The sequence below is a fragment of the Phycodurus eques genome, chromosome 18, assembly GCF_024500275.1.
Source record: "Phycodurus eques isolate BA_2022a chromosome 18, UOR_Pequ_1.1, whole genome shotgun sequence".
Taxonomy (NCBI): Eukaryota; Metazoa; Chordata; class Actinopteri; order Syngnathiformes; family Syngnathidae; genus Phycodurus; species Phycodurus eques.
Genome location: NC_084542.1, coordinates 9,276,205 through 9,401,795, shown reverse-complemented (window position 1 = coordinate 9,401,795; position 125,591 = coordinate 9,276,205). Strand labels below are relative to the sequence as shown.

Sequence of the window (125,591 nt, the reverse complement as noted above, 5' to 3'; positions counted from 1 at the left end):
ATTATTGTAAGCCACTGTAACAATATGCACATTTTCACAGTCAGCACGTTGACTGGCAACCGTTCTCAAAGCAGAGTTCCCCATATTGCCTGCCGTGTACCCCAGGGCTCAATTTTAGGTACACTTCTTTTTAATCTCTACATGCTGCCACTCAGTGACGTGACCAGTAGTCGTTTTAATGCAACATACTTTTAACTTTCTCTTGAGTATTTTAGTAAAGATGAAATGAAATCACACTGAGCTACATTCTGCTCGCTAATTGTATTTTTATCTACAGCTCTCCATTTTTTGTTTCTGCAAAATATTTTGGAGTGCCCACAAGACTTGTGTCACATGACTTTGTCTGACCAAGCCAACGTAAACTACTTGTTATTAGTTAGAAATGGTCACGCTCTGTCATCTGTGCCTGCCTAAAATTTGAGCATTTCATCTTACAAGAAATCCATTGAGAACTTGAGAAACATACAAGAGGCTGTCTCAATCTGCTTTTGCAAAATGTAATGCTCCGTAGAATAAAACCAGAAGGTCGAGCACAGCATGTGAATGCAAATTGCAGTTCCTTCAACCCACTCAGATCCGTTGGAGTTCTGTTTTCCTCACTTTAAAACAGAACTGGGCACATTCAAAAGGAGCAGGGGGAAAAAAAGCAAGCCTCAACGTATGCTCAGCACTGAAGCTAAAAATGTAAGTTCACAGAACGCAAGTTGTTTAAAGCAAGAATAGGTATTACTGGTAGGTTTAATTAACACCTTCATAATCAACTGCATGCTTGTAATAATGACAATAGCATCTCCACTGTTGCCAAAGCGACCCTAGATTACGTAATCAAGTACTGTGGAGCAGCCACCACACCTCACAGCATTCAAGAGGTTTTGTTAGCAACCAAATGTAGTCTCAGATTAACTTTACCACTTCAAGTGTGTTTCAATGGTGGGAGTCATTTAAAGCAAAGATACGTAATAAATTGGCAATAAAGCTTCAAGTAACAGCTTTAAAACCATGTTAGCTTGTAATAGCACCTCTGTGGTCATCAGTGACCCGAGGTTGCCTTTGTGTGGACCAGCCAAGACACCTCACAGCATACCTTTACACTCATCCAGCTGCAGATGAGAGGGGTTTGTTGGCATCCAATGTAGTCTCAGATGTAATTCCGCAAGTGCTCAATTGACACCAGGTAATCCTGTTATTTTAAGTAATTGCAATAGCATCTCTGTCATTGCCACAGTGACTCTAGATTGTCCTGTTTCGTGGACTGTAATGCGTGGACCAGCCAGGACACAGTGTCTTTCTTACCTTCATGCAAATCCAGCTGCACCTATGTAGATTTGTTTACATCTGAGGGGTTCGTTCTCTGTTACAGGTGCTGCGTGGTGTTCCTAACAGAGTCCAAAAGGAGCTGACGTTCTCCTTGAAGGGTCGGTTTTGCAGTTCGGTATTTGCTGTGGCGAGTGAAGCCAAACAAAGTGTGAGCGCATGATGACGGTGAGCGCGTCCTGCTGCAGTCATGCCACTTTATCAATGGAGGAGCTCCGCAGTGAGCCAGTGATGCCTGTTTCTTTCTTGCTCCTCTCTCTCTTTCTCCTTCTTCTCAGCACCTTGCCCTCCCCCTTTTCCATCCCCCCTCACACCTCCCCTTCTCTTTGCCTCCGTCCACATTTCTCTCAATGGGGGCTTTAGAGCGTTTATTATAGCCCGGCGTCATCCATCCCGACGGATCCACATATTCACGTCTTGGCGTTTGCCCTTGACTCACAACCTACAGTGCCCGGCCTCAATTTCCCATTAACGTCAAATGTCTGCACTAAAACCCGTCATAAAGCACGATGGCGAAGCTACACCTTCGCCAAGGCCAAACGATCATTATTTGGAGATTCACCAAATTGTGCACCACACTTCCTGCGTATGCCTGATTTTTGTCAATCAATTACTGCATTTTAATTTGCGAAAGTAACATATTAAAAATGAAAACCAATTCCTTCACCTAACAACCACAACAAAATCATAGCTACCTTGGCGAAGGTAATTGTAATACAAGATTGAGCTATTTTGATTAGTACTAGTACTGCAAACTGCACTGAGCTTTTAGTACTCTTAAATTCCGTTAATTTTACATCGATAATATTAATTCAGTATTGCTATATTAATTTGTTATTTTTTAATTATTATTTTTGTATAATTTAAATTAATTATTGTAACAATAATTATTATTGATTAATTGTCTCTGGAGGCAACAGGACCAGTAAAAATGGTCTGTGTGTCTTATCTAGTCCCTTGCCCTGTCTTACCCGCTGACATCTGGATTTTGGCCTGTTTTAGTGTCGCTTCTCCTACCATTTACCTTGGCTAAACATTCAGTACGCTGACAATAGAAGAAAAAAAAGACACTTTAGCTATTAATATACATCTGAGTGTCATTCATTGAGGGATAGAGACCCGAGCCTGACTGCAAATAGCGATGATCCGCGCAATTATTGATGAACCCTTATAATTTCCAGGAAAAAAAAAACATTACAATTTTTTTTTTTTAAATCAGAAAAATATGCGGATAAGTGGGGGATCGGATTTAAAAAAAAAAAAAAAAAAAAAAGCAGGCCTTTCCGCGAATAACTGGGTAAAGGTGAATAGGTGAATTTGCGAATGCAGAATCGCAAATATGCTTCTACTACATTAGCAACCATTAGGCACTTATGTAAGATGTGCAAGCTTTAGTAGGTTATTGTTATTTTACAGAGGGAGATGGCTATATTTTGTTTGGGAAATACATGTAATAGAATATGTGTATTTATTTATGTGTATTCACACCATAATCAATCTTAGGTGATTTTCAATAACATTAGGCAGCATGAATAGTTCAAATTTAGCTGAGTCATGACACAGCAGGTTTGTCTCCACTTTAAGAAAGGGGACACATCTCTTCCCATCGGGGGGAACAATGACACAGCACTTTTCCCTGTAATCACGGCCAATCAGAGGTCCCATCACAGTGCTGACTCAGAAATAACAACATAGCAGCCAGATGAATGGGAACTCGATTTTAATGGACGATGGTGATGGTGGTGGTAGAGATTAACTCGATGCTCTTGAATGAGATGCACTGAGAGCAGTTATCGGTGCTGAAATGTTTAAATCTGGTCTTGAAGCTTATTTCCACACTCTTGCATTTGGTTAAAGCAGGCCTAGTATGCAAATTGTTTCTTGCCCTGCCTTACTACCTGACATCTGTGTTTTGGCCTTTTTTTAATGCCGTTTCTCCCACCTTCTCCCTGGTCCAAATAGTCAGCATGCTGACAAAAGAGAAAAAAAAGCCACTTTAGCTGTTAGCATTCACGTTAGCGCCATTCATTGAGTCCTTTTTAGAGGCGCAGCATCCTCCTCTCTTGTTGGAGCTGAAAGCACATCTCAAATATAACCAACAGCATCAATTATTCTGTGATCCGGAGCCAAAAGACGCTCCGCTGAGCCTTGGAATTCAAAATGAACGGGCCATAAATAATTAATGGGACTGTTTCTTAAACGCTTCACGGCACTGCCGTTAAATCTCTTCCTATACAGATGCAGTAAAAGTATCATGGACGTCCAATCCTTTCTACACAAACGTCCGACCGCGACATCCTGCACAGGAAAGCTACTGTTAACACACGTCCCGGCACCGCTGATTATTATTACTTACCTGCGGTATGCAAGGCGGTGGGGGTGCGTCGGAGGCGTTTGAGAACTTTTAATAGAAAAGCCAAGTGGGGCTCTTTTAAGGCAGCTGTGTAACGGTCAGGCAGTGATTTGAGCTCTACTAATGAGCTCCACTGGGCATGTTTTCATCGTAAGGCTGACAAAACCTCACGAAGAAACTCGGCTCCTCTTGCACATGCCAGTTTATTTTTTTAAATTTATTTGTTTTAAATCTCTGGCGAAAACTGTGCACTGCCTTTACACATAAAATTATAAAAATGCTTTTGCAGGTTGTCAAGTGCATGCCAGATGATGGCGCTATGAACCCTAACTGTATGGCCATTTTAGTCAATTACGAACATATCCATTTATTCATGTAGTTTGTTAGTCACATCCACATATACAGTACCCGGGGCCCTAGGTTAGACGGTGTTCGGTACCTAGCCTAACCTGAATTTATAAGCTAGTCAGAATGTGCCACGGTCTATCATGACCTACGCTCATGCAGAAGTAAAATCATAACTACAGTATATATTTGTGTTTAAAACGAAGACACAGTATTAGTTGATCGCATGCTGTTCATTATCTGGATACGGTGTATGTTGATACTATTGTAAACTGAGGACTCACTATATCCATCTATCTTATCCATCTATCCCTGGAACTAACGGCAAGTAACTTTTACATTCATGTAGAATGGATCTAGTATTGAGCCTTGTGGAACACCACTAGTCTTCTACTGTAAAGTAGAAGACTAGTGGGCATAGCTAGCTATGTGGGCATAGCTAGCTAGGCAACTGCAAGTCGCAACTGAACAAGATAACCAATGACTCAAAAGAAGCGCTTAATTTCTTTTATAGTGGGACAGGAGCAACTCACGTTGGGGCCCAAGTGCGCCACGCCCATAAAATAAGAAAAACGGAAATAGTGAAAATCAGTTTAACACTATCGCTCCCAATGGAGTACTGCATACAATAGTTCTGTCTTTGCACGTTTTTCAGCAATTATCTTCAAACATGTAGAATGTATTTGAAAATTGTCTGAATTCCCTTTACAAGCTATTCAGCGAATGAATGACATCAAGTGGAAGATCCCAATCAGCAACAAACAACAGGAGGTACATATTTTTTTTTTTTTTTATACTAATGAGTCCCAGTGATGTAACACCCCTTGCGCCTTTTTAATCAACAAATCTGAACACAATTACACTTACATACCGTAGCACATTGGTGTTTCCGTCATGACTCAACTTCCTCACAATTGTTAACATTTTAGTTGTTCGTGCTCAAGTCCTGTCCAGCATTTCAAGCCTTACATGGTCATTTGCAATATGGCTTTCGATCAAATGACTAGTGCGACATGCTAGTTCCAGCCCCAGAACTCATACATACCTGCTCGCTAAGGATTGTGCAGTATTTGCTTCTAATCTTGAAACATCTTTAAAAACACGTCACACTGTCAAGTGTGGCACTTTCGGTCATTTTTCTTTAGTCCCGGTTCAGCAGGTTCGTAGTGGTTCCTCGTCAGTCCTCTACTAATTGCTATTCGCAATTAGTAGAGGACTGACGAGGAACAAGAACCTTATTTGTTTGATCCAAGATTCATTGAGGTGTGATTATTTTTGTCTTTTGTTTGCAGTTTTCAAACCTTGTTCTTTAATTAATTTTTAGGGAGTGTTCTTTTATTTTCAACAGTACGACACAAAATGCACAAGGTAGCCGTATATGGAATATAAACTCGGCTTCTTAAGCATAACACTTACCGGTACTATTTCAGTTTAATTTTACAGTTAGAGAATATGAAAGGTTCGTCTTTTTTTATTAACTAAATTATGTTCTGCGATTGGTATCTTATTGTGTTTTATGTAAGCGATTCTGCCTATTAACGCACGTTGTAAACAGGTATTTTTTAAAGCTGCTATCTAAATGAAGATATTATTATGATCTTTGTACACATGACGTCTCTGACGACTTGACTCTCTGCCTTGTGACTTGACCAGCCTTTATTGTTTTGTTTGTGCTTTTAACAGACTTCTCAATCAGATCACCCGAAAGAAGGAAGTGGGCGGGGCTTGGCCCGACTAAATACCTGGCCAGAGGGGGAGCAGGTCGGAATGTGGAGACACGATGTTCTCGTCAAGCCAAGCATTGCGCAAGCCAAGAATGCGGGGTGGTGACTTAATCACGCCATGGAGAAGGAAAGCTTTTTTTTGTCCAGTTCTTCCTCGTCTGACCTTTTTAGTAATTATTGCGTGATGGACAAGGATCGGCTTGGGACTTCTTCGCACACAAAGGAATAGGAGTCACAAGGGGATGCAGAGAGAAGGACATTTGATCATATCTTCTCATTATCTCATCTGGATGCTCAGATAATTCTGGAATAGTTGCACGGCTGTTTTGCTGCTTCTCAATTTAATTAAAACTGAAGTCATGTGGGCATTTCTTAAAAAGATATCTATGAGATTTGGGCTGTTGCCCAACTACATTTCAGGTTACATAATTTTATAAGTTGTATACTGCAGTTATTTTTTTTATTCCAATTTCATATTTTATTCAATTATATATTTTATCTATTTAAGTCCGTAACCCCACTTTGAATTTCCCTTGTTGTTATTGTGCCGCCGGCACAGTGGACGACTGGTTAGCACATCTGCCTTACAGTTCTGAGGACCGGGGTTCACACCCCGGCCCCACCTGTTTGCAGTTTGCATGTTCTCCCCGTGCCTGCGTGGGTTTTCTCCGGGCACTCCGGTTTCCTCCCACATCCCAAAAACATTCGTGGTAGGTCAATTGAAGACTACATTGGCCGTAGGTGTGAATGTGAGTATGAATGAATGAATTCATTTTCTACACAACTTTCTTTAGGCTTCTAAAGTGGCCCCGCAGTGAGTTACAAGTTACAGACATACGTTTGATTTATGCAAATCATGTGGATAGAGGTCATTTAAAAATAAATTGTGAGGATGGTCATCATTTTGTGAAAAATGCAAAAATGTGCTGAGGAAAAAAAACTATCACTAAGAATTCCTAATTCTTAAAACTGTATGACGAATGTCAACCTCGCCCTGCGTCCCCTGCACTGTCAGTCCCTTTGTACCAGGTTGGAGATTCCAGTCTCTGCGGGAACAATGGCAAGACAAGACTTCAGAGGCCCGAAACCGAGCGATGCCGCGGCGATAAGGAAGTCTGCTGGAGCTGCACTATTTACAGACGCGCTCGCTTTGTCCCGCTGCACGCCAATCATTTCCCTTTTCTTTGGCCCCTGGCCGCCTTGCTTTGCGGCTCTGAACTCATTGTTTGGCTTTGCCCTTTAAACGGGGCAATAAACATACTGTGTTGACAAATTAACGTATGGTGGCACTGACATATATACAGTGGTGCCTTGAAAAATTACACTTTTTTTTTTTTTTTTTAAACGAGGTAGGTAGTTTTGCTTTGGGAATGCTCCTGCTAGCTGAATGCTAACACATAATGGGAATCACCATAGACTTGCTAACGAATGGCATCAACGTGGCGGTGTGATAATGCTTTACGCAACAGCTATTTGAACACAAACGTTGCAGCAACACAAATACAGACAATATAACAAATAATACTCACAGGCATATATTTTGTTATCTTCTGCGAAAAATAACCAATAATGTTGAACCTCACTGAGTCACTGAGAGTAGTGGTGACCCTTCTTCGTTTGTGTCTGTATGAGGGCATTATACTGCCCGCGGTGGGCAAAATGGGAACACTAGAAGGAGCGGTGCAATGAATTGAATTGTTGCATTAAAACATGATGCACAACTGATACATTCTTTACATTCTATTCCATTATGTTATGACTCTAATTTTTTCTATAAAGCACAACATTATAGAGTGCTATTTCCCTAATTAACACAATATTTTGTTGTTGTTTCTGTGGAGAGAGGCTAGAAGGGATTAATGGCATTTCCATTCATTTCAATGAGGAAAGATGAGTTACGAGCATGGTCGCAGAATGAATTAAACTCGTATTTCAAGGCACTACTGTCATAATGCAAAATTTGTATGTATTTTCTAAAATCTACAAACGTCAGTATGATACTAAAAACTACTATTGATCATAATTTCAAGTTAGGTTAAGCGCAACTTGTTTTAGTGAAAGTTGTAACTTTCAATTATAATTATTAAATAATTATTTACAGTGCAATACTTTGTTAGATACTATACTACTTTGCGCAGGAGAACATGCCATATAGTGTACATTAGTACCTAGACCTACCAGTGCTCCCACTTATGAGTTATTCGAGCTGTCACTTATAATTGACATTTTTCCAAGTCAACGTTAAAATACGTGCAGTAGGTAGTCAACTTATTGCGAAGCACTATTTTAGTGGATATCCTACTAATCGCCCGTAAGGACGAGCTACTGTAAAATGCTTCAGGCTAACAGTTAGCGCTGGCCACACGGTCTCCGCCCTGACCTGCCAGATGTACATCGTCTTGTCGCGGACACCCCAAGCCTACTTTTGTTCTTTATTGCCCCCTTCCTGCAGGGCGGGCAGCTGCTTCCTGGCGCCGCGGCGATGAGCAACCCGTCGCCCACCGGAAACGAAAGGGTGGACGAGGGGGCGGGACTCAGAGGAGATACAACAGATGAACTTGGAAGGAGAATTTGAGTAACGTGCCCAAACTATAGAGACTGATAAATTGAGGAATGCTTTTGAGAATATAGAATGGATATAAGAAGTCTGCACACCCCTGTTCAAATGCCAGGTTTTTTTTTGTTTTTTGTTTTTAAATCGCTAAAACATCAAAGCTTTTCTACAATTAATGTGGCCTATATAATGTGGCCTCAAATCTTTTTGGGGGAGTAAAGTAAACCGGCACCCCCCCCCCCCCCCCCCCAAAAATAAAACTATGATAATGTGATTGCATAAGTGCGCACACCCTCTTATGACTGGGGATGCGGCTGTGTTCAGAATTAACCAATCACATTCAAACTCATGTTATGTGGGAGCCAGCACACACCTGCCACCATGTAAAGTGCGTCTGATTAACCCGAAATAAAGATAGTAGGCATTTCGCAAGCTTTCTTCTTTTTTTTTTTGCTTTCTGGTATAAGCCTAAAGGTTTTGCGCTAACACTCACGACTATTTGAAATTGTTCAGAATTTCCTTCACCTTGTCTAAGGGCACAGTTCCACATTTTCCCACGTGTTTGAGTGATTTTTTTTGGTTCGGTGAAACCAGCGTCCAACTTTTTGGTCATAATTCCAAAAGTTATGTTTGGCGCAAACACAACTCTGCTCATCACTAAAAGAACACCATACCTTGACTTTTTTATATCCACTCTAAATAGAAATCCGTTATGTCATATATTATAATTACGTGTTCTACACTGTACCTTTTTATTTATGTTCTTAACAACCTTTCAATGCTCCTATCGCCATTTTAGCAGCGTGTTTCATGTTTTTCTTTTCGCTAGCAGACCGATGACATCGCGGATGCGGCAGGAAAGCCGGCAGAGAGCGAGACAGGAAGCACATCAAAGTCAGCACAGGCAGAAAGAGCTCTGGGAGAGAGGGGGGGGGGGGGGGGGAGATGAATAGGAAAAAGAAGATAGATGTAACATGAAGGAGTTGGGAGTAAGTGAGTATCATAAAGAGCATTGGTGATGAGCTCCAGTCGCGCGCCACGGGGTAGCTTGGCCTGTTTTCTCTTGTAATCCAGGTGCACGCACGCGCACGCGCACACACACACACACACACACACACACACACACACACACACACAGAATGTATACCTATGAGTATTGTCGTATGCTCTGTTTGTACAGTATGTGTTGCTGCTTTCTGTGTATGAAGTAGTTGTTTGACGGTTTAGCTTTATCATAACATCTATGGTAGTTTCTGTTACCACATCTATGGCGTTTTCCATTTTATGTAGGCATTAACATGGCGGGCTTTTGTTAGGGTTAGTATACAATATATGTAATATAATGTGTATTTCTCTTGATTTATGTGTCAGTTTTACTCTAAACTTCAATTGGAAGGGAGAAATAAACAGATTGGAGAATTATAAAGAATAACTTACGTGTTTTTAATGACTTTAAGTGTCTTATTAAGTGTACATATTTAAAGAATTGTGGAGAGGTAAAACAAAACAAATATAGATATCACAAACCGAAAGTGAAAGTAACTTCTTGGGTACCGATGAATGTGAAATGCTACCAGTTTGATCCACACTTCTGAAATAACACATTCACTCAAATTACCTTTAATTATATGTTATCCCTAATAATTAATGGTATTGGTATATATGATGACCCTCATCACGTTAATGATTTCTCACAGTAATTATGACCAATGATTTAACAAAGCAGTAAACCGATAAATGTCAATATGCAACACTTCATTTACTTGTATATAAATCTTTGTATTTTGAAATCATCAATTCTACAGTTTTCACAGTAAATCACAATGTACCATCACTGGTGATCTTTTTTTTTTTAGAACAGGTCCGCGAGATACTCATGTGGTCCTTAGGGGATACAGAGTGCCCATGTTGGGTCTGGAACGTATCACCCTCAATAAACAGGGGTTCATTCTGCAATACAGTATATTATTGTGATAGTACCAAAAGAAATATTTGAAAAGATTTTGCTAATGGTAGTGCCACAATTCATCAAGAGCCCAAGCAATAATGCAAATTATTACGAATATTTCCCCCCATAATCTAGGGGATATATATATATATATATATATATATATATATATATATATATTGATAGTCTCTCTTGCTTCACTTTATTATAACACCCCCTTTCGTCCCTGTCCATATCTCCTCCGCGATGCATTTCTCTCCGAGTGTACGCCGGCCAGCTCCATGTTGGTGCGAAGATCCTCGCAGTTTTAGTATCGTAGACAAAACGATATTCTGTGCCGATATTTTTAACTCCTCTCAGCGACGCATAATAGAAGGATGCAGTTGGAAAGGTTTTTCGTGTCCTTTGGCAATCTAAATAAATGTTCACAATGAGTCCTAACAGGAAAAGAAGGTCACAATTTGGGGTAATGGAGTTCACTTTGTTCCCTCCTGCACTTAACTTTAAAAAATATATATATATATATATATATATATATATATATATTTCCTGCTTTGTAGAGTGAACAAAAGTCTTTGGCTTTGGGCACACACACACGCACATTGATAGACGTTCGCAGCGAATTTTCAACAAAGAGGAGAAAAACAAAAAGAATATTTGTGATAAGTGTAGGAAAAGGTCAGTGAGCAAAACTGTCGTCAGACGGGACGTGTCTTTGTAAAGTTTTGGGGACTTCTTTTTCGCTCTCTGCTGATGATGACATGATGAATATTTCATAAAATGGCAACTTGAAACGCACGCGTACAGGAAACTTTGTTCGATGGTAAAACCTGACGTGTTAGAAGAAAAATCAATCTGTTTCCGAAGGGAATATGAGCGCATCCCTATAGTCAAAACATCTTGTTTTAAATTATGAAAATAAATACATGATTAAATCAACAAATACATGCATATACATATCATATCACTATTACATATTTTTTCAAATGTAGTATAAAATGTAAGAATAAATAGTATTATTAGCATTACTGTTGTATTATTACCAATAAAACAGTCATTTGATTTATTAAAAATGTATTGTTTTTATTTCAAACTAGTCTTACATAGCAGTTATATTTTCTAAGGATGAGTATTTCTTCCTTTAATCATGTTTGTTTTTATATGTAATTATTTATTGACGTACTCTAATACATTTCATAATCATTATTATTCTCGTATTATTCTTAATAATTATTACTTAATTATTATTATATGTATTATTGTATAAGATTGAGGATAGGCGGTACGGAAAATGGATGGATGATATTTATTTAATCATGTTTCTTAATTTCTGTAATTATTTATATACTTCAATATACTGATCAATACAATATATAGTATTATGATTTCATATTATTGCTATTTTGTTAATTTATATCTACAGTTTTGAACACATATTTTTTTTCTATTGTATATTCTATAAAAATACTTGTAATACTATTTCTACTTTTTATCAGGATGTGTATTTGTTCATTTTTTTATTATTATTATTATATACATAATTGTACAAATACTATATTACATACATACATTGTTTGAAATGGAAAAAAAAGGTCTAGTTTTCAAAAGCTAAATAATAGGTGCATTTTTGTAAGCAATTATTTTCAGTTGTTTTTTTTGTTGCTCCCAGTATATTTACTGTGATACCCTCGTATGTGGGGAAACGAGAGCCACAGTCGCCGACGCGTTGTTACAGTAAACATAGCACACTCACACAGAAGCTGCTGTTAGCCACTGCTCATGCCCAGAAACTCACTCACAGACTCGCCCCACCTCTTAAAGGCACATGCATGTACATCCACACTACACTATGTATAGTATTTTCGAGACTTTTTATACTTGCAATTAGTTTTTCTATGTTCAAATATGTTTCCATTGTGTTTTTCCTCCTGCATACCTTGTGTTGAAGGTATGCAGGAGGAAAAAAAATCTCTTTGGTCATTTCAGGCAGATGCTGAACATATCCGCGCGATAAACAGGGGTTCACTGTACCACAGTATAGTTATACATGTACGGTACCTGTGCAGGTTTACTGACGTCCACTGTTGCTATATGACTCAGCATTTCTGTTTTTTTTTTATCCATCAACCAGCTCCAAGAAAAAGGACAGAATGTTAAAAGGTTGGATTGCTCCTGGTGTCATCATCCAGTTTCTGACCAATCCCGATCGACACGGTTGTTGATGAGCATGCTTCCCCCCTCCCAGACACATACACACACACACACAGCAAAATTGATTGCACTCATCAGCATGGTCGTAAATATCTTGCCGCATTCTCATTGGTTGAGGCAGTTTGTCCCCCGGCCAATGAGCGAGCGGGATGGGGTCTGCAGACTGGCAGCCTGGTAAAACTATTCGGCGACTGTGGCACTTCTGCCTGTACACAACACACAGCCCCACACACAGACACACACACGCGCACACATGAAGGGCACATGAGGGGAGGTAGGACGAGCCTGGCATATAAAGGAGACATCTGGGAAAAAACGCGCCGCATTGAACGCATCACTTGGAAGGGGAAGTAAACAACGAATGGAGGAGAACGGGGAGGAAAGTTGAGGGCCACTGCAACAAAGTGGAGATTGTGGAGTAGAATATTTTTGCGATTTGATTAGCCCTCACGCTAATGGGTTCCATTTTTGGCCAGTTCTGCAACTGAACTGTGGCATTTTCGGACAGTTCTTTACAAAGGTTTCAAGTTGCCTCAGTCGATTTTCAAATGTTGGGGTGGGGGGGATCACACACAATAAAATCACTCATTTTCTCAGTTCTCAAAAATTCCCAAATATAATTTCTAAAAAAAACTAAACATTTAAAAATCTCTTAAATGTTCTTAATTCTATTTTTCAAATTACACACATTTTTTTTTCTTCTTTTCCGATTTTTGAACATTTTATTTCAACATGTGCATGACAAAAACTTAGGTTCAGGAGTAAAATGAAGTGGAACACTTTTCTGGTATTTTCGACAGTTCCAACTTTTCCAAAACTGCACACATTTTTCCTCCAGATTTTTTCCTCTCAATTTTTTTAAAATGTTAGTTCATTATTTGCATAAATAAATAGGTCCTGCAGTGCTGAGAAATGGGTGAAAAAAACGTTTTTTTTCAGCTTTTTTGACATTTCCAACTGTTGCAAAAATGCTAATTTTCAAATATTTTTGGTCTTTTCAAAATTTGCGATTTTTCAGATGGATAAATTTTCGGATTGTTCAAGTTGCTAAAAACAAAAAACAAAAACAATATACCGGTACTTCACATTTGTGGATCGCCAATAGCATTTCTCTGCTGAATGCTAATCTTTTCAATGTCACAGAATCATTAGCGTGAGTTTTCAATTGATGTGCTTATTGTCTTTTCAAAGGCAGATTTTTGACAGCTCTTTTTTTTTTTGGGTACATATACTGCATCGTCCTCCTGTGCCTTCCACTGTGTCGCTTCCCTGTGATTTGTTTTCGCAGGCTGATGATCATCCAGCGTGCGTTCGGCAGCACGGAGACGTGTGCTCATAAATCTGCTGCGCGCCGCTTTGAGGCTCACACGCAGACGGACGGACAGTTCCATAAATGCGAGTGAATATAGGAAGAGAAAGCCTTCAGGGGGGAAGTGTGCATGATATGAACCCAGATAAGCTTTCTCTTCTCCTTCCTCGGCTATTTATTACCTGTCTGCTGCCTGCACATTGGTTAAGGATGACAAAAGCGTGCAGAAAGGATGATATAAAGTGGATGGAGCTTTTTTTGACAGGGACAGCCAAAGATATTGGTGCAGTTGCATTACTGTATATCACTACTTAGATATCTACAGTATATGCAGGGTCAACACTGCGCTTTGAAAAAAGTCCAGAGCCAGGAACAGGAAATTGCACTTTTCCAGGAGGTCACTTTTTTATGTATTTTTTTAAAGGGGGTAATTTTCCCCATAAAAATACTGACATGGCTGCTTTAGAGCACATCTCTGTCAGGCCTAAGTGTGTACATGTCACGCTGAGAAAGTTGGAACGATGTAAAAGCCGACTTTAAAAAAGTTTGACTTGACAGCCATCGTGCGGAGTGAGTCTTTGGCCTGGCGTGGCCACTTTAGAGTGCCTGGTTGTTGCCACGTGGAAAAGACCCATTGAGATCAATTCCAGCAGCGGGGGCTTTAAGCAGCAGCTCAAACATGGAGTTATGTAATAATATGAGAAAGATGTTGGCATCCATTTTTAAAGGTCATAGCAATGATATTTGATTAACAGTCGACAGTCGAGCAGGGCTTGGTTTCAGCGCACTAAGTGGACACGCCCACAGCGTTCGAGAAGAGAGAGAATTGCTTGACTTTTCATGATTTCGAAGCCTCATTTTATATACTTAGCAATTTTTTTTTGGATCATTCAACTTTGGCAGAGTTGTTAACAACACTTCCCTGTGGCATGTCAAATCACCGGTATTAACAATATATTGTAAGGGAAGCATTGTTTGGAGAAAGAAAAACAAATGAATGTGAATTCTAATATGTTACCAGTGGCCTCTCCAAGGACCTCCACCGCGCCCCCTCATATAGTATTGTTCTTCTCTGTACATCCCGAACAATGGTAAGATAGTAGTGAGCCTCTCGTGTGCTTCCCGTGTGGTGCCTCACTGTCTGCTGTCCGCGACTGGCCAGCTAGTGAGCGCACGGGACTATCAAGGAAAGACCACACAGACACAGGGAGCTATTTCCAGAAGCTTCCTCCACCTCTGGCCCAACTCCAAATTTGGCCCACTCCCTTTCTGGACGCCTGATCACAGGCACACTGCGTGACTCATTAGCGTGTTATAGACTTTGATGTGCTGGAGTACACTAATGTCTTCACAGATATGCTGACTCGGCAACCCTCACATACTGCCTGGCGCCAATGAACCTTTTTAAGCCATCATTGTTTTTGTTATCAGAAATTGTGAGAATTTGTGGGTTGAATTTAAACTACTATGACTAGTAGTAGTATCATTAGTATTGGTATTAATAGCAGCAGTATCATCAGTATTACTAAATTAGAAGCAGCATTAATATTATTACTACTAAAGCAAAGCGAAGCAAATTTATGTATATAGCGCATTTCATACACAAGGTAACTCAATGTGCTTTACATGATTAAAAGCATTTAAAAACAAAGAAAAAAACAGCTTATAAACATTTAAAACGGAGAAAAAAGTAAAATAAAAATACAATTAAAACAGCGTACTGTGCAATAAATATTTAAAAGTGGAAATGCTCTAAAAAGCATGGGAAAAAGAAGAGTTTTTAACCTGGACTTAAAAACATGCACACTTGGGGCTGACGTCACTTCTGTTGGCAATTTATTCCATTTGTGTGCAGCATAATAGCTAAATGCTGCTTCACCATGTTTGCTTTGGACTCTGTGCTTTAGTATTTGACCTGAGTCTGTCGATCACAGAGCATTCCCATTAGCATTTCATTCATGTATTCAGGACCTAAACCGGTTAGGGATTTATAGACCAGTAGCAGAACTTTAAAATCTAATCAAAAGCTGACTGGAAGCCAGTGTAAAGACTTTAGATTTGGAAAAATATGCTCTGACCTCTTTGTTCTGGTCAGAACCCGAGTTGCAGCATTCTGAATGAGCTGCAGCTGTTTAATGCTCTTTTGGGGGAGTCCAGTCAGAAGACCATTACAATAGTCAAGTCTACTTGAGATAAAAGCATGGATGAGCTTCTCCTGGTCTGCTTGACACATGCAAGCCTTCACTCTGGATATGTTCTTCAGCTGGTAGAAGTAGTTTTAGTTATTGATTTGATATGACTGTTGAAAGTCAGGTCGGAATCTATCAGAACACCAAGGTGTCGGACTTGGTCTTTGGTTTTTAAAGAGAGTGACTCCAGTACCAACAGCAATCATCTTTTCTTTATTGCCAAAAACAATTATCTCAGTTTTATTGTGGTTTAATTGAAGAAAATTTTGGCTCATCCAGTTATTTATCTGTTTTAGACAGTGACACAACACCTCAATTGAACTGTAGTCATCTGGAGACACTGCTAGATATAACTGTGTGTCATCTGCATAGCTATGATAGTCAAAATTAAAGTTCTGAAGAATTTGACAAAAGGGTAGCATATACAGGCTGAACGGGAGGGCTATAAGTATTTGTATTATTATTAGCAGTACTATCACTAGTAGATGCATTAAAAGTAGCAGTAGCACTAGTAGTAGTAGTAGTATTAGTTTGATTAGTAGTGACAGTAGTAGAACTAATACTAGTAGTAGTAGTAGTAGTAGTAGTACTATATTACTACTAGTAGTAATACTAGTATCATTAGTATTAGTAGTATAATCTGAAGCGGCATTCGTTGTAGTAGTAGTAGGTGTATCATTAGTAGTGGCATTAGTAAAAGTAGTACTCGTAGTATTACTATCATTTGAAGTAGTAGTATCATTAGTAGAAGCATTAGTATTATGAGTAGAATAATTAGTATTGATAGGAGTATTAGTAGTATCATTGTATTAGCATCATTAGTAGTGGCATGAGAAGTAGTAGTAGGAGTAATGGTAGTAGTGGTACCAGTATTAGTAATATCATTTGTAGTGTCACAATATCAATAAAAAAATACTACTAGTAGCAAAACTAGTATTAGTAGTCTTATTAGCATTAGTATCATTAGGAGTATCAGTCACATAGTAGTAGCAGGTAGTATCATTAGTCCTAATATAAGAAATTGTCGTATCATTATTAGTAATAGTCATTGAATTTTTCATTTCAATATTATTTGCATTTAAAGTAACAGTTTAAGAATAACAGCAGTACTACACTCCTCAGTCATTCCACATTGCTGACCAAACCAGATCAACGTTTGAAAAATTGGAGTGGACCAGCCAGGACACCTCCTTAGCATTGTAGCTCAAAAAACAACACATTTCGTCACGCACTATAAAATCAATGAGACGACAAATGTATTAAAACACACAGATGAGTTCTGCACATGTCAAGCGTGTACTGTACATTCGTCAGCTTCTTTGGAAAGCAACAACGTAATAATTTGATGAGAAAGAATCCCCGGAAAGTGTCTCACCCCTCTCAGGAAACGCATGTAAGTGTCTGGTGACAACCCATTGTTGTCACCAGACACCCCAAAACACTCTACTGAGCATTGCACGTATGTGTGTGCGCGTATGCGTGCGTGTGTGCAGGGTCAACACACTGTTAAAGTAAAACAAGCAAACAATTGGCCTTGCAGTACTTTGATTGGTAAATATTAGACGAGATATTCAGGGTCATCACGGAAGAATGGACACATATCTACAAATGTATTAGCGTAATTAGCGTAATCATGTAATTGCCTATGTCATTTTGGACCCACTGTCACAATATCAATTTAATTTAAAAAAATGTATGTTTTTTTCTTAACGTCTGTGTCGATTGTCCAGGTCAAAGAAATCCACAAAGGTTAAATTGGGGCAACTGGTCCAGGAAAGTATGCTACTAGGCTAACGATATTGAACTCTACGCTTTTTAGATAAGTCCAAGATGTCGAAAATTCGTATGGCGTCATTTCCCCCCCCGGTCGATGTGACATTATTTGCTAGGGATGTCACTGACTTCTTCACGTGCAGTCAGCCATGTTGTTTGCTCTCGAGTGGGCGTGGTCTCAGAAGCGGTGTGTCTCTAAGCTGCCAATAGGATATTGAAGCTTCCATCAATGGACAGGAAAAACGTATTCTTATGATGATGATGAAGGACAATTGAATAATGTGAGGATTGTTACCTCCACTAAGGAGGTTAAGTTTTTGTCACTGTTTATCAGGAAGTGAGCAGGATTTTATCACCGATGGGTATTATTATTTGTTGGGAGGGGGGCATTTTTTAGTTAATAAGTTATCATTATTATTATTATTTTACTTGTATGATAATTAAGTTGTGTTTTGGATGAACATTTTTACCTTTTCATTGAAAATAACTAACATTTTTGTGGAAAAATAGTTAATTTTTACGAGAATGAAGTAGTAATTTGCAAAAAAAAAAAACAGTACATTTTGGGGGGAGAAGTCAAAGTGGGGGCTTGCAATCTTACTAAAATAAAGTTAATGATATTTTGGGGGAGAACTACATTGTAATACATTGGAGTTGTAACCTGTGTAAATATATAATATTTTTCTTGTGAATTTCAGGGAGAAAGGGGCGGGAAAGATTCTGGGGGTGGGATTATGCATTATTTGTGTTTTATGTATGCTATTACAGTCCCCTCCAAAAGTACTGGAACAGCAAGGTCAATTCCTTTGTTTTTGTTGTATACTGAAGATATTTTGATTTAAGATCAAGATGAATATGAGACAAAAGTTCAGAATTCCAGCTTTTATTTCATATTTACACCTAGATGTGTTAAACGACTCAGGGCAGAGCACCTTTTGTTTGTTTTCAAGTGAGCAAAAGTATTGGAACAGACATTATTAAATTAACTTTATAACATTTAATATTTGGTGGCATAATCCTTACTTGCAATAACTACATCAAGCCTGCGACCAATTGACTTCAGCAGACTGTTGCATTCTTCAATTGAAATGCTTTCCAGGCCTTTATTGCAGCCTCTTTTCAGTTCTTGTTTGTTTCTGGGGGTTTCTCCCTTCAGTCTCCTCATCAGGAGGTAAAATGCATGCTCTATTGAATTCAGGTCCAGTGATTGACTTGGCCAGTCTAAGACCTTCCACTTTTTCTCCCTGATGAAGTCCTTTGTTGTGTTGGCAGTGTGTTTTGGGTCATTGTCTTGTTGGATGATGAAACATCTCTTCTCTTTTTGGAGAAGAGAGATCTATTTGGGGGCAAAGTCAAATGTTATAGGAAAAAAAGTCAAATTTGTGGCAAGAAGAGGTTTTTTTTGTATTTCTTTAGGGAAAAAAATGTTTTTGGGGTGTTGTAGGAAGTCAAATTTGGCTATGTGGACTGAAAATAGATTGAGGCTATACGTGAATATATGTCACACGAAGTCACCGAACAGGAATGACAAAAGAAAAAGAAACATCATCAGTGAGATCAGCTTGTTGTCGCTTGTTGTCGTCTTTCGCTTCAATGTGCACTCTTGGACTGTACGCAGCCACGGCAATCGTTCAGAGGCCAAACTCAACCATCTGGTCCCACCAACAAAACCAGTAGGTTGCTGACCAGTCAGCAACGATTGCCAACTTACTCCCCCTGCCATGCTACACACTCCCACACACTGCCTAAACACACACCCACTCACACACTAGCAAACCCTGGTGTCACATTACAATTTTAACAAAACATTATGACACCACTTTTCTTTTGTTTTTTCCCCCAAATATGATTTTACCAATTACTGAGCCACTAGAAACAGCTATTAAACTATGTTTTGGGGGTGGAAAACAGCATTTCTCAAAGTGTGCTTGGTGGACTGATGGTGGTCCTTGACAAAATGCACAAAAATGCTCCATTTTGCCACAAAATCCTTTTTTTTTTTTTTTTTTTTAAAACCACAAAAATTTTACATTTCGAAGACAAAGGCTATGCCTCTAAGATTCTCCTTTTTTCCACCCCAAATTGCCACAAAATGCAACATTTTGCCACAAAGAATGCCATATTTGTCTCCAAATTGCAATATTTTACCACAAACGTGCCATACTCTTATATTTGCCCCACAGTTGAGAAGGATGGGTGAGCAGTGGCTATTTTGATGAAATCTAATACTGCATGTTGTTCAAACACGTGGAAAACCAATGGGTTTCTTGCTCTAAACCCAGGAAAGTGTTAAAGGAGAATTGCGAGTGGGAGAGTGGCAACATTACTGCACCGGAGTGGGGGAAAAAAAAAAAAAAAAAGTCACGTTATGTTTTTGTGTGTGTGTATTTCCTTCAATGTTCAGACTTGCGGCCACAGGGAAAAGCAGGTAATTCAAGGGTACTTTTCTTGGGCCTTGCTTTCTTTGTCACTGAGATAAAACACACGTTGGCAGACCACCTCAGGAAACGCTTGGTTTATATTTGAAAATGTCCTTCAATCCATTTTCAATTGGACTTGTTCTTATTAGGGTTGCGCAAGTGAGCTTAAGCCTATCCCTGCTGACATTCGGCAGGAGGTGAGGTACATCCAGGACTTGGCCTTCAAGTCCGCTAGCTCAATGCTAACACATAATGTGAAATGTCATGGACAGGCTAACAAATAGCATTCATGTGGCGGTGTTGTAACACTTTCAGCAACGGATATTTCGACACAAACGGTGGCGCAACACATGTAGAGAGATAATATAACAACACTCACAGGCAGATATTGTTTAACCTCTACGACTGCGGCATATTACGTCACTAAGAGTAGTGGTGACTCTTTTTGTTTTTGTCTGCATCACCGTATTATACTGCCCCCTTGTGGTCAAGACTGGCACCCCAAAAGCAGCGCCACAATGAATTGAAACATTCACTCATGATGCACGAACTGTTACAATCATTATATTATATTTCATTAAGATATTACAAGTATGATGGTTTTTTTTATAGAGTCAAATGTTATAGTGCGATTTTCCTTAAGAAGAAACATTACAAATTTTGTTGTCAGTTATTTTGGGGAGGCTGGAACGGTTAAATGTCATTTCAATTCATTTCAACAGGAAAAGCTGATTTGAGACACGAGTGTTTTGATCACGGAACAAATTAAACTCGCATCGCAAGGCACGACTACAAAATGCAATGTTTTTAGTAGCAACAATCTTAACTGAAGTGAAGCACAATTAGCTGTGACACGCATTGTCCCGATGAAATTTTCTTGCACCCGAGTCTGAGTCACTTGATTTTAAGTTCACAAACCGATACCTCGGCAGTGCGTAAAGAACATAAAAAGAGACTGCATTAAAATGGTCTGAATCATCTTTTGTTTTTTTTTTTTGTTTTTTTTTATACTAATACTGCTAATTTCATGTACTGCTGCAGTTTGAACAACACGGCTGACATCATTTCCCATACAGACAAACTCAAGCATGGAACAAGAACGGGCACAATTTTGCTTTTATTCACCTCTCTTACGTCAGCTCCAGACACCGAGAGAAGGAACTGGACTTCAAGCAAAGCAGAAGGAGAACACTGCGACATGGGAAAAGGTCCAAAGTCTGTTGCTGACTGCTTGCTCGCTTGTGAACATCATAAATTCATAACAAGTCGACTGGCCTGATTTTGTTCACGCCAGCTCTCATTAATCTGCGATTGACATCACGTCTAATGACAACATGACCCACTATGACATAATTTGTCAATCAGATATGCTTCAATAGGCACACTTAATACGCTAACCGGCCACTATAATAAGTAAAACTGCAAAAAGTCATGGTAATAATGCCTCCCAGTGGTGTACAAGCGTGCTGCACTCATGTTTACATTGATATAAACATTGTTATAACTGTGCTATAACAATGTTATTGTTTGCAAAGCACTTGTTAGTGTACCAAATTTTGTGTGGTGTACTCATCAGGCTTTTTAGAAATATTTGACTTAAAAAAAGAACAACTTTTTCTCTCATGAGATTTGCAATTTTTGAAGCTTATTATAAAAGTGGATACATTCCCAATAAATTAATGAATTAATTTAATTGGTACAATTTATATATATTAAATATATATAGATAAAATCATCATTACAATACTTACAATATTGTATTCTTGCAAAAATAAATTCCTTAAATTGTAATTTTATTGTTGAAAAATAAACAAATAAAAAACATGGCAAAATTACTACATATTTGCAAGAATATGAGTTTTTGATGAAATATTTATTATGGCCTCAATCTTGTAAAATAATTTCTTTTTTTTGGTAAAATGACGATGGTCGTAAATCACTTTTTTTCCCCCTCATAATAAATTATAAATGTCGAAAAATTCTACCTCGAAAAAAAAAGGATCTCCAAGATTAGCATCAGCAGAAACCCATTAAACAATGGATCTTCAGATATCGTGACTAATGAGAGGGGGTGAAACAGTTGAAAAAAATAAAGAAAAGTGAGGATTCCACACCTGAGCTCCTTCTAAAAGTGGTTTCAGTGTTTGATGGTGATGGTCTTGACCTCTGTGAAGAAGTGGTAGGAATCCTTCCCCCCTTCCCTGCCGACGCCAGACATCTTCATGCCTCCGAAGGGCAGCTTGAGATCCCTCACCAGCCAGCAGTTGGTCCACACCAAGCCCGCCTGAAGCCTTGCGGCCACACGGTGCACCTTGGCCACATCGCGGGACCACACGGTGGCTGCCAGTCCATAGCGCACCCCGTTGGCCTCAGCCACCGCCTCGTCCTCGCTGTCGAAGGGGCTGACGCAGGTGACTGGCCCGAAGATCTCCTCCTGCATGACGCGGGAGCCCTGTGGGACGCCTGAGATGACGGTAGCACCCATGAAGTAGCCATTGGCATTGCGCTCCGGAAGGTCAAGCGGATCCACTCCTTCACCGCAGTGCACTGTAGCACCTTCGGATTTGGCGAGGGCAACAAAGCCACGCACCTGGACAAAGAACCAAGGTGGCTAAGAGGCTATGTAGTTGAGATGCTAGGTGGATAAGTTGCTACAATTCCAGGTGGCTAATATACTCGGGAGATAAGTCGCTAAGATGCTAGGTTGCTAAGTTTCTGGGATGCCAAGTGACAAGGTTGCTAAGATGCTAGGTGGCTAAGGGCAGAAAAATGTTCTGGTAATAGAATGGCTACATTCTTATAAAACATGATTTTTTTTAAATCTAATTTTACAACTTTCACCTCATAATTTTTTTTTTTTTTCAAGTAATAGAATGGATTTACAAAATACATTTTCCAATCCAAATATTATGACTGAATTTGTGTATTAATACGGGTTTTATGTCTTAATAAAATGACTTGATACTATTGTAAAAGTTTTTGTTAGCATAATATGACTGATTAAAATTGTGATTTTGTTGTGATAATAAGGCTTTTCATAATGACTTTATATTCTTAAAACTGTGTTTTTTTTGATAATATGACTGAATTCTCATAATATATTTATTACTTTTTAATTTTATAATATTGTTTGCTTATAAAATTAAAACTTTATTCTGAAAGTTTTTTTTTTTGCCTTTTCCAATTCAGTGTTCAAGTTGTTCTTTAAAATACACATATTTGACTATCAACCTTTTCTAAGTGCTCCTTGCTGATGAGCGCGCCATTGCTGTTGCCGGTGTCGGAAGGCACGCCGGTCTTCCACTTCCTGGCCGCGGCCACAAACTTCTCCAAGAATATTGAGTAAACACTCCGCTCCACATAAATCCGACTGGTGCACAAGCAGATTTCTCCCTGGAATGACAAATTTGAGTCATTAATAAACAAAATGTTAAACTTCCTCTAAGGCCAAACAATCAAGCAATGATAAAGACAAAAAAAGCACGGCTGGATTTTTACTTTGTCCGTGCTGCACCACTCACACACTGCTCTACCACTCTACAATTGAGTTTTATCGCTTTCATGTGGAGACTCCTGTTCACTACACTCATATTAAATACATTTCCCAGTGCCAAAATTGCACTCACCTGATTGAAGAAGCTGGAGCGCACGGTGGTCTCGATGCATCGGTCCAGGTCCGCGTCGGCGAAAACAACAGCAGGGTTCTTGCCTCCGAGCTCCAATGACATTTTTTTACAGTAGGGGGCGCTGCGCTCAGTGATAAGCCGGGCTGTCGCCGTGGACCCCGTGAAGGAGATCAGGGGGACGTCGGGGTGACCGACGAGGACGTCTCCGGCCCGGGGGCCGGTCCCGAATACGACGTTGACCACACCTGGAGGAACACCTGTAGGACCGTGAGGAATTTTACGTGTTGTTTACGACAGGCTATTGAGGGTCTTTAATCGAGATGTGGTCCTACCAGCCTGCTGCATCAGCTTGCACATCATCCAGGCGGTCACTGAGGTCATCTCGCTGGGTTTGGCGACCACCGTGTTGCCCACAGCGATGGCAGGTGCGATCTTCCACGTCAGCAGGTACAGAGGAAGATTCCAGGGGCTGATCAGACCAGCTACATAACAATTAAGAGGAACCAGATTGGAACACTAACTCCAAACACAGTGATTTCTTAACAGGTTATTAAGTTCTGTAACCCTGCTCGTAACTGTTTACTCATACAGTGGTGCCTTGCGGTACAAGTTTAATTTGTTCCGTGACCATGCTAGTAAATCAAAACCCTACCCACTCCCACGGGGCAGCGCACGGTGTAGTTGAGGCAGCCCATGTGGTCCATCTGGCTGCAGTCATCGGTGTGGTGGAGCACCGACGAGGCAAAGAAGCGGAAGTTGTACACCGATCGGGGAATGTCTACAGTCCGCGCAAACGTCAATGTTTTACCTGCGAATGTTCCACAACAGCAGTCACCAACAGTGGACAAAATGTAGAGCACATGCAAAAAAAAAATAAAAAATTAACACTAATTTCACTCAACATTAGGCCACAATATAATGTGAGATTCAGTACAAAAGCTGAGTATTATTGTTACAATCAACCAAGGTGTAGCACACCCTTACTTGGACCCTTATTCTTCTTCCACTAAAAGTACCTCCTGTACATAAATCAAAATTGTTTTGTTTTCTTTTCTTTTTTCTTCACCCTGAAATGGTCACCCGTCAATCAAAGGGCACATAGTAAGGCAACCCCTCACACACATACCATCACTCATTGGGAATTGAACCCATGTTGCCCTCCCCGAAGTCCATTGAGAAAACCACTACACAGCCAGTGACACAATTTCCATTATTTTCAATGGGAATCATTGTGAGGGACAAGAGATTGGCTTGAGTACCACCCAATGGCTAAATTTCAACAAAGTCAACATCCTCTAACTCAGTGATTTCCAACCAGTGCACCATGAGTGATCATTAAGTTAGCTGTGGGAAATTATCCAATATTATTTAATTGGTCCAAAAAATATTTATGTACTACAAACAATTTGTGCAACTATCTATGCCAGGGATGTATAGTGACAGGCTGAACAATTATATGTTGTTCCATTGGATAGCACAATGTACATAATTAAGACTTTTGTCCGCTTTTTGTGACATTTTTGTTTGGGGGTGCACTGTGACATTTATTTTATTTTTTATTTTTTTTAAATCAGATTTTGGGGAATACCGCTTGCAGTGTTGACACAAATGAGCACATGGACACCACACTCACCTTGGTCTTTGGACTCAGCCTGGGCAAACTCATCCAGGTGGGCCTCGATCAGGTCGGCCAGCTTGGTGAGGATCTGAGACCTCTGCTCTGGACTGTGAGCGGCCCAGCCTGGGAAGGCCTCCTTGGCCGCAGCCACCGCAGCCTCCACCTGTGTATGGAACACGTTTGTTACAAGTGCCACTGTGCTACTATCTGGCCCATACACTCATTGACCGTTTCATAGGAATAATAACACTCAGTTGTGGTATTAACTCATTCGCTACTAGCCGTTTTCAAAGCAGTTCCCCACCAGGCCTGCCGTTTTTTAACATTTTGACTCATCTTTCAAGACCCACAGAATATTGTGTTCTGTGACATTATAAGCACCAAACCTACCAAAAGAAGAGACTCACTGCTTTCACCAGAAAAAAAGTTTGTTTCTCGCTTATAACATTTCATCAAAAACACCAGTTTCTCACTAAAAGCGGAGAAACAGCTTTTGTGACAATTCAAACTACAAAACAACAAACAAGACTGAGAAAGGGCATTTGATGGTAAAATGTATTATACAGATATACAACTAAAAAAGACGCTGTGAGCGACCTTGACTCACCGCATGGTTCAAGTTGAACGTGAGTGGCTTTATTACAGGGCGTTCGCCATTCACTCCATGAACAGCATAATCTTTTCTCACGATCACGACACACACTTTCTTACTAGCTACCGCGACATACTGTTCATACCATGCGTATAGATACTCTTTGTGAGAGTGTGAGGTACCTAAACTTGTCCGACTTCCAACATGTTGGCATTTCTCCCCCTCATAATTGTTGTGACAAGCCTGAAATTTACTGCCTAATCTTTATCTTCTACTCAAAAAATTTGTTAATCTCAAACTCAATGTGATACAGCGCCGCTTCAACGAACCTAAAATGCATGTTTTTGGAACCTGGGAGGACACTGGAGTGCCTGGAGAAAACTCACAAGCGTGGGGAGAACAGAAACTTCAAAATCTTGTTTAGAGCCATTCGACTGGAGTTTCCACTGAAACTGTGCAGGTGAATATAATAAAGGTCAGTGAGTCTTGTATCATGAAGAGTTTGAGCCTTAAATGTTAAGCAAAGGGTATTTCAAATTCAGTCTTGCGTGTGTATGCGTTCAATGATTTACTCACCTGTTGACTCAGCAAAGAGCAAAGGTTCTTGTCATTTTTGTGTCATTACCACATGACAATTTAACGACATTAGAAGCGCTTTTTAGCAGCTTTTTTTTTTTCAATAGAAAAAAAAGGCTCAACTCAGGATCAACCCTCTGCAAGACTCAACTCAAATGCAACAATTTCAATAGAAAAGTAGAAACTCATGCACAATGCACTATGGTTAATGAAAATTGATTAACATCCTACCTCTTCCTCGCCGCTGTCTGGCACTTTGCAGTACACTTCCCCCGTGGACGGCTCGTAGGAGTCGATGTGACTTGGACACGGGACAAACTTTCCTCCAATGAAGTTCTCCAGGACCAAAAGGGTGCGAGTTTCCATGCTGCTTTGCATTCCTGCCGATTAGAAAAGTACAAAAAGAGACTAAAAATTTAAAATTGAAGCAGTCAGCATCTAAAAGAATCTCAGTGTGACAACACAGCACTGCCCACTTTACAACTTCTGCTGTCACTCATGACAGGAAACCAGATGTGCGCAGGAAGTGTGTGTGCTTGGTGTTTTTTCATACCTTTGGTACCAAAATAAAGAAACTGTATGACGCAGTGTATTGCCGCACCTATGCAATAAACAACCAATTAATACGTGTCAAGTTTAACAAATAATCACTATTAAGAAGACAGACATCAGTAAAAACAGAGATTTTAATAAGCATCAGAATGATGAGTAACACTACTATTAACTTTAATGTGAAGAAAATAATTTTTAATGAAAAACCAGGAAGTTGGGGGGTAAAAAAAAGAAATTTGAAAGTGAAAATCAGTAACTTGGAATTAAATTGAAGAACAGAAAAATAAACATTAAAAACCATGTTTAAAAAATATATATATTTTGTCTGTATATTACTTTTCAATAAAAAGAAGAGATATCTAGAATCTAGAAATCGTTTTCTACAATTTTCAAAGCCAAAACTTAATCAAAGGTGATCATTATTAGGTTTATCAAGGCGGACATTTGCAACTCATGCTGTGCAGCCAGTGACTTACACTGGCAAAATTCTCTTGACTTAATTGCAATGCAATTAAAGTTTAAAAAATAAGTTAAATAAAATACATCAAACTCAAGAACATGTAAAAGTAGTCAAGATGTCTGTCCCATCATGTACATGAACCAACCCCACTCTCCATCCTCTCATAGACCGACACGGAGACATTACTCCTGATGCTACACTTATCCATTTAGGGTCATCCTCATAGGGTTTTTTGGGCTGTGCTTTGTCTGGTCCCTAATCTAAGCCTTGCTTGCCTTGGGTGACTCTGACGATAAGGTAACAGCTCAGGGAGGAGCCAATCCAACTGCAAAATGTTATTTTTTTCCTCTCTCAAGGGAAACCTGCCTTGACTAATCTCACCACACACACATGCAAAATAAACTGATCGGATCACCTTAGCCCATATTTGATTTCCCCACAAATGGGGCCCAAAGCTACAAGTGTCAGAGAGCACAATATTTGCTCATAAGTTATCATAAAACAACAAAGTAGTATCAACATTAACATTAAAATCACTCTGGCGTGACATGAAAGACATTGTGAACCCATTCGATTTAGGCTATTACACATGCTGGCTCATTATCAGTGCACATAGTAAATTTTACTCACTATTTACTCACTTAGTCCTGTGTTAACGTTTCCAACAAATTAACTTAACATTCTTAACTAAAAACAATTATTAATGTCTAACATTTGACCTTAATGCCATTGAAATCCATCTAAAAAAATAAGGAGTATCTATTGAACAAGAGGACCAACCAATATTACATATATATATATATATATATATATATATATATATATATATACACACTCACACACACACACACACACACAAACACAGTGGGTACGGAAAGTTTTCAGACCCCCTTAAATTTTTCACTCTGTTATATTGCAGCCATTAGTTAAAATCATTTAAGTTCATTTTTTTCCTCAATGTACACACAGCACCCCATATTGACAGAAAAAAAGTAATTGACATTTTTGCTGCTTTACTAAAAAAAGAAAAACTGAAATATCACACAGCAGCAAGTATTCAGACCCTTTGCTTTGACACTTATATATTTAACTCAGGTGCTGTCCATTTCTTCTGATCATCCTTAAAATGGTTCTACAACTTCATTGGAGTCCAGCTGTGTTTTATTATACTGACTGGACTTGATTAGGAAAGCCACACCCCTGTCTATATAAGACGTTACAGCTCACAGTGCATGTCAGAGCAAATGAGAATCATAAGGTCAAAGGAACTGCCTGAAGAGCTCAGAGAAGAACTGTGGCAAGGCACAGATCTGGCCAAGATTACAAAAAAAAACATTCTGCTGCTCTTAAGGTTCCTTAGAGCACAGTGGCCTCCATCATCCTGAAGTGGAAAACATTTGGGACAATCAGAACCCTTTCCTAGAGCTGGCCGTCCGGCCAAACAGAGCAACTGGGGAAGAAGAGTCTTGGTGACAGAGGTAAAGAAGAACCCAAAGATCACTGTGGCGGAGTTGCAGCGATACAGTCGGGAGATGGGAGAAAGTTCTATAAAGTCAACCATCACTGAGAAATAAGATTCTCTGGTCTAATGAGACCAAGATAGAAATTGTTGGCCTTAATTGTAAGTGCCATGTGTGGAGAAAACCAGGCACTGCTCATCAGCTGTCCAATACAGTCCCAACAGTGAAGCATGGTGGTGGCAGCATCGTGCTGTGGGAGTGTTTTTAAGCTGCAGGGAGAGGGAGACTGGTTGCAATCGAAGAAAAGATGAATACGCCCAAGCACAGGGATATCCTGGACGAAAACCTTCTTCAGAGTGCTCAGAACCTCAGACTGGGCCAAAGGTTCACCTTAAAAAAAGACATGACCCTAAGCACACACCTAAAATACCAAAGGATTGGCTTCAGAACAACTCCGTGACTGTTTTTGAATGGCCCAGCCAGACCCCTGACTTAAACCCTATTGAGCATCTCTGGAAAGACCTGAAAATGGCTGCCCACCAACGTTCACCATCCAACCTGAGAGGATCTGCAAGGAGGAATGGCAGATGATCCCCAAATCCAGATGTGACAAACTTGTTGCATCATTCCCAAAAAGACTCATGGCTGTATTAGTTCAAAAGGGGGCTTCCACTAAATACTGAACAAAGTGTCTGAATACTTATGGCTGTGCGATATTTCAGTTTTTCTTTTTTTTTTTTTAAATCTGCAAAAATTTCAACAATTCCGTTTTTTTTTTCCTGTCAATATGGGGTTTTGAGTTGTTAGCAGCCACACACTAACAATTAGCACAATTTTTAAAGCTCTTATGCCTTTTATTGGCTTTCAGTCCATGTGAGCAGCTGAAAACAGAAGTAAAAAATGTAAGGTTTTGTTGGCTGTTTGAAATGTGGTGCAAAGCTCCCCCCCATCAGAAGAAAAAAAAAAACAAGTAAAACCGATTTGGTGAGCATTTTTTTTTTATCTTCATCCCATCATTCTTTAAAAGTCTGTGGATCCGCATTACTCCAGATGCAACACAACGCGTGTTATACAACACGAACAAACATTTCCTCCCATAATCAGCTTGTGTCAAGCCTGCTGACTCAAATTCAAAAGTTTGTCATTTCAGTCCCAAAACAATATAAATAAGCCACGGTGTTGGTTTGTTCTGCTGGGACTTCACCAGCACAGCTGCACAACCTGCACTGGTTAAATTTGTTACAATTCAGTATTTTAACAAACCACCAATCAGAGGAAAATACAGTGTCATTAACCACTGCATGTCTGACTAAAGCATGGACAACAAGTCTTTTCGGTGGAAACTGGTCATTGCTGCTTTACAGTAGTGTGCGCCGCGAACTTGTTCAGGCCTGCAACCGTGTGATTTGTTAATGAGTTGATCAGGCCGGTCGGGGGAGGACGCAGGGATGGAGGGAGAGATGTCACGCTCACGTGTGGTCTCCAAGGATGGCGCGGATTGGAAGCGGCCTTCATTCTTTGATCTAGAGTAAAGAAATGTTATCAATGAGTGGAATGTAAGGGGACCCTCAGAAGTTGAACATGATACATTTCAGGAGGGTGTTTGAAGTTTGACTTGTTTGTATTTTGAATTTCTCATAATTTATAATTGAGACAAAATGAATCACTTAGCCATAATAAATAATGTATTTGAGTGGCATTTTAATGAGGGATGCGCCAAAAATTTGGCCACCGAAAATGGACCAAGAGTGCATTTTCGTTTTTCGGCTGAAAGACTTCTGTCGCCGAAACAGGATGTTTTGATGACACCAGCAAATTTTCACACAAATTTTCATTTCGGTGCATCACTATAATATTAATACATTTTATGACTAATTTATGCGGAACTATTTCAGAACTTAATTATTCCGCCCACTGTACATACTTCTGTGACAACGCCTGCAGCGATGGTGGAGCCCACATAGCGCAGCATGAAGCGACCCAGCTCCTTGAAGTCTTTGTACAGTTCCAACGCGACAGGCCTCTGCGTCTGAATCTCCACGATGGCGTTCATGCCTTTGCCCAAACACCTTGACAACAAGATGCGCTCAAATTAACCACGACCGACACTCCTGATTCTTCTGAGCCAGCCTACAGTTATTTTGCTCTTTTATAATGCAGTAAAATTCAGCATATACTAGCAACACTCACTTTGGTTTCTTCTTGAGGACCTCGCCGGTGCTCTTGTGCAAAAGACTTAGAAGTTTAGTAATTGTGGCTGGCTCGCTCACTGTACCGTAATGCAACAATACCTGCAAGCACACAATTTTAAAAAAACCACAGTAAATCCTGTTCTGGTTTGGGTTTGAAGTGTGGGGGTGTGTAGGCAGAACATCAATAACTGTGTCAGCTATGTAAATTAGGGGTTCTCAAACTTTTTGTACACCTAAAAGGGGGGGAAATTCTACCGAGGAACCCCTCATAATCCTAATAGCAGTAAAAATATCTCCTGTGTGTGCAGTCATAGCCATCAATTCAATTTTATTAATAATTGGCAGGGGAATTTCCTCGGTTTTGGTCAAGAATTTTCATTTCGGTGCATTACTAGTGATTACATAATTAAATAGAATGTTAAGAATTAAGTGGTTTGTGCATCATGATGAATTCATGGACTTGGCCACCCGGGGCCAGGATAATATAGTCATGAAGACACAAACGAAGATTTACACAACTACTTTAAGTACCTAATAAATTGCAGTGCCTGGGAGTATGATTTTGTCTGTCTACATGTTCAGATAGCTTTCGCTTAATGAGTTATAACACCGCGACTATCAATGATAGTCATTAGCCGGTCAATGGTGTCTAGCATTGTGTGTTAGCATTAAGCTAGCAAAAGGCAAAGTTGTGTGATTGTCTTAAATACACAAAGTGTAATTCTCATTGATTTATGTTTAGTTTGACAGTAAACTTCAACTAGGTGAGGCAATCAACAGCTTCAAGACTTTTTTGAAGAATTGTTCATTATATGCCAAACTGCTGTTGTGAAGTGAGTTTGAGTTCACTGCCCATACAGTGCTCGTATCTTGAATTTTTGCTGGCAAGTCAAAGCAAAAAAAAAAAAAAAAAACAGCTGAATGAGGAAACTCAAAAAACAAGTCACTCATATCTCAAGACACCACTGTATTATGACATTAAAATCAGTTTAACGAGCGAAGTCCTATTTTCACAACTGAATTTATAGAATAAAAATATATTTTACTCTTCCCTTTATGTGGAAAAACGTGCCTTAATTCTCTTAAAAATAGGAAGAAAATAGTCTCGAAAAATTTACATTTCTTCTCCAAAAAGGACTATTTCACGAGTCATCCACCCTTTGTTGTTGTTGTAAAAAAAGACAATGCAGGAATGTCAGATTTGATCAATCATATTAGAGATTTGAAATTGGCTCAATGGTTTACTATCTTCTCCATATGTATATATGTAGGGTCGCACACACTTTTTTTTCTAAATGATACGACAATTAATTGCAAATTATTTTCCCAGTTTGACAACCGCTGAATTGTAAGTAGTGTGCTTACTGGGAATCCTTTTGTGATGGGAACCTCAAAATTGAAGAGTAATAGTCGTGCTCTGAATCGGGTGCAAACTCTGATGGGCTCTTTGGGATTGCAGAACACACACCCCACACTGAAAGGAGGCAAAGAAAGACGACATGATTATTCTGTACGACTGCTAACTAATAATGAAAGTCAGGTCAGCTTACTTGATCTTGATGATGTCCATGCCAGTTACCGTCAAGCTGACATGGTCTCCGGCTGCCGCCCAGTCCAAAGGGGCATCGTGCAGAGTGATTCCTGTGGTGAAGAGAGCTGTTAGTCACACAGTGACCACAAGATGGCAGTGTGAATCCCCACACACCCAAGGTTGTTAAACTCTGGCCTATTACCTTTTATGAGAATAATGAACATTTTGAGTCTTTTTGCTATCGAAGTGGGAACAATACCTTTGACTAGACAAGTCTCATTGGGGGGCATGGCCAGCAGTTTCTCTCCGGTCTGAATATAACCAGCCTCAATCTTGCCTGTGATGCAGAAGCCCGAGCCCTGGTCTGGATGGCGAACAGGAGCAGTGACGTGAAACAACAAAAGGGATGGGTTGAGCCGGTGGACGGACGGAGACACACACACACACACACACACACACACACACACACACACACACACACACACACACACACACACACAGTATGAGATCGTGACTTTACCTTTAAAGACGTCAGACACGCACAGTCGAAAAGGTTTGTCCACAGAGCGTTGAGGAGGCCTGAAGGCATCTACGTAGAAAAGGGAGACAAATTAACAAATTTACACCATAAGTTAATCGATTCATTTTGCGATTACTGACCTATGGGTCCATACCATTCCATTATTATTCATTAATATGATAAATTTGTCGGAGTAGAAAACTTGTGTTTTCTTCCGTGCCCCACAAAATATTTTCAGGATGGTGTCTTTGAAGGCACATTAAAATATTTAACTTCGGCAAAATAGTCTGGGTCTTGACGACTACGCAATTTCAATCTCTGTTCTCAACCTGGTAGTCGAAATGCTCCCATACTACTGACCTAAATGAGCTTGGAGGGTCTGTAATTTCAGGGTTACTGGTAGTACGAGCCATGTTTTTCCTCTCCTCTGATCTGTTTCGCATAGTTTAACTAAAAGTTGCAGTAGTCACAGTTTTGCTCACTGCGGCCAGATGACGGTTACTGGAAAAAGTAGTCACATGACGCAGAGTTGGAGGAGGCTTGTGGAAGAAACAATTATCAAGTAATTTAGTTAATTTTTAAAATTAACTTAAAATAATAATTATTATTATATTAAGTTTGGTAGCACCATGAGCACATATGGCTGTATTTCGATTGGAGTAAAAAACTCTGGGAGTTGGAAGAGGCATGTCACGGTGCTGCCATTTCAAAGATGACGAGTTCTTGCCTTAACCCTTATATAACAACAGGGATAACCGGTGACGCCACAGCGCATGTGTATTTCAAATTACCGTAACTCATCTCTACGTCATGCAATTTTAACACGCCCAAAATGTTAACATGCTGACATTCAGTCCGGCAGATTTGCATTTTAACTCGTCTAGATGAAAGTGAAAGAACATCACTGTCGCTGGGGGTCGTTCCTGCTAGCATGCATTACCAATCTGTTCCAGCAGGCTGAGACCAGAGTACCAAGTTGTGAGCTCGGAAACCAAACTTCTGGCGCTGAGGTTCTCTCCCGATAAGCCGCTGGTGGGGATGTAGAAAACATCCGACTCCTGGGGGTAAAAAAAAAAACAACTCTCACACTTTATTTTTCTCAAATACTTACAAACTAAGTACACACTGCTGAGATAGACCGCAATTCAACAAACCTTGAAGCCTGCCTGCTTGAGAAAGTGGCCGAGTTTGGACGTGATTTCCTGGAAGCGTTCCTGTTGCCAATTAACCTGCAGATACACAACATTTCACACAGTTAGCACTCAGGAGTGGTGTCAACAATGAGCCACCAATTAAAACACGGGAACATGAATTAAAGTGTGTGTAAGAGAGCCTAAATTCAATGGTGTCAAAAGAGTTCGGACTGCATTCTGTCATGTGGCGATCAGTGGGAGAGACACGCAAGTAGGGACATGCAAGTGGCCGAACCAGCTGGTACAACAAAGACGAGAAGTACGGCAAACAGAGGGGTGCGGCTTCATTCAGTGTTGTCTCGTGAAAACACATCTACTTATTGCAGTCACAGGTGATTGAAGAGTCATATTTTCGTGTCGGCATTCTGACCTGGTCCATCTTGTTGACCGCCACTGCCAGCTGAGTGACACCGAGCGAGCGCACCAACAGGCCGTGCTCCCTGGTCTGGCCACCAGCCTCGAAGCCTGCCTCGAACTCTCCTCGGCTGGCATCTACCACTAGCACGGCCACATCCGCCTGAGGAGAACCACCACACACAAGCACATGTAACTATTTTGTCATTTTGCTCAGACCTTGATCAAAACTACTGGTTCACTCCTGTAATGCCTGGAAATTTGAACTGTATACTGGAAACATCTGTGGGCTGAGTAGCGAACCTTGGGAATATCACCAGTTTTCTACTGTAACAGCAGGTAATTGTCACATTTATGTATAGGGTAGTGTAAAAAGAAAAAACTACAGACCAAGTATAAAGTTCAAGTATAAAAAACCCTACCTTCAGGAATGGCAAGGAATTGTGACATTTATGTAAAATATATCTTGCATGCATTATATCTAAAAAATCCACGGACCCAATACAGAGCCTTGTGGAACACCGCCAATATCAAATTCCAAGGATTCCTTGATTTACACCCGAGTTCTATTCCTATGGCGGAATGAATTTGTACATACGTCATGAGGTCATAATTACTGTGAAAATTTATATAAAAACATTTCAAAGCCATAAAGATAAAACAATCACACGGAAAAAAACTAAAGTACAACGGTAACTGAGCATGCCTTATGCCACGTGGCAAAATATTCTTAGACCACTGAGCAATCTAGTTCATTGTGCGCCATATGAATCCTCGAACCCTCATATGTTGGTAACACTATAAACCGAGGACCTCATGTATATAAATGAGCACTAAAGCATCTACGAGTATTTACTCATGATCTACAAATTGGCATTTTACAGGTTTTGTTATGGAATATGTAAGTGGACAGAGGCACAATTCAGTAGCCAAACCAACGGGAGGTCCATTTTTCAACTCAAACCTCTGTCCAAAAAATTTTATGAATAAAGGTGTTACCACTTTCAGCGTGAGGACAGTCATATAGTAAAATGAGAAATGACTAAAGGTATTGTCGAACGCACCTTGAATGAGCAACACCCAAAACCACAACATCAAGCTTGCCAGGACGTGGCCAAACGAGGCGCAAGGAGATGAAGGACACATTTGAGTCTTATCCCACTTGGTTTCTTTCAAAAAGAAGCTGGAGGAGGGTGGATGTGGGGTTACCTGGGCAGCTCCTGTGATCATGTTGGGGATGAAGTCTTTGTGTCCGGGGGCGTCCATCAGCGTCACCACCTTTGACTTCGTCTCAAACTTGGTCATGCCGACATCCATTGTCACGCCTCTGCGGTAAAACAGAGCTGTCTTTTTAGTTAAAAAAAAAAAAAGAAAAAAAAGAAATACATGCACAGTAAATGCATTTAGTAAATCTATCAACCTGCACTGTTAAAAATCACAGATTTAACTCAAACAAAAACAAAGAAATCATGATTTAAATCAAACCCAATGTAAATGATTTAATTCATTTAAAGACTCTTTTGAGGAATCTTCATGAAAAAAGCAATACTTGGCCCAGAGCAGGCATTGTCAGCTAGGTAATCATGTTTAAGATTACAATAATACTGAGATTAACTCATTCACTGCAGTAGACATTCATATTCGCCAAACATCTTCTGCCACAGACGTACAGTATATATTTATTAAGTAAGATTTTTTATCAACCCTGAAATCCACAGTAAACAAGTGAAGGGTAGGAGATCAATCTCCAATCCCAATTGTCTCCGTCGACACTACGCAGGGTACCTGTCCCGCTCCTCGCCAGTTTCATCCAGCACCCAGGCATAGGCGAACGACGCCTTGCCCGCCTTCTTGGACTCGGTTTCGTACTTGTGCATGGTGCGCTTGTTGACGTTGCCCAGCAGATAGAGCAGGTGGCCCATGAGTGTGCTCTTCCCTGCGTCGACATGACCTGCATAAGTGGGATAAGAAAGGGAAGACGTAAGGGCAGGGAGAGCTTAGGGGGTGGAGGACGGTGAAGCAAAACTGAGAAAGATGTGAGAGGATGACTGTGACGGGAGTGATAAAGCAGGTAGGGGGGCAGGGGGAGATGATAACAAGATGGCCAAAGGGAAGCTAGAGATGTGACAAGAAAAGTTGCACAAGGGTAGATACTAACACAGACAGATAGACTGATGCAGGTTTCACACTACGGGAAACTGAAAAGGCGCACTTGTGAAACTACTGAGTCACTTTTTTTCTATGGCGAGAAGAGAAGCCTTCAAAGAAACATCATTCAAACAAATGCAGCTATATTATTTATGTTTGGTTTGATGGCTTGAAGCCTTTTGTTTTTTGAAGACTTGTCCACCATCTGTCAAACAGCGCTTATAGCTCCTTTTTTTTCTTTTTTCCCATTTTTTCAAAGGAGGAAAGATTGCCCCGGCACAGGGCTCAGAAGCTGTCTAGCCATCACATCGTGCCTCTCTGCGGCCCGTGAGAGCGTGTGCATACTGCATCACAGGGAATTCTGGGAGGCATGTATTTGATTGACAGCTGAAAGTTCCAAAGGATGGCTTTTTCAGCTACACACACACAGCGCCTGGAAGCTGAAAGAATGTCTCAATCCTTGACCATTTTGAAGCCTGATTTTTTTAATTCATTTGAATTTGTCCAGGTTGTTAAAAATACGCTTCTCTGTGTTGTGTCAAATGTACAAGACCTTTCATGGGCCACTTACCTGGGCCTTTAAAATAAAATTATTCTCTCGCAGCTGCTGATATTTGAAGCATTTTTTTAAATATCAGAAATTGCACATAAAAACTAGCACACATCCTCTGTTATTGTTTAGACAGTTCATTATTTGCATCAGTAGAAATATCGAAATTGTGCTCAGTAGAGCACAGAGGTGTATTGAGTCGTGTGTGAAGTGTACGGTTTCGGAGAATAATTGCGGCAGTGTCTATTAAAGGGAGGGCCACTATCGAGGAAATATTGCATAATAAAGATAAATAGCATTTTAAGATCCTGTATTTTAATTAATGAACACACAAGTAAGTTCTACACACAAGTAAAAACCAATTGTTTCCCACTTGGATTTGCTCTTACCTATAACCACTAAATTCAAAAGAGGTTTGCCTCCTTGTCTCTTTTCCAGTTCAGCCTTTATGTCAATCGCCTGCCGGGCCCTTCCGGCAGAGCGTCCGGGAGTGGGAACACTGGGGAGCTCGTCCTCGTTCGACACTCTAGACGGCGTCTCGGGTCGTTTGGGGGTGGCCTCGCCGGCAGCGGATGTTACCGTAGAGTTTTCGGGGCTGCTGCCTCGTTGTGCCATGGCAGCGATGACGCTGTTATCCCCACTGCTGAGGAGACAAAGACCAATAACAGAGAAGGTAACTCCATGAGTAATTGTGATGGGGTCGCTGCTGCCTCGTTGTGCCATGGCAGCGATGACGCTGTTATCCCCACTGCTGAGGAGACAAAGACCAATAACAGAGAAGGTAACTCCATGAGTAATTGTGATGGGGTCCCAAATGAGACAGTACAATGTTTGTCCTGGCTGCGCAGTACAATATGGCTACAGAACAGAACAGACACCGCAAAAAAGTCATCTGTCTTTAGTCTTGATGTGAAGAGAATTGCCTCAGAGGCAAACACAGAAATTCTCGCTTTGCAGTTTCAGTGGTGACAACATGATTTACTGTTTTAGTATAATGGTTGATTTTTTTTTTTAAAAGTTGTATTAATTTTTATTAGTGGTTAATTTTTTTTAAAACTTATGTGACAGTTAAGAAAGTTAAAACATTACTTGCAGGTTAAACTAGTACGACGTGTGTGCATCTTGTAACTGGTAAGTGTGCGTGTGTGTACCTAATCTTGTGACTGGTAGATATGTCTATCAGTGTTTGTGTGTGTGTGTGTGTACCTAATCTTGTTGTTGGTAGGTGCGTCTATCAGTGTTTGTATGTGTGTGTACCTAATCTTGTGACTGATAGGTGTGTATGTGTTTTTGTATGTGTGTGTGTGTACCTAATGTTGTGACTGGTGTGCAAGTGCATCTGTGTGTGTACCTAATTTTGTGATGTGTGTGTGTACACCTTATCCGGTGGTTCCTTTTTTCTGCGCACGCATGTGTGTGTGGGTGTGTTGGGTACCTGGGGACATCAAAGCCCATGGTCTGCTTCTTCCCAGAGACGGTCATACGGGCCACTTTGGGTACGACTTCACAGTCCAGTTTATTTTGAGAGATGCCTCTGCTTTTAGCTACGAGGAACACAGAAGGGTAATGTACACTCTCAATCAGGGTCACCTTGATTATAGCCAACAAGAAATATTTTGGGGAAATTCTCTTAACCACTTTTACTTATTTTCATGACCAGGGTTGCCCTGGTTTCTCTGACACAAAACTAGGGGCCATTTCTTTGTATTCAAATCAGTTTAATGTTCACCACCAAATTCACAATTCTGTTCTTGTCTCAAACATGATTATTATGCACTGCCAGTGCAAAAGAAACAAGGATACGAGTGTTCACAACCATTTCTCTCTCATTGGCCTTCCTGAAAAAACATAGATTCTCAACTACTTCATATTCAAATTCTTGTCCTAAAAAAAAAAAAAAATTGCTGCTTTGTCATCCCAGCCCTAAATGGCCACCCGTGCTAGTCATACTGAGCTGCTACTGATTCATTTAAGACGATGAGGCTGCACACTGTCGGTGTTACTTCCTGGCTCACAAAGGGTTAATCTTTAAAGTGGCCGTTGCATCCCATGTAGAGCAGTGGCATGACAAGACAATTTGCAGAACATGCCACATTGCTGATTAAGTGGAAAGGTAACATTTGCTACATGGTTTTAAAGAAAACAAAATGCATTTTGTTCATTCCGTCCATTAACTCTCTTTCACTAGACAATTCAAGAGGGACTATGTGGGGGAGATAAGATGTGCCTCAGCAGAATTATGATAGCACTTTCTTTAGCCTCCTTTGAATGACTGACTCAGCACAAAAGGGAAAAGTCCCTCTGGTTATTGAAGCAAAGTATGTGGACAGATTGTTTGAAAGTCTGGCCTTACTGATGGATTGAGTAATCCCCAACCACAACTCAGTCAGTATGCTCACAGTCACAATGACCCATGCAGTGAGTTTAAAGTTGAACTGCAAAAGTACTTCATAAATTAAATTTATGATGGGGATACAGTGCAAACCAAACTGCTCATAGTTTGTGAGAGATAAAGTAGTCACGTAGAGGTACCCAATTCATCCACTGGACCATAACTGCTACTTCAACAAACATCTCCTTAAGTAAACGGACATTTTGTGCTGTGCAACCAAATTAAAAGGAGACTTGCCAGATCGTTGTTCCTCCATCAAGTCAAAGGATGAGGTTATGTTTTCATGGGTTTTTTTTTTGTTTTGTTTTTTTAAATTGGTTTCTATGGAATTTTCTGGTTGTTTGTGTTCCGGATTACGCCACAACTGCCAAACGCCTTTCCACAAAAAAATAGTGGTGGGGTGTGGCATGGCCCAGGGAAGAGGCCATTGGTGTGGGTCCAGTTCAATTGTGTAAACACCCATCCAAAAAAGATGCAAGGTATGGCTTCTACTCCAACCGTTGTTTGACAGTTGGTGTTTGTAAATGTAAAATTAATTTTGCTAACATTTCAGTGCCACTTATGAATTTACACTTGAAAGTGTGGCTGTATTTTGCCGGAAAACAAGCAGGTGTTTGTGGAGTGACGTAAATGTACAGTCATGGAAACAATTATTAGACCTTTTGTTTTCTTCAATTTCTTGTTCCTTTTAATGCCTGGTACCATTAAAGGTATATTACCTTAAGAATACAATAAACGCGACAAAAATATAGCTGATTCCATAATACTTTCTTATTTGACATACTTAAGCTTCATTGTATTTCCAGTGATTTTGATAATTATCAAGAAACCCATGGACATTTGCTAGATATCAACTCTAATGGAATAATTATTTTTTCCATGACTACGAAAGAAGAGCTGTCATATTTTTTTTCTGTAAAACCAAATGATTTTTTTTTTTTTAAATTGCTTGCCAAATTGGTTATATTTTCCACATATGCAATTTACACTTTCAAACTGTGTGTCTAGGCATCATTTTGGTGTTCTTCCTGCAGTATGGTCTTGATTGATTTTGATGAGTGACTTTTCTTTTGGTGCAAATTGTCGTTTTGTTAGATAAGATTTAAAGTGAGCTTTGAACTTATTCACTCCCGTAGACATTTATATCTGGTAACTGGAATCCAAAAGGTGTTGCATCGCTTTGGATTTGAGATCAGCACAGTTTTTGAGGAGAAGATAAGGATTAGGCGGTGAATCTTGGCTTGTCAAAGTCACTGTTCTACTTGACATGTTTCACAAAAATATTTTTCTGCTTTTTTGTCAGGTTTTTTTTTTAGGTGAATTCAATCCATGTTTCACAGCTGATTATTAGAGAACAGAAAAAAGGTGGAAACAAAAAAAAAATTTCTGGTGAAAAAAGAAAGACTAGTTTTTAATTTCAGTGTCTGTATTTTTCTTTTGTAAAGGTAATGGTTCAGGCAACGGTACAATTATGAATATACTGTATTGGTTTGGCACCATTATTAGGGGTGAAAGAAAAACAACACCCAAACATCCAGGTCAGGGATATCAAGTTCAGTTTCTCTTTCATCCAATAGTACATTACCCACTTAACAACAAGACAATACTATCTTAAATTGTTGTTTGGCCTTGGTGGAGGTCTGCGCTCTCAGGGTACTCTTGTTTCTTTTGTGTGTTGGCCCCAGGGCGGCCCTGACATAAGGGCGGCCTGAGCTCAACTACAAACTACAAATCGGGTTCTGAGGCTTCGGATCTTGCAGTGAGCCAGTCATCCTTACAACTGGGCCCCGAGGGCCTAACTGAGCACAGGATACAAGGAGCTCACCCAGGATATGCAAATATCAACACCCCCACCCCCACCCGCCCCGTCAGAACCCACAGGCTGAAGTTAAATAAGAAGGGCTGGCAGTGGATGATGGGGGTGATCGACAGCCACATGGGTCCAAAGGGGTTACGCAACTCAGACATGTCAAGAGATGGAATTGTTTAATTCTCCAGATCAGCCTTACTAGCTTCAACTGCTTTTATTATAATCTCGAGAAGATTTGATCCCTGCAAATGAATGTTAAATGACACTCTACTACTTCATATAGCGACAGGCAGCCAAAGAAATTCATTCGTCAATGAAGCTCATTACTATTTTAACAGCGTTCCCAACCACATACAAATATGTGTCACTTAAGGCAACATCCTGGTTAGTCAGATCATCATGTTTTAAGTGGACTTACCCGGATTTAACCCTTAAATCATTTCAATATCTTCCATCATTGGTCCCTAATGACAAAGATTGTCAGCTTACCAAAAACTTGAACGCTATAAAAAATAATTGATATTTCCAATGTAAACAAATCATTCTCTTAAAACAACTTCAGCCTGTGGTGACTTCCGATACAAGTTTAATACATTCTGTGAACACACTCATATCTCACATCATCTTTCCACATTAAAATGAATGAAAATGCCATAAAGCTGTTCCAGCCCCCAGTGTTTTAATAATGTAAAAATAGCACTCTATAACATTGTACTTTATAAAAACAGAGTAATAACATGATTAAATTGAATGTAGAGAATTAAACTGTTTGCATTATGATTTAATGCTGCAAACCAATTCAATGTGCTTCTCCTTCTAGTGTGACTGCCTTGGCCACCAGGAGGCAATATAATACAGTCATGCAGACACAAACAAAGAAGAAAGGTACTTCTACTACTGTGACTCAGTAAGATACTGTAATATTAGTAATTTTTCATGGCGCATAAAGAATATGCCTGAAACTATTATATTATCTTTATACATGTGTTGCTCCACCGTTTGTGTGCAAATATCCATTGCTCAAAGGGTTCTAACACACTGATGGTGTTAATTAATGGAGTTTTGCATTGTTTGATAGCATTAAGCTAAGTGGACTTTTATACAGCAAAGATGTGGTTGTTTTAAATACACGTGTAATTCTCCGTTTTATGTTTGGTGACTACTGCAAATGTCAACAAGGAGTGGCATTAAACAGCTTGAAACCCTTTTTTGAAAAAATGTTCACTATTTGCCAAACTGTTGCATACTGTGGAGTGAGTTGAATTGTCCGCCCTACATCGCTTGTACCTCAAGTTTGCGCTCCCAATTCAAAGCAAAATGTCAGCCGTATGATGGCTCGTACCTCGAAAATCTTGTAAAACGGGTCACACGTATACCAAGGCACCACTGTATTTTTTTTCTAACCCTTATATTATGCATAAAATACGTTTTAAGGCATATTCTGCCAATGATTTATTTATTTTGCAGTGTCAGATTTAAAGGCCACCTTCCATCATTTTCTATTTTTTTTTAAAATAATCTTTGATGTCCTTTAATTGGGTTTGCAAGATAATGTCGATTGAAATGATCAAAACTTCCTTTTTCAAGCTATTCTAGTTCTTTTCCACATGGAATTTGAGACGGCTGGATTTCTCATTAATACGAGACATGTAAAGCTTTACTCTGACTGGATCGCTCCTCTTCCCCAATTTAAATATGGTTAACAGCTTGGTTCTGATTTGTCCATATCACGGCGTCTGCTAGCGTCCAGAAGCTTGTGGTGGCCAAGCACTCATAGCAATGTCACGTCCTTCGATGTCTTACTATCATTGTGAAGCACAATTCACCAAACATTGGATTATTGGTCCTCTAGTAGGGAACATGATCTGAAAGGGGATATGGGTGAAAATTAAGAGTGGGGGTTAGGGTTTAACTAAGTTTCACTTTTTCATCCACTGTTAGTTTAGTATTGCTCATGTATACTTTATAGACCGTATTTGTATAGATGGATTTGTATGGACATCACAAATACACGGAAATCTGAGCCGGTCGTTTTGCAAGCCTTATTCCCTTTATTGCCTTTTGCATTCAATCAATAAACCGCAGATATGTCAAACTTAAACGATGTCACAGACTCATTTTGACTTACAGTATGTTGTGCATAAAAGAGTAGAAAAAAGTGGATGTGATGGAAGGGGACCTTTAAAAGATATATACCATCCAAAACAATTGAAAATGCCATTTCTGATCCCACATTAATCTTAAACTAATGTTTAGATTTATGTTGGTATTTTAATTTGGACTACTGGCTTTTAATATTTAATGGATGGCGGTGGCCAGACAGTGTTGCTTTTTCACCATGCAAAGCATGCAGTAAAATCTTACACCTTTTACCATTTTCTTGCTTCTAAAATTATAAGATGTATTGTATTGATGTTGGATAAGGGTGTGTATGTAAAAAGTGGGCGTGTATGTGTACTTTCTCCTCGTCCACACACTGCACGATAAACTAATTAAAATCTCCAAAATATTGATATTAGTTTTGTATATGTATGAGAGACAAAACACAACAGAACTAAGTGACGTTCAGGTGTTAAAATTCATACCCCAGTTCCGGCATTTGACCATGTGTTTAAATTTTTCCGGAACATTGGTTCATATGGTGTGTACTGTAAGGGTGACCACCAAATTTAAACTACACAGAATTTGTGCAATGTGCAAAACTGCGCTCATGCTGACTCCCAAATTGATTTGATCTGTCAAAGCTGTTGACAAAACTGTGAACCTTGAGAGACGTGATCAGATTTTCCAACGTAGGTGGTGTGTCATAGACGTGGCACAAGATGGTCGGCAGCTGCATGCATCAAGTCAGTGTGTGCCTGTGGTGACATTTTCTCCACAAATGCAGCATCCTGCTTAAAACCCACACAGTGACTTGTATTCAAAAGAAGTTGCCGGACAAATGTGTTCGTCACTCAGCATCTGTGTAACTTGCAGATTGCAGAGATCTTTAACAGAAATACAGTGGTGGCTTAAGATACAAGTGACCTGGTTTGAGTTTTTCAAGATGTGCGCCATCGTTCGGATGAATTTTTGCTTTGACTTGCGAACACAAGATTTAAATACAAGTGCCGCATAATGGCAATGAACTCAACTCATTTCACAACAAGCAGCAGTTTTAACGAATAGCATCTATGTGGTGGTGAGGCTTGGGCTGGTTACCGGTTGCAAAGTATGCTGCAGTTTTTAGAAAGTCACTATTTCAAAACCTCTAAAACCTTCCATCAATGGAATGAGCTGTGTTTTGTTTTGTTTTTTTGAGTCGTCAATGCAAGCAAAAAGACACAAACCCTCTCCCTCCCGATGTTGGTGTGAGCAGTCAGTGAGCCCGATGACTTTTTTTCTATTGAAAAAACTGGCTCTATGGGAATTTGACAGGTAGGTCCATGGTAGAGGAAGCAGGATATGCAAAACGTGCTTACACAGAGTGGCTGCTATTGGAGGCAATACTTCCAATACGATATCACATTTACAAGAGCGCCACCAATCACTCCGACACATTTCAGGTAACATTAATATATTATAATAATGCTGTCTTGAAATGAACGTTTGCAACTAAATGTACGGGTTAGCATGTCTACAATTAGTGAAATAGATACTACAGACTTGCTACCGAGGTAGAAAACATGGCTAACTAGCACAGCTAACATCAACTCGTTTCCGCTTTGAGGTTACTTCACAAAGCAGAGAAGAGCAGAGAGGCTACTCATTTTCTAAGTAGTACTTTTACTGTTGTACTACATTTTTAGTATTTTTTTGAAATTCAAATATTTTCTTTTTACATGTATTTATGTACCTACTTTCAACAGGGGGAAAAAAAAAACTTTTATTTACTTTTAATATTTCAAAATAATAAATTTTCGACCTAATCGCAACACCATGATACTGTGTAACTGCAATATTTTTGCCCAGTTATCATGCCATCAAAATCTAATACCTGCCCATGGCTACTCACAGGCATATATTCTTTATCCTCTACTAAAAACCACTAATATTACTGCAGTTTACTGAGTGACTTACTGTAGTTGTGAACGTCTTCTTCGTTTGTATCTACATGACGAGTGAACTGCCCCTCGGTGGCCAAGTCGCCGCGCACACCAGGAGTCACAATAAATTCATGAAGATCTAAAAACTGTTTAATTCTTTACATTCGATTTAATGATTTTATTACTGTATGTTTCAAAGTAAAATATTATAGAGTACTATTTTCCTTATAAAAATAAACATTTTTGTTGCTTGTTTTTTGTTTTATTTTTGGGGAGGCTGGAATGGATAAATGGCATTTCCATTCATTTCATTGGGGAAAGGTCAAATGAGATACGAGTTGCAAGAATTAATGAAACTCATATCTCAAGGCATCACTATAATAATTTCCAAACTCCTCCAAAGGCGACAAGGAGAAACCGGTTTGACTTGTCTTGTCACTATCTGCCCTAATTATCAATCCTTTTCCCCGGCTCGCTCGTCCATGTATCATGGCCTTGGGGTCCTGTGCAGCTTTGTGCACCTGCGTGGGGTTGACACCCATCCATTCAAACAGTGGCCCGTCACTTTAAAGTATCTTCAACATCAGCCCATATTTTCTCAGTCTGCCTCAAAAGTGCAGATAAACACTTCATAGTCGTCATTCACTCAGAGATGATTCAAAGCAAAACCTCATCATGACTCACGGTACAAATGGAGCGAGAGAGAGGAGAGAAGAGAGAAAAGAGAGAGAGAAAAAAAAAAAAAAAAAAAAAACGTACAGCATTCACAAGGCTAGATACATCCATGATTTTTCATAATAATCACAATTACACTGTTTTTACATTTAGCTGAGAATATAATGATCGACATTTGTTTTTCCATGAATGTAGTATTGCCTTCAGAGGACTTGATCAAAAGAAATTTTCCGCACCCTTGTAATCTAAACACATGGGTAGAAAACCTCAAACATTATTCATATTTAAATGTGCCTTTATTTCAATTTACCAAATTAACCTCAGGGAGCGTGTGGTGACACACTAACTTAAACATGATTAATTATCATTATTATTCCTTTAAATAATTCTACATCATTATTCATAACATTGACTTTGTGTATTATTCATAATAAACAGTCTGTGTGTGACACACTCGCTCATGAGAAAAACCCCAGGTGTCATTTAAAAAAAAAAAAAAAAAAAAAAAAAAAAAAAAAAAGGTTGTCTCCCCCATGTCAAACCCAAGCAACAGTAAACCATCGCCATGGTTAGCTGATCCAGATCCAATAGCTGCACCTGCACGCTACATCAACCTCTCTTTTAGTTTCTAGGTGGGGTTTGCCAAACCCAAAAAAAGAAAAGAGGCAAAACACTTTAAAAGACTATTATTCCAAAATTCACTAAAGCTAAAGTTTAATGACATTCCTGTAAAGTGTGGTTAAAAAGCCAAAGGCGGAAGAAGTGCATTAAAATAACCAAAGTCTTTTTAAAAAGTCAAGAAAACACATTTGTACACACAATAAAAAAAAATCTACAAAAGGTGGTAAGACATTCATTCAGCTGCCAGAAAAACTAAGGAATTTATAAGAAAAATAGTTGTATCAAGTAGAGGAGTAGCATAAGAAGTGTGTGTGGCACAAAATAAAAGATCTATAAACACTAATGTACAAATATATCATCACATGAAAGGTTCATTGGGCCAAATGGTGCATTTAGTCCACAGCAAAGAGCAATGTTATTCCAAGTTTTTCTAGGTCTCATGTTATATGACCTCTCGTCTACCTGGTGAAAGCTTTTTTTTGATTGGCCCTCACGATGTCGTCCGGCGAAGGAGTATCAAACGTGAACGGCGTGATCTGCTCAAGTAGGCCGTGCTGCTCTTTGGCCTTGCGGAGAAATACCAACCGACTGCTTCCTGCCTCTCGACAGATTTTACCGAGCCTTCGAGTTCTCTTGTGTCGCCTGCAGCTTCGGAAGGACAACGTGATGGCAAAGACGGATGGTTGAGCGAAGACCGAAGAGTCCACCCCAAAGGCGACCGGCCCGGGACAGGATAGCGAGGGGAAATCGTCAATGTTGGCCATTAGAGCGCTCAAATCAATGCGCTGGTTTGACCTTGGGTTCTCGCGGTTTTCCCTCGGGTTCCCGACCTTGCGGTGGAGCTCGCGCTTGTCCCCGCCTTTTGAAGCGTTTGGCGCCAGCGCCGGTTTCGCTGGTGAGCCGAGTGAGCTGAGGAAGTACTGTGACCCATTTGAGGCGGCGGAGGTTTCGCCTGGTGCGCTTGTCAAACGCGAGACGGGGAGCGGCTCCGGGAGGCCCGGCGGTCGCTTTGGAGCACCTGCTGCCTGATGGGACGACACCAATAAAGGGCTCTCGGTGTGAGGCTGCAGCGCTAGCTCAGATAGCGACATGATCCCGCTGATGTTTATGTCGGTGTTTTTCGGAAGGTGGCTCACTCTGCTTTGGTGCTGCGAGGCGAGTTCAGATAGCGAGAGAGTCGGTGTCGCCTCATGCAAACCCCCTGATGCTTTGTCACCACAATGAGAGTCAGTGGATATCGGGCTTCGGTTGGAATTCTCTTGGATTAAATCGGCCAACGATGGGCTGCCCTGAGGGTGAGCAACTAAGACCTTGCTTCCCCTTGATTGTTGACTGTACAAGTCAGAACCCAGACACCCGAATCCAGGAGGCGGTGTTGCAGTTTTTATACCGGGTTGCGTTATGGAGAGGCTACTTTGGGAAGCTGAAAGTAGCGAAGGAGCTGAACTGTGAGGCACAGATGACATATTTAAAGATTTTAACGTGCCCAAAAACAGATTATTATTAAAAATGAGAGGTGTGTTCAGGGATGGCGCGGCCAAACCGGACCCCTTGTCGCCAACGCCTGTCTGTTTACTGTTTTGCTCATGCTCAGATATGAGGTGTGCCAGACTAGTTCTGCTAACGCCTAGCCCGCCATTATTCTGCTGTCGGCAGCCGCCGAGCATCATAAGCGGTGACAAAATGTCGAGTTTGGGCGCTGCAGCTATCATGTCTGACAAAGAGGCAAACGAGTCGGCTCCTTACCTTACAGAAGCCGATTGCAGTTGGCGGAGAGGAGGGGAGGCAAGAGAAGCACAGAGGCGACAGAAGAATCATGCCATCAATCCGGAGAAAAAGAACAGGGGGAAAAAAAGAGGCACTTTGTTAAAATATTGTCATAAATGTGAATGTTTTTAGGTAAACTGCACTTTTTTTCAAAAAAGTTCAAGTGGAAATATCTTCAGATTACATACTTCAAAGTAGGCTTGTGTTTGTTGTGTGATATCGGGGGTACTGCAGTTTTTTGAGAAAAGAAAGGAACTTAAGTTAATATGCTACACACCTACTTCCTAACTTTTTGGCTAATTGTTTTGCTCTAAGCATTAATAAACATCTTAATCTCACACACACAACAGATACACTATAGTACTGTAACTGTTGGTGGAAGCTGAGTTTTCCCTTGTTATCAAGGAGGGCTGTATTGATTTTTACATTTCACAGTGGTTAATCTTTCTTTTAACACTAGTGTGACAAGTAAAAATGTAAAATAAATAATTAAATAAAAAAAAGATTCACAACTGATGTGCCTTTACTATTCATCCAAGCTAAGAAAATATGTACTTTTTATATCAACAGTTAAGAATGCTAAAATATTACTTCAAATGAACCAATTATTAACTTTACAACCCTGGAAAAAATATTGAAAAAAAAATCATGTTTTCTATTAGTGCTTGTTATCAGAGTCACAGGGGAGCTGGAGCCTATCCCAGCTAACTTTAGGCCTACATCCTGGACTGGTCGCCACTCGCAGTGCACACAAAGACAAACAACCATTGACACTCTGGTTCTTCAGCAAATCTAATGTACATTTTCTTGGGAATGTGGGAGGGAGGTGCATTACCAGGAGAAAATGCACACAAGTTACACAAAAGGAGTGCCAAGATTCGAAACCGGGACATTTTGTGACGAATTTACATGCTTTTCTGTGCCAGTCTCACTCATCACACAAGCGATTGGGATATATGCTTTAGTGAGCTAGAACATTGCTTGTCAAACTTTTTACACCAAGTACCACCTAAATACATACCTAGCTCTCCATGTACCAACAATAAATTGCAGTAGTGTAGTAGGCCTAAGTGTTCTTAAAAACGAGAAATTTTTCCTAAAAAGTATATTTAATACTATTGTAAGCCACTTTAACAAAATGTACAGTTTGAACATTAATGCTGAGCTTAAAAAGAGAAAATTAAAAAAAAAAAAAAATACTTAATGATTCAATTAAAATTGCACAATTGAAAAAAAAAATCATCTAAATAAAAGTTTAAAAACAAACTGCTTAAAGATCAAATGCAACTTTTATGTAAAGTTAAATATAACTGAACTTCACTTGGGCAGTGATTCTTTCACATACTACTAGAGGGAGCCCGCATACAACTAGTCGTACCACACTGAGAATCCTTGAACTAGAAGAAAGTACTGTTCTGATCACACTACGAAACAGGTCAAGTTGAAAACAACTACAACTACCTTTCTCAATCACGGCCGCCTGCTTGCTTCTTTGAGGTAAAGGCGCTTTCTCCTCACTCAATTTCTGGACAGCCGGCGGAACGTCAGCTGTGGTGTTGGGGATGTGGGCCATTATGGGTTCTTCGGACAAAACCGCATCAAGCGCCCTCTGTGCATCGAATCCACATCTTATGGCTGCCTGGTTCAACACGGAGTCTGGCATCGAGTCACTCAGCACAGCCCTCATGTGGTCCAGGCATGAGTAGAGCTTGGCTGTGGTGGGCAGAAAACAAACCTTAGATGGCAGAAGTATATCAGAGGATAGGACAAGGTCATATGGCCTTAACAGAAAATCTGATTTTTTTTTCTCTCACAAAAATAAAAAATGTCCATGATAATTGATTTATTTATTTTTTTGTTTTTTAATTAACATGGAAAATTTTCAAGTTTTCCTTTTTTCCATTTCTGGGATTTGCTTTATTTCTGTTGATCCCAAACAAGCTTTGAAACAGTTTTATTCCAAGAACGTTTTTCCCCAACATTAACTTGTATCAAAAAACAGAAATCTATTTTTTTTGTTTGTTTTTACATATGCTGTGAAAATAAGAACATTGTCTTGGAAAAGTGAGCCATAATAAATTAACATTTTAGATGTTTAACAATTAAACACAATAAGAGCGCTTTAAACAATTGTAAAAATGACTCCGCTACTGTTGTCTGCTTCTTAGCAGTAACTAAGTTTGCGTGTCGCTTTCTGTAAAAGGGTCATTAGAGGGGTCAGAAAAGTCGCTATACATAGAAATACTGACTGTGCTTTTGTTCACAGCCAAGTAATGTAAAAAAAGCGCACATCAGCGGGGACACACTATGAACCACAGAAGACGCAAAAAAAAAATTATATAAAAAAACAAAATTAATCACTAAAATTGATTAATCCCCCAGGAGGATAAAGATTGCAACACACACCAGCACTGTGAACTACTCAGTATGTATTATTAAGTATTTGACCTTGCTCAAGCGGGTCAAGGTTATGGCTGATGGTCGGGGACATGGGTGCATCCTTTTCTTCGTATTCCTCCTCTTCAAGCGTCTCTTCCTTCGGCACTTGTTTCTCTCGACGAGAGTAGATGAACTGATTTGCTGTACAAAGATAAATATAAATAGATATTATACTTGGAGAAATATATGGATCAGTAATTCCCAACAGCAGGAAATTATGTAATTTCACTTAATTGGTCCCAAAATTTATATTTATTAACTAAAAATAATGTATTTGTGTCCATTTAGCTATGCCTGTGACGTATAGTGACAGATAGAACAATTAAATATACTTCCACACGACGGAAAGAAGAACAACAAGGAAGGACAAGACATTAGGTTCAGTTGTTTTTTGGGCTTGGATTTTCCTTGTTTACAGGTTATGTGGAGAGCAAATGTTATTTCTGTATTTTAATTATAAAAAGAACATTTAAAAACATGTTGGTGTTTTTGAGGTAGTTGGAATGGATTAATTGCATTTTATTTTTTTTCAATTGGGAAAGATTACTTGAGAGACAAGTGTTTTAGATACGAGCATGGTCATGGAACAGATTAAATTCGTATCTCAAGGCACCCCTGTATACAGTTTTTGTGACATTTTTGTTTGGTGGTGTGCCATGAGATCTTTCTAAAGTAAAATTATGCCTTGGCTCAATAAAAGTTGGGAAACACTAATCTAGATAATGCTGAATAATAGTATGACAGTACAGACACTAACCTACTTACAAACATTAAAATGACGAACATGCGTATATACGAACTGATTGCCGTGATAGCAAAATTTTTGTTTGTGATATTTTTCACCAATTTTGCCACCCCAATAGTGTCAGTTTGGCAACACATTTGTGCACGTCCTCGAGATGTTTGTAAAAATTTGTTTATGTTTTTATGTGATAAAAGCAGACGTACGGAATCTTCCAGGCATGCTACCGACTACGAGAAGCGTAGCGAACCCCTGATCAGGTGAGGGAAGGCGGGTGTCTTCCACCAAAAAAAAAACAAAAAAAACAACTTACAAACAAATCAAGACACGGAAACCCTTCTTGAATTGAACTTGTTTGTAAGTAGGGTAGTGTCTGTAGTTGCAACCTTGAGCATACATCTTTTACTAATGGGACATGCATTATACTTTTGGTCGATCTTTTCAATTTTCTACCCCAAATGACTGGAAAGCTATGCAACAAGTAATAAAACTCATCTCAATAATCCCAATATCATTTTTAAAAAGTTAGTGAGGGATACTGTATCGGGGTGTCAAACTCATTTTTGTCTCGGGCCGCATTGTAGTTATGATTTCCCTCAGAGGGTTAGAACAGTGAAACCATATAAATGTTGAATCACCAAATCATATTATTGCCATTACACAACAAATTGAGGGATAACTACTTTTGAAATCAGAAGACAAGGATAATAGTTTGTTTGAATATTGTTACTGTAGAAGAAGAGTTTGGTAACAGAAAAATGCAATCTCAACATTATTGTTGATTATTCTGACAATTTGGAATTTGGGTACAGATTTGAGCAAAAATCACAGAAGTTGACAAGCATGATTTGCTTTCGCGAGCCACCTAAAATAATGTGGCGGGCCACATCTGGCCCCGGGCCTTGAGTTTGACACCTAGGCTGTACATGATCGCTGCACCTGTTTTTAGCCTGTTATGAACCTTTTATTCATCATATACTATGAAAGCAATGTATTATATCATTTTTATCTATCACATTGTACAGTTTGGTATTGATGTACTTACTTATTATTACTGTTATTATTTGTATTTGCTTTTATTTTGCTTTGTTTTACTCTGCTGTCTGCAGCCAGGTCAGCATTGCCAATGAGAATCTGTTCTCAATTGCTTTACCTGCATAAATAAAGGTTAAATAAATAAACAGATACCCACCTGTTGCTGGTGATATACAGTAGTCATCCTCTACAGATTGTCCATACATGTCATCATCTTCAAAATCTAAAAAATAAAGAAAATGTAACAAACATTAGCACTCCAAAATTGCAATTACAAGCTGGTGCGTTTTTATGCCACCTGTTTAGTTATCTTATCAGGCATTTTACTAAAATTAATAATAATAATGTCACTTCAAAACAGAGCACAATCACGTTATGATGCAGGCAAATAACATGACGCAGTGGTTGTTCATTGACACGACAGCAAAATAAATGGGAAAGGTAACGTTAGCCGCCAGTCCTCGGTTGAACAACACGGGAATTTAGCTTCCAAGCTAACTAGCTTAGCATGTTGAGGCCTAGCCATGAGATTTATGAACCCACTAGCTGAGTTGAGGTACCTTCGTCGTAGTTGTAGCCTCGGACGTTTCTGTGTCGAGACATTTTGGCTCATGTGTCGTTTCCCGACCCAAAGCGGGGGAGATGTGTTGTTTTTTTGTTGTTGTTTCTTGTCGAATTGTTGTGTCATGGGTGTCAGAGTCCGGGAGCAAATACGTCGCTTGTGCGCGTGCGCATGCGCATCAAACAACCGTGAAAGACGAATACATTTTATTTTTTATTGTTTTTAAATGTATACACAATTTCAACGTTTTGATAGCTTGTTTTCTTTCTTTAGTAGTAGATATTTACCCTAAATACAGTTTCTGTCACGAATGCGTTGTATTTCAATTTTGCTACCTTTGACGTCATAAAAAGGCATGTGTTAAAGGAGATGAAGGAAGTTCAAAGGATCAAAGAAGTTTAATTGCTGTACTAATGTTATAAATAACGCCACTCCAGATTTCTGAAAATCTCTAGGATCGAGATGGCATCCAAGTATCGGTAAGCTCTTTGTTTAGTTTTTTGTTTTTTAAATTGCATTTTACACTGCTGAATTTACATGTTTGCCTCTGTTTTATGATGCAACAAAAATAATAATAAGAATAATTAGGGTTTTTCCCAAACTTTTTCTGTTCAAATTTGACATTTCCATTGCCAAGTGTATTTGAAAAATGATCATTATTAATCAGACCCGTGACCCATTTTGGCTCCCAACTTTCTATTTGGGAAACCCATCCATCCATCCATTTTCCGTACCGCTTCTCCTCACTAGGGTCGCGGGCGTGCTGGAGCCTATCCCAGCTATCTTCGGGCGAGAGGTGGGGTACAATCGCAGGGCACATATAAACAAACAACCATTCGCACTCACATTCACACATACGGGCAATTTAGAGTCTGCAATCAACCTACCATGCATGTTTCGGGGATATGGGAGGAAACCGGAGTGCCCGGAGAAAACCCACCCGGGCACGGGGAGAACATGCAAACTCCTCACAGGCGAGGCTGAATTTGAATCCGGGTCCTCAGAACTGTGAGGCAGATGTGCTAACCAGTCATCCACCGTGCCACCTTTATTTGGGAAACCCTGCAAGAAAAAAAATAAGCATTTTGTAATCAGGAGTTGTGATGACATTTTGTGTAAAAAGTGTGTGAAATAACACTATGGAAGCAGAATGTGTTTAGTTTGTGCCAAATACTGTTGACTGTGTGAGCTAATTTTCTTACCCCATGTGACTGTATCATGGTCAAACATTTTACACCAAATGCCACCGAAAACAAACTTAGCTCTCCAAGTAATGACCAACATTATAATAGTAGTGTAGTCAGCCTAAGTGTTCATCAAAAATAAGATTTTTTTATTATTATTATTAAAAGGTATTTTTAATATAAGCCACTGTAAGATTATGCAGTTTCAACATTAACACTGTGCTTAAATATAGGGAAAATAACTGTACTTAAATAATGATTCAATTAAAATGATTGCAGAAAAAAAGTTCAATACTACTGAACTGTACTTGGGCATTGAAATTGAGACAAGCTCATCATTGGTTCAGTATATTCGTTGTTTAGTAGTAGTATGATGTGAGATTTGGAAATCACTGCTCAATAGGATTTAGAGGCATTGCCTTGCCCCTAATGAACTTCTTAGTTAATTATCTTGTGGCAATTTGTTACACCTTTCATTAAATTGGCAGACCAAATGTTTCTGGCCACCTCTGAGTTCACATTCCATGACATTGCCTCAGGTGTGTTCCATACATGAGGTTGCATGTTTTGGTATCATGAGTACAATTGAAATCGACATTTTGGGGGGCAAGCCCAAGCCCAGTGTTAGGGGGGCACTGGCCTTCCTGGCTTCACTGCCCCCATAGAACCGCCCCTGCTCCTCAACCCTGGATGGCAGCAACACGACTCAACATGCTTATTCCTTCAGTTGATGTTGTTTTCCTTGATCTGCCCCTTTGATGTATGTCACTCATTACATCAGTTGTTTTTTTCTTCAGGACATTCCATATGATTGGTTTGGATATAGCAAATGTTTGTACAATGTCTCTGATTGAGTTTACATTTTCTCAAAGCTTCACGGTTGCTTTTTTTTCACTCGGTTTTCACGTCGGTTACAATGTAGACAATCTGTGCAATTTATTGTTTCAATAATCAATATAATCGTACAAGAAAACATATCGATTTAAAAAATATACGTAGTGGCCTCTAAGTTCTACTGATGTATTCACGGGCAAGTGCAGATATTTATCAATGAACGAGTCATTGAAGTGCTATACATGCGTAGTCAAAAATAACATGATCCTGCTGCGTTTATGCCTGTGTCGATGAAAAAGAAGAGGATGGAAATGTCAAATAATAATCTGATAAAAGCAGGTGCAACGTGGATTTTGTGAAATTATAGGGGGAAAAAAGACATCTGCTGAGGTTTATAAGAATGTGGTGGAAATAATAAGGGGATGCTAAAATAATACATTATGTTCATCTATGAACTGCATCACACCACAAATGTTTCTAGGACGTCTCAAACCCAAAGCAGCTAAAAACACACCAAAGCTTCGCAATGGAGATGGAAAATATTGCAAGACGTTGGAGCGTGCAAATGTGATTTTATCTCACGAAACAACCTTTTGAAGCCACAAAACATTTAAAAATAAATGTCAGCCTATCTGTGGGCTTCCTTTATCCCAACGTAATTATTTGCACTCTATTAAAAATGACAACATTGTTTCCTCCCCCGAAAAGCCTTTTTGTATTTTTAATTTTATCTGCGAGCTGCCGGACTGATTAGATGGATGAAACAGATGGAGGGACAGATTGCGAAATGAATGGGTGGATCATCAGATTTGGACTTTATTTAAGTTATGTGCAAAAAAAATTATTATTGAATACATTATTGTTGAGTGGCATTCACAGTTTGTTTGCGCCATCACAATTTATATATGCCATAATTACATTTGGCAAGAGCTGTAGTTTTAAACAAAGGTGTTCATTTTTAAGTATCTATGAATTAAGTGAAAGCAAACAATAGCAATCTGTCAATTGCAGAATATTGGAATAGCGATTTATACAAGCCTGGGTAGGGAGAATAATCCCACAAATCGGCAGAAGGCATGATGTAAAGTTTTCCATAATATGCAGATGGAAGTGAGTATTATAAGAATATATATATATATATATATATATATATATATATATATATATATATATATATATATATTACATTAAGTCAACTCTGGGGGGAAACGCAACACCTTAATCAGGTGGTCCAAACAAGTCTGGGAAGAAATGTGTTTAATCTTACTTGTCTTTATGTAGCAAACTGATAGATTAGAATGTCATCAAATAATGGAAATAAGCCTTTTAGGGGGTAACTGTTGCCATGGTAAAACATTTAGTAATTACATGTTAACATTAATAATTGTCCTACATGTGTAAACGTAGGAACGGTTATAATTAAGACACAAACAATTAACTTTAATGATGCATGTGCCTCATGCTCGGCCATTTTTTTTCTAACTTGTCACGCAAGTGTAAAGATTTAGCGGTTTCACGGTATCACAGATGTTTTAATTGGACTGTACATAATAATCTAATGTAATTTGATATTGTGGACTTTTTGTGGTGATCACACACACATTCAAAGTCATAGATAATACAGTGTAGAGCGTGAGTGTGGCGAGCCCAAGTAGACGGAAATAATACCTGCACCTCACATGCATCGTTTGTATTGGTGTAATGTATAAAGCTTTAAATATATCTAAATAATAGAATAAATAGATGGTCGCTACGTTGTGGAATATCAAGTGTGGTAACAATTGCCTAAGGAGAGCACGCCCGAAGACATGTATGCCACCTCATGATATGACACTTGACGTTTTGGATTATTTCAAGTCGTTTTGGACATTAGATGTCAAGCGTGCCCAAGCACAATAGGAATTGCCTAAGGTGGGTTTGCCCTAAGTCAATGTGGCCATTTGGCACTTTCGCAACTTTATGATACAACACTGTAGAACTGTAGCTTTCCTGACTTTGTGACTTATTTCAAGTCTTTTCATTTGGGACTTGCAGTGTTCTGGTGTTTGTGTTCAATGGCCTGATTTGGTTAAATAGTTTATGCGTAATCCTTCCAACCAACCAAATAACAGAGTGCATTTGGAGCTCATAAACAAACAGCAATAAAAACCTCCTTCACTGAGATATGGTAAATACCCATGCATAACCTATTATGGGCAATTAGATTATATCTCTTTGGCTTTTCTTAAATCAAACAATCATGGAGAATCTCATGTGTGGTGTTCTTAGCAGTGGATTGGAGACTTTGGTTGGGATGCTATCTGGAGCCCAAGGGCCATCATTAAAAACAACAGTCAAATGAACCAACCTGTGCACACAATGCTTTGCAAAGGGGGAAGCTGTCTAAATGGCTGCTCTTAACCTGTCCAATCGCGCCCATGCAAATGTCCCGGGCTAAGATTCAATGGATCTCGGGCTTCCTGCTCCAACTACTACAACTGGGCTAATTTGCATAGCCTGGCTCAGGCTCCCCTCAATTTGGTTTCAGATAGCAAGATGTAGTTTTTAATAATACCCTCGAGGTGCAGGCAACAGCTGTAGGCATACTTGCGTTTCATAGTTTACATGTAGCAAGATGAGGCGGTAGATTCATTTGCATAAGTGCAAATCAAATTTAAATGTTAAGTGGCCTAAATTACAAGCAGGTTCGGCCTTCCATACGGGATATTTATATTTTATATTTCAGTCTTGACCAAAACTTGCAATATCAATTAAGTTTAAACTGAACAGACGACAAGATGCAGAATGCATGTGTACACAGGTGTGGGATTTGAAACCTGCATGCAAGGCAAACAACCTGGTTGCCATGTGACACATTATTAAAAGTATGCTATTGGCCTTAAAATACAAATTCACTAGTCCATCGGTAAGACCTCACCCTATCTTGGCTCTCTGCTCACCATGCATACCACCACCCACACTCTCCGTTCCAGCAGTTTTATTAACCTCCATGTTCCAAAAGTCTGCACTACTTTTGCTCAATCTTCTTTTCAATTTTCTTCCCCAAACGACTGGAATACTCTGCAACAGAAATTAAAACTCACTTCATTCATCTAATTTTTAGCGTTTAAAAAGTTAGTGAGGGATACTGTACATGATTACCGTACCTGTTTTTAGCCTGTTTAGATCAGTTTATTCCTCATGTGCTATGATGTAATATAATGTATAACTACATATATCACATTGTACAGTTTATTGTTTATGTATTTGCATTTACTTTTATTTTGCTTTGTTTAACACAGCTGTCTGTTGCCAGGTCGGCATTACAAATGAGAATCTGTTCTCAATTGCCTTACCTGGACAAATAAAGGTTCAACAAATACAAATGTAAATAAATAAACAAACATGCATGAGTGTTTTCAGTCATTCAAACTGAAAATAGTCCATGTTAATGTTTCTTTTTAAGAAGCCCTCAGTGCATTACAAATTAACTACACAGCCCATTGCCCTGCTGTGTGTATTGAACCTCTTTATCAGGCCACTATTTTGATGACTGCCCTGGGACAAAAGGCTCATCAGGGGTGATAGTAATTACAAGTGACCAGGACAATACGGTCGCGTATGGAGGAACTAATACAATGCGAAGACACATTTATACAAATAAAGCAGTGACCCCCACCACCCCCTAAATTAGTGAAAAGAGCCCATGTGCATGGAGGACATGCAGGGGGAAGTGGTAAAACAAAATTACAATCATACTATAGACTGCACCCATGCAGATCTGTGGAGTGTATCGAGAAATTATGACGAAGCTATAAATCACCTTTCAAAAAAAAAAAAAAAAAAAAAAAAAAAAAGCTGATGAACTTGCTCAGCTGGCTTCCGTTTCCAACATTAGTGGTTTTAAAGGCATAAGCACAGAGCTGCACCTTAAGATAACTGTTAAAACAAAGAGGCAGTGCATTGTTTTCCATAGCATAACTGGACTTGTGGTCGAGTTAGTGCATTCTTTGTTCTCGCGAGGTTATAAACGCCTTGTTATCGCCGACAAACATCTTTAATGTTATCTGCAGCATTCTGAGTTCTGACAGCTCTCCGCGCGCAAAAGGAAAAAAAGAAAAAAGATAGCGCAGCGCAACTTCACTTTCCTCGTATGCCAAAAGGTCATTCCGCAATTGTTTACTTCGTCTCGCTCGCTACGCTAACTTCCTTCTTCCTTTCAGAACGAGAAGTAACGCTTGAAAAATGATGGAGAAAAAAAACAACCAAAAAAAAGTTGAGCGCCGACCAGCCGCCTAAACGCGCCTTTTGGTACACTAATGCCTTCATGGTTGCCTCGTAAATTAAACCTTCGTGAATTAAGTGGTGAGTTTACTTGGTGCCGTTCATTTTTAATTTGAATACTCAAGACGGGTTTGCGTTTTCGCTTGTCCATGTTGGCACAGATGAATCATCAGTTGGTAAAATTTCATGTTGATAACATATTACGCTTTGGGATTCAAGTTGAAGGAAGTAATATGTTTATCATTGTAGTTGTACTCAAGTTACACAGCATGAAAAACAAAAACTATCCAATGGTCATTGTCGCCACGAAGTGCCAATACTGCAGAACTTTTTTATTTTATTTTATATTTAGTTTTTCTGACCGCTTTCCTATGTCTTTGTGGTTTTTATTTTCTCTCTGCCTCTCTCCCCTCTCAACCCTGTAGTCCTGCCCAGCTGCATTTTTCAATAAATACCGTCTCCATTATAATACAAAGAACCACAGAGGCAGTATATAAAACTCCCCTGTTGCACAGAAATGAAAAGTTACACAGATCACAGGTCCTTCATTCTGCAGGACCAAGTCGCCGAGCAGGACATGCTTAAAATATATATATATATATATATATATATACACATTTTTTTAAAGATAACTCGAACATGCGCAGTGGGGATGAGCGTGGAGTAGCGCCAATTTCACCGGTACTTGAAGAAGAAACAGGGGGGCGGGGTGGGTGGGGGGGGGGGGGGGGTGAGATGAGTAGGGTTGGGAGGAGGAGCCATAGTAGAGGCTGCATGAGTTTAAACTAATGTCAACTTGCGAGCTCGCCGGGAGAGCAAACCCGGCCGGCGCCGAGAGCGAAAGTACGTAAAGTAGCAGCCCAGCTTGTGAGCCGCACACCCCGGGGGACGACTGACATGACTCGGCGGCCGAGAAACAGGTACGCGCCAGCCAAGATCAACGTACATCTACTGCTTTTTTTTTTGTTTTTTTTAATAAAGCCAACACGTGTTTTTTTTTTTTTGGGGGGGGGGGGGAGTACATAGTGTGTTGTTTAACTTACTGAGGTCTTTCAAAAAACATGTGTTACTACAGTTTAGAATTGTTATTTATTTATTCATTTTGAGGGGGTCGTATGGTAACGCGTACTGCTTCTTGGTCGCGCGCCCGTAACAGGTGGCGGTCATCTGGCGCTGCTGTGGTTGTGTATACGTGTGCGCGCACGTCCGTGCGTACGTGGGTGCGTGCGTGCGTGTGCCCCCCACACTCCACTGGTGGACGGGCGCGTGTCAGGCTTTGCCCCAATAGGGCTCGCGTTGACATTTTGTCTTTTGCTTTTTAAAGGTGACTGATTGAAGTGGCAAAAAGTTCTCATATTAGTCCCCCCCCTTTTTTTTTTTAAACATACGTACATTTTATGGCAGGGCATTTATGGGTATCAAAGACAACCGACACGGATATTTTTACTTTCACACTGTGTAATTATTGAAAGCGCTGGATAGATGAGTGATTCCAGAGGTTTTATTGAGCCCAACATGAAAAAATTCTCACGGCACTTGAAGCTGCCACAAAAAGTATGAATACTGAAATATTATTGTCAATGTACTCACAAATGTACGCAATCAATGTGAAATGTGGGCCTGTTTACCTGGACACAAAGCTTATATAGTTGCAGGAATTGAAAAACACTATTCATAATAATCTTTTTTGTCCCACTAAAAGTGAAATTGAATAATTGCTCACACATGCAGGTGCACAGTGGTCAGGGTAGATTATTGGAGCAGGTCCAAAGGTCTGGCATCTCCTCGATTTTTTTTCCCTTGGCCATCAACCTCACCAAAGCCTTGGCTTTAGGGCTGCAGCTAACAATTATTTTAATAATTGATGTATCTCTTGATATTTTTTTTTCCAATTAATCGATAAAGTAGATTAAAAAAATGGTATTCACATTTTTATTAAAAAAAAAAAAAAAACAGGATGTTATTTCAAATTACCAGTGCAGAAAATGCACAAATTGATAACAATTCAGTTATTTGCAAACATGTAATTTTGATTCAACACAAAGATAACCAGTCTGCTTCCACGGAGGACTACAGAAATCTGACAATATTTACTGTTGAGAGGCTGAAATTCCAAGGATTTGTACAATTTTAAGTTGAACAATGTCTCTAAACGATTAATCGATTATCAAAATAGTTATCGATTTATATAATAATCAATTCATTGTCATCGATGAATTGCTGCACCTCTACTGCCATTTTCCTTTATAGAGCTATTTCAAACGTTGATTAGGATGTATCATGAGGATTTGTGGGCTAAATGTATCTTGTTCTAAAAGTTCCTCTAAGTTTTGCAGCCGCTAGTTCTCCAATTCACAGCGGTGAATCGGGAAGTTGCGGAACATTGTCCTACACCTGAGAGCAGTTCCTGTTCACCTGTCATACTGTAACAGCGCCTTTCCTTTGCCTTCCACGCTGCCGCCTGCTCTCCATTCTGATTGGTTACAGTCAGCGTGTGCATGTGTGAGCGGTGTACAATGCAGCTGCAGGTCTGAACAAGCCGGGCTCGTGAAATTACCACCGCATGTGCCGATCCCAGTATCTGTAGAAACCAAAAACATAAGAACCTGTTCATCCATAAAGTCCCCTCCCCACGCCCTCCCATCTTCACTTGAGCGTCTTATGGGTGTCTTGGCAAAACGCCTGCACCCAAACCTTCAAGAATGACTGGTTCTGGCAAGTTGCGTGATGAGATCTTTTATGATGAGCGAATTGAGAGACTGTGTGACCTTGCCTGTTTCTCCATCCACAGTGTTTACAGCAGCGAGGAGGATGAGGAGGAGAACGAGACGTATGACCACGATTATGACGGCTCGCTGGCAAAGCCCGGGAAGAGGCACCTTGGTAAAACACGCTGGACGCGAGAGGAGGTACGCACTCACACTTTGAAAGCTGTCTCACCAAAACTCTGAAATATGATCTTTAACCTTTACTCATAATTTGTTAACCAGGATGAGAAGTTGAAGAAACTCGCCGAGCTTCACGGAGCCGACGACTGGAAACTCATCGCGAGTTTACTATCCGTAAGTCTACGCAACGCCACAAAAACGTCAAGGCATTCAAGGCACTCTGGTGTAAGTTAAAGCAGAAGTTTGCAGTTTTTAGTTTCATGCCACTTATCCAATATATAAGTGTGTAGTTGTGATAAGTAGTCCCAAAGAACACTGTCCAGCTTCAATAAAGTAACAGCGCTAGCAATATTAAACCAGCATTAGGACTGGAGACGAGCCAACGTTAGCTAGCCACATTGGTAGCATGACGTATTTGTAATTGGGTGTTACTATAACAGAAAATGTATCTGGTTGAAGTTTGTTTTTTAATATACAATAGATTATAAATCCAAAAAAGGTGATAAAAGTACTTGTAAAGCAGCAATGTTCCTAATTCCGCATCGCTGTAATCTTGTCAGCTGCTTGAGGTCCCTTCGCGCTGCTTCTGTTTTGCTAGTTTTAGGCCCAGCTGTTAGCAAAATGTTATTTTTTTTTTCCAGAGGTGGATATCCCAAAATAATTTCAGCAAAGCTCATAAAGCCCAAGCTAACAGGTCAGCGCGACGCTGCAGGGGTGACCGGCAATTAGTGTGTTCTTAAAAAAACAAAAACTGCAAACTCTTCCTTTAAATTGTTGTTTTCTTTGCGCAGCGGTGTAAGTAATGTGTCCCATTGTTTCTTGATGCACTAGAACCGTACAGATGTGCAGTGTCAGCACAGGTGGCAGAAGGTTCTCAACCCAGAACTCATCAAAGGGCCTTGGACCAAAGAGGAAGACCAGCGGGTAAGAAAAAACAACAACAAAAACACATTGAAAGACTAATTTCAGAAGGCTCCCCAGATCTATTGATATTGATATTGGCCAAGACAGAAGACATATAGGCAGCCAAACACATTAAATGGGTATTTTTCATGTTAAATTTCAATTGTGTCACACAGGCAATCTGGTTCGGATTGGGAATAAACAGAGCTGAATCTAACACATTTTGTTTCATGTGAAAGTTTTCACCCTACAGTGGAATATTGGTTTTCCGATGATCCTTTTTTTTTTTATATGATTTGGATTTCAACTTTTTGTTCATCAAAATTTTGTCCCAGTTTTGGCCCAGTTTTTTTACATTCACTCCAAAAAAATAAAAATAAATAAATAAATAAAAACACATGACTCTGCCATTCTATTTCCGGAATCGATCGATCCGCGTTCATCGAAAGTATTTCTTAATTTGTGTATAAAGGGCTCAGCCGATGGCAAGGCATATTCCACAATGCAAGCTCTGCGTAACACATCCTGTCAAAAGTTGGGTCTTCAAAATAAAAGCATTAGTATAACAACACAGTTTTACCACACTTTCTTGGGCCACATGGTGGCTTATTTTACGGGCACACAAAATAGTTTGAGTGCAACTACTAATAAGCCACCATATGGCCAAATAAAGTATGGTGAATCTATCATACCAGTGTGCTTTTATTTTGAAGGCCTGACGTTTACGATTATGTTATGCAAATGTTATCCCCAGTTGTCAGTGTTGCAGAGCAGAACGGGAGGCTTGTTATTGCCTTGGACTGTTTATATAAGGTTTTCACTGTGTTTCATTGTGTCTTGCTGTCTGTTGAACCCTTTTTACACAATATGACAGAAAGTTCCAAGTGTCGGCTATTTAATAAAGTTGCCAGGAAACGCGATATAATTCAAGAAAGAACTCTGAAAATGGCTCCCCTTTTGCCACTCTTTGCTGTATATGCATCAATAAAGGTAAAAGTCATGTTAAATGTTCATTTATCAACTTTTTTAGTCATTTATAATTATTTCACACTGCTTTGTATGTAAGGCTTAAGTTATTATCTATAACATGTATTTTCTGTTAATATTTTTGGGTGTCTGGAATGGATTAATTGGATTCATATTATTTCCTATAGGAAGTACTGTATTGCTTGTTTACCTGTTGACGTAAATAAAATAAAAAAATAATAAAACTATCCTTGTTTTAAATGACACCTTCTGGCAAATTTTCCTCACATTGGATCAAGATATTCTGCATCAAAAGCTATAGACAGGAAGTTGCACACAAGCAATCATACGTCGTTGGCAGAGGTATTTAATCCAACCCAATTATTCCATGACAAAACCTTACAAAGAGATGGCTTAGGCCAAAATATTCAATACTCAAGACAGTAAACTGTTACTGATGGGGACCAACCCTAATTGCGAATAGCGAAAATAATCGACGCTCCCTTGTAATTGCCATTAAAAAAAATAAAAATAAAAATAAAAAAGCAGGCTATAATGTAAGAAAAAACGTGAATAAGCGGGGATCAAGAAAAAAAAAAAATAAGATGAGGATTGGGGTTAAAAAATGAGAATAAGTGGGGAATGGATGAAAAAAATGCGGAAAAAGTGGGGGATCGGGGTAAAATAACGGATAAGCAGGGATTGGTTAAAAAAAAAACACGAATAAGCGGGGGATCGAGTAAAAAAAACGTGAATCAGATAAAAAAAAAAAAAAAATCTGCCAATTGTTTTTCTTTCGTTTTTTAATGTTCAAGTGTTCTGGCACCCCCAACAGAAGAGGTGCAGCATCTTGAGAAAAATAAGAGGAAAAAAAACACATTTTCAAACTGTAACACTACCATCAGCTAAGTAAAATGGATTTTCAAAAGTCTTTTAACACCCGCAGTCAAGCATAGCATCTTAAGAAAAGAAACAAAAGGTGCGCTAAGCGAGACTTCAGCTTCAGTAATTCCTGTGTGTTAAATAAATTTTTCTGAAGCAACACATTGCTGCACACTTTCACACCCACTCCAAAAAGTTACACAACACCAACGTGTTGTCTCCACCGACCTGCGAGACGTTTATTGGACATGTCCGAGTGGGTTGCGTTTCCGGCCAGGTGTCGCTGTAATGATTAGCAGGGTGGCTAACGTTCCACTGGAAATTCCCTCAGCGTTCGTTCAGCAGGTGTTCTGGGTCACCTACGCAAAGATAAAGAAAGAGTGAAGGCGTGTGGGGAAGGTGAAGCAATTGTTCCGGAAGGTTGGAAGTTCTTTAATTCCCTGTCCGTTCAACGTCCTTCGCAGGTAATCGAGCTGGTGCAGAAGTACGGCGCCAAGCGCTGGTCGGTCATCGCCAAGCACCTGAAGGGCCGCATCGGCAAGCAGTGCCGCGAACGCTGGCACAACCACCTCAACCCGGAGGTGAAGAAGACCTCGTGGACGGAGGAGGAGGACCGCATCATCTACCAGGCGCACGAGAAGCTGGGAAACCGCTGGGCCGAGATCGCCAAGCAGCTCCCCGGCAGGTGAGCCTGATGGACGGATGGCCAATGGAGATGAGGAAAAAAAAAATCTAGTATTGTCATATTGTAATAGTTGGCAGGAGATTCCTTTTCAAGCAGGGGTTCACAAAAGTATTATTGTATTATTTTTACATCAACACATACTGCAGATACAGTACACTAATGACGCATGCATGAATGCAGCAGACATAAATTTATCAACAAAAATGCATCAAAAAGCCCTTTGCTAAGAAACCGCGTGCCTAATGAAAAGGAATTTAGTCAGTGACCCAATAAATCCATCCATCCATCCATTTTCCAAGCCGCTTCTCCTCACTAGGGTCGCGGGCGTGTTGGAGCCTATCCCAGCTGTCATCGGGCAGGAGGCGGGGTACACCCTGTACTGGTTGCCAGCCAATCGCAGGGCACATACAAACAAACAACATGCAAACTCCACACAGTCAGGGCCGGGGATTGAACCCAGGTCCTCAGAACTGTGAGCCTGACGCTCTAACCAGTCGATCACCATGACGCCACCCAATAAATAACTCACCCATATTTATTATCATGACGCTGGGATTTCTCTTTCTTTTGCTTTTCGATAAAATTAACGATGGTTTAGCAATATTAAGATGAAAGCTAATATTTTTTAATACAAAAATAAAGAATGTTAAAAAAGTAAAACTTTATTTCACTTCGATTGTATAGTTGCATGATTTTATTCCAGTATTTATTTTGAGAAAAAAATAGAACATGTTGTAATATTAAGCTAAATTTAGCATTATTATTATTATTATATAATAAAATGTTATAATTTTAATCAAAATTATTTTTCAGTGAAATAATTTTTCATCCTTGTATTATATTATAAATGTGTGACAAATTTTATTATATAATAAAATGTTGTATTTTTAACTAAGTTTTTAAAAAGTGAAATTATTTTGTATCCTTGTATTATTTTATAAATGTATGACATTATTATTAAAATTTATTTAAAAAAAGGTTACATTATTGGATAAAAAATTTAATATTTTCAATTTGCCTTTTTAAACAATATAATTAAAGCGGCACGTTGGACGACTGGTTAGAGCGTCTGCCTCACAGTTCTGAGGACTGGGGTTCAATCCCCGGCCCCGCCGTGTGGAGTTTGCATGTTCTCCCCGTACCTGCGTGGGTTTTCTCCGGGCACTGTGGTTTCCTCCCACATCCCAAAAACATGCATGGTAGGTTAACTGACAACTCTAAATTGCCCGTAGGTATGAATGTGAGTGTGACTGGTTGTTTGTTTGTATGTGCCCTGCGATTGGCTGGCAACCAGTTCAGGGTGTACCCCGCCTCCTACCCGATGATAGCTGGGTTAGGCTCCAGCACACCCGTGAGCCTAGTGAGGAAAAGCGGCTCTGAAAATGGATGGATGGAACAATATAATTAGTTATTATTTTTCTCATAATAATTTGACAATCACTTTATAATAAAAAATTTTCCAGCGCCTAATGTCCTTTCTTTTTAAAGTCATGCTAACAGCAGACCTTTCCACAGAATCTCCTTTATGCAATTCATGTCACCCGCAGGACCGACAACGCCATCAAGAACCACTGGAACTCTACCATGCGGCGGAAGGTAGAGCAGGAGGGCTACCTGCAGAGCGCTACCTCCAAGGCCGCTGGCTCGCCGCTGTCGCTCGGCCACGGTTACGTCAAGCCAGCCGGCCACATCTTGGCCTTCCCGCACCACTCGCCCAGTCACACGCACCTGCCCCCCATGTCACCACTCAGCTACGCCTACATGTCCGACTCGCAACGAGTGAGTTTGCCATGCGTGATGTTGTTTGCGTAACTGGCTTTAACTTTGGTCCATATTATTTTATTCTGAACTAGAAATTCTCATTAATGCCTGTGTCTCCTCACTTCCTGACTGTTGCAATTCTCTCTTCACCTGTCTCAACAAAACTTCATTCGACCGTCTATTCGGGATGTTCAATACGACTTTTTTTCAGACCCATAACAGTACGAGTATTCATAAGTACTCACCGCTACCAATACCGAGTACTGTTACCACATGTATTTTTGATACATACAATTTCAATTAAGACAATGACAGATACAGTATTTGCGAACAAAGATCTTTCTTTCTTTCTAAAGCACATGATGATTCGATGATGTGTCAAACCGTCGCTGTATAGCGGCAACTACTGGCGGGATGGACCTACTCCATGTCAGATTTATTTATTTTTTTCCTTAAGTATCAGTTGCTGGTATCGGCAGCCTTTACGAGTACCCAATTCCCGATACGTTGATACCTGATATCAGTTTTGTCCATCCTGACCGTCTATAATTAATCAAGAATGTCACCACTAGGCTTTCATCTACATCCCATATGTTCAGCCAAATCGTTTCCGTTCTGTCGTCCTTCCACTGTCTCCCTGTTCATTGTAGGATTCAGTGGTCAGGATCTTCCATTCTCGCTATTTTTTGTTTGTTAGTCACGAAACAGATGTAAGCATTTGTTGTACGGTTTGCTGGTTTACGACCTCCTTAAACACGACCTGTCCAATGCTTCAATCAGATGCTGTCCCTTAAAGTCACTTGTGGAAACTTTTTTTTTTTTTTTTTATAAATGGTAAAAATCGTTGTGCTCCTTCTGTCAATTCTGCCATATACTGTCAAATATACTTACTTGTGATTGGTTAAACAGGTGCCTTTCCCTATGGCCTTGCACCTGAACATCCTGAGCATCCCCCAGCACGGAACTACCGCCATACAGGTACAAAAAGCTTCATGTTTATTAAAAATGTAAACAATTATACGATTATGAACTGCCACAAATGTAATATATGGCTTTTTCTGTTATCTACCAGAGACACTATTGTGAAGAGGACCCTGAGAAGGAGAAGAGGGTGAAAGAGATCGAACTGCTGCTCATGTCGACCGAGAATGAGCTACGAGGCCAGCCGTCAATACCAGTGAGTTGCACACTTGCTCCTGTGTGTGTGTGTGTGTGTGTGTGTGACAACAGGATTTATGTGCACATAGGCTGACCCTGGGTATGCAGGGACAGCGGTTAGCTTTGTGTGAATACGATGAAGGAAACATCTGGGGGGCCCTGTTGCTGCAGAGAAGTGATGAAACAGGACCTCGTCTTACTCCGTGTGTGTGTGCGTGTGTGTGTGTGTGTGTCCACGACCCCTTGTGCAACACAATACTACTGTCACCCTCCTGCCAACTTCAGTTCCCTTTCTGGTTTTCTTCCATTTGCACGCCCCTTCTCTTATTGTCACCCTTGGACAGTTTGCTTCTTTTTTTTTTTTTTTTTTTTTTTTTTGATGCTCCCATCTTACAGTTTTTTTCCCTCCCCTGCCCAGATCGACTTGCCTTATCCAAGCTGGCCCAGCCAGAGCCCGTTAACTCACACCTTGGAGGGCGTGGCCATGTCATTAGCTAATCACCAGGCCACCGCACCCACCCTTCCACTGGATCAGAGCTGCCTGCCCGAGGAGAGCGTCTCGGCTTCGCGGGCGCAGAGTGGCACCAGCACCATGCCCGAGTTCATGGAGTCTGTCATTGACTCAGTAAGCGTCTATGTTAGTTACATCACAACAACTCTTCTAGTTCGCTATTGCCACCAAGCTGCACCAGGTGCCAAGCTATCTGTACTGTACCACTTTTGGGCAAGCCATTTTCCATGCCGTGTTGAAAACAGGAATGGAAAGAACACACTATTTACACAGTGATGGTCAACCCGTGTCAGGTTTGGTGGAATCGTGGCGTTAATTGGGTGCCTGATCAATGAGTTGCCCATATTGCCAGCCATTTTAGAGCATGTTGTCTAGTCTTTCAAGATCCACACAGTATTGTGTTCTGTGACAATATAAGCAGCGAATCTGTCAAAAGCTAGCGTTGACTCTCTTCTTTCACCAGAAAAAAAGCTAGCTGTTTCCGTCCTTAAGTAATCGGAAGTAGAACAGGGATTGGTTCCACCAAAAACACTTGTTTCTGACCAAAATGTTGAGAGAAACAAAACCTCAAACTATAAAACAAACACAAGACTGAGAAAGGGCTTTCGATGGCAGAATAATTCATTTACAGATATAAAGTACAACGATAAAACGTGCTGTGAGTGACGCTGTGACTCACTGCATGGCTCGAGTTGAACGTCAGTGGCTTTTGTAAATGGGTCTCGCCATTCACTCCATGAACGGGGTCGTCCTTGCTCGCAAATACAACACACACATTCTACTACCTACTACGACACGTACTCCTTTTATACCATACATATACTGTACATATCCTTTCTTCCAGTGTGAGATGCCTAAACTTGTCCAACTTCCAACATGTTGTCATTTCTCTTCCTCATAATCGACGTGGAAATTGAGATTCATCCCCTAATCTGCTGTGCTGATCTTAAATCCAAAGCGATGCAACGTCGCCATCTCCAGTGATCTGTTCGTCATCACAGTGGTTTACAAACTAAATATTCACAGACAAACTGGGGAAATCCTTCCCGACGCCTAACCCTTGAAAAACATTATTGATGTACTGTATATATTCGTGTGTGGCAGTAAAACGGTTGGATTCCAATTGATGGATAAAAATATCCGGGGCAATGAATGAGTTACATAACTGATTGGTGGCCCCGACGTTTGTGGAAACGATGCTCTTAATATAAGCATTTGGATGTACTAGTTCCTGGTTTTCTTTTTTTGTGTGATGCTCCATCGTTTTTGCACCATACCACTTTTGGCCAACCCACGTTCAGTTGGCTTGCCAAAACTACCAATTACTGGTAGTTTTGGGAATACCGGCTCTTAATAGAGGCTAAATGTTGGCTTTATGTTATGAAGAAGGATATATGTCATTTAAAACAGTAATATAACAATAAAAAATAATACAGTATCTCAATGTTAGATGAATTTCTACATGGCTTTGATTTACTCCTGGGCCTTTTTGCTCTCGCAGGTAGTTAGCGTCACCAGCTAGCGTGTGGTTAGATGCGACCCAATCGTCGACATTGACTTGTTGCCATGGTTTTAAATCTCATCACCTACCTTTACAAGCATATACTAACAGGTATTCCTCCCTTTTGTCTCACAGTTGCTCAACCAATCGATGAGTCCGGAGCACTCGGACAGCGACCATCTTCCAATAAGAGCGCCCGTGGACGCCAAGACTCAGAAGGACATTGACATGTGAGTTGCTCTCTGCGATTTGCTTTCAAACATGACCACCTGACCTCCGAAACACAGACTCATTAACCCTCTTCAAATCCACACTATTCCGGACTGCCCATTCACTTTTAACATTTCCCGTATCATTTGTCATTCTAACTGATCTGTTATTTTTATTGTATTGCTTGATTTCTTTCAACTGTTTGTTAAGTGACCTTAAGTGGCTTGAAAGGCGCCTATAAATAAGATGAATTCTTCTTCTTATTATTATTATTAGAGATTTCTAAATGAATAATGGCGCTCTCTCGCAGGTTCACAACTCCTAACATTCGCCGTTCCATCCTGGGATCATCTCCTTGCACGGCCACGTCTTTCAGAGCCGCCTTGGCCCTGCAGGAGGCCAAGTATGGTCCGCTCAAGCTGCTGGTGAGCAAGAAATCTCTTCACCTAAACCACGGGTGTGCGATCTCCAGCATTAAAAGAGCCAATGCAGCACTGCTGAATCCCTCATTTGAGGTTTTTTTTTTATAACCTAAAAGAAATTAGATTAAAAACTGAACGTAGAATACAGCTACATACATCAGTTCGGTGCTCCGAATAAAAATATTCAGGTCTCGGGAACTATTTTTAACATTCAAATCTACTGTAGTGAAGTACAGGAGCAGAAATGAGGTGAAATAAATTATTGAATGATGGATTATTTTGAAATTATATGCTATGTTAGCTATTTTGAAGTAAGAATGGTTGGATTCGGTTGAACAATTTAAAAGGATTAGCTACATTTATAAATGTCGACATTCATCTGGAAATTCTGTGATCAAAATGTGGAATACGAAAGAGAGGAATTTGGGGAATGTGAAAAATTGTTCCCAAGCTGTCCTGAATGAGCTAAACATTTTGTAGTTGAAGTGATTCAATTGGTAAAATATGGAAGGATGAGCTTAATTTGTAAAATATCTCCATTCATTTGGGAATTTTTTCATGGAAAAAATTTAATCACCGGTAGGCTAAAAAAATGAAATTCTTGGAATATCGTAAGTAGTAGCCTGAATGTCTGTCACTACCTGGACATTGAAAGATTGGAATTGTTTGAATTAGAAGATAAATGTGAAAATAAAAGTTCCATTCATATGACATCACCATGAATTTGGGAATCTTGACATGGATTTTTATTTCTGGGGAAAGTGGGAATATTTGACTTTGAAAAATTGTTCCCAAGACGTCCTAAATGCTCTTTGGCATCCTAAATTTGTAGTAAAAGATCACAATCTTAGTAGATCACTCGCAACTCACCCATCAAGGGTGCGCACAACCTAAAAGTGTGAACACACAATTTAGCGCGTAGTATTTGGTATCGTAGTAAATCGGGCCCTCTGTGGTTAAATCCTTGTTTGTCATCTCCAGACTGCTTTGGATCAGCAGATGGTGGAGTCCATTAAGCAGGAGCCTATGGAGTGCACCATTGAGCAGCCGCCTCTGAAGAAGATCAAACAAGAGGTAAGCAAACATACACTGAAAACCAGTGCGGGGGGCTCCAGACACGTCTGCATTAGGTCAAAATCTGCAACATGGAGAGCCTATATTAACAAATGAAAAGAGACCTTTCCTATTTATATTTGTGTTTTCCATAGAAAAAACTATAAAGCTTTAAAATACAAATTTTAACAGCAGTTATGATTTTGTCATTACGACAATTATATGCACATAAAATAAAAATGATGATGAAATAATATTTAAATTCTTTTTTACGTGTTAACATTTTGGCGGCTGAGTGGTTAAGCACAGCCATCTCACAGTTCCAAGGTAGGGGGTCAGAATCCGGGCTCCATCCTTCATGTGTGGAGTTTGCATGTTCACTTGTATGACCGCTAAGCATGTTCATTTGATCCTTAAAACACTTCCTGTACATTCAATTAGCGTGAAGGATTTCATTTTTTGACAGCATTGGCTGTTTTTTAACTTTCAAGGTGGAGTCTCCATGTGAAAGGAGTCCATACATGCAGTGGGAAGGCCAAGAACTTAACACACAGCTCTTCTCGCCAAACGGCCCCGCACAGGAAGTACCAGTAAGTCCAACCTCGTAGTTCCTCCGTTGTCATCATCAATCAAGACAATCTCTAATTCAAGGTTGTTGTTTTTTTCCACCCAATCAGGACTTGCTCACAAGCTCGTTGCTAAGCGAAGATGAACACAAAGCCTACCTCCTTCCTCACAGGACCTCTGACAGCCAGTTACCGGTATGCAAGAATTATTTAAACTGATTTATTGTTAATAGTAAAATAAAAAACTAATAAAACAAAAAAATTTACACAATGCCTTTTTTTAATCAAATAATTGGTTAATAAATTATAATAAAATGCATGAATTATTATATTAAAAATAATTATCACATTAATTTGGCTGTTTTTCCTTTGATTGCTTAGTTATAATATATTCATTTTCTTTATATATTTTTTCTTTTTATTAATTCATCTCATTCAAATGTCTTTTAATTAATTGAGTCTGAAAAAAAAAATTAAAAAAAAATAGTAAAAGAAAAACCATTTTAATTTTTTCAACTACCTGGTTAATAAAATATGATTAAATTATAAATAATTCAATTCGAAATTAGTATAAATTTGATATAACAAAATGATAAATAATAAATTATTGTTAATTATTAATTTAGCCCTGCTTTACCAAAATCAGTTCGTTTATTATTTATTCATTTGTATTTATTTATATGTATTTATTCATCTCAATATTTAGTTAATTCATTTATTGTAAATATAAAATATACCAAAATAAAAAGAATTACATATACTTCTGCATTTATTTTTTCATTTTATGAAATAATTATTTAATGAATTATATTGAAATTAATTACAAATACAAATGCAAAAGGAGCACAACATATTTTGGTATTGAAATAAACCTTTTTACATATTTTACGTATATAAAGTATTTCATTCCACCCCTCTGCCCCCCACTACCATTGATCAGTTTCATTTGTCTATTGTAAAACTCAAATGTGGCCCTTGAGCACACAGGTTAACAAAATGTAAATGCCCACGTGTATTTTTAGTTTGAAATCCCAACGTCGTCATTTGTTATCCCGACAGCCGCTGAGCTCGTGGGAGCAGGCGACCTGTGGGAAAACCGAGGAGAGCGTCATGGCGGCCGAGCAGAGCCACATCAAGTATGTCAACGCGTTCCCAATGAGGACGCTGGTCGCGTAGACGGCGCAAGATGGTGGCGTATTTGTTGTGCTACAACAGTTGGGAGAGGCTCCATGCCACCTGGTTGACCAAACAAAGACTATACATTTTTTTCCATATATAGACATTTGCTTTGGGTTTTTCTTTTTTTTTTTTTACAATTTTGTTTTGTCTCTTTTGGTCCTGTCTTTTGTTTTTTTTATTATCATTGTTGTTTTGAAATTGCGGGGATATATCATTAGCATTGGGCTGTACTGTTAATTCTGAATTTTGATATTAATATAAAGAACAAGTTGATTAATTTATTTTCTATGTTTTGATGATGTTTTTTTTTTATTTGTATTCCTACACAATTGGCCATTGGAGCGGTGTTGGACAATTTTAGTATTTAAGCCATCTTAACTTTATTGCGTATCCAGTGGCATCTTCATGGATTGAAAACTGACCTATTTGTTGAATTTTATTACTATTGTTTTTTTAAAGGCTGTAATGGGTCTTCTGATAATTTCAAGTGTTTGGTGCACGTCACCTCTTATTAAACACATAACTACTGAACATGCTGTATTAATGTCAGTCGTACTTTACGCAGAGGAAAGGGACAACGTGACTAGTATTAACTGTTTCACACATTGTCACCTTTTAATTTCATTCATTTTTCTTTTTGTGATGGGGAAGCATTCAATGAACAAATATGTTATATGGAAAAAGGATTTACGGATACTGTACAGTACATTGACACGTATGTGTGAAACCACATGCTTCACCCAGCAGGAGTGACATCAAGATGCACTTGAATTTTATCAATTTAAAAAAAGTACTAAACACTGCTATTTTATGAAAATTAAGACTGTGCATGTTTTTTTTTTTTGAATATATATGTATTTGAATAGTTTTGTCTTACACATAGTCAATTGGCGTCTTGCAGTAATCCATTTCAAACACTTTTTGTCTGTCTTTTTAAAACCTTTGTTACACCTTGTTTAATATTAGCTGTGCATACATCATTTTATAAGAAACATTTATACAAGCCAAGTTTTCACATTTTTGATACTTTTCTATACTGCCTAGTAAATAAAGTGTGTTGTTTTTGCCACAATCTCGTGTTTAGAGTTTGTTTATTTGGGGGGAATGGCATCATTAAGTTCACAAAATAAAGCAACAAAACTCAAAATGTGTACACATATGATTAGACTCTGACGATATGTTGATTAAAATATTTTTCAAATGTGAATCATGAAATCAAAATAAACAAATGTAACAGGACAAGTAGAAAACTGGTAAAGCTCCATAAGGCTGTTTGGTAGATCCACAGATTTTTAAATTGTACTATGTAAAAAATAAATAAGATCGTTAGGGGTGGTCCATAAGGCTCTCGACATTAGCTCCACAGATTTTTACATTAAACTCTATATCAGGGTTCAGCAACCTTTTTGAAACTGAGAGCTACTTTAATTCTTGAGTACTGATTAATGTGAAGGATTACTATTCTGATACTCTAGTGAGATAACACTTTTGCTCATCTTACCTTTATGTTATTATTCATTAATGCTGTAACCCGAGTGAGGAAATCATCATCTACTGTATGTGCAGACACTGATTTTGTCAATGAGTTCTTACAATAATTAACAATGATTTAACAATGTATGAAACAGATGAATATCTATATGCAACCCTTCCATACTATAAAAGCGTTTACATTTTCAAATGTTTACTTCTACAACAGTCTGCGGAAATCACAACGTCTCATCACTAGTGAGCTATTTTAAGAATAGCTACTACTAATTACGACTAGTAGTACTAATAGCTGACTATTCATGTGGTCTTTGGGCACTATGTTGACGACCCTAATGTTACAGTACAAAACTGGTGGCATTCCACAAGGTTCGCTATTCAGTCCACAGATATTTACAGTATACAGTACATGAATCACAAAATTTCCTGGCGTTACAATAGAAAACGAGTGTTTTACAAGGCTCGATACTAGGTCCACTCTACATAAATATTAACATTACTTTGCATTCCAGTAGAAAAGCTAGATGAGATAGATGAATGGGTACTGTTGGTCCTCGACAAGGCTCTAAGGACCAGAGATTTTTACAGTAGGAATGTTAAAATGTCTGCGGGTTAGATCCTCTCTGTGTTGACATTTCACCAAAACTCATGAAAACGACCCGATCTCCATGTAGTTAATGATCTTGAAATTCAATTGGCGTGGTGATTTCTGACTATTTTTAAAGTAAAGATAACATAGGCTAAACACAAACCGTGTCAATTGGCATGCACTCTCTCATTGTGCTTCCGAAATACAAACGAAAGGCTTCACATTCAGTCTCTTGAGGGCCCTTGTTTTCCTTTGAGGTCATGAATGCAACGGGGGCCCTACACTAAGATGTGGAGTTATATTTATACCAGACCCTCCATCTCTGTATCCATCCAATGCACCAACAAGCACCATAAAACGCAAAATCCCCTACTAAAGTCTCAGAGGGAACACAGTTAGAGGAACTAATGATATTAATGTAGTTTTAGTAATGTGTTTCTGAAAGTGGATGGGCAAGGGGGTGGGGGTGATTGGGGCTATGATGTTGCATAGGGAGGCCCAAGTCACAAGCAGACTTTCACATTTGGAATTTTACCGCAAAAAAAAAACTCCCCCCGAAACCCTAAAGCCCACGAGACACAGACACCTGCTTTCACTAAATGCGAAGGCAGCTGTGCATGTGCGTGTGTGTGTACATGTGTGTGTGCGTTTGTTAGCAAAAACACCAGTTGGATGGATACTGTGTAAAGAAAAACACACTGTAGTGTAGTGTCATCCTGGACATTAAAAAGATGGATGGTGTGTGTGTGTGTGGGTGTGCATGCTTGTGTACATGCATGCGTGTGTATTTGTGTACACTGCCAGCCCAAAAACATCGTCTCGTGAGAATTTCGTAGCGCTTTGCACAAAAAAATGGGAATACTTTCTAAACATAAACTAGCTATTGTAACCTCAATGTGATGTTTCTGGGGGGGGGGGGGGGGAAATGCTGAAAAATGCTACCGGTGATATTATACCACAAAAATTAAAGACGTTAACACTTTAAAGTAGTTTCAGCATTATTGTAAAAATACTGTTACGAAAACTTAAATAAGTGTCCAAATTGCTTTTTGATTAATGTTGTTTTGCACAGGCAAAAAAATACAGTAAATTAACCACATATTATACCATAAAAAAACTAAAATAAAATTAAAATTAAAATCAGTAGTTTCCAAGGCTTCTAGCATACAAACAATAATGAAACAAGTAAAAGATGAGTGCTGTTCCTCAAGTCTCAGTACCAGGTCCCAAGATTTTTACAGCGGACCCATTAACACATTCACTGCCAGCCTTCCCAGTTAACATGGATATTTGACTTCTAAAGTCGTCAATGGCAGTGAATGTGTTAATAAGTGCATAAATAAGGGTCAAAATGGCTTTTGTTATTCTTGTTCTTGTTTTTCATAGAAAAAATAATATCCATAAACCATAAAAACAAAACTTTAAAAAAATAAAAATTTAAAAGCAGTTATGATGTTATCTTTGTGCATATATACATTTTGCACTTATATAATTTTGAATAAAACAATATATATATATTTTTCATGTTTACATTTGGCGTGGCGAATGGTTAGCATATCTGCCTCACATTTCGAAGGTTCTAGGTTTATCTGTGTGGCGTTTGCATGACTCTGTGTGCTTACGTGGGTTTTCTCCAGGTACTCTGATTACCTACCACATCCCCAAAAAAATTTTTAAGTTAATTGAAAACTCTAAATTGTCAGAATGTATGAACGTCTGTGAAAGGTTGTTTGTCAATATGTATCCTGAAATTGGCTGGAAACCAGCCCAGGGTGTACCCCGTCTCTCGCCCAGTCAGCTGGGATTGATTCCGGCTCACCCATAACCCGAATGAGGATAAGTGGTACAGAAAATCGATGGATGGATACATTTTCACATTTGAAACTCAAGCCTTATAATATACAAACGTCTTGCAAACTGATTGGCGGTCCATATGACTCTATCCTGCGTACCAATATTTTTACAGCAGACCCATAAATACTATAAGTGCGTAAATACTAACTGTCCAAATTATTTTACTGATGCATGTTGTGGAAACATGCTACACATTGACGCACCACAAAAAGTAAAAGAAAATATGCACAAAATGTTTTCGTCATGGCATATTTTTAGCGATAACAAAATACACAATATTAACTATAAAAAATGTATTAAGGACAATTTCAATAAATGAAACTAAACCGGCCGGCACGGTGTACGACTGGTTTGCACATTTGCCTCACAGTTCTGGGGACCGGGGTTCAAATCCCGCCCCAACATGTGTGGAATTTGCATGTTCTCCCCGTGCCTGGGTGGGTTTTCTCCAGGCACTCTGGTTTCCTCCCACATCCCAAAGACATGCGTGGTAGGTTGATTGAAGACTCTAAAATTGCCCGTAGGTGTGAATGTGAGTGCGACTGGTTGTTTGTTTATATGTGCCCTGCGATTGGCTGGCGACCGGTTCAGGGTGTACCCCGCCTTCCGCCCGAAGATAGCTGTAATAGGCTCCAGCAGCCCGCGACCCCAGTGAGGAGAAGCGGTAAAGAAAATGGATGGATGTAAACTAAACCATTCCTTGTTCTTTTTTACCGAGTCATCACACATTAATTTTTGTAGAAAAATTCTACAAAAAAATGCCAGCCCACTTTGACAGCTTAATGTGTGACTGTCAAAAAGCAAACAACAACAACAAAATAAAACCAAGACCTGGTTGCACTGAACGTCCATTTATCACATTCTAGCAGCACACCAGGAATGTTATTATTCACAGTGCAGCACATTAAGAAGTGAGAGAGGAGCACGTGATATCCTGATAATATACAGTTTCATCCACATGAGTATCTTTTTGGACTTATGATGCAATGTAAATTATATGGGGCTGGGTGTTCTCTATGGTTATTGTCCTTTTGTCACACTCACAAAAAAACAAAAAACAAACAAAAAAACATTTAAATATAAAAGCAGAAGTTGGACCACTTCAACATTTTTTTAAATTCATTCTCCTTTCCCTTTTCAAATCAAACATGTCTGTCGTAAGCAGATTGGCTCATAAATACAGTTTGCCGTGTTGCAATGGATTTATAGCCGGATGTTGCAGAAGTGGCAGGCTCCTGACACCGCACAGACACATATACACACACGCATGTATACAGTGCACACACACGCACGCGCGCACACACACACACACACACACACACACACACTTCATGCTTACAGTACAACGCTGTCTGGTGGCCTGGATAGATTAGTCGGGCCTGATTTCCTCATTCCCTGGCCACTTTTGTGGTTGGAGATACAGGGGTGACCGCTCCCTGCTGGCAGCGGTCAGGTAGGAGGGCTGGGCTGGGCTGCTCCGGCCTGATAACTACAATCTCACCCCCCCCCCCCCCCCCCCCCCCCCTGAAACCCGATCGCCTCCTCATCCATGGTACCAAGATTTGAGAGAAGAGAAAGGGGTGGGAGAGGACAGAAATGAAAACTAAAAGTGCCTCACGCAATTGCACGACAACACTAAACAGATGAAAACAAATATAATTTACAACGCCTGCATAGAGAGGCAATCTGCTAGTGCACCCTAGTTATTCTACTAGTTTGCTGAAGTGTCTTACTTTTGAGGACAAAGAGTGTACTAGTATATGGACCTTCCGTATACCTTATGGAAAGCTGTTTGAGCATTTAATCGATATCCTTAATATTCAACTTAACGTAGTAGTACACCTTTAGTCCTCACTCGTAAGACAATCAGCACGCTATTAGAGCGACTGTGTCTTACTAGTAGTAGGCAAAACTGTGCACTTTTTGACAACTATGTGCTACTACTACTAGTCAGTGTTGGGAAAGTTAATTGTCTACACAAACTAGTTCAAAGTTCATTTTACCGTTCCAAAAATGAACTGGTTCATAGTTGTTTTTTGTTAATATGTTGCTGATACTGGCATTTCATTTTCCCATTGTTGCCACCCATTCAGTCCACACTAGTAGCCAGCTGCAGCTTTTCCCCTACAACCTCAAAAACATGAGGACAAATTTGTTGCTTGCATGTTTTTTTTTGTTTTAATGAGGAATTAAAACAGAAACGTTTGTTCTGAATATGCAAACAACAACACGCAACACAGTATGACAGGAACAATGGTGAAACGACATTGACAACTTTGCATTCCTAGCAGCTCTGGCTGATTATATTAACAAAATATTTTATTTAATCTATTCTTATATTACAAAACAAAATAAATTCAATATTATGACAGTGTTATTGTACAGAGTTTTAACTCAAACCTTCTGATACAAAAAAAATATTTTCCTAGTAATCAGTTTTTACAATATGTACTGTATGGGTGGCACGGTGGCCGCAGTGGCATGGTCTCACCGTGCCTGCGTGGGTTTTCTCTGGGTACTCCGGTTTCCTCCCATATCCCAAAAATATGCATGGTAGGTTAATCGAAGACTCTAAATTGCCCGTAGGTGTGAATGTGAGTGTGAATGTTTGTTTGTTTCTATGTGCCCTGCGATTGGCTAGCGACCAGTTCAGGGTGTACCCCGCCTCTCGCCCGAAGATAGCTGGGATAGGACTTATATATACAGATATTGTACTTAAGTACATTTCAGATTCTATACTTTTTTAACTTTAGTAAAGAAGTTGAATCAGTACAGTACTTTTATCAGTTATTTTTGACACTAATATCTGCACTTCTACTTCGGTACTTAAGTACATTTCATATTCTGTACTTTTTTTGTTTTACTTTTTAAGTAAAGGACTTGAATCAGTACTTCTTTTAACAGTCTTTTTTTTTTTTTTTTTGTATCTGTACCTCTACTTAAGTACTACAGTGTGTGAGTACTTTGACCACCTCTGCACATTAGGACACATGAAACCCATTGTACTCTGCGTGTGGCTTACAATCTCACTCACAAACACACACACACACACACACACACGCACACACACACACACACACACACACACACATGAGGACGATACAGATTGCGCTGATAGAGGTGGCGAGCACGATGCCGACTGTTGGCGCTGCTGACGGGGTGATTAAGGTCGTCGCTAACAGTTAGCGGCGGGCCCAGATTTGGCCGACATTCGTTGGCGGACCGTTTGTTTGTTGTTTTTCGAAGGGGGACAAAGAAAAATGAAAAGAAGAAAACAGTGTAGATGTTACAGTATAGTGGACATGTGCCTGTTGAAGATAGGCCCCAAACAATAACTGTACATTTGGCTAGAAAGTAAGTCGGCGCTGTGTCAAATGGGTCAAAGTGCAAAAAGGTATCAACAAAAAAAAGCATAGAATTGGGGGGAAAAAAAAAAAAAGGTATACAACATACTCCACCAAGGGTGAGCATACCTAATTTGGATTATAGCTACACACTTCCTTCATAGGCTTAAATGTGTCATCAATTATTTTTTTCTTTTTAAAACAGTTTTTGCATATGCACTGTTAGCCTTTTCGAAGTTATATCTGACTACAACTACAGTGGTAGCTTGACTTACAAGTGCCCCAATTGATGAGTTTTTCAACTTACGAACTGCGGCTTGGTCGATTTATTTATGTGTGAAACATTACGTTAAGAGACCAGGGCGCACATTTATCAAAGAGTGCCTGGAACAGGTTCTAAGTTTATAAATTTAGTATGTGTATAAGTACAAAAAAATCCATATTTATCAAACACGCGGGCACCTGTCGCAGGCAAACTAGTAAGTAATGTATGTTGATAAATCCCATCTATACTGAACTACCACGCTCGTGCATGCTGACCCTCCTTTGCATTGAGAAAGGCCCCCAATTGACCATTTATGGTAGCCACAATCCCTTTAATAATGCGGGATTGACTTCCCTCTCTGAAAAAGGGTGGAGAAAATGAATATTCCCGGAGACCGATATTAATTGAGGAACTTGTCAGAGAAGTGGAAATGTAACCCAGCTGTAATTTAACTTTATGGGTTACAGAAACAAAATAAAAATGACTGTTTGGAACAATTAATCCAGGTGTTACCACAATAGGAAAAAAATACATGGAATGGTGGGAGAATTTTACAATTTACGTACACTTCTGGACAACGCACGGTTCATAAATAAGGGCACGGATGTATATTTATGTAATCGTATCTTCACTTAAAAAATTATTTCCAATAATCATGCCAATTGAACGTAAATGTCCATATAAAGCTGTAAAACTCACTTAACTATATGGATATCGAGTAATTTTCATGATTTTTGCTGGAATGTCAATTGTCCCACATTCATACTGTAAAAATCAGTGGACCTTGTGTAGAGTCTTGTGGAACACCAGCAGCATCCATCCAACTATCCATCCATTTTCAACACCGCTTATCCTGGTTAGGGTCACGGGACACTGGAGCCTAACCCAGCTGACTTAAGGCGAAAGGCGGACTACACCCTGAACTGGTCGCCAGTCAGTCGCAGAGCACATATAAACGCGGACAACCATTCGCACTCACATTCACACCGTCACTGAGTGGGAACTGAACCCACGCTGCCTTGCACCTAAGTCAGTCACCTCACTAGGGTCGCGGGCGTGCTGGAGCCTCTCCCAGCTATCATCGGGCAGGAGGCGGAGTACACCAGCCAACTGGTTGCCAGCCAATCGCAGGGCACATAGAAACAAACAACCATTACCACTCACATTCACACCTACAGGCAATTTAGTCTCCAATTCATGCATGTTTTTGGGATGTGGGAGGAAACCGGAGTGCCCGGAGAAAACCCACGCAGGCACAGGGAGAACAAGCAAACTCCACACAGCCGAGACCGGGGATTGAACCCCGCTCCACAAAACTGTGAGGCAGACGCTCTAACCAGTTGTCCAACGTGCCGCCCATTTCATTAAATGTCATTTGATATAGTTCCTGACTGCGGGACGCGTTGTAAAGTCATTATTGATCTTGCTACATTTTAGCATACCAACTATTAGCACGCTAGCATTTGAGCAGTTCTCAGAAATACTATTGACCACAGAATGTGTAAAATCCTTATGGACCTGTCATTGCGCTTTCTACACTCAGGTTGCTAACTTACATGCTATATGTTAGCATAGCAACTGTTAGCATGTTAGCATGCTCTATGACATCCCAGACACACATTAAGAACTTATTCAATCGAGTTCCACAGTGTACTGTAGGTTTGCTTCATTACATGCACAACAACACAAAGACAGCAATGAGGGGGTCTGTCATGACACTGGGGGAGTCATGTGGACACACAGACACTCGCACACACACGTACGCACGCACACACACACACACACACACACACACACCAAATGACATGTTTTCCCGCTCAGGCTTGGTCCAACTTCTCTTTTCACCTGGTTAAATAGAGCAGAAGGAAGGGGCTTTCAATAGAGACCACCACACACACACACACACACACACGCACACTAATCTAAGTAGGAGACTGGAGACCCACCCTCACAACACTTAAAAACAAATACACTTAGAATGCAACTCATCACTCATGAAGTTACTAAAATTGTTTAACAAAAAATTAGACCTGAATGAACCATGTTTTATTAAGCTGTTAATTATTTTCTACATTGACTTTTTCGTTTTAGTGTATCATACTATTAATTAATTCATTCATTCATTCAAAATTTATACTAACATGTTTAACTTTTGAATGAATTTAAGTTTATTATATATAATATGATATAAATAATATAATTTATTGCATCTTAATTTAGAAATTTTGTATTATGTTCCCATTTACACTATTATTTTTAATGGTATTGTTTTTAAATTATGATTGTACTTTTCTTGCATTTTTGTCTACAAAGATAAGGCAAGCACCCCAAATAAATGATTATCATATTATTTATTTTTATACTAACTATTATGTTTTAGTGTATCTTGCAAATATATTTTATATTCTTATATTTTGTGGCTTTTGAATTATTATTATTTCATTAGTTTTTATTGTGAACACATTTTTCTCATTAATAGCATTGTTTTTAAATGATTATCATAGTGCTTTTAGTTTGTGTGGTACAAAGATAAGGTGAGTCTGCAAAATGTTTGATTAAATTATTACTTTTTATTATTTATTCTATAAAATGTAACACACATTATTGCACTTTAGTGGAGGTGAGTTGCAACAATGTTAAAAAAAAAAAAGTGGAAAGTAGCAAAAGTGCCTCTTCAACTTTTTCCTGTACAGTATTCTTCTACTGTAGATGTGACTAATACAAACTCCTCCTTTCCTGTCACCTCTTCATCTTCCTCCTCCTCCTGGACCTCCTCTTGGTCGTGGTGTGCCTGCATGCGCTCCATTGTTGCGGCTAAGTGATGCTGACAAGCGGATTCACATGTGCGCATCATGCTCCACTTGACTGATGCAGAACTTTTGCCTGCCCGCCACAGCGGGTTTCCCTCATCATCAGTAAGGCCACCACCGGGCCTCCCCCCCAAAAAAAACATTCGGCCCCGATTGACCTTGAACTCATCATGAGTGAGTGTGTGTGTGTGTTTATGTGTGTGTGAGAGAGAGAGAGGGAGAGCAGGATGGGTCATAATTGCAACAAGACAACAATACTCAGCCACCTAGGGCTAGTTTCTGGCCAGCGGTCCAAAAACAATTTGGACTGGAAAGGCAAAGGCACAAACACACATGCACACGCACACACACGCTTTGTATACATGACACCTGTTATGAAACCAACAGGCTTAGGAGTGTGTGCCGACTGTTCTGACATCATCCCTTCCAAGATGGACAGCTGTTGCGAGAAAGTGTCTGTGTGATTGTGTGCGTGTGTGCAACTGTGTCTCTGGCACAAATGTTCATAAAGGCCAATATGGAGTGAAAGGGATTGATGACGAGAGCAAAACAATTGGAAAAAACAACACTTACAGCTGGCAGTGAACACATCACCACGGCCCAATAACTAGCACGATGGTCCCAATATTAGGTACTGCATTTTTAAATATATAATTACGTTCAATGATTACAGTAAAAAAAAAAAATATATAATTACATACAAAATAAAGACATACAATCACTGATGGTGTAGTGGTACACTCGCCTGACTTTGGTGCGGGCAGCGTGGGTTCAGTTCCCACTCAGTGACAGTGTGAATGTGAGTGCGAATGGTTGTCCGCGTCTATATGTGCCCTGCGACTGACTGGCGACCAGTTCAGGGTGTAGTCCGCCTTTCGCCCGAAGTCAGCTGGGATAGGCTCCAGCGACCCGTGACCTTAACCAGGATAAGCGGTGTTGAAAATGGATGGATGGATAAAGACATACATTTAAGTAAACAAAACTACAAAGTTCAACAAATAAAAGTAAAAACTGTGCAAATGATTTTTTTAAAAGGAAATGTAAAAGCTGCAGAACTAAAAAAGAAATGTTTTTTTATAAAGTGCAGAAATTAAAAAGTATATAATGCCTGAAAATTTTACTCTTGATTCAGATGAATGACTGAATGATGATTCAAAAACTGCAAACATTAGTATTTGAACCTATTTTATTTCATATTTTGCATGAGATGACTAAGTAACTCGGGAGATGGGTAAGAAAAAGCTGAAAAAATGTGTGCATGCGTCTGCGTGCGTGTACTCAAGTGGTCCATGCTAATACTAGGTTGGCTCTCCTGTTAGCAAAGCCTGTGGGCTCAACAGTCAACAAGTGCAAATATGAAGGCGGTGGCGAAAGGAGGAGGCAAACAAACACTTTATCTTCATCTAAAAAAAACAAAAAAAAAACCAACAATAACTCACAAGAAGTCACAGAGTAAGTTATTTTCATTTGCTTGTTCATTCCTAATATTTTGTCCCATCCCGTTTTGATGAATGCACAAAAGACGAGGCATTTAGCATTTATTGCTATTTGATTGCGGGAAGAGGACAGATGGTTTTGGCGCGAAATCCTGAGCAAACATGGTGTCTCTGAATTTGCGTGCGTGGGCGTGATTATCTGACGTAAAGACGCCGAGGGCCAGTTTTCAAGCACCTGTCTGTCGGACGATAAGAGCAGCAGATAGCACAGGATATTTCCCATTATGACGAGGGTAACTTTTAGCAGTGGCGGACAGTGCATTTGGAAGCCTTTAGTGGGGACTTAGCCCACTTAATGCACCATTTAAATTCCTATCACGTCAACGCAATTACAGAAACCACTAATACGTTACAAAAACACAACAGCAATTTAATATAATAAGCAGTTCAATATTTATCTAATAACATGACAAAAACATTTTAAATGAAATACATCATATTCACCAGAGATGCTGATTATTTAGTGCATTAATGAGTGTAGATCGCTACGGACTTGTTTTACTCGTGGAAGTTGGTTGTAACCAGTTTGACTCTGACCGACCAATCAGAGGATGGAAAAATGTCGACAAATTTGAAATCAGTTTCTTTGCGAATACTGTATTGTAGAGGTGAAGTTACAGCACAAATGACTGTGAAGGTTCTATGCAGATGACATTGAGATTTAACATAAAGAGGGTGAAATCTAATTGGACAAAAAAAATCTAGCATCCACATGTACTGGGAGCAGTGCAGCCAAGAGAAATGCTATAGAATATAAAGAATAGACAGTTGGGAATAAATGTCCTGATCTGTGTTTGTAGACTTTTGCATTGTTTTGAATAATTTTTGTTGTTTCATGTTACAGTATGTCTTGTTTCTTTATGTCTCTTGCTCACATCTTGTTCACTCGATAGGTTTTCATTTCCATCTGTTCTCGTCAGCCCTGTTCCGTGTGTCACCCAATCAGCTTCCTAGAGCCACTCGTGTCTTGTCCAGGTGTGCCTCGTTGTCACTTTGTTCCTGTTTAGTTTTGGGCTGTCATGACCGAATCTTTTTAGAAAAGTTTATCCTACAGATATTTTGTCAAGTATTCGAGTTAATTGCAATCCATCCCCAAATTTAAAAAAAATTGTTTTTTTGTGTTTTTTTTTTTTTTTTACTACTAGCATGCATTTTATTCTCATTTATTAGAGCTGGACTTCTATCCTTAAACTGCATGTGTTGGTACTGAGCTTATGGTATAAACTCTGTCCAGAACTTGAGATGACAAAATCAGCCTTTGCTCAATGGTTAGCATTTTACATTACAAAAAAACGCCGCTAACTACCATTCAGCTCACTCATACATCATGTTATATGTAGATTACACATCTAAAAGTGTCTTAAAATCACTTACATATGGTCCTCTGTCATTTTTGGCAATGCTTTTCCACTGCCCCAACAGTGCGTCCGTCTGCCACAAATGTCCGTGCGACGAACATGGACAGTAACCAAATGGTTCCGGGCGGCGCAGATATGCTTCTAAAACTTTTTATAGCCTCGAGGCAGCCATTTATATGTTGACCAATATTTGTGGTCGACTTTGCCGAGTTATTCGATTGTTTTATTTATTTATTTTTTTACACAGCCCTAATTGAGTCCCCTGCTGTCTTTCAGTCTTTGTCGTTGCTGTTGCTGTTGTTGTTGTTGCTTTTGCTTTCATCTTACATCACATTTGCCTGTACTGTAGTTTGTAGTGGTGAGTGTTTTGTGTCCCCATGTTTCTTAGTCACGTTTTGGGGATTTTGTTAATTTAGTGTTTGCTTTCATGTGCCTTATTTGCCTTTTTGTTTTGTTTTTAAAATACTTTTTTTTAGTACGTCCTGCACTCCTGCCTGCCTCACTGCTTCTCTTAATTTATTTTTATTTTTATTTTATTTTTATTTTTTTTGCTTTGACTGACAAGTAAAAGTTCGAGATGGTGGCAGCGAACTCAATTCAGCTCACTTCACAACAAGCAGTTTAAATGTGTTTAAAGCATGTGAGTGGGGTAAAACTATGAAAAATGTTTTTTATATGATCTCGATATTGTGGCTTTTCACCTAATGCAGGATAAACGCAATAAACAGCGGTTTCACTATACAGGCTTACAAAACAAATATGAACCCTTTCAAATGTCTTGAACCTGCATTCCAGCCTTAATTTCTGGGGGGCTCCTGCTTTTTGAAGAATACTATACTCTCACACACGTGTACAAACACAAAACCACAGACTTCACAGTGAACTTATCAGAGTTCAACACTCGGCCTGTGTGATGCTTTCACTCGTTTGCAGAGTGGTGGAGGTGTGTGTAAATGTCTGTTTGCGTGGCTTTACAAGGAGGTGGTGGGACAAACCTCTGTCTGTGGTGTGTGTGTGTGTGTGTGTGTGTGTGTGTATATGCGTGTGTGTGTTTGTGTGCAAGGAGCACAGCCATGCACTTGCGAGATAAGAAGTTGTGGGATTGTAAAAGAGACAGATAAAACAGATGGATAGGGAAAAAAAACACAACTTCACTGCAGCCATGCCGTTGTTTCACACCACACTATTTTATTATTATTTATGAGGCAGCATAGGAACATGCTGTTGCTTTTTACAATAGCATTGCTTTGTTGACAGTCAATATGTGAAATTGTTGCGTAAACTTTCAAGGCAGTTAGCACAGGCTGCGGTTCACCTGCACAGTGTAAAACGATTGGAATTCAAACAGCCAGTGAGGAATTGCGTTATTGGATGAAAACATTAGAATTTATATGGGTGGGATTCCGCTTGAACAGTGTGAGCTACGTTTTTGGAGTTTCATGCTTCAGGGCGCATCATCAGAATTCACCCATATGCAAGGATGACAACTCAAAATACTTGCAATTTAGCCTTGCTCAGCTATGCAAAAAAAAAATCGGGAAATATGCAAAATCACCCCCATCAAACTAAAATGGCAGACTTCCTGTGTCTTTTGAGGCATAAGTTCTTGAGACTTTTTTGTGGGTCTACTCTTAATAAACATGCTCATTAAGTTTCATGTTACCAAATGAAACTGGCCGAGCGCTGAGTTTTCTTCGGAAAACCCATGGAAATGTCCAAAATAACCCAAAAATGGCTGCTTCAAACCAAAATGGCAGACTTCCTGTATGTTTTCAGGCATGTATTCCTGAAACTTTTGTGGGTGTACTCATGCTAGACATGCTTACCATAGTTGCTATGTTAAACTGGCTTTAGGGGCTGAATTTTCATGGAAGTATTTCAAATACTCAAAAAATTAAAATGGCTGTTTCAAAGCAAAATGGCAGACTTCCTGTGTCTTTCTGGAAATGGACTGCGTAGACTTTTTTGTGGGTCTACTCATGAAAGAATTGGTTATGAACTCGTTCACCGCCATGGACGTTCCTATTCGTCAAATGGAATCCAATCGTTTACTGCCGTCGATGTATATATTCGTCAAGTATGTTTTTCCATGGGTAGGCGCCAAAGAGGGTCTCGCCCGGCGGGTTTGTGAAATTCAGGTTTCGTAAACCACTGTATTGACTAACAGATCCCTGTAGATGATGCCGTTGCATCACTTTGCATTGGAGATCGGCACATCTTTTGAGTAGATGATAAAGATTAGGCAGTGAATGTCTGCTTTTCAAGTCAAATATGAGGGAGAGAAATACCAGCTCTATAGAAGTCGAACAAGTTTAGGCACCTCACAATCGAACAGAGTATGTGTATGTATGCTGTAAAGAGCGTATGTGTAATTAGTGGAATGTGTGAGTTGTAATTGTGACAAAAGATGATGCAGTTCATGGAGTGAATGAAAAACGTCATGTAAAAAAACCCACTGAGCCATCACTCACGGTGTGGTTCTTAGTTGTATAACTTTAAAAAAGTGATTATTTTGCCATCAAAAGCTCTTTCTCAGTGTTGAGAAACAAAAAATAATATATATATATATATATATTAAACAGGCCTAAGCAATATGCTGAGGCTTTACAAATGGGAAATCCCTCAAAGTAGCGGTTCATTTGAACGACGAATTATAACAACGAAGCACAGCGTGTTCAGGTCTGTGTTCCAAGCCTTATCCACTCACCACGTACCAGCTGCCATACCTGCGCCTTTATCAGGGAGGCCGTTAAGACACGGAATTCCCACTTCCTCACTCCTGACATTGGGAGTGAAAAGCTACTGAAAAGAAGGTCGGGAAGAAGAAGAAGAAGAAGAGGTCATGTCCAAATATGTGATGCAGAATGGGAGGAGGGGGAAAACACACATCAGTGTTACACTTCTTTGTATTGCAGACGCACAACTCACCCTCGGCCTCCTCTAAATCCTCAAACTTTTTCAGCTTTTCGGACGTTTCCCTCGATTGAAACGCGTGGACGTCCGTCGGCGCGCTGCAGTGGACGAGAGTGCGCGGTGGAAAAGAGAAGCGAGGGTTATGCAAAAATAATCACGTGACAACTTGACGTCATCATACACTTGCACAAAAAAAAGAGGCAGGCGACTCTGGGGATGAGCTGTGATGGATACCTGTTGGTTTTTCTGTGTTTTGACTGTGCACATGACAAGATGGGAAGGCCCACATCACTTGTACACTGCAAACACATTCTACACACACACTATATACACGCACGCACTCTGGAGGTTTTGTGGTAGGAAGTGAGAGTGACTCCTCATCACAATAACAACAACAACAGCAGCAGAATCGCACGGGCGAACAGGGCTTAAAAAACCTTGTAAAGTCAATATAAACGTTGAGTAAATTTGACACCAAAGAAAAGAGTGTTGTTAACAACCTTGTCAAATTTCCATCCATCCATTTTCCATACTGCTTATCCTCAGATGCCTTTTTGTGGCGTAGGCGTAGCTGGCGAGCCAACTGCACATGCAAATTGCACCGGATAGCCGCTGATGTGAACGAAGGCGGTCAAGTTCTTATAGTGGGAACTCTGAAATAGTGAAAATACAGATTAACACCATATCTCCACAATTGAGTGCTATGTAGTTTTCAGCAATTATCTTCAAACCTGTAGTGTATTTTGAAACAAATCTCTAAATTCACTTTATAGGGTCCCTAACTACAGCGCTTATTGGGAGTGAGGACTTTTTAAAATTTATTATTATTGCTTTTTTATTTCTACACATTTTTGGAATAATATTGAACAATGTTCCATGTATATGACAAAATATGTCGAGTGCAGGCACATGCACAAACATTTTTGGGGGCAGGTGCTCAAGCCAAAAAGGGCACTGATCACCAAATGTATTCATACAATTAATAAAAGATTGTGGTATGTATTTAACTTATGTATTTATTTCTGTTAACACAGTAAATACAGTTTATAATACAACTATAAACAGAAGAGGCGAAGGGAGGCTGCAGTGGATAAAAAAAAAAAAAGTCAACACACCCCTGTTCAAATTACAGCAAGTAGGAGGGGGCAAGTATTGGGACTTTCTATATCGCGGATTTTCCCCAATCGCGGGTGGATCCGGAACAGATCCCCCTGATAAACGGGGGTTCACTGGACAGTATATCCTCAGATGAGCTTCTATAAAACAGGGTAGACACTTAAGGAATGTCTTTGTTGTCACCGGGGACGACAGACAGACACTATTGTTCTGCAGCTTTGACCCACATCGCTTTAATTTCTCGCTAAATGGGCCACATTCTTCAGAAGAAAACTCCACCCATCCTGGGCACAAACCACACACACACACACAAAACCCTGAGGTGCATCTTTTGACCACAATTGCCTTCAAACAAAACAGGGCACACCTAAGGGTTGGTCCAGGGTTGTGTGTGTTATGCAACATGCCATACACATTTGTTTTTTAACGTTTTTTTTTTTTTTTTTTAACTTGTTTAGCAAGACTTAGTCTGTGGCAGCGTGTGTTATTATATTGAGCCATTTATCAACAATTGGAAAATGAGGGGATCCCCCTTGTCGACACGCACCTGCCACACGGGGAAAACACCGCACTTGACCTTGAACGCTGGTTATTCTTATGACACTAAGGCACACACATTTCTGGCATCTATAAGATGCAGGCTGAAGTTAAAATGTCACGGACGTAAGTCAGGTGTGCTGTAAAAGTACACAGAATTGCAGCTCTAGATGGCCTTTTAGTGAGGGCAGCCCAATGCACACCTATAATGATCACGGTGTCTAATCAGCATCTTGATATGCCACAGCTGTGAGGTGGATGGATTATTTCGGCAAAGGAGAAGTGCTCACAAATTTTAGACAGATTTGAGAAAAACATTTGAGCGAAACATAGGCCTTTTGTGTACATAGAAAAAGATTTGGATCTTTGAGTTCAGATCATGACAAATGGGAGCAAAAACATAAGTATGAATACTGTATGTATTTACTGTCGTTTCACTCTATGTTAATTGGTACCAAAAAAAAAAATCCTTGCCAATGACTGGTATTAAAAAATAGAATTTGATAAAAACTTTAAAAATATACCGTATATATATTTCAAACTACTTCTTAATCGTCGCTTTTCAAAACATCAACAGGGAGCTCCGGAATCATCTTGTGACAGATGTTTCTGGGAGGGCAGGGTTGGGATTGCAAAACAGGAAACACAAGTCTTGATAACACACACACACACGCACGCACGCACGCACGCACGCACACAAAACAGTTTGAGGACATTTGTCAAGTTTATAGTAAAAAGTGTGCCTTTGTCACACCGGTCAGGCCTCTTCTGGTGCCCAAAAACACAGGGTGTGTGTGTGTGTGTGTGTATGTGTGTGTCTGTGTGTGTGTGTGTGCGCATGTGTGTCACACTCACTCATCCAGACAAACAGGTAGCCGAGGCAAAACAGAAGAAAGAGGTGAGCGATGATGCGACGATATGACGTAACGTGTATACACACACATACACACATTTATTCTACAAGTGGCAAAGGTACTCACACTCTGTATTCAAATACACACACCTTTTACACATTTTCGTGTAAAAGATGATTTTAGTAAAGGTAGAAGGGAATTGATTCAAGTCCTGTACTTAAGAGTAAAAAAAGTATCAAGTTTGACATCTACTTCTGTACAAAAGTAAAACGTAAAAATGATATTTACTGTCAATTATAAGCAATACCCTTTTTTGATAACTTGGAGCAACGGGAAAGTAGTGCCCGTACTGAGAAAGAGGACAAAAATCGTTGCACTGTCGTATGATTTAAATAGCACATGCTAATATCGTATTTTACAAAATCATATAGTTATAATAGATGGAACTGGAAAGAATTAAACAGTTTTTGCATCATGATGAATTTATAGAAGCTCCTTCTGGTGTGTACGACACCAGGCGGCAGTATAATACAGTCATGCAGACGCAAATGAAGAGGGGTTTCACAACTATTGTAAATGACCAAGTAAGCTTCTGTTATATTAGTTGTTCTTCGCAGAGGATAAAGAATATATGACCGTGAGTTTTGTTATAATGTCTGTCTACATGAGTTGCTGCAATGTTTGTGTTAAAATTTCTGTTGCCAAAAGCGTTATAACACCAGCACATAGATGTTATTTGTTGGCCCTTCTATGGCGTTTCCCAATATGTGTTAGCATTAAGCTAGCAGACTTCAAGGCGAAGATATGTGATATTGAATTTTTGCTCGCAAGTCAAGGCAAAAAAATCAGCTGAACGACGGGTTTTACCTAAAAAAAAAAAAATGGTAAGCTGGGTCACTCATATCTCAAGGCACCACTGTATGTTTTGAAATGGAAGTCAGACAAATACCATTTTTTCAATTAAAGTACAGACACCTGAAAAACATACTTAAGTACAAAAGTATTTGTATTTCATTATTTTCCAACACTGCATAATATGCACACACATGCACACACAGGCGTGTTATGCAAGCTGCAAGCAAGTCTGAACATGCACGCCGTCTTGTGATGACTGAGATAAACACACACACACACACGCGCACACACACAAACTGGTCAGGCAGGAACCTGAAGATGTAGTTTTTTCAGTGTTGTTATTGTTGTTGTTGGAGTTGTTGTAATAGCAACAAAAGAGTTACACCAAGGGGCACATTTAAAGAGACACTAAGGAATAATTGTTTACTTCTACCTCGAGCCTCCCCCTAATGTGAAGTTTACTTGACTTTAAGTGAACAATGAACCCCCAATTATTGGTCAAATTCTGTGTCATAGAGGGTCCATATAAAAAAACAAAAAACAGTTTGACCCCTCTCACAGCCTTTAAACACATTTAGGCGTATTAAAGCACACTTAAAATGATTGAAACACACTTTTACACACATTGTAGATGTACTTGAACACACACACACACACAAAAACACATTTCAAGCATAAGTTGTAAAGAAAATACTGGACATATTGTAGTGTCTGTGAACATGCATGTGCCATTAAGAGGCGGGGTTTGGTGGTGTGCAAGTCTGCATGTGAGAGTCTGGGTGTGAGCTGGGGTTGACAGCAGCTCCTAGATGACTGTGTTCTGACAACTGCTTTAAAAAACGGGATATAGCTGTGGCGTGGACACTGAAAATATGACCGGTATTTATTATATTACATATACTGTGGTGCATCGAGATACAAGTGACCTGACTTAAAAGTTTTTCAAGATACGAGGCTTCATTTGGATGACTGTTTGCTTTGACTTGGGAGCGAAATTTGAGATACAGGCACTGTATGGTGGCAGTGAACTCAACTAATTTCATAACAAGCAGCCGTTTGGCAGAAAATGAAAATGTTTTCAAAAAAGAGGCTTCAAGCTGTTTAATGCCGATCCGAGCTGAAGTCCATCCATCTATTTTCAACACCGCTTATCCTGGTTAGGGTCGCGGGGCGCTGGAGCCTATCCGAGCTGACTTCGGGCGAAAGGCGGACTACACCCTGAACTGGTCGCCAGTCAGTCGCAGGGCACATATAGACATGGACAACCATTCGCACCCACATTCACACCGTCACTGAGTGGGAACTGATCCCACGCTGCCCGCACCAAAGTCAGGCGAGTGCACCACTACACCATCAGTGACACGAGCGGAAGGTTACTGTCAAACTAAAACGTAAAAAAAAAAAAAAAAAGATGTATTTAAAACAAGCACACAGCTTTGCCTTCTGCTAGCTTAATGCTAACACACAATGCAAATGAAATGCTGCTGTTGTTGTTATTATTATTATGATTATTATTTATACATGTTCAAAATTAATAGTTCAATATATAAATATAGCAGTACTCACAGTCATATATTGTTTATCCTCTGCAAAGAACAATTAATATTAGTGCTGTACTGATGAGCTAATGAGACGTGAATGAACAGTATATCTTAAAAGTATTCAAATGCAAGTTTATACATTAAGGTACTCATCTTAAGGCATTTAATTCAATTAAGGGAGTATTAATTGAGCAGTTTTTATTTCTGTGGTTGCGGTTTGCCAAGCTGAACTGGATAATGACATAATGACAACTGTTAATGATAATGTACAGTAAATAATCAAGAGCATCACTAGACGATTTGTTGTATTGCAGTGTGTGCGTGTGTGTGTGTGTGTGCGTGTGTTTGTGTGTGTATGCGTGTAGAACAGGATGTAGCTGCTGTGCAAACACCGTCATGCTTCTATAGCGTATGTTTGCACAAAGGATAAAGCAACAAAAAAAATGGAGGTGAAAGTCACATCTGATAAACATCTCCAAGGTTCTTTTTTTACAAATAGAAAGATTAATGGACATGTCGGCAGGCAAACACCTTGCAATGCAAAGCTATGCAAATCAGATGCAAAGAGTGAGTCAGCGTTTTGGTGAAACATTCCCACCTGCCGCAGGGAGGTCAATAAAAGATGACTCAGCGTGTGTAGACCACCAAGATGTGATGACAGGACATACTTTATATACATACTTGACATACTCCAAACCGTATCATAAATGTAAACATTGTGTACGGTAAAAGTATTTTACTGCAGACAAAAAAAGTAAAACGAACAGCGAATTTACCAACCTGTTGAGTTAAGAACACAGAGCTCCAGGAACAAGTAAAGCACTGGACTGTAGGACCATTAGAGACTGGACTGTATCATCATTACATACTGGAATGTAGGACCATAAAATACAAGATTATTGGGAGAATGAGTATTGAACTGCAGGACCATTTAGTGCTGGACTGGTGGACCATTAAGAACTGGATTAAAGGGCTAGTAAACAGTGGACTGTAGGACCATTCAGCACTGAACTGTTGGACCATCCATCCATCCATCCATTTTCTGAGCCGCTTCTCCTCACGAGGGTCGCGGGCGTGCTGGAGCCTATCCCAGCTGTCATCGGGCAGGAGGCGGGGTACACCCTGAACCGGTTGCCAGCCAATCGCAGGGCACGTACAAACAACCAACCATTCGCACTCACGGTCACACCTACGGGCAATTTAGAGTCTCCAATTAATGGACAGTGCCATATGTACTGGACTGTAGTTCCATTATAAATTGGACTGTTGGACAATCAGGTACTGGACTGTGACACCATTACATACTGCAATTTAGGACCATAAACTATTGGATTAAGTGCCATAAATACTGGACTGCAGGACCATTTAGTGCTGGACTGTAATACTGTTAAGTCCTGTATTTTCCATTAGGTGTTATACTGCAGGTTATACTGTTATACAGTACAGTGCTACTTTTCCATTCGCTATCCTGGACTCTAGGTCCATGAGTACTGAACTGTGGCACCATTAGAAAGATGACCGAAGGACCACAGGTACTGCACTGTAGGACCGTAGGTACTGAAGTTCCATAAGTACTGGACTGTGGAGCCGTTCAAAAGTGGATTCCAGGTACGTTAAGTACTCGACTGTAGAGGCAGTAAGTCGTGAATTGTATGACTATAAGTACTGGAATGTCGGCTCATTAGTTACTGGCCTTTAGAACCATAAAATGCTGCAGTACAGGGCCTTAGTTGCTGGACTGTAGACCCACTAAGGACTGGACTGTAGGTCCAGAAATACTGGATTATAAAACCATAGTTCCATAATTACTGTACTGTAGGACCATTTGGTGCTGGATGATGGGTGCATTAATTACTACAGTGGTGCCTTTTTGAATTCGCTCTGTGACCACCCTCATAACCACATAGTTTAGCCTTTCAGACTGCTAGCTTAATGCTAATTCTAATTAGCATCTTTGTCACAGTGCTTTAACCCTTAAAGCAACGGCTCGAACACAAACGGTGGTGCTTTAACCCTTAAAGCAACGGCTCGAACACAAACGGTGCAGCGACACAGGTAGACAGACAATATAACAGCGCTGTCATATATTTATCCTCTGCAAAAAATGACTATTATTAGTGCTGTACTGATGAGTAGGGAGGAGTTGGTACATGCCAATCAACAGTTTATCTGTCTGTCTTTCTAATACAACCTCATAATTGGCCAGAAAGAGCAGCAGAATGGCTATTCAATTGATGCAGTGAGCCAAAAACTTTATTTTTAAGTCTATTTAATTATGGCATTACTGTATCTTTTTAGCGGCACGGTGGACGACTGGTTAGAGCGTCAGCCTCACAGGTCTGAGGACTCGGGTTCAATCCCCGGCCCCGCCTGTGTGGAGTTTGCATGTTCTCCCCGTGCCTGCGTGGGTTTTCTCCGGGCACTCCGGTTTCCTCCCACATTCCAAAAACATGCATTAATTGGAGACTCTAAATTGCCCGTAGGCGTGACTGTGAGTGCGAATGGTTGTTTGTTTGTATGTGCCCTGCGATTGGCTGGCAACCAGTTGAGGGTGTACCCCGCCTCCTGCCCGATGACAGCTGGGATAGGCTCCAGCACGCCCGCGACCCTAGCGAGGAGAAGCGGCTCAGAAAATGGATGGATGGATGGATGGATCTTTTTAGGAAGTACAATTCTATGGAGTGGTATTTTTCCTCATTGAAATACACATTAGAGCAAGTTTTTTTTTTTTTTTTGGGCTGGAATGGGATCAAATTAATTAACCCTGTGACACCAATAAGAATAAAACTGTGGCATGGAGTCATAAGAACTGTGTGACAGGTCCATTCTAAACAGGTATTGCAGGTTAAAAAGTACAGTCAAGTAGGTTATGATCAAAACAGCATGAGACGGATATATCTGATAGTTCATAATCTGCTGTTTGTTTCCCATGAAATTTTCAACACTTAATCCCATACGCAGACCCTCATCAGACCATCAGTCATCTCAGGTTCTTCTGTGCCATCCATAATCGAAAAACCAAAAAAACAAACAAAAAAAAACCAAACAAAAAAAGCGCCTTAGGTTTTTCTCGTGGGAACCTCTTGGAGGAAGGTATGTCGCTCCGTGAGCCAAACGGGAGGCAAGAGAATTGGAATCCCGTTTTTCTGGGTCTGGACTCACTCCCTGTTCGTTTCGCTCATCCAGGTTGCGCGGTGACGACCGTGCGAAGGCGGCCGTCGTGTCGGGACCCGCAACCGCATTGGGAAAGGCTTCCTGCTCAGCCGGATCCTTTTCGGGTTTGATCAAGCTTGCATGCTCTTTCTCTTTCCATTTTGTAGGAGATCTTTCGAAGCAGCGCACATTGGATTGTTACTGTTGAAGGATAGCAATCATTCTATTGAGTTCCAATAAAAGCAGAGGTGGCAAAAGTACTCACGCTCCGTACTAAAATAGAAGGACAGATTCACTCATTGAAATCCTTTAAGAAGTTTATTTTGACAAAGTAAAAGTAAAAAGTACAGGTATCTGTTCACAAATGTAGGGTGTAAAAAAAAAAAAAAAGAAAATCATCAGAAAAAATGAATAAGTACAGAGAGCTTAAAAATCAACTCAAGAACAGAACCGAGGTATTTGTACTTTGATACTTTCCAGAGCAGAAAAAAATTATATTTTAAAAAGAATGTTCTCCTGAGAATTTTGTTGGAAAATATATTTCACAAGCAGGTTTTTTTAGGTGAGTTATGTTATTATATCAAATCCCCTCACCTACGGGTGTGCAAACTTTTGTGCTCAAAGGCCGCATTGATTTAATAATGTGTCTGTAAAATATCTAATAATATAATAAATCCTACACTTTCGTTTTATTTATTTTTTATATTTTATTTTTAATTCAGCAATTTTGGGGGAAATAGGCCAAATTAATGCAACAGATACATTTCTTTATTTTAATAAAAAGTAATAATTCATGCTCATTTTTCAAATATGTAATTTCTAATCAATTTCAATTCAGATGAATAAGCCAATTATTTATTACAAAAAAATACTTATGTAAAATTGCTTATTTTACAAATACTTTTATTACAATAAATCAATTAAGAAATTATTTATTATTCATATATTATTATTTATATTTAGAATTGTAGATAAATTAAAACAAAAATAGATAAATAAATGTTCATTTACAAAGTTCAGGAAAAACAGTTAAATAATGCAACAAATGATACAGGACTTTGATGTAAAGGCTCATTTTTAATCATATTTTCAATTATATTTTATTTGACTTCATTTGACGTCACACACAAATATTTCCATGCAAAAAAGGGATATTCTCTTTCAATGAGGTGAACTATATATATATATATATATATATATATATATATATATATATATATATATATATTTTTTTTTTTTTTTTTTTAACTACACACTTCCCCTGCAGGCAACAACTTCCTCAGTGTTTTCACCAGCGAGTACTACGAGTGCCAGAGTTGTTTTGCAAGACCAAAGAGGAAGGTGCATGTGTCACCCATTCTATTGTGATGCAACACTGGGGGTGCGCGGCGCGCACACACACACACAGTTTCTAAACTTCAACCCCGCCTGTTCCCTACTAGGCATTACGTTGATGAACACATTCTTCCATTTTATTTCATAAAAAGTAATGAAGATGGTCAGGGGATATGTATCAAAGTAAAGTACGCACTTTATTTCGGAAATGTAGTGAAGTAAAAGGGAAAGCTGCCAGAAGTTGGATGCCGTGAGCCGTTTAATGCCACTCCCAGTGGAAGTTTATTGTCAAACTGAACATCAAACAAAGAGAATTTTGCATTGTGATTTAAAACAACCACATCATTTAGCCTTTAATCCTGTATCTTAGTGCTGACACTTCATACCGTACAGATGCTAAGAATAGCATCTACGTGGCGGTGTTAGAGACTTTAAGGAACACATTTTTGAACAACAATGTGGGCATCGACGTGTTCACAGAAAATGTAACAATACTCACAAGTATATATATTTTTTTTAATCCTCTTCAAAGAACAACTAATATTACAGCTGAGGAGTAGGGACGTCATCTCTGTCTCCATATTTATCCATAATTATGTTTGTTTTCTACTGCCCTCAGTTGGCAACGCTTCTGATAGTGTTTCGGCCTCCCGAGTGAATTTCTCCTCAAAGGTGGGATGTCAGCACAAAGAAAATGTCCAACGCACACTCGCTATCTTGCATGCAAATTATGGTGTATGGCTTGGATCAATTGCAATAGCACAAAACACTGGTTGCCCTCGGTAACAAGAGTTTGGGTTGGAAGGGGCCTTGATGGGAGGGTGGCAAGCAGGGGTGAGCAATTGGATCATGATCATGCCCCCCCCCCCCACACCCCTACCGTCTTTGTGTTCCCACCTCGCTGGAATTTGCATCGGAAAGATTTGCAAGTCAAATGTTTGTGTGCATGTGCCAGAGGAGAGCGAGCGTACAGGCGCAGAGACGCCTCTCGCACACACACGCATGTTCATGAACTTCAACCCCGCCCGTTCCCGACGGCATGACACATAAACAATTCAAGTGTGGCATCACTCATCCTGAGTGACAGATTCACCCAAGGAAAGTTCAGCAAGGTGGATGGATTGAATTTTTGGTTTTCCGCTGTTCCACTTTCCAGAAGTTTAGGGGAATCGCTCTTAAGTTTCCTTGAGCCGGGTCGTAATCTGATGCTCAAGACTGCCGAGTTACCTTTTTACTCGCTGAAGAAACATTTTGGGTAACGTCCAGGTTTTCCAAATGGACCCCAAGAAACGAGAAGTCCCCCAAAAATAAATCAATACACATACTGCTAAAATAATAAAAACATTTGAGTGAAATGGGACAAAATAGGAAAGTTAAATACACTTTTTATATACTTAATCAATAAAATAAATGTCATGAAAATATCACAACCTAATATCTTTTGTCAACATCTTAAAATCTCTACAACAACAATCAAGCAAAATAATTACTTTTGAACTAAAAAACACTAAGTTGAGTGAAATACATTTTGGGGGGATTAATACATTTAAAAAAGAATTATATCCAATATATCCAAAATTGAATGCTCAAACAAAATGCTGCCATACTGTTTTAGTTAAAAAAAGTTGTTTCTGTATTTTTTTTTAAACAAAAACTAACAATGGCACTATTTTCACAACGTATTTTTATGTTGACTGGCAGTATATTCACTCACTAATTATTTCACAACCCCCAAAAGGAGGTCAAAGTGAAAGTTTGTTGCAGAAATGTTTGTTTGTTTACTACAAAGAAAAATATTCAATATATTAATACATTTACTTTAACTTTTTAATGAAGTTCAAATTATGTTTTAACTTTTAAACAGGTGTGTTAAAGCTACATATGACTTTGTGTAAACAGTGACTATATGACGAGTAACGTCCTCTTAATCTTGTCTTAAAAATTCCGCTTATGCATTATTATTTTTCGCATAGCTCAACACTGACGTCATGCTTATGGAACAGTTTTATCCATTGTTGGCATTGTGTCTTTTCCAAGCAGGACTTTCTTCTGGCTTCCGATTGGCTAAAAATGGCCTTAGAGTTAGAGCTCCACCTGTTGCAGAGGCACTTTATGCAAGTAAAATGTACATTTTAGAGTAAAATCTGTGTTAGATGTGAAGAGATGATGTGTTTCGCTAGTCAGTTGTCTGTAACATGTTTTGCTCCGACCAACCAATCAGGTTCACAGAAAAAATGCTGAGGTCATCAAGGACCAGCACTCTCACCCTGTGAGGATGAATTTGAAATCTGATTAATTTTAATCTGATTTATAGAAACAAGATTATTGCTATGGTAACTGAGGCTGAAACCTGATTGTACAAATAAACAACAACGTCCGAATCTGTATTGGAAGCAGTGCGGCTCAGAGAAGCGTAATGAAATGAAGAGAATACACTGCAGGGAAGAACCACCACTCATGAACACACATTACTTCTTTTGTGGTGTTTATTTGACACCCTAGTGCAAATAAAATCTTCTGGTTTGTTGTTGTTCTTTTTTTTTTCCCAGCACAAACCACCAACAATCTCCCCCGAGATGTGCGTAATGGAGACAAAATAAAGGCGGACACGCGCGAGTGATGTCAAAACTGAAACGGCTTGTTGACAACAGCAACAGCCTTAGCGAGCCCACATCGTCGTGCCTGCCAGAAGGCCGACAAATAATGGCGGGAAGTCCACCTGTAGAGAAAAGTGGATGCAGCTCGCCCACCACTGCAAAGGAGATTTTTAAGATATCGTTTTTTTTGTTTTGGGAATGGCGGGGGGTGGGGGGGGGGATTGGGTTAATTTACGGTATACTAGGGTTGTCCCGATGACATTTTATTGCACCCAATTCCAAGTTCAAGTCACTTCATTTTACGATCCGATACTTTGCGACATGCATTATTAAAGAAGAAAAAAAGTGCACATTCAACATTTTTTTATTTGAATTAAAGTATCCCAACACACCTTCGTAAACGGCTATAAGTCTCGTGCAGCAGTGGTTCAAACCCCAAAAATAAAAATAAACATTTTAAAACATATCAGTGGTGAAGCTTTAAATAACGATACAAATTACACTTAAATATCCTGTCTTAAAAGATGAACCAAAATTGACAAAATAAAATATCACAAGTTCCACTTTGTACAGTAACAAATCTTTCTTAAATTTGATTATGTAGAATAAAAACTATGCTATTGCAGTTCCATTTGAGTTAATTTGTTGCTTTGTGACCTTTCAAATTAAAGAAAATAAAAACCTGATATCTGAACATTACGTGATTGGCCCTGACCTCCGATCACGTGATCAGATCTGGACAACTGTATACAGGTAAGTTGGAATTTAGAGTTGCCTACCTTTAGTGTAGTACCACATCATGCCACAACATGCCAGGCAGGACTGAGCGCTACTGCAGCGTAATTAAGCAAGAGGAGGCGGCAGAAAAAGCTCCGGTCATATTTGTTGTTCTCACATAGGAGAGACAATATATGCTTTTAAGTATTGTTGTATGCTCTGTATGCATGTGTTGCTGCTCAGTGTGTGGTAAAGTAGCAGTTGTTTAAAGGCTTAGAATTACCATAACTTAGATGCTAAATTCCAATAGCCTGTCAATGGTGTTTCACATAATATGATAGCATTGAGCGAGCAGACATTCGTTAGACGAACTTATATAGTGTACTTGACTATTTTGGCGTTGTGTGATACCTTTCGATGAGCGCGATAACCTCAAGACCCGCCTCTTTTTACACAGTAGCCAATCACAATAGTCATTCACTTTCGCACACATTGGTCCACCTTCTTTGGTGGTCATCTTTTTTCTTCTTCTTTTGGCATCAATGTCGTTTGGTAAATCAGCTCATTTGTGCCTTATGACCAACAAGTGCACTGAAGTTTGCTAGCAACAATAAAAACATTTAAAAAAAAATAATAAATAAATAAGTTGTTACTTGTCGCAGATGCACGAGCGGATGAAAAATGTAATACCACTCTCTCATATTTTAGGAGCAAAATGCGACCATTTAGGGACATCTATGCTAATCTACGTTAGCCTGTCTATGGCATTTCATATTATATTTCAGCATTAAGCAAGCGGACTTTCATTATTACATAGTTTGGTTGAACACCCTTCCATCCATTTATTGTACCGCTTATCCTTATTTATTGTACCGCTTATCCCAGCTATCTTCGAGCGAGAGGTTGGGTACACCCTGAACTGGTCGCCAGCCAATCGCATGGCACATACTGTGTAAACAACCTCACATTCACACCTATGGGAGTCTTCAATCAACCTACCAAGCATGTTTTGGGGGTGTGGGAGGAAACCGGAGTGCCCAGAGAAAACCCACGCAGGCACGGGGAGAACATGCAAACTCCACACAGGCAAGGCCGGATTTGAACCCGGGTACTCAGAACTGTGAGGCAGATGTGCTAACCAATCGGTCACCGTGCCGCCTGATTGAACAGTTTGATGTTAAAATATACAATGTTGAATTCTCTTGTATTTTGTTTGTCAGTTTTACAAGAAACATCTGTAAGTGGCAAATAAACATCTCCAAGCAAACACGCTTGGCTTCCTATTTGGAGAACTCTGCAAGTGAGAGCATCAGTCTTCTTTTCCTTTCCAGAAAGGTGCAAGAGAGTGAGAACAGGCACTAAGGAAGCGTTAGGAGTGGTAAAACTACAAGTTAAAAAACGTAGTTGGTGATTCTATATGGTGGATTTGCACCTATCGCAGGTGGGTGAGGAACCTATCATCCATGATAAATGGGGGTTCACTGTACTTCTTAATATTTTATTAAATGATGGCCGATGTAGAGATGACTTCATCTTTTTTGTGAGCTTTTTTTTGGGGGGGGGGGGGGGGTACTGGGGGGGACAAAATGCAAGTGCAGCATTTATCATGAGGGAGATCATTATCAGCACACTTTGTTGTTCCAGAGGGAGTGGTGCCTTCACTGTCATTTAGGGGGGGGCTGCAAACTATGATGGGGGGGGGGGGGGGGGGGAGGTCTGTTTATGGTGTCAATATTTACACTGACACATGCTTTGTGTGTGCGCGCGTGTGTGTAATGATGAGCATGAATGCAAGTCAAACGTCACACATGACGAGCAGAATTTCTACGCTGACAGAATAACAAGCAACATGTTTGCTTTTGTTATTAGCTCTGGATTGTACAAAGGATACGAGAAAATACAAGACAAAATTGTCTTTAGGCACATTTATGTTTAAGTACATTCATATGAGTAAACTTACTCCTAAATGGTAATATTAAAATGGTTTTAATGTGCAAATTAGACACCCCTTCTATAATAGGTCAAACTGACCCACTGACTTAAAAATGCAACCAAATGAAACATTCTGATTGTATATGTTAATGACGATATATTGATTTTTTTTTTTTTACTTCAGTCAGTTTGACCAACCAAAAGACTAAAAAAGTGCCAAAAATCTCCCAGAAACCCCACAGCTTTTTGTATCTCATTATAAACTCAATTACATTTTCAATCAATATTTACCTCTCTCAGATATTTTACACTAAGAATAGATACAATGGTTTAAAGACATCTCAACTGGCTGGGTCAAATTCACCCACTGATTTTTAAATTGGGACAAAATGAAGAATTTCCATTGTTTATGTTGATTACACTTGTTAAGTGTAATAGCAAAGCAATACAACTTTTTTTTAAAATTAATTACAAGCCATATTTGGTCAGAATTTCTTAAGTTGATTCCATAAAATTGGCATGTTAAAACTGTTTGTTTGAAAATTAAGACACCTCTTCCATCCTGGGTCAAAATGACCATTTTCAATGTACATGTGAAGGAAAGTTTTATACACCCAAAAATATGAGAATATTTTGAAAATCTCTTTGCGGGGGGATTTGTTTCGATGTATTAACACAAGACCTCATCTATCCTGGGTCAAATTGACCCATGGAGCGGAAAATGACAAAGTGAGCCATTTTTATTCTGTCCTTTAAAATATGTACTTCTCATCAGTCAATTTTACCCGCATGAATAGGAAAAGTCTACGTAATAAGGGGCCAACAAACTAACAATCTACGTGCCTAATTTGCATTGCAAATTAGAGATATGCAAATGAGGGCGGCGCAAGGTATCAGCTGGATCTTAAAATTGATCAAAATTGGCCTCTTGAACGCTTTTACTATTATTTAACTGTTTTTTTCCCCCCCCACCTCCTCCTGTTTTTGTCTCCTGTTGTTGAGCGCAACAAGCTGCTGGACTGACGTAACTTTGCTTCCGCCTAGTGGTCATCTGTAAAACAACACGATCGTTTAAAAAAGATAAACTGGAAACATATTAAACACATTTTTACATTTTTATTGTTCAGTGTCCAAAGATTGCTTAATCATGTGTCCACAGTGTAAAAAAAAATCCTTAATCATGGTTTTAAAATAGTTTTACAAAAAAAGGATTTATGGTTATAGTTAAAAAGTATAAATAAAGTCAATTAAAAAACATTTCAATCCAAATTTTGTGAGTCACAAATAAAAGAAAATTTTGTTTTTTGGATGAAAAGAAAAACAAAATCACAAAATGTTCATTTTATTACTGCACAATGAACACAGGTGGTATAAAAGTGTTTCCAAATAACTATTAAGGCCTTGTTGAATATGAGTCTACAGTTTATGTGAAATAAATGCACCACTTAAATGTGTTACTAAGCTAATTGTCATACTGTTGCGAGAAATCCTGTTTAATTTTTTGGTTCAACAAACATGTCGACTCTTTTGTTTTGACGCATCCGTCAACTGTTTTGTTTTCTTCCAGGAACAGCTTTAAGCTTCTTCCTTCAGTGAAATGTAGGAGCACATAAATAAGCATAAGAAGTGCATAAAAAGTGGAAAAGAGCATCTTAGGTAATTAGAATATTGTACAAAACTAAACTTCTGTCAATAGTTCTATTTAAAAAAAGTCAGTTATCAGGACACTTCCTTATTTAGTTATCAGTGGGCAATGTGCAACCACATTATCACATTATTTTTGACTGTTTTATATATGCAATATTCAACTTCTTGAGATGATTATTTGTTTTTGCTCACTAGAAGCTTTCATTATTAAAATTGTAATAAATCTATAACAGATGTGTATAATTTTTACACCAAGCACCAACTAAAATAAATATTAAATTTCTCCAGGTAATACCTGATGACCAATATTAAAATGTAGCGTAGTAGGCGTTAAGTGTTCATCAAAAACAAGGCATGTGTTTTTCATAAAAAGTATATTTGATACTATTCTGGGCCACAGTAACATTATGTACACACACAAATTAACACTTTGCTTCAGTGTATGGAAAGAACAAATTTCTACTCAAAATAATGATTCAACTCAAATATATTGCACATAAATTAAATAAAAATTTGACCGAAATAAACTGTACTGAATTTTAAAAAAAAGTTTCAACAGAATGCATGCATACCTGTGCGCTTCATTCGAATATTTTCATTGTGTTACGATTTAAATGTTGACCATTTTGTCAACACTTATTTTTTCCCACAACACTAAATGGAGCCCTCGTACCACACTTAGCTGCTAGATAATAAAAGTTACAATTTTGAATTAAACAACTGAAATGCTACCATATTTTAATTTCTTTACATGGTGGATTTTGGGAAGCTGTTATTTAAAGAAACTAAAATAATGAACAAATTTCACTTTTTAAATTGAACCACTGAAATAAATTCAGTTTCAAACCAGTTTCTAATTTAATGCACCCACTTTGTGAAAAAAGTTTCTTAAACATCAATTAATTGATTCAAACCTCACGACGCATGTAGGCCACGATTACCGGACGTCCTCCTCGGGGTCGGGGGGCCGCGTTTGGGCGTCGTGCAGCAGGCGGTTCCAGTGGGCCTTGTTCCGGCGCAGGTGGGCTGTCATGGTGCGGCTCAGGGCGCTGGGTTCGGTGAAGCGGTGCCACTCGGCGAAAAGAGGCTCCACGATGTACGAGATGAAGCCTGACAAAACCGCACCACGTCAGTGGTGGGAAGGAAGTCGTCCAAAGGTGCAGTTCGCCAGATAGTAACCAATTGGTCGGGCTAATGAATAGCATCGATAGCCACAATGTTCTAACTCTAAGCAACAGGTATTTGAACACAGACGGTGCAGCAATATGTAGACAGACAATATAACAATACTCACAGGCATATATATCCTCTGTGTGAAAAACGACAAATATTTCTGCAGTTACTGACTCAAAAGTAGTTGTGAAACTATTGATGTGTATCTGCATGACATTATTATACTGCCCCCTGCTCACAATGTCACACACACCAGAAGGCTTTGTAATGAATTAATAATGATGCACAAATTGTTTTGATTATTTACATTCCATTTAATGATGGTATTACTAGTGATAGGTGAGTATCGATACCAGGTTTCCGTATCGGACCTATACTAGCCTTATTTCAAGGTATCGGGCAGCCGTGAAGGCTGCCGATACCAGCCAAAAGGAAGCGGTTTGACACAACGGCGACTCATTACGTGCGTGTTCCAAGTGTTATAAGTACTCTGTATCAGTACTCAAGACTAAATACTCATACTGATATTGGTCTGACAAAAAGTGCTATTGAACATCCCCACCATAAAATATGTTTTTTACAAAGAACAATATTATAGAGTGCCATCTTCCTTATTAAAAAAAAAAAATATTTTTTTTTTTGGAAAGGATTACCGTCATTGCCATTCATTTCAATGGGGAAAGATAAATTTAGGTACAATATATGTAGCGTGGTCAAGGAAAAAATGTAACTCTCTTCACTGGGCTGTCAATCAGAACAGCCAATCGGGCCATCGTCATTATACACACTTGAATTGAACCAATCAAAATATGGTGCGAAATCGGCCCAACCCCTTCCTGAAATATAAAGGGGGCCCATTCATGTTACGAGGTAAAACTTGATTTTCACTTTATTTTAAACTTTTATTTGGGGTTAATCAAAGGCACTTTAAACGGTGGCACATGTATGCTGACTCCCATTTAACATGCGTTTAGATGTTTAGATGGCGATTGGTTCATTCTGGGTGTGCACACCTGTGCAAGCAGATTATCAGTGTGTGCGTGTTGTCCTGGTTTTGCACACTCACCACTCTGGATGGCCGGGACCGAGTGGGCCTGCTGGTCGCACAGCGGGCTGATCTCCAAGTTGAACTTCCTCTCAAGGTCGCCTACAAGGTTGTCAACCACAACACAACGGAAACGCACAAGTTGAAATCATTTAGAATTCAACTCACCTGGGTGACCACCACGTGTCATCACTTGATATCAAAGGTGGAGTGTTTTGTTTTTATGTTGCACATGGGTTAGCTTATTGGAATATTCTCCCATTTTTCAAGTTGGAATTAATTCAAAGGGATATTTTCTTTTATAAATTGTATGACTGGATTCTTTATTTCAAACATGTCAGTTATGGAAAAAAAAAAAAAAATCCGACAAAATAAAAATAAATTAAATTGTATATAGGATGATCAGATTTGACAACTATTTTTGTAATTTATTTTAATACTGTATGTAAAAATATATAATACATTTATATTACTTTATTATTATCATTACTATTATTGTACATTTTTACACCTTTTTATTTTCTGATTTTTTTCAAAAATACATTCAGTGAAGACATCCATGAAATTGGGGTTCCCGTCCCCCTCAAAAAAAGTTAAGAGAAAATAGCATTTGAAGAAAAAAAAAAGCAGACATGTTGTACACATTTTATTTTGATACATAAACACAATATATAACATTCATACATATATATTACATTGACATTGTATATATTTACGTTTTAAAGTTTTCTTTTTCATCCTTGAAAAAAATTCAAATGTTTACCCCAAAAAAGGCTGGAATTTCAAGGGAAGACATTTTTCAATACAAATGTTAAATATATCGTTTTGATTTTTCATTTCTTTTAATATATAAAAACATTCAGACATATTATTTAACTTAAACCGTCTAACATTTAGAAAAAGGTAAAATAGATACTGATTAGATTTTAAAACATTTTAATGCGTAAAAATAGATATACTAAATTTATATCTATTCATCATTTCTATTTTATTAATTTTTAAAAACATTTACAAGTTAATTAAAAAGGGGAAAGAAATCAAAAAATGGAAATTAAATGATATTAAGATTTTGTAAGCTATATTTTAACCAAAAAAAATATTAAAAAATTATATATATGTATTATTCATTGTTTATTCTTTCATTAAAATATTAGTTAAAAAGTTTGAATAAATAAAAAAATTAAATGCTGCCAATGACCTGACACTGTACCTTAGATAATCTTGGCCATACAGTATTTTACTCAGCTGTCTGCAGCCAGGTCGGATAAATAAAGGTTAAATAAAGAAATACAAACTCCTCATTCCTCTCCGTTCACCTTGCATGAAGAACTCCTCACACACCCTCTCGCTCCACTGCTTGCTGAGCGGCCAAACGCGACACGGGTTGCAAACGTCTGCGCACTTGAGGCCGATCTGAGCACAAGGAGAGAGGGTTACTCTTACCGTTAGTTACCAAGGTGTCACGTGGCCGTGTTTCGTGACCTGCAAAATGAAGTGCCTGTGCGACGCCATTCGCAGATCCAAGTCCTGGTTATCCTGATGCGCCCTGAAGGTGAGCAGGAACTCGTTTTGCCTGCTGATGTCTGTGGCCAGGATCAGCGAGCCCAGCTGCTGTTCGATTTCTTGCCTGCATGGACGAAATCACAAGTCAACACAAAACAAACAACAGTCATTGGTTGGCTGAGAGGCTGAGCATATCAATCTTTTCACTAGTTGGATTTGTTTTTTTGGTTGAGTGTATTAAGCTCCTCCGGTGAAAGGAATTTTCAGGCCAATGAGACTTGAAAATGGTGACTGACGACAGTCTGGTTCAAGATATGTACAATTTTGTAAACGTTATGACTGGTGTTGTACTGGCCAAAGGATTAGTTTTTTTAAACAGCATATTAGGACGGAAGGGTGTCAAAAATTTGAAGTCAATCAGACTGATGGGGTGACTGATGTGATCTGTAAAATAATTCAAGTCACTCACTGGATATTTGAGAAATTCCAAGCCACTAAGACAGGTGGGCTGTGGGTTTTGGCTTAATAGCAGTGCCCACATTGGGTCAATATTCATGGTCCAAATTACTGTCGGGTGAAAGTTTTCAAGTTAATCAGACTGATGGTCTAACTGATATGACGTAAAATATTCTAATAACAGCACAACTGTGAATCAAAATCTATTTATTTTAAAAGGACATTTAGCTGGAATTGAGTGAGAAATTTATGGGGTGACAAGTAAGACCTGTCAGACTTACTAATTGTGGGGCTTAATAACAGCAGCATGAGCAGAAAAGCAGCAGAAAGCGTCTTATCGTTCAGAATGTTAGGTAAACATATTAATCCCGACTAATGTCAGACATTTCAAGCCATTATAACTGGTAAAGCGCTTGGTTTATCAATGTTTTTTTTCTTCAATATGTGTAACTTTAGGACTTAAGAGCACGCCCAAGAACAAGGGAAATTCCATCAGCGAAGGTTTTTGTTTTGTTTTGTTTGTTTGTAATGCACATTCGGATGCAAGTGTGTGAGAAATTTCAGATCAATCAGACTAATGGGACATTTCTAACTTCCTAAATTAGCCGTGTAGAAAATTATGATCCATCAAGTTTATTTGGAGCACATTAAGATTGACTTGGGTGAGAAATCGCAAGTCATTTGCACTCACTGAATGTGGGTCTTTACATAATGACAGTGCCCCCAAGCACCATCGTGTGGCAAACTATGGCCTGTTGACTTTTTTAAAGATCACATAAAAGGTCATTTGTGCGCTGGAAATTTCTCACACAACATAGCGAAAGATTCTTCTTCTTGTTACACTGTGCGTGTGTTTTCTTACGACACGTCAGCAGGGAGGTGTGACAACAGTTGTGACTCTCGCAGCATGCCCACCGTCGACCTCCAGTGGTGACTCTCTAGCACTGACGTGTTCTGCACAAGAGGAGAAAAAGTCACCCCTTTCTTCTTCATCAATTTTCTACATTTGTTTTTTCTTTAATGCATGTGTGCGTTCGTGAGTGAGTGCAGGGTTGCAAAATTTTGGGGAATTTTTAAAGTTGGGATTAATGGAAATAAATGGCAATCAACCAGGAATTTCCAAAATCGAAAGAACAAGGCCGACTGGTTAGCACATCTGCATCACAGTTCTGAGGAAGCGGCTTCAAATCCAGCCTCGCCTGTGTGGAGTTTGCACGTTCTTCCCGAGTCATGCTCTCCCCGTGTATGCATGGCTTTTCTCTGGGTACTCCGTTTTCCTCCCACATTCCGAGAACATGCATGGCAGGTTAATTGAAGACACTAAATTGTCCGTAGGTATGAATGTGAGTGCAAGTGGTTGTCTTGTGTGTGGATAAGCGGTACGGAAAATGGATGGATGGAAGTACAGATGACATCTTTCCATTCAATTACTCTTAATTCATTCTCAGTTGTGTGGGTGTGTTTGTTTGTTTGTGTGTGTGTGTTACCTGATAGAGCGACTGCCAGATGGTGTTGGGTCTTGATGAGGAACGGCTGGTTGACGCCCGGGTGGTCCACGTCGTGGGCAGCGGCAGCCATCAAGCCCAGGAAGACGTCCAGTGGACTCAGCTGCTCTGCTAGCTACCATACAAAGGCTACGCATCAAATTTGGTGTTGATTATGTCAAAAATAGCAAAAGATAATATGTTTATAAATTATAATGGTAATGGCAGACTTGAGTGAGAAATTTAAAGCTAAGCACATGCAGGATGGTTTGCTTGGCTAATTAATTTTTGCCATGGCCTCGGATTTTGACGAGTGAAAAACAGCACCAATTGTGTGGCAAATGTCAATGTTCTTCTTGCAAAGCACGGTAAACTGGATTTGTGTGAGAAATATCAAGTCAAACTGACTTATTTGGTGAAGGGTGCAGCTTTCAACAAGCACATTATATTTGGGGGCTATATGTTGGGGGCTTAAAAAGCAGTTCCCCTATGGAGTGAAGTTCTAAGCAATTTTTCTCCCCCTATAGCACATTATAAACTGGAGTGGTGTTTTCACTTTTAAAAAATTGGGTCTCAACAGTGTCACTTCAACAGACATTCACAGTCAACGTAGGCTTGACATGTTTTTCTTTGTGTTGATTCTGGCTTTATTAATGGCACCGCCAGAACTGGTTAAGTTATTATATGCGCCAAATGAAAGCTTATGAGAAATTACAAATCAATAATCACATTAATTGGGTGATTCGTGTGACCTGAAAACTTTCTAAATTTTCCATGTGGCAAATGATGATGCTTTTATTTTATTTTTTTAAAGAATCTTTTCATTTTTTTGTGACATTTACATTATTTTGGGAGATCAACCTTATAGCACATTATGGACCACTGAGAAAATTAAAACTCAACTTGTGTATGAGAAATTTCAAGTCAAATGGACTTGAAGGGCAAAGGGGAAAATTTTCCTCAACAACATATGAGCGTGTGTGCTTCAATCCCATTCCACTGTCGCAATCTCATTTCATTGATTACATTCTGTTGAAGCAACTTGACATATTCGAGAAATTTAAAGTCAATGGGAGAGTGAGGAGCTTCAATTTGTCTTCATGTTGGGGCTTAATAACAGCACAAACAGATGATTCTGATTCTGATTATTTAGTTTTGTAGATTAAGATATATTAAGATGAACGTGTGCAAAATTTCAAGTCAATCAGACTAATTGAGTATGACCTGTATTTAGTAGCAATGACAACATTATGGAAGTTGTCACGTCATATCATATCATTATGGCACTTATGGACGGACAAACAAGCTTTTTTTGTAAATCGCATGAAACCCGACTATCCAATCTCATTTGATCAGTTGATGTGCTTACACTGTACATTTGATCGGCTCAGAGTGCATCACGGGATTCCCCCATGCTAACCGGGTCGCGGGTGGGAATTTTCCGGCCTACCTTGGGCTCCTGCAGGTAGCAGTACATAGCCTGGGTGACGTCGGCCGCGTGCACGGCATTGTGATAGGGGTTTTGGAAGTGGTAGTCACTCCGCACCATGACTGCAAAGACCGGCAGACGTAAATCCCAAAACAAAAAACCATTGGGATGAAGCTGAAAGGAAATCCAGTGCATGTCTCATTTCCAAAAACAATAACACAGTCGTAGGTTATTATGGGATTACTACTCACTTGCATCCACGCCTCTACATTATTATCCTTATTGTGCAGCGCCAAAAAGGCCGCCAAGGGAATTCCCGCAATCCCATTTAGTGTCCATTACATTGGACTTGTCCAGGAAATGTTAAGTCAGTGGGTCAGTGAGGGGCTAGGTATCAAGCTAATATTGTATTTAATAATGTCGGGCCTTAAAAACAGCACCTCTAATCTAGTGAAGGTCTATGGTGCATTTCTTTTTCTGTAGCGCATTAGCGGCATCCCACCCAATCCGACACCCCCAGAGATTGATCCCAATCCCAAAGGGAGCAATGTTTAGCTCGACACTCAGGGTAAATGTTTCAATATCAATCTGATTTAAGTTAAAAGAAAATGTAACTCCCGTCATAGTTTCCACTCCCATCTCATGGTTTCCACACCCGTTCAATTCCCGGTTATTTTGTTATCACAATTCCGGCTCCCGCTCCTGCCAAATCATGTGATTGATAATGAAGTTCACTCCCATCCTGGGGGGATCCCACGGGACCCGGTGGGATTCCTGAAAAATGTCAGCCTCTACAGCGCATATTAAGATGTGTGAGAAATTTCAAGTTTATCTGCCTTTTCTTTCCCCTGAAGAGATCTGCACTACATTGAGCACCACAAAAAGGCCACCAAGGGAATTTCATGTGAAAAAATACATTATATATATATATATTTATATATATATGCAATGCAACCATTTTTAGGTTTGGTTGGATGACGTGGGAACATACTGAGGAACCTGTGCAGTTTGACCATGTCCAGCTGGAGGTGCTGAACGAGACCGTAGATGTTGAAGAGGTGGCACATTAACGTCACTAGGCTGTTACCTACAATACACGGAGGGAAAAAAAAAAGATTCAATATTGACTATAATTGACGGATTTGTACATAAACGAGAGGGCTGCTCACCATTTGTAAGTCGGTCGAACAGGAAAATGTCAAAGTTCCAGGAGCCCACTTTTGATAGCATGTGCTGTCATAATAAAGAGTCGTTATTCAGTATTTATTTTCAAGTAAATATGTTTGTGCAGCAGCACCTTGACTTTTGAATTGAATTTACTTGTAGATATCAAATGTGATATGCATGTGAGCGGCCGCGTGTGTGTTCTTATTTTGCATTTCTGTGTTTGACCAAATGCATCGACGATGATTCTCTGTCTACTTGCGAGAGAATTACAATTTACAGTCTTCCCCCCCCCCCCCCCCCCCCCTCCCCCTTTTCTCAAGCGGTAGCGTATCCGAAGCGAACACATAGCCGTAGGTCAAGGTAGTACTGTTTATGTGTGTCTTGTTACCGCAGCCTGGCCCAGGTAGTCGTAGTCCAACAGATGCAGGGACTCGGGGGTCCAGGGCAGCAAGCCCCTCAGGAGGCGTGAAGCATGGCAGTACCTCTGGAAACTCAGCAAAGTATTCACCTTCTTCCTTCTGACGGACTCCAGCTCCCGCTGCTGGTCACAGGCTGAAGTGTCAAGACGGGATTTAGGTGATTTTATTTGAAAGGTTTAACAACCACTGATCATTGGGTTGCAATTTCGGAATGTAAGCATGAGCACGTGATGGGAGTACAGAAGAAAGTTGGAATTTGGAGAGACAAAATAAAAAGTCAAAATTTTGGGACAAAGTCATAAAATGAAGAGGGGAAAATGCATAAAGTGATGACAAAAAAGTCATAATACTGTTGCAATGTGTAATATAAAATTTAGATTTTCTTTTCATCATTCTTGAAATTTACTCGCTGATTGCAATTTTTCATAAATCCTGACTTTCTCTCCTATGCAAGAGTTTGCCCGCCATACTGCATTACGTCAGTCACCCCTTAAAATTACGACTGAAGTCAAATTTACAACCGTCTCGTGATATTAGAACACCCAGTCATTAACAAAATGACTTTATTCTTGTGACAAGACAACATGACTTACTCTTAACGATGTGCTTGTCAATCAAAGGGTAAGAGCCTCTTCTCTCAGCCAGCAGCACACTACTAAGACAAACATTTGGCGTGCTAGCTCCTAAAACAAAAGGACAGCATGGAGTCATCAACAGACCATTGATGGACATTTACTTTTAACACGTAGCATCGTTAACAGTTACACTTTCGAGGAAAGGAACCCAATGGACCCCGGTGATGTACTGAAAAGGCTCTCTGAGATCAACCTTGTTTAGGTTTCTAACGAAAACAAATGGGCTCGTTGAAGAGCCTGAATCACCAGGATATCACGCTTCCGACGAGTGCCCAGCCCCTGGGAGAACACATTTCACGCTGGAAAGAAGCAATTGTGACGCACACTAACAGAATTGGTGCACACGCTCGCCAGACACTCCATTGGGTGCACTTGCTTCGTGGTTCCATCCCTTTACGGCTGACCAGCTGCCCAGCTGACTTTGGTGGGGTATACCGTGGACTGCTCGCCAGCCAATCACAGGCCGTATAAGAGTGGATATAAAAAGTCTACACACCCCTGTTCAAATGGTTTTTGTGATAAACCTGTTTTTAAAATAAATAAATGAGACCAATGTAAATCATTTGGAAACGTTATTGTTACATTGTGACCTGCAACCTGTACAACTTAATCTTTCAAAGAAGTAAAAATGAGATGAGCTCATGAGACCTGAGATTGTGGTTGCACTAGTGTGAGCTTCAAACTCAAATGGGGTCAGCACGCACCTGCCACCAAAAGTTGGGGTCAGCACGCACCTGCCACCATAAGTTTCCCTTATTTAACACCAAATGAAGTTCAGATGTTCTAGTAGGCTTTTTAGGATATTGTTTTGCTTTCTAGGAACCCTGAAGGTTTTGTGCTAACACAACTATTTGAAACTGTTTATAATTTCCTCCACCTTAAGAAGCTAGTTCCATCTGAAGGAAAAACCGCCCCAAAGTATGATGCTGCCATCACTACGCTTTACTGAAGGTATTGTGTTATTTTTGTGATGAGCAGTGTTTGCTTGCGTCAAAAATCAGAATCACCTTTATTTGCAAAGTATGTCAAAAACACACAAGGAATTTGTCTCCAGTATTTGGAGCCGCTCTAGTACGACAACAAACAGTCAATTGACAGTGAATACTTTTGAGACATAAAAACATAAATACACAGTCACTGAGCAATAAGAGGTTACCAGTAATGTGGTAATGCTGATACTTTAAAAAAAAATATGCAAATGATGGCGAGGCCTCCAGCAATTTAGAGCAGTTTAAAATAGAACAATAGACTGGTACAGTGACCATTGTGCAAATGGTGCAGAGGCTTCTCAAGCACATGAGTGGCCAGTATTGGTCAACAACAGATATGCAACTAGTGCAGAGTGGCGAGACTACGACAGTGAGTAGTATCATAGTATAATATAGTACATAATGTGTAATTGCCCCAACAGCGATGCGACTACAATCTCCAGACAAAATTGCCAGCATGTTACAATGGAAGTGTAAGTTAACTGGTTAGGAAGTTAATGGCAGAGGGAAGAATCTCTTGGAATGTCTGCTAGTTCTAGTTGGCATTGTTCGATAGCGCCTACCTGAGGGAAGGAGCTGGAAGAGGTGGTCACCAGGATGTGGAGGGTCCAAGAGGATTTTGCATGCTCTTGTCTTAGTTCAGCGTGCAAGTCGTCAAGAGTGGGTAGGGGGTTACCGACAATCTTTTCAGCAGCTTTGATTGTCAGTTGCAGTCGGAGTTTGTCCTTTAATGTGGCAGCCAAACCAGACTGTGATGGATGAACACAGGACTGGACTAGAACTGCCTCAACAGCTCCTATGGCAGGCCGTGCTTCCTCAGAAGCCGCAGGAAGTACATCCTCTGCTGGACCTTTTTGAGGATGGAGTTGATGTTCCACTTCAGGCCCTAAGAGACTAATTCCTAGGAACTTGAAGGTCTTGACGGTCGACACAGGGCAGTTTGACAGCTTGAGGGCGAGCTGTGGCGAAGGATGCCGCCTGAAGTCCACGATCATCTCTACCGTCTTAAGCGTGTTGAGCTCCATGTTGTGCCGGCCGCACCGCAGCTCCAGCCGCTCCACTTCCTGTCGATACGCAGACTTGTCACCGTCTTTGATGAGGCCGATGAATGTGATGTCGTCTGCAATCTTCAGGAGTTTTGATAGCCGGTTGCGTTGAGCTGCAGTCATTCATGTAGAGAGAGAGGACGCATCCTTGGGGCACCCTGATGCTGGAGGTTTGTGTAGATGTGGTGGTGTCCCCCAGCCTCACCTCCTGTGCCCTGCCCGTCAGGAAGCTGTAAATCCACTGGCAGATGGCAGGTGAGACGCTGAGCTGGAGGAGCTTGGAGGAGAGGAGTTCGGGATGATGGTGTTGAAGTCCGCGAACAGGATCCTCGCGTAGGTCCCCGCGCCGTTGATGTGTTCTAGGATGAAGTGCAGTCCCATGTTGACTGCGTCATCCACAGACCCGGTTGCCCGGTAGGCAAACTGCAGGGGATCCAGCAGGGGACCTGTGATACTCTTGTGATGGTCCAGCACGAGGCGTTCAAAGGACTTCATGACCACAGATGTCAGGGCGACAGGCCTGTAGTCGTTCGGACCAGAGATTGCAGGTTTCTTGGGAAAACATACCTTTTGGAATTTGGGCCGACAAGTTTATAACCTTGGTTTCATTAAACCAAAAAAACATGCGTTTGGGAGATTTTGTTATGTTTGGTGCAAATACAACACACCAAAAGGACACCATAGCTCCAGCGAGGCATGGTAGTGGCAGCATCATGCTTTGGGTATGTTTTTCTTCTGCTGAAACTGATGAAGAATTAGTGTTAGCGCAAAACTATCAGGTTTCTTCCAGGGGAAAAAAGTCAGGAAAATCCTATTAGAACATCAGAGACATTTGATGTGTGCGCTAACTCCCATTTAACATGAGTTTAAATGTGATTGACTAATTGTGAACACAAACACATCTCAGTTATATGAGGATGTGCACACATTTGCAACCGTATTTAATTTTATGTATTCCTTTTTTTTTTAAATTTTGACGACCTCTTGTGAAAAGGTTTTTTTTTTCTCTGTTGAGTTGTGCATGTTATACAGGTAAAAAAAAAAAAAAAAAAAAAGTTTACATTTAATTTATCATGGTCTAATTTTTTAACATCATGAAAACCTGTCATTTGACCGGGGTGTGTAGACTTTTTATATCCACTGTACATGTCGATCAACAACCATTCACATTAACGTTCCTACCTATTCTATATTTAAAATCTTCAATGAACCTAAAAATAAGTCTTTGGAACATGTGAGGAAGCCATAGTATGGGTTCAAATTCTTTAGTTTTATAATGCTTTATTTCACCCTTTAACTATTTACAGTAACTTTAGTTTGAGTTGACAACGTGGAAAAAGAGAAATGACTAGAATTACTAGTTAAGAGTGCTCAGCATACATCGTTTTTCCAACTAATGGTGTAGCTGTCTACATCACAAACACTCTAGTCAACACATACCAGTAGCATTTCCAAGCCGCATCACTTTTGGCGTGATCATCTCAGTAGCCCTCAACTTCTTAGTCTTCCTAACTGAACACACACATAAGCTACAGTATTTTAAAGGTTGATTAGCTCTTTTAGTCTTTCAACTGACAGTATCACGAGAAAACCTTGTGACATCATTCGCATTCAATTCATCATAAACCACAAAGCCTTGTGACCTCATCAGTCATTCATCTCAACAGACAATTGTAACCAATTTATGTGTTTTATTCTACTTAACGCCCTCCGCTTGTCCAGCTGTTCTTCTGCAGGGAGCAGAACGACGAGTCGTCTTACAGCTCTGTAAAGAACTGTGGCCGGAATTTGGTCTTTTGTTAAGCTCTTTGTTGACTCGGTGATTGGTACTACTGGGATTTGGATACAAATATAGATTCAAGTCCATCAGGGAACATTGGATACCAAGTGATCGAAAAGATCTGGATAAAAATCATTAAGAAAAACCAGAAGCAACAGGTATTCAGATCAAGTATGAGCGACTGTAGGCAGCTCACCAAGCTCCCCAACTACCCAAATATGTAATAATTCAAGAAACTACGTTACCCATCTTCGAAGGCTGCGGTAGAATTACTGGTAAAATCTACAAAGACAGAAATCTGTTGTGATCAATAGAAGCAAAGAAAGCTCATCATATAGACAGCTTAAATGGGAGCGCTCCCAAAGATCTTAGACTGAAATCCTACAGTGAAGCAGGAGACATTCCAAGAATTTTGGAGAACAGATGTGCAGAGCTAATTAATGTAGAAATTTGAAAGGATTTACAGAAGGAAACCACTAATCGTTGAACAAATAGAAAGTGGATTACTAAATTTCCTCAAAAGAGAGTGGCTGAGCGTTGTTGGGTAATCCAAAAAAAAAAAAAAGCTGGTTTCTAAAACCCATTGTTATTCCTCAAAGACCAAGAAAGCACCTTTGCAATAGGTGAACGTGGAAAGCCTATGTAGGTCAGGGAGGCAAACATGGCGATACCTGTAAGGACACTTGTTTAGTGTGTGGAGATGACACACACTCGAAAAGAATCTTCCTCTTCCGAAAATTCAGAAGACTGTAAAGTGAAAATAAATACATCTTGTAAATTTGACACACCACAGAAATGAGTGTTGTTAACAACCCTGCCAAATTGAATCGATTAACAAAAGAAATCACCAAGAATGTGAAACGAGACTTTGAAATCGTGAAAAATCAAGTTATTGTGTCCGCTCTCAAATGCTGTGGGCGTCTGTGCTGAGTGCGCTGAATCTACGCCCTACTCAACTGTCCATCAAATACGCCGGTGGCGCCCTCCCAGCTATTCCGCCTTTCCCTCCATGATGTGCACGCTGTCAAGGCCTACAACGAGGCACTCTAAAGCGGCCATGCCAGCCCGACGCCCCAGTTCGCATGCTGGCTGTTAAGTTGGACTTTAAAAAATGTTTTTGTCTCCCCCTCCTCACTCGTCCCTCTTACTCTGCGTGACGTGTGTGCATTTACGGCCAACAATGAGGCGCTCTAAAGCAGCCACACCAGTGGATAATGTGACGGGAAGATGTATTTCCAGGCTGAAGGCATAGCTAGTTAGCTAAGTCACGAAGGTGCTCAACTTCTAACATAGTTGGGGAGGAGCGACTCATGCCGAAATCCTAAGTACGTCATTGGGTGCAGTTTTAGCCACGCCCCAAAAATCAGGAAGACTGAAATGCCAAAATACAGTTGAATGCTATATCTCCACAACTGAGTACTACGTAATTCTCAGTCTTTACACAATTTTCCAGCAATTATCTTCAAACATGTATAATGTGTTGCGAAACAAATATCGGAATTCACTCTACAGGAAAGCTTCCCATCCTCCCCCGTTCCTGTCTGTTTGTCAGATGCCGCCCCCTCCCCGCAGCTCATCCTTCTCTATCCCCTTCCCTACTCTTCTGTTACCTCTCAGTGTGGTAAATAGGTCATTGTCTCTATGCATGCACAGAACTGGGATGCGGTGAGGGAAATAAGAGAGGCGAAGTGGATGCTTAAAAAAGGGGGGTTTAAAGACACTGCTGTGTACACTCGCTGCTTCCGTAGCCCGCGAATAATAAACACCCAGCGCACATTGAATGCAGCCTCCCCCGCTCCCTGACGAATGAGGTTGAAAAAGAGAGCGCACGTTTGACACACATCACCCACGCACATGTTCACTTGGACTGACTTTGCATGGAAGTGGCACAGATTCTGCCCTGGGAATGTTTTCCCTCCTCAATAACTCACGCACACAAAAACACACACATACACGAACACACACGCAGTGATTTACAAACACATGAGCAAATGATGCTTCCTGCCCCCTGCAGCTGTTGCTTTTACAGGATCCAAAAGACAAACATGCATGCATACCCTGCTCCTCAGGTTTTGACTTCATTTCTTTGGACAAGCCAGCCATTTTGCAACATCGGGATTTGACAATAATATGCTCATGTAATCTGTGGACAGAAATTAGCACTGTGTTCCTTAGCAATTTAGTTTTGTCCTATGTAGTATATGTAGTTAAACTATGGTATACAGTGGGAACGGAAAGTATTCAGACCCCCTTAAATTGTTCACTCTTTTATATTGCAGCCATTTGCTAAAATCATTTCAATTCATTTCCCCCCACATTAATGTACGCACAGTACCCCATATTGACAGAAAAAAACTGAATTGTTGAGATTTTTGCAGATTTATTAAAAAAGAAAAACTGAAATATCACACACCCATAAGTATTCAGACCCTTTGTTCAGTATTAGTAGAAGCGTCCTTTTGAGCTAATACAGCCATGAGTCTTTTTGGGAACGATGCAACAAGTTTTCCACACCTGATTTGAGGATCCTCTGCCATTCCTCCTTGCAGATCCTCGCCAGTTCTGTCAGGTTGGATGGTGAATGTTGGGCAGCCATTTTCAGGTCTTTCCAGTGATGCTCAATTGGGTTTAAGTCAGGGCTCTGCTTGGGCCATTCAAAAACCCACTGACTCATTTCTGCCTCAAGTGGAGGACACCCGTGGTGGAAAAGGTGCACGCAAGCAGCAGAGGTGGTGGTGGGCCGCGTTCCCTGTTGGGTTTGATCGCCACGACCCCGTTGCTCTGCTTACGCAACACGAACCCGCTGAACAAATACTTCGCGGCTAATGACTGCATCGAAAGCAAAGTTACCACAACCACATAAATCCAGTTAATTTCAATCCACGTCAAAAATTGTGTGAGTCGTGCTTCCCAGATTGTTGTGAAAATCCAGCCCCTGAAGCCAGTTTCACTTAGCAACATGAAATTTAATAACCACGTCTACCATGATTAGACCAACAAAAAAGTCTCAGGTAGGCATGTCTAAAAGAACACAAGGTTTGCCATTTTTGTTTGATGTTGCAATTCTGCGGTAATTTTTTGACATATCCAGGGGTCCTCCAAAGTAAATTCAGCCCCAGAAGTGAGTTTCACTTGGTAACATGAAACTTAATAACCACGTCTATCATAAGTAGATCCACAAAAACGTGTCAAGAAGCAATGCTCAAAAAGACACCTGAAGTCGACTATTTTGGTCAGAAGGGGAACATTTTAGGGTCAATTCGGCCTTTTTCAGGGGTCCTTCAAAGACAAACTTGTCCTCATAAATTTTGCCTTGATGCTACCAGGTTTGAAGTTCATATGCTAGACTGAGTTTCATGAAATGTAGTAGGCACGGTTATCAATAGTAGACCCGTGAAAAAGTCTCAAGCCATGGCCAAAAATACACAGGAATTTTGGTTTGAGGTTTCAGGGGTCATTTTGGCCAATTTCTTCAGTGATGAACTTGTATTAAGAGAGTTTGTCCGAATGCTACCAAATTTGAACCCGGCACAATAATTGTGTGAAATTGGCATGAAAGCAGGAGTTCAGAACATTCAGAGATTGTTTCATTTTGTTAGAAATAATATTTACATGGACATCTATCACTTCCATTAAAAAAACAAAAACAAACAAAACAAAAAACGTTGCAAACATGCAACATAATCCAATTACCTTCCAGATGTGCGCTACTGTCTTCATGCTGCACTTGCTCTTCCTGATGATGAAAAGGATCTTCCTTTTCCTCCCCGTCATCTTCCGCGCCTTCCACCCAAGCGCCCGCCTGACGCCTCTCGGACCTCCGGGATCTCCCCCTGCGCGCGCCAGGCAACTCGCAGCTGCCGCATGAGCGCCTGTAGCTCCAGTGCCAGCGCCAGGCCACCACAGGTGACTGGCGAGGTCTTCGCACGCCCCCAGACCGGGGAGCTTGGTGGCTCATCCTGGCAGAGCTCGGGACTCCACGGGCCCTTGAGCACAGGCATGGCTACGACAGAGGGTCAAAGCTAAAGTGGAGAACTTGTGGAAGAAGAAATGATAAAAAGCATGACGACAAGGAGGTGACAAAGATGTGGGGTGCTCCTCAGTATGCGAGGACGATGTGGGACAGGTGCAAAAGCAAATTAAGGCACAATGTGGGGAAGTAAAACACGGGGAAGTGATGACGGCAAGGAGATGAAAATCTGTCTGTGCGTCCCGCTCTGATCATCTGTACGAGCCTCCTGCCGCATTTCGTCTCCTGGCCAACAGTGGAGTCGGCAAACCCCACCCCCTGCACGCTGCGAACAAGTGTACAAGCGCCACCCTGCTCCCTCCCTCACTATCTCCTTGTTCCTTCATGCATGCTATCGACCAATAGCGATTGTGTTAACTACTCTCATTGGGAGGTGAAGGGGCCCTCCAGGGCAATTCAGATGATTGGTTCTCAAACTGTCCGTGAGCTGTAATTTGCAAGTCCGCAAATGATTTAAAATAAATACATATGAATATTACAATACTCACGGGTATATATTCTTTATCCTCTGCATAGAGCATTACTGCTGAAGAGTTGTGATGTATCCGTATATAGCCGTATTTTACTGCGCCCATGTAGCCAAGCGCACACACCAGAAGGAGCTGCATATTGACCATTGAAGTGAAGCTTAAAGTCTGACAAAAACAGTTCAATGGGGAAAGATGAGTTGTGGTACGAATGTTTTGAGTTAAGTATGGTCAAGGAATGAATTTAACTATCTTAAGATACCACTGCATCTTGGAACCTCAGGTTACAATTGACCTGGTTTTCCAACAAACAGGATTAGAAACAGAATTTTCAAAGAAACATTACACACACTGTATTTGTCATGGACGCGCAGTCATGCTTTTGTGCTGCACAGGCATCACTGGATCCATGCGTCACACTGCATATATCTTTGTTTATTTGCTCTAAATTACCCCTCAGTATGGCTCCAAAGATAGTAAAAACAGCTATCGCAAAATAAATAAATACAGTAATAAGTAAATATGAGAAGGGCTTTGCAGTTTGGATTGACGAAATCTATCATCTGAACTGTTGTAATAATAAGAAGAACATTTGTATAGTGATTTTTTTTCAACACCCAAAGACAGTAATCATGGGTGCACACAAACAAAGAGACAAGACAAAACCTTGCAAAAAGCAGTTCCTCCACAGGAGCTAGCAACATCTAGCTAGCTGTCCGTCTCAATCCAGATCCCTGCCATGGAGTGACTGCCTGGGTTCTACCTTCCGCCATGCTTCGAGAGCTCGATTGATTGAGTTAGCGAGGTTTTGTGCTCTAAATAAATCCCCTACCCTTTTATGATAACACGCCATCTCACGGCGTGACTAATGACAACACAGCTTTGTTGACATTCTCCATGCATGGAGCTAGCCGGAAAATGGCCGATACATCCCATAATGCATTGTTGGGGGAAATGATCATCACAAAAAAAAAAAAAAAAAAAAAAAAAAAAAGAATCCAGCAATACAGCCAAAAATGTG

General features: G+C 39.8%; 4 protein-coding genes and 1 long non-coding RNA gene across 11 annotated transcripts; 1 reads left to right on the top strand and 4 right to left on the bottom strand.

Annotated features, from left to right (window-relative positions):
* Positions 1 to 21,162: 21,162 nt before the first annotated feature.
* On the bottom strand, positions 21,163 to 29,931 carry aldh8a1 (aldehyde dehydrogenase 8 family, member A1). The gene is made up of 7 exons (XM_061705038.1): positions 26,784 to 29,931; positions 25,400 to 25,547; positions 24,419 to 24,574; positions 24,099 to 24,248; positions 23,767 to 24,023; positions 23,372 to 23,533; positions 21,163 to 22,730 (listed from the first exon to the last, which is right to left on the bottom strand). Exons 1-7 carry the CDS (start codon positions 26,928 to 26,930, stop codon positions 22,278 to 22,280), a joined length of 1,473 nt encoding a protein of 490 aa, XP_061561022.1. The 5' UTR covers positions 26,931 to 29,931; the 3' UTR covers positions 21,163 to 22,277.
* Positions 29,932 to 30,000: 69 nt separating this feature from the next.
* On the bottom strand, positions 30,001 to 53,734 carry hbs1l (HBS1-like translational GTPase). Of its 3 annotated transcripts, none has more exons than XM_061703978.1 (18): positions 53,579 to 53,734; positions 53,176 to 53,241; positions 51,251 to 51,382; positions 50,264 to 50,515; positions 38,948 to 39,056; positions 37,902 to 38,155; positions 36,600 to 36,765; positions 36,024 to 36,141; positions 34,831 to 34,977; positions 34,422 to 34,496; positions 34,208 to 34,325; positions 33,268 to 33,336; positions 33,007 to 33,111; positions 32,767 to 32,857; positions 32,582 to 32,690; positions 31,215 to 31,315; positions 30,949 to 31,093; positions 30,001 to 30,547 (listed from the first exon to the last, which is right to left on the bottom strand). In XM_061703978.1, the coding sequence occupies exons 1-18, from the start codon at positions 53,619 to 53,621 to the stop codon at positions 30,536 to 30,538; spliced, it is 2,112 nt and encodes a 703-aa protein (XP_061559962.1). In that variant the 5' UTR covers positions 53,622 to 53,734; the 3' UTR covers positions 30,001 to 30,535. The 3 variants fall into 3 exon arrangements, with proteins under 3 accessions (XP_061559962.1, XP_061559963.1, XP_061559964.1); XM_061703979.1 differs by having other exon boundaries at positions 37,902 to 38,152; XM_061703980.1 differs by lacking the exons at positions 30,001 to 30,547; positions 30,949 to 31,093; positions 31,215 to 31,315; ... (9 more) ...; positions 37,902 to 38,155; positions 38,948 to 39,056 and adding an exon at positions 46,942 to 48,776.
* Positions 53,735 to 54,029: 295 nt separating this feature from the next.
* On the top strand, positions 54,030 to 75,610 carry myb (v-myb avian myeloblastosis viral oncogene homolog). Of its 4 annotated transcripts, none has more exons than XM_061704580.1 (15): positions 54,030 to 54,059; positions 62,653 to 62,770; positions 62,852 to 62,974; positions 63,581 to 63,673; positions 65,965 to 66,185; positions 67,733 to 67,964; positions 68,856 to 68,924; positions 69,019 to 69,123; positions 69,523 to 69,729; positions 71,252 to 71,346; positions 71,637 to 71,751; positions 72,730 to 72,822; positions 73,293 to 73,391; positions 73,479 to 73,562; positions 74,427 to 75,610. In XM_061704580.1, the coding sequence occupies exons 1-15, from the start codon at positions 54,043 to 54,045 to the stop codon at positions 74,541 to 74,543; spliced, it is 1,788 nt and encodes a 595-aa protein (XP_061560564.1). In that variant the 5' UTR covers positions 54,030 to 54,042; the 3' UTR covers positions 74,544 to 75,610. The 4 variants fall into 4 exon arrangements, with proteins under 4 accessions (XP_061560564.1, XP_061560563.1, XP_061560565.1 ...); XM_061704579.1 differs by lacking the exon at positions 54,030 to 54,059 and adding an exon at positions 60,647 to 60,781; XM_061704578.1 differs by lacking the exon at positions 54,030 to 54,059 and adding an exon at positions 60,744 to 60,781 and having other exon boundaries at positions 62,852 to 62,923.
* A 13,308-nt stretch (positions 75,611 to 88,918) lies between these two features.
* On the bottom strand, positions 88,919 to 91,286 carry LOC133417087 (uncharacterized). Of its 2 annotated transcripts, none has more exons than XR_009770315.1 (2): positions 91,164 to 91,286; positions 88,919 to 90,761 (listed from the first exon to the last, which is right to left on the bottom strand). It is a non-coding gene; the product is annotated as an uncharacterized LOC133417087 (long non-coding RNA). The 2 variants fall into 2 exon arrangements; XR_009770316.1 differs by lacking the exon at positions 91,164 to 91,286 and adding an exon at positions 90,898 to 90,961.
* A 15,189-nt stretch (positions 91,287 to 106,475) lies between these two features.
* LOC133417244 (cAMP-specific 3',5'-cyclic phosphodiesterase 7B-like) lies at positions 106,476 to 124,320 on the bottom strand. Its single transcript, XM_061704849.1, is given in 13 exon segments — positions 106,476 to 108,057; positions 109,187 to 109,267; positions 110,482 to 110,578; positions 110,648 to 110,792; positions 111,987 to 112,108; positions 112,625 to 112,744; positions 114,059 to 114,159; positions 115,029 to 115,124; positions 115,207 to 115,270; positions 115,593 to 115,756; positions 116,217 to 116,306; positions 123,767 to 123,909; positions 123,911 to 124,320. Coding segments are annotated over 13 exon segments (1,560 nt in total). The 5' UTR covers positions 124,075 to 124,320; the 3' UTR covers positions 106,476 to 107,884.
* Between the last annotated feature and the right edge of the window lie 1,271 nt (positions 124,321 to 125,591).

Excerpts from the sequence above, each read along its gene's own strand:
- aldh8a1 (XM_061705038.1), bottom strand. The coding sequence starts at position 26,930 with ATGCAAAGCAGCATGGAAACTCGCACCCTTTTGGTCCTGGAGAACTTC. Across the intron at positions 25,548-26,783 it reads CAGACAGCGGCGAGGAAGAG|GTGGAGGCTGCGGTGGCTGC; the intron begins GTAGGATGTTAA and ends TTCCATACACAG. Across the intron at positions 24,249-24,418 it reads GCGCTGCCCCGTGGGAGTGG|CTGGTCTGATCAGCCCCTGG; the intron begins GTAGGGTTTTGA and ends ATTGTTATGTAG.
- hbs1l (XM_061703978.1), bottom strand. The coding sequence starts at position 53,621 with ATGTCTCGACACAGAAACGTCCGAGGCTACAACTACGACGAAG. Across the intron at positions 34,978-36,023 it reads TGATCACAGGAGCTGCCCAG|GCGGATGTGGCCGTGCTAGT; the intron begins GTAACCCCACAT and ends GGTTCTCCTCAG. Across the intron at positions 33,337-34,207 it reads CAGCCTGCTGGAACAGATTG|ATGCCTTCAGGCCTCCTCAA; the intron begins GTAATGCATGCT and ends TTTTCTACGTAG.
- myb (XM_061704579.1), top strand. The coding sequence starts at position 60,759 with ATGACTCGGCGGCCGAGAAACAG. Across the intron at positions 68,925-69,018 it reads ACGGAACTACCGCCATACAG|AGACACTATTGTGAAGAGGA; the intron begins GTACAAAAAGCT and ends GTTATCTACCAG. Across the intron at positions 72,823-73,292 it reads TGAAGAAGATCAAACAAGAG|GTGGAGTCTCCATGTGAAAG; the intron begins GTAAGCAAACAT and ends TTAACTTTCAAG.